This window comes from Tamandua tetradactyla, chromosome 13, assembly GCF_023851605.1.
Source record: "Tamandua tetradactyla isolate mTamTet1 chromosome 13, mTamTet1.pri, whole genome shotgun sequence".
Classification (NCBI taxonomy): Eukaryota; Metazoa; Chordata; class Mammalia; order Pilosa; family Myrmecophagidae; genus Tamandua; species Tamandua tetradactyla.
In genome coordinates, this window is record NC_135339.1 from 2,141,814 (window position 1) to 2,265,000 (window position 123,187).

General features: G+C 43.5%; 1 protein-coding gene and 1 non-coding gene across 5 annotated transcripts; both read left to right on the forward strand.

The window, feature by feature from the left end:
• Window positions 1-6,884: 6,884 nt before the first annotated feature.
• Window positions 6,885-81,090, forward strand: LOC143653489 (anthrax toxin receptor-like). 4 transcript variants are annotated; one of them, XM_077124519.1, is made up of 20 exons: window positions 6,885-7,171; window positions 26,751-26,899; window positions 38,335-38,591; window positions 43,263-51,149; window positions 59,863-59,934; window positions 60,544-60,615; window positions 61,780-61,861; window positions 61,970-62,003; window positions 63,050-63,129; window positions 63,206-63,274; window positions 63,631-63,711; window positions 63,833-63,893; window positions 68,995-69,093; window positions 72,381-72,450; window positions 73,138-73,216; window positions 74,644-75,078; window positions 75,853-75,894; window positions 76,594-76,689; window positions 78,032-78,103; window positions 80,830-81,090. In XM_077124519.1, the coding sequence occupies exons 4-20, from the start codon at window positions 50,959-50,961 to the stop codon at window positions 81,061-81,063; spliced, it is 1,869 nt and encodes a 622-aa protein (XP_076980634.1). In that variant the 5' UTR covers window positions 6,885-7,171; window positions 26,751-26,899; window positions 38,335-38,591; window positions 43,263-50,958; the 3' UTR covers window positions 81,064-81,090. The 4 variants fall into 4 exon arrangements, with proteins under 4 accessions (XP_076980634.1, XP_076980635.1, XP_076980633.1 ...); XM_077124520.1 differs by lacking the exon at window positions 26,751-26,899; XM_077124518.1 differs by lacking the exons at window positions 6,885-7,171; window positions 26,751-26,899 and adding an exon at window positions 34,361-34,473.
• Window positions 81,091-107,271: 26,181 nt separating this feature from the next.
• Window positions 107,272-107,387, forward strand: LOC143654703 (U5 spliceosomal RNA). Its single transcript, XR_013161896.1, has one exon. It is a non-coding gene; the product is annotated as a U5 spliceosomal RNA (small nuclear RNA).
• Window positions 107,388-123,187: the final 15,800 nt, after the last annotated feature.

Below are 123,187 nucleotides of genomic sequence, written 5' to 3' on the forward strand. Positions count from 1 at the left end.
AGACAAGGATGCCCACTGTCACCACTATTATTCAACATTGTGCTAGAAGTTCTAGCTAGAGCAATCAGGCAGAACAAAGAAATAAAAGGCATCCAAATTGGAAAGGAAGAAGTAAGACTTTCATAATTTGCAGATGATATGATACTATACTTTGAAGATCCTGAGAAATCTGCAGCAAAGTTACTTGAGCTAATAAGCAAATTCAGCAAGGTGGCGGGATATAAGATTAATGTGCAAAAATCAGTAACATTTCTGTACACAATGAACTAGCTGAGTAGTCAGTTAAGGAAAAAATTCCTTTCAAAATAGCAACTAAAAGAATCAGATACTTAGGAACGAACTTAACTAGGAATGTAAAGGGCTTGTACACAGAAAACTATTTAACATTGCTAAAAGAAATCAAAGGAGATCTAAATAGGTGGAAAGACATTACCTGCTCATTGGATAGGAAGGCTAAATGTATTTAAGATGTCAATTTTCCCCAGATTTATCTACAAATTCAACACAATATCAATCAAAATTCCAACAACCTACTTTGAAGATTTGGAAAAGCTAACTACCAAATTCACAAGGAAGGGGAAAGAGAACTTGAATAGCTAAAAACATCCTAAAAAAGAAGAACAAAGTGGGAGGATTAACACTCCCTCACTTTAAAACCTATTATAAAGGAACAGTGGTCAAAGCAGCATGGTACTAGCACAAAGACAGAAGCATTGACCAATGGATTTGAATTGAGAGTGCAGAAATAGACCACCAAATCTATGGTCAAATGATTTTTGACAAGGCCCTCAAATCCTCTGAACTGGGGCAAAATAGTCTTTTCAATAATTAAGCATGGAAGAACTGGATGAGCCAAGAGAATGAAAGAGGACCCCATCTTACACCCTACACAAAAATGAACTCAAAGTGGATCAGACACCTAAAGCTAAGAACTAGCACCATAAAGCTTCTAGAAGAAAATGTAGAGAAACATTTTCAAGACCTAGTAATAGGAGGAGGTAGCTTCCTAAACTTTACACCCAAAGCAAAGCAACAAATGGAAAAATAGATAAATGGGAACTCCTCAAAATCAAATGCTTCTGCACCTCAAAAGACTTTGTCCAAAAGGTGAAAAGGCAGCCAACTTAATGAGAGAAAATATTTGGAAATCACATATTAGACAAAGGTTTGAGTTCCTGTATATACAAAGAAATCATACAACTCAACAACAAAAGAACAAACATCCCAAATATGAAATGGGCTAAAAATATGACTAGGCATTTTTCTGAAGAGTAAATATAGATGGCTCAAAAGCACATGAAGAGACGTTCATTTTCACTGTCTATAAGGGAAATGCAGATCAAGACTACAATGAGATACCACCTCACACCTATAAGAATGGCTGCTGTTAAACAAACAGGAAACTATAAATGTTGGAGATGATGTGGAGAAACTGGGACACTTATATACTGCTGGTGGGAATGTATAATGGTGCAGCCACTATGGAAGACAGTTTGGCGGTTCCTTAGGAAACTAAATATTGAGTTGCCCTATGACCCAACAATAGCACTACTTGGTATATACCCAGAAGAGCTGAAAGCAACGACACAGATATTTGCATAGCGATGTTCATAGCAGCATTATTAACAATCATCAAAAGATGGAAACAAACCAAATACCCATCAACAGTCGAGTGGATCAACAAAATGTGGTATATACATACAATGGAATATTATCCAGCAGTAAGACATAATGACGTCCTGAAGCACATGACAAGATGGATGAGCCTTGAGGACATAATGCTAAGCGAAATTGGCCAGATACAAAAGGAGAGATACTGTATGATTCCACTTTTATAATCAGCATAAAGGTATAATTAGAGACTTATAATAAAGAATATAGGGGACTTAGAGATACATAGAAGCTAGAGATGGGTGAACCATTAGCTAATGAGGTTGAACTCCAATGTAAGGGAATAGATAGAAGCGAAGGTTATTCTCTAGTGGGTCTAGAAGTAATATTACCATATCGAAGATAAACAAGATTGAAAGGGGTTGTATAGACTTACATGTCCCACTGAATCACACTAGAAATATGGATGAATTCTTGTAAGAATTCCTTCAAAGATATGATTCTTGTATAAAGAATGTTTAAGTCCAGGGTACAGGGGAAAACTGCTATTGCATGCTGTAAGCTATGTTCAGAAGGAAACCATCAGCACGACCACAGCAACAGCAGGGGTAAATAATGGGGTGAGGGACAAGAGTTAAGAGGAGGTTTAGATCTCCTATTTGGTGAGGGTGTGTTCATTGGTTTTTTGTCTCTTGGGAACAGTGAAATTATCTAAAATTGAGAGTGTTGATTGACTGTGGACTTTGGGCCCTCTGCATGATGCCTGATAAATGCAGGTGAAGGATGCACTGACAGAGAAGTAGAATGGCAAAAGATGGTGTATACTTATGAACGTGAAGGCTGTGCTGCTACAAAAAGAAACAATGTCATGAGGCATGCAACGATGTGAATGAACATGTGGGACATTTGGTGAGACAAAATAAGCCAGATACAAAAAAACAACAATGGTACGGTCACCTTTAGAAAATGCTTATAAGAAAACAGGGGCCTAGATTGTAAGCTTTTAGAGCAGACACATTAAGTCCGGAGTGGTGATTATTATTTCTGGATTTTGAGAGGCTGTTTATATATATATATATATATAACCTGATAGTTAGAGATAAGAACAAATCCAAATAGGTTGGTGTTAAAGTAATTCAGAACTTAGGGGCAGGGAAGACAGTGTCTATATTTTAGAACCACACATACTCTTTGAGACCAATGGAAGAAAGGTTTATTTGATCTGGAACTAAAATTTTCTGTAGTGCATAATTTAATTCAACCCGTCTGTTTAGCTCATTTGAACAAGTGAAACACAGGGAGCACAGAATGAGAAAGAGGTCCTTTAATCCTGTATAGATTATTGAAATGCCTGGAAACATCCTAGAGTATATTAACCAGATAATCAAAAAATATTGGCAAATTCCCTGAGGGTGGGGAGAAAGACTATGGAACTATTAAACCTGATACTGTGTCAAACTTTAGGGATACCCAAATCAATAGGTCACGCCCTTGATCATGAAGCTTACTCTTGTGAAGCTTATGTAGGTAGCATAGAAGCTTAGACTACCTATAGGCATGCCTAAGAGTTACTTCTGGAGGACCTCTGTTGTTGCTCAGATGTGGCCTCAGTCTCTCTAAGCCCAATTCTGCAAATAAAATCATTTCCCTCCCCACTACGTGTGACCAGACATCCAGGGGTGAAAGTCTCCCTGGCGACGTGGGAGAGGACTCCCAGGGATGAATCCAGACTTGGCACTGTGGGATCAACAATTGCATCCTGACCAAATGAGGGGAAAGAAGTGTAATTGATAAAGTATGAGTGGCAGAGAGAGTTAAAAGAGTCAAGAGGCTACTCTGGAGGTTGCTCTTCAGGTAAACCTTGCTACCTATCATAACCTGCCAACCCCCAACCAGGACCATTCCAGCCAATCCTAAAGAACATCTAGGGCAATTTATAAGATTCCACAGGGTTCCAGGCACTAGAGTAACTTGCCAGAAACCTAAAACCTCCAGATGGGTCCCTGGTCCAGATAAGTCCTGAAACCTAGCCCAGCCTCTCCAGAACATCAGATAGTTACATCTCCCTATCCTGTATTAGTGACAGACCCTTCCAATACAAAAAAATTTAGAATTGCCATAGCCCAAACAAACCCGAAGAGAAGTATGGAAAGATCAAAGGTGATGGTGGAATTATACATAGAAGATAGGACTTCACAAATGAATATGAATGCTGAATCATTAGCATTTTAGTCTCCAGTGTTTTAGAGCAGCTATAAGTAAAAACCTAAAATTGTGACCCGTGTCAAAGTCTGAAATATGTTCTATGAGTAATTGTGGTGCTGTGCTTGGAAATTTATAGCGTTTTTGTATGTATGTTATTGTTCACAAGGAAAGAAGGGGAAAAAAAAGTCAAGTGTGATGATAAAAAATATTTAAGCCCTATAACCTCCTATATTCTGGAGCAGCTAGAAGGGAAAAATCTGAGAGGATCATATGGTAGCTCATGACAAACTCTGGATCTGTTCTTTGACCACTTGTTGAAGACTGCTTTGAAAACTATTGCTTTTTTATTTCTTTGCTTTGTATATACGTTATCCTATACAATAAAAAAAGTTTAAAAAAGTTATCTCTTCCAATTCATAAAGATGAGATATATTTTTAAATTTATTTAGGTCATCTTTAATTTATTTCAGCAGTGTTTTATAGTTTTCAGTATACAATTCTTTTATGCTCTTAGTTAAATTTATTCCTAGATACTTTATTCTTCTAGATGCTATTGTAAATGGAATTGTTTACTTAATTTCCCCTTTGGATTGTAATTGCTAATGTGCAGAAACACAATTGAGTTCTTTTTTTTGCATTGATACTGTGTTGTACTACTTTGCTGGATTTGTTTATTAGTTCTAGTAGTTTTCTTGTGGATTTCTTTGGATCATGTTGCCTGTGATTAGAGGTAGTTTTGTTTCCTCCTTTCCAATTTGGATGTATTTTATTTTGTTTCCTCACCCAGTTGCCCTGCCGAGAACTTCTAGTACAATATTGAAAATAGCAGTAGTGAAAGCAGGCATCCTTGTCTCATTCCTGATCTTCGGGGAAATCTTTTAAGTTTTTCACTGTTTCCTTCTGTAAACTGTGGGCTTTTCATAAATGGACTTTATCATGTTGAGAACATCCTCTTCTGCTACTACTTTTATGATTTTTTTTATCAGAAAAGGGTGCTAGATTTGTCTAATTCTTTTTCTGCATTCATTCAGATTAAGTGGTTTTTTTCCCTTCATTCTATATACATAATGTATTATATTAATTTTTGTATGTTATATCATCCTTGCATTCTTGGGATGAATCCCAACTGTTCGTGTCATATAATATTTTTTTAATATGCCATTGGGTTTGGTTTGCTATTACTTCGTTAGGGATTCTCTTATTCATAAGAGAACTTGGTCTGTAATTTTCTCTTCTTTTGATAACTTTACCAGGATTTCGTATCATAGTGATGTTGGCCCCATAGAACGAATTGAGAAATATTCCCTTCTCTGGAATTCTTTGGTAGAGTTTAACAATGATTGGTATTAATTCTTTAAATGTTTTGTAGAATTTACAAGTGAACTCATGTAATCCTAGGCTTTTCTTTGATGCATAATTTTTATTATTGATTCATTCTCTATAGTTTTGTTTGTGGATGTTTTCTGTCTTTCCTTGAGTCAGTTTGCATAATTAATGTATTTCTTGCAGCTCTTTGATTTCTTGTAGATGATCTAGTTTGTTGGCATGCAATTGTACATAATTTTCTCTTATTATCCTTTTTATTGTTTTAAGGTCAGGGGTGGTTTCCTCATTTTCCTTTCTGATTTTAGTTATTCACTTCTTTTCTCTTTATCGATCTAACTGAAGGTTTGTCAGTTTCATTGGATTTTTAAGAAAACCAACTTTTTTGTTCTCTCTATTGTTTTTCTGTTCTGTCATTTATCTGTGCCCTAATTTTAATTATTTTCTCTCAACTACTAATTTTGGGTTTACTTTGTTCTTTTTGTAGTTCCTCAAGAAGTAAAGTTGGGTAATTAATTTGACACCTTCCATCTTTTTGTTACCATAGACATTCATAGCTATAAATTTTCCTCTGAGCACTTCCTTCACGGTATACCATAAATTTTCATATGTTGTATTGTGTTCATTTGTCTCTAAGCATTTTCTAATTCCCCTTGTAATTTAAGCTTTAACCTTTTGGTTGTTTAAGATGTACTGTTTAATTTACACAAATTTATAAATTTTCCCATTTTCCTTCTGTTATTGATTTCTACCTTCATTCTGTATTGGTTAGAAAAGTTTCTTTTTATGCTTTCAATATTTTCAAATGTATTGGATTTCTGTTGTGCCCTAACATATGGTATAGCCTAAAGAATGATCCTGTACACTTGAAAAGAATATGTATTCTGATGTTGTTGGGTGAAGTGTTACATATGTGTTGGTTAGAGCTGGTTGGCATATAATGTTATTCAGGTCCTCTAGTTCCTTATTGATCATCTGTTGAGATGTTCTAGTCAGTATTGAATATAGTATTGAAATCTCCAGCTGTTACTGCAGAACTGTCTATAGCTCTCTTCCTTTCAATTCTGCAGGGTTTGCTTTGGTATATGTTATAGTGTTCTGCTGTTACGTACAAATAAGGTATAATTATTAAATTATCTTATTGAATTGATTCTTTTATCAATACATTATATCCTTCTTTGTCTCTTGTAACAGTTTTTGTCTATTTTGTCTGATATTAATATAGCCAGCCCAGCTCTCTTTTTGTTATTTGCATGAAATATTTTTTCCATCCTTTCATTTTCAACCTATTTGAATCTATGTATCTGAGATGGGTCTCTTGTAAATATCATATTCTTGGGTCATGTTTCTTTATCCATTCTGGCAATATGCACATTAGCCATTTACATTTAAGGAAATTACTGATAAGGCAAGATTTACTTTTTTTCTATTCTAACTGTATTTCTAAGCCTTATACATTTTTTTGTGCCTGCTTTCCTCCAGTATTTCCTTCCCTTTTGTTTAGATGACATTGTATTATTGGCCATTTTGAATCACTTATGCTTTCTTTCTGAGTAGATTTTTTTAAGCCCAGGGCAGAGGAACTGCCCGCTGGCGGGGGCCCAAGCCCCGCGCCGCCACGTGCCCGGCACAGACCCCGCCCCTCCCGCGCCCCGCCACGCCCCTCAGCCCCTTGGCACGCGGGGCCCCTGACCCCACCCCCCAGCTCCGCCCCCAGGGGACCTCCGCATAGTCTCCCTCCTCCCCGCATAGCCCCGCCCCCTGCTGCCGGCCCCGCCTCCGCAATCCGGGCCTTGGGGCCGCGTCCATCCTGCGGGCCACTCCGTAGGCGCGGGAGGCGGAGTCTGCGCGATGACGTAAGGGGCGTGCACCGAGACGGCCCGCGTCCCTGTTACTCAGCGGAGCCGTAGAAGCCGGACGACGCGTCTCGGGATGCGGAGCTGCGATTAGCGCTGGATAACGGCCGTGGCGGCGTCTGGACGGCGACGGTGCCCGCCGGCTGACTTCCTCCCCTTCGTTCTCTCCGCTGCCGGTGAGTGCCGCGCGCGCCGCAGGGCCCGGGCGGCGGGGCGGCCGCTCCGTGTTTATGTTATTGTGCCGCCGCCGTCGCCTCAGCCGCGACCCCCTCCCGGGAGTGGGGGCCGCGCGCGGGGTGGGGGTGGGCCGGCGCGGGAACAGTGGCCGCCCGGGAAGCGGGGGCCGCCGCGGGGTGGGGGTGGGCCGGCGCGGGAACAGTGGCCGCCCGGGAAGCGGGGACCGCGCGCGGAGTCGGGGTGGCCCGGCGCGGGAACAGTGGCCGCCCGCCGTCCCTCTCGCGCGTGTCCCGCTTCCCTGTCGGAGGTTGCCGAGGGGCGGGGGCAAGTTCAGGAACGCCTGGGGGGAGGTCGGAACCGAGGCGTCCCCGCTGCCTCCCGTGTTCCGAGGCCCACGGGGACCGTGTTCTGTTCCTCGGTGGTTTCTTTGTGCTCACGTTTCCTTTTAGTGAAAACAGGATGGTAAAGATACTGGGGATTCAGCAGAGTTGAGTGGTTCAAACAGACCAGGTGGCAGCCCACAAGCCTAAAGTATTTTCTATCTAACCCTTAAGGAAAAAGTTTACCAACATTTGATTTATATGTTTGGGTTTTAAATCTCTGCTTTTGTTACTTGTTTTCTGTTGGTCTTATCTTTTTTCTTTTGTGTTCTATTTTCCTGCCTTCTTTTGGATTAACTGAAATTTTCTTTAGTGTTCTATTTTATTTGCACTGTTGGTTTATTGGATATACTACTTTGTTTTATTGTTTTTTTCAATATGGTACATTTGTTATAGTGCATGAACTTTATTCAGATTCCCTTAGTTTTTGTTTTGTTTTTTTAATTGTTTATTAATTTAAAAAAATTACAGGAAACACAAACATTCCCAACACATACACCCAGCAATTCACAATATCATCACATAGTTGCATATTCATCATCATGGTCATTTCCCAGAACATTAGCATCAATTCAGAAAAAGAAATAAGACAACAGAAAAATATAACAAAGAAAAAAATTTTACATGCCATACCCCTTGCTGATCCCTTTCATTGATCACTAGCGTTTCAAACTAAATCTATTTTAACATTTGTTCGCCCTGTTATTTATTTTTATTCCATATGTTCCTCTCATCTGTTGACAAGGTAGATAAAAGGAGCATCAGACATAAGGTTTTCACAGTCACACAGTCACATTGTGAAAGCTATATCATTATACAATTATCATCAAGAAACATGGCTACTGGAACACAGCTCTACATTTTCAGGCAGTTCCCTCCAGCCCCTCCATTACATCTTGGATAACAAGGTGATATCTACTTAATGCATAAGAATAACCTCCAGGATAACCTCTTGACTCTGGAATCTCTCAGCCATTGACACTTTGTCTCATTTCACTCTTCCCCCTTTTGGTCGAGAAGGTTTTCTCAATCCCTTGATGCTGGGTCTCAGCTCATTCTAGAGTTTTTCTCAATCCTTTGATGCTGAGTCTCAGCTCATTCTGGGATTTCTGTCCCACGCTACCAGGAAGATCCACACCCCTGGTAGTTGTGTCCCACAAAGACAGGGGGAGGGTGGTGAGTCTGCTTGCTGTGTTGGCTGGAGAGAGAGGACACATCTGAGCAACAAAAGAGGTTCTCTTGGGGGTGACTCTTAGGCTCAATTTTAAGTAGGCTTGACCTATCCCCTGTGGGGTTAAGTTTCATATGAACAAACCCGAAGATTGGAGGCTCAGCCTATAGCTTTGGTTGCCCACACTGCTTGTGAGAATATCAAGAATTCAACTTGGGGAGGTTGAATTTTCCCCCGTTCTCATTATTCCCGGAAGGGGACTTTGCAAATACTTTTCCACTTTACTGATCAAATCACTCTGGGGTTCATCATGGCATCACCTGGACAAACCAACAAAATCTCATGTCCTATACAAAGTTGTCTGTACTTAAGGTGTTCAATCAACTATCTATTAAGTTATATTAGGAGATGCACTAGTCAAAGTATAGATTTGTACCAAATAAACATTTTTTGCGTTAGTCTCACACATTAGTTGAAATTTTAAACTATTAAGTACCATTTGTTTTCAGCACACGGCAGTAATGACATTCTTTTGTTCTTCCTCATGCAAAAACATTTTTTAAATTTGTATATTTAGTCACTATCATTATATACTCTAGGCATTCCTAGATTACACCATCTCAGTCTTTATCGTCTGTCTTTGTGATTTCGTTTATGCCTTAGCCCTCCTCCTCCTATCATTCTCATATGCAGCTTCATTCAGTGTTTTAACATAATTGTATTACAGTTAGGTAATATTGTGCTGTCCATTTCTGAGTTTTTATATTCAGTCCTGTTGCACAATCTGTATCCCTTTAACTCCAATTACCCAATATCTTACCCTATTTCTATCTCCTGATGGTCTCTGTTACCAAGGAAATATTCCAAGTTTATTCACTAATGTCAGTTCATATCAGTGAGACCATACAGTATTTGTCCTCTTGTTTCTGGCTAATCACACTCAGCATAATATCCTTAAGGTCCATTCATGTTGTTGCATACTTCATAACTTTTTTTTTTAACTTTTTTTATTAATTAAAAAAATTAACAAACAAAACATTAAGATATTCTATTCTACATATAAATCAGTAAGTCTTAATATCATCACATTGTTGCATATTCATCATTTCTTGGAACATTTGCCTCGATTTAGAAAAAGAAATAAAAAGACAACAGAAAAAGAAATAAAACGATAATAGAGAAAAAAAAGATTATACATACCATACCCCTTACCCCTCGCTTTCATTTACCACTAGCATTTCAAACTAAATTTATTTTAACATTTGTTCCCCCCTATTATTTATTTTTATTCCATATGTTCTACTCTTCTGTTGATACAGTAGCTAAAAGGAGCATCAGACACAAGGTTTTCACATTCACAGAGTCTCATTGTGAAAGCTATATCATTGTTCAATCATCACCAAGAAACATGGCTACTGGAACACAGCTCTACATTTTCTGGCAGTTCCCTCCAGCCTCTCCGCTACATCTTGAACAACAAGGTGATATCTACTTAATGCATAAGAATAACCTCCAGGATAACCTCTCGACTTTGTTTGGAATCTCTCAGCCATTGACACCTAGTCTCATTTTTCTCGTCCCCCTTTGGTGGAGAAGGTTCTCTCAATCCCTTGATGTTAATTCTCAGCTCATTCCAGAATTTCTAAGACAGAGAATCTTGAAGGCAGCAAGAGAGAAGCGACTCATCACATACAAAGGATCCCCAACAAGATTAACAGCCAACTTCTCATCTGAAACCATGAAGGGCAGAAGGCAGTAGGATGTGTATACTCAAAGTGCTGAAAGAGAAACCTGTCAACCAAGATTCCACATATGCCAAAACTATCCTCCAAGAATGAAGAGGAAGTCAAAACATTCCCATATAAACAAAAGCTGAAGGAATTTATCACCAGAAGACCTGCCCCTTAAGAAATGCCAAAGAGAGTCCTTCAGGATGAAATGAAAGGACACTAGACAGTGACTTGAAACCCTACAAAGAAATAAAGATCTCTGAAAAGATAACCATATAGGTAAACATAAAAGCCAGTATCATTATATTTTTGGTTTAGAACTTCACTTTTTGTTTTCTACGTGATCTAAAAAGCAAATGCATAAAATTGTGTATCTATGTTAACAGGCACACATTGTATAAATATATAATTTGTGACAATAACAATATATGGGGGAATATAATGTTAATAGCATACAAGAACTCTGATCCTATACAGTGCTGCAATTCCCCCATACTTCATAACTTTATTCTTACAGCTGCATAATATTTCATCTTATGTAAATGTCACAGTTTGTTTAGCCAACTGTCTGTTGATGGACATTTTGGTTGTTTCCTTCTCTTGGTAACTGTAAATAATGCTGCTATAAACATTGGTGTGTAAATGTCCATTTGTGTCCTTGGCCTCGTGTCCTTTGAGTAGAGTCAGCATACAGATGGGTCCTGTTATTTAATCCATTCTGCCAGACTATGTCTTTTTTTTTTTTTTTTTTTTTTTTTTAAGGAAAGACAGAGAGAAGGAAGGAAGGATAGAAGGAAGGAAGGAAGGAAGAAAGGGAAACATCTTTAAACATTTTCTTGTTTTATTGTATTCTGTTTCTCCGTTTTTGTTACATGGGCTGGGGCCGGGAATCGAACCGAGGTCCTCCGGCATAGCAGGCAAGCACTTTGCCCGCTGAGCCACCGCGGCCCGCCCCAGACTATGTCTTTTGATTGGAGAGTTTAATCCATTAACATTCAGTGTTATTACTGCATGGGTAGTACTTTCTTTTACTATTTTGCCTTCTGGATTTTATATGTCATATCTAATTTTCCTTCTTTTTACCTTTACTCATAGTCTTCCTTTCTACACACCTCTCTCTTCTGTCTTCGTATCTGTCTCTACTGTTCCCTTTAGTATTTCTTGCAGAGCTGGTCTCTTGGTCACAAATTCTCTCAGTGATTTTTTTGTCTGAAAATGTTTTAATTTCTTCCTCATTTTTGAAGGACAATTTTGCTGGATATAGAATTCTTGGTTGGCAGTTTTTCTCTTAGTAATTTAAATATATCATCCCACTGTATTCTTGCCTCCATGGTTTCTGCTGAGAGATCTGCGCATAGTCTTATTGGGGTTCGCTTGTATGTGATGGATTGCTTTTCTCTTGCTGCTTTCAAGATCCTCTCTTTCTCTTTGACCTCTGACATTCTGATTATTAAATGTCTTGGAGTATGTCTATTTGGATCTATTCTCTTTGGGGTACGCTGCACTTCTTGGATCTGTAATTTTAAGTCTTTCATAAGAGTTGGGGAATTTTCAGTGATAATTTCCTCCATTGGTTTTTCTCCTCCTTTTCCCTTCTCTTCTTCTGGGATACCCACAACACGTATATTCTTGCGCATCATATTGTCTTTCAATTCCCTGAGTCCCTGCTCATATTTTTCCATTTTTTTTCCTATAGTTTCTGTTTCTTGTCGGATTTCAGATGTTCCGTCCTCCAGTTCAGAAATCCTGTGTTCTTTTTCTCGGAATCTACCATTGTAGGTTTCCATTGTTTTTTTCATCTCTTCTACTGTGTCTTTCATTCCCGTAAGTTCTGTGATTTGTTTTTTCAGACTATCGGTTTCTTCTTTTTGTTCTTTCCTTGCCGCCTTTATATCCTCCCTCAATTCATTGATTTGGTTTTTGATGAGGTTTTCCATGTCTGTTTGTGTATTCTGAATTAATTGTTTCAGCTCCTGTATGTTATTTGAATTGTTGGTTTGTTCCTTTGACTGGGCCATATCTTCAATTTTCCTAGTGTGATTTGTTATCTTTTGCTGGCATCTAGGCATTTCATTACCTTATTCTGGAGATTGCTTTCACTTTTATATAGGGTTTTCTTGCTGGATGAATTTGTTGTCTATCTGTTCTTTGACATTCAGTTCAGCTTTATCTGGACCTTTAGCTTAAGTTTTGTTTAACAGAGGAGAATTTTTCAGTTCTTGTTTTCTTGTTTCTTGCCCTGCTTGTATGGTGCCTTCCCCACACACACACTTAGGAGGGTCTACTTAGATATTATAGACCCCAGCCAGATTTTCCCAGACTAAACTGGCTTCCTATCAGGAGGAAAGAGTCACCTGCGTTGGTTTTCCCTGAGGGTGGACCCAGCAGGTTGAAAGACTTTCCTGTGAAGTCTCTGGACTCTGTTTTTCTTATCCTGCCCTGTGTGTGGCGCTTGTCTGACTGCAGGTCCCACCAGCATAAGATGATGCGGTACCTTTAACTTTGGCAGACTCTCCCTGCTGGGGGCATGGTAGAGACAGAGGAGAGAGTTGTAGGCTGGTTTTAATGGCTTCAAATTACCAAGCCCTGGTGTCTGAATTCCTTGATGGAGGGATTCCACCTGGGGGGGGGGGGGAGCTTGGTCTGGAAATTGAACTGGATCTCCCACAGGTAAGGTGAACATTCTACCACTGAACCACCCATGCAACCAGAAATCTTCATTTTTGTAATATATATTTGCAAGTTATGGAATTCTACCTTGACTGTTTTTTTCTTCCAGCATTAAAAAAAAATCTCTTCCTTATCTTTAATCTGTATGGTTTCTGATGGGAAATCTGTCATGTTGTCTTTGTTATTCGCTATATAATGTATCTGTTTCTCTGGCTGCTCTGCAGATTTTGTCTTTATCACCAGTTTCCAGCAACTTGGAAATGATATGCATTAGAGTGATTGTCTGTACTTTTGTTTATTATGCTTGTAATTTATTGAGTTATTTGGATTTGAGGGTTTATAGTTTTCATCCTGATTGGAAATTTTTCAGCTATTATTTCTTCCTATTTGTTGCCCCATCTTCCTTTTGGCACACTCATTACATGAATTTTTTCCCAGGTGATATTCCACAGTTCAGTGAGTCTCTGCTTGTATTTGTCTGTCTCCTTATTTCTCCTCTGGACTTCATTTTGGATGATTTCTTTGTTGTATCTTGGTACTCATTGATCTTTTCTAGTGTCTTACCTGCTATTAATGCCGTCCGTTTCCAATAGTGTATATTTCATCTCTGAAAGTTTCATTTTTTATTTTTACATCTTCCATTTCTCTTCTCATCATGTCCTGTTTTCCTTTACTTCCTTGAGTAGTTATATAAAATTTATAATAGCTCCTTAAAATTTGTTTACAAATTTCATAAATTGTCATTTTCAAGTATTTTTCTTTTGATTGATCTGGTTATGGGTCATACTTCCTGCTTCTTTGTATGCCTGGAAATTGTTGTGTGGATGATGGACATTATGAATTACGTAGTTTTGGGTGCTGTGTTTTCATGTGTGTATGTATTTTCTTAAAATGTGTTGGATATTTTCTGGCTTACAGTTTTGTTACTTGAAGTTCATCTTTATCCTTTTGAGGCGTTCCTTTAAACTTTTTATCGTTGATCCATCTTTATTAAGGCATAATTTAGTTTTACTACTGAAAGTTGTCTCTTTTATGCCATTTCTATTATATGCTCTCTTTATTCTGGCTCATGGGAATATTGACTGTGCCTAGCCATTAGTAATTTCCAGACATATTTTCATATTTTTATTGTCCTGTACGTTTTCTTCTTCTGTGAGTTCCTGGTTTATAATTCTTAAAGACATTTTAATTTGCCACCTTAGCACAATAATAGCCCCTTTCTAGGTTTGAGGACCTCCCCTTCGTTAGTGGCAGTGATGTCCAGTGTGAAGAACTATTGAGATTAAGATGCAGCTTTAGCATCCGGCATCAGAGATGTTAGAGGTGAATCCTCCAGCATCCAGGGGAGCTAGGTCTTGTTGCTCATGTCCCAGTGGACATGCAATTCATTCTTTTAAATTCTCAAATTAGCCAGAGTTGGGTGCTCTTAATTGCAACTGAGAATACCAACTACTTTAGTATATTTTGCTCATTTTTTTTCTTTTGAATTTGTCTTTTCTTACTGAATTTTAGGAATTCTTTATATATTCTAGTTACGGGCTTTGTGTAAATGGTACCTATATTCTCTTTCCTGTTTTATCTCTTTTCCATGGTGAATTGTAATTTTTTTTAACTTTGTTGATATTATAGTTCAAGGAATATTGAAATTTATCAATATTTTCTTCTATAAGTTGTGCTTTTGTGTATTGTTAAAAATTCATTCCTACCCTGAGATAAAAAATAGTCTTTTATATTTTATTTTTTATGTTTTGATCTTTGATTTTCTCATGCTCTGAGGAAAAGACATAATATTTTCATTTTCTGGTAGGAAAGCCAATTGTCCTAACCCTAACACTTTCTCTACTCATCTGCAGTGCCATCACTATCATGGCAAATGGCCTTATTTGCTTGAATTTGTGTTTGAATTCCTTTTCTTTGTTGATTTATTGTCCTCACCAATCCATACTGTTTTGATTTAGTCTTTAATAAATATTAATATTTGGTAGAGCAAAGGTCTCCGATAGATTCTCCTTTTCCAAAGTTGTCTTTGCTGGTCTTAGATCTTTCTTCTCTAATATAAAATTTAGTTAATTTGTGTATACACACACACACGTGCACATAAGTGTACATCCTGCAGAAATTGCGATTGAAATTGCATTGAATCTTTGGGTTAACTTTGGAGATAAATGCCATTATCATGATACTGAGTTTCCTTTGACATAAATATGTACTTTCTGTTTATTCTGTCTTTTGTACCCTTCATAAAATTTTGCAATTGTCACTATATATTTTTGGTTAAGTTTATTTCTAGTTATCTTACATTGTTTACTTTTAATATGAATGATATATCTTCTTCTTTTGCAATGTCAGGCTGTTGTTGTTGATATATGGAATGCTCCTAATTTATTGATCTTGCATTAGTTTTCCTGTCAAGCTTTCTTATTGTTTGTAATAGTTTGACTATAGATTCTCTTTAATTTTCTGCATAGACAGTTAACAGTATTTGCAAGTAGCAGTTTACTTTCTTCTTTTCCAGTCCTGATGGGCCTGTTTCTTTCTTGTTTCACTTTATTGCCTAAACCCTTTATCTTATGAAATGTTAAAAATGGGAGTAATGGGCATCCTTGTCTTTTCTTTAATAATGAAAATATGTCTAAAGTCTTCTGTTAAGTTTCATGTTGGCTCAACGTTTTACGTTAACTTCTATTATAGGTTAAAGAAGTTCCCTTCTATTTCTAGTTTGAATGGCTATTGAATTTTTCAAATGACTTTTATTCATCTGTTCAAATGGGAATATGATCTCCATCTTTTATTTTCTTAAAATTTGCTAATAGGCTAATATGTAATAGAGTTTTTCTGATAATGAGCATGCTTTGATTGTTGTGACAAGCTTTAGTTTAGATGTATTTTCCCACTAATTGATTAAGTAATAATTTATTCAGGACTTTTGCACTTATGTTCATAAGTGAATTTCACTAATGATTTTCCTTACATGTATTTTACCTTTTTTGCTTTGGCATCAGAAGTATATTAAGCTTTTAATGTAAATTGAACTTATTTTTTAAAAAATGCAGAAAGAGTTTGCATAAGAAAGGGAGTTTTGTTCATTGAAAGTTAAAGTCTCATCTGGAAATCAGTTTGGATCCAGATGGATTTTTCTCCTCAGGGGATGAGATTTTTTTTTATTATCATTGGCTCAACTTTTTATTTTTTTATTTATTTTATTTTTTACATGGGCAGGCACCAGGAATCGAACCTGGGTCCTCTGGCACGGCAGGCAAGCATTCTTGCCTGCTCAGCCACCGTGACCTACCCTCAGCTTTTTAAATGGCTATTACAATATTTGGTCCTTTTAAATCTTCCTGAATAATTTTTTTTTATTTATAATGCTTTATTAAAGCTTCCATTTCATCAAAATTGTCATAAATTTGCTCATGATATTTGCTCATTATTTTTATAAATGATAGTGCCATCTGTAGCAGTGCCACTTTTTTATTCCTAATGTTATTAATTGTGCTTTTCTCTCCATTGATAAGTAGTGACAGAGCTTTGTATACATTTAACTTTTTTACAAAGAACTAGTCTCTGGTTTTGTTGCTGTTTTTATTCCTTTTAGCTTTTTTTCTATTTGTTATGTTTTGATCTTTATTATTGTTTCTTTTCTACTTTCTTTGGGTTTTCTCGTTTATTCTTGGTTGGCCTTTGTCATTGAATACAAAATTCATTTTTGTCTTTTTTCTAGAAGCACATTTAAAACTATTTATCCTTTAAATGCTGCTTTAGTTCTTTTGCATTTGTTTTGATATTTTGATATTTTAATTCAAATGTTGTAGTAGTTTATAATTTCCTTTTTAACACAAAATTTGGAATGTGCTTTTTAGTTTCCAGCATGTTTATTTACTATTTTTTTAATGCTGATTTTGTAATCTGGTTTATCACAAGATTTTTAATCTAATATTTAAGGCTGCTGTAATATAGGAAACACTTCTCTCAGAGCTCAATTCCGAAATCAGAGATAAGTTCCTCCTTTGGCTTCTTATGAGAAAGATTCTGTGCAGTGAAATTAACAAAATAAGTGGTAACAATTCTATAATGAACCCAACAATGAGTTTCATTGTGATGATTCTACTATGTTCTTCAATAAAGCCTTAAAAAACTTTCTATATTCATTAGAGAGATTGGTCTGTAGTTTTCTTTTTTGGTAATATCTTTGTCTGGTTTTGGTATGAGGGTGATGTTGGCTTCATAGAAAGAATTAGGTAGCTTTCCCACCTCTTCAAGTTTTTTGAAGAGTTTGGGCAGGATTGGTACTAATTCTTTCTGGAATGTTTGGTAAAATTCACATGTGAGGCCATCTGGTCCTGGACTTTTCTTTTTGGGAAGCTTTTTAATGACTGATTCAATTTCTTTACTTGTGATTGGTTTGTTGAGGTCAACTATTTCTTCTCGAGTCAAGGTTGGTTGTTCATGCTTTTCTAGGAAGTTGTCCATTTCATCTATATTGTTGTATTTATTAGCATAAAGTTGTTCATAGTATCCTGTTATTACCTCCTTTATTTCTGTGGGGTCAGTGGTTATGTCTCCTCTTCCATTTCTGATCTTATTTATTTGTATCCTCTCTCTTCTTCTTTTTGTCAATCTTGCTAAGGGTCCATCAATCTTACTGATTTTCTCATAGAACCAGCTTCTGCTTTTATTGATTTTCTCAGTTGTTTTCCTGTTCTCAATTTCATTTATTTCTGCTCTAATAGTTGTTATTTCTTTCCTTTTGCTTGCTTTGGGGTTAGTTTGCTGTTCTTTCTCCAGTTTTTCCAAGTGGACAGTTAATTCCTGAATTTTTGCCCTTTCTTCTTTTTTGATATAGGCATTTAGGGCAATAAATTTCCCTCTTAGCACTGCCTTTGCTGCATCCCATAAGTTTTGATATGTTGTGTTTTCATTTTCATTTGCCTTGAGATATTTACTGATTTCTCTTGTAATTTCTTCCTTGACCCACTGGTTGTTTAAGAATGTGTTGTTGAGCCTCCACGTGTTTGTGAATTTTCTGGCGTTCTGCCTGTTATTGCTTTCCAACTTCATTCCTTTATGATCTGAGAAGGTGTTTTGTGTGATTTCAATCTTTTTACATTTGTTGAGACTTGCTTTGTGACCCAGCATATGGTCTATCTTTGAGAATGATCCATGAGCACTTGAGAAAAAGGTGTATCCTGCGGTTGTGGGGTGTAGTGTCCTATAAATGTCTGTTAAGTCTAGCTCATTTATTGTAATATTCAAATTCTCTGTTTCTTTATTGATTCTCTGTCTAGATATTCTGTCCATTGATGAGAGTGGGGAATTGGAGTCTCCAACTATTACAGTAGATGTGTCTATTTCCCTTTTCAGTGTTTGCCTCATGTATTTTTGGGCATTCTGGTTCGGTACATAAATATTTATGATTGTTATGTCTTCATGTTGAATTGTTCCTTTTATTAGTACATAGTATCCTTCTTTGTCTCTTTTAATTGTTTTACATTTGAGGTCTAATTTGTTGGATATTAGTATAGCTACTCCTGCTCTTTTCTGGTTGTTATTTGCATGAAATATCTTTTCCCTACCTTTCACTTTCAAGCTATGTTTATCTTTGGTTCTAAGATGCGTTTCCTGTAGACAGCATATAGAAGAATCCTGTTTTTTAATCCATTCTGCCAGTTTATGTCTTTTGATTGGGGAGTTCAATCCATTAACATTTACTGTTATTACTGTACGGGTAGTACTTTCTTCCACCATTTTGCCTTTTGTATTTTATATGTCATATCTAATTTTCCTTCTTTCTATACTCTTGTCCACACCTCTCTCTTCTGTCTTTTCGTATCAGTCTCTAGTGCTCCCTTTAGTATTTCTTGCAGAGCTGGTCTCTTGGTCACAAATTCTCTTAGTGATTTTTTGTCTGAAAATGCTTTAATTTCTCCCTCATTTTAGAAGGACAATTTTGCTAGGTATAGAATTCTAGGTTGGCAGTTTTTCTCTACAGTAATTTAAATATATCATCCCACTGTCTTCTTGCCTCCATGGTTTCTGCTGAGAAATCTACACATAGTCTTATTGGGTTTCCCTTGTACGTGATGGATTGCTTTTCTCTTGCTTCTTTCAAGATCCTCTCTTTCTCTTTGATCTCTGACGTTCTGACTATTAAGTGTCTTGGAGAACGTCTATTTGGATCTGTTCTCTTATGGGGTACCCTGCACTTCTTGGATCTGTAATTTTTGAAATTTTCAGTGATAATTTCTTCCATTAGTTTTTCTCCTTCTTTTCCCTTCTCTTCTCCGTCCGGGACACCCACAACACGTACATTTGTGTGCTTCATATTATCATTCAATTCCCCGAGTCCCTGCTCATGTTTCCATTTTTTTCCCTATAGTTTCTCTTTCTTGTCAGATTTCAAATGTTCCGTCCTCCAGTTCACTAGTCCTAACCTCTGTCTTTTGAAATCTACCATTGTAGGCTTCCATTGTTTTTTTCATCTCTTCTACTGTACCTTTCATTCCCATAAGTTCTGTGATTTGTTTTTTCAGACTTTCCATTTCTTCTTTTTGTTCATTTCTTGCCTTCTTCATATCCTTTCTCAATTCATTGATTTGGTTTTTGATGAGATTTTCTATGTTTGTATATTCTGAATTAATTGTTTCAGCTCTTGTATCTCATTTGAACTATTGGTTTGTTCCTTTGACTGGGCGATATCTTCAATTTTCCTGGTGTGATTTGTTATTTTTGCTGGCATCTAGACATTTAATTACCTTAATTAGTTTATTCTGGAGATTGCTTTCACTTCTCTTAACCTAGGGTTTTCTTGCTAGATGAAATTGTTGTCTATCTGTTCTTTGACCGTCAGTTCAGCTTTTCCTGGACCTCTAGCTTAGGTTTTGTTTAACAGAGGATAATTTTTCAGTTCTTGTTTTCTTGTTTCTTGCCCTGCTTTTATGGTGCCTTTTCCCTCCCCACCCTTAGGAGGGTCTGCGTAGGTATTATAGACTCCATCCGGGTTTTCCCTGTGTCAGTTTTCCCTGAGGGTGATACCCAGCAGGTTAAAAGTCTTTCCTGTGAAGTCTCTGGACTCTGTTTTTCTTATCCTGCCCAGTATATGGCATTTGTCTACCTGCGGGTCCCACCAGCAAAAGATGTTGCGGCACCTTTAACTTTGGCTGGGGACGTGGTGGAGACAGGGGAGAGGTTGTAGGCTGGTTTTAATGGCTTCAAATTGCCAAGTCCTGGGTTCTGAATTCCTTGAGGGAGGGATTCCACCTGAGTTGGGCTTCACCCCTCCCCGGGAGAAGGCACAGGTGGGAGACAGCCCTGAAAGCAGTCCGTTTCTGCCTATGCCTGGGCCAGTGCAGCCCCAGTAGTCCCTCTGCTGAATCCAGAGGCAGCCAAGTCTCCGTAGAAATACAGCCACAAAAACCTCCGTTTCCTCCCCTTTCCTCTTTTTCCATTAGCCCATTAAGTGACCTCTGCCTTGACCAGGTTTGCCTGAGCTGGGGGCTTATTTTTAGTAGTCAGAATTTGTTAATTAATGCCACAATTGGTGTTTGGTTGGACTCAACCCCTGCTGCTGTCAGAGTCTCTTTCCTTTCCCTCTGGGAAGCCGCCTGTGGGGGAGGGGCACCGGCCACTGGCCGCCGCAACTTGGGAAACTCACAGTTCTGGGGAGGCTCGCAACCTGTCTAGCTGGTCCAGACCAGCTGTGTGGGGTATGCTGTGTGTCAGGTCACTGTCGTGGCTCCCAGAGCTGTTCTGTACTGTTGTTGGCTATTTAGTAGTTGTTCTGGAGGATGAACTAAAACGTGCACATTGCTAAGCCACCATCTTGGCCCCTCCTCCTCAGCATGCTTTCTTGATGAAACACTTCAAAAGATAAGAATAGAAGGAAACTTCCTCAACATGATAGAGGGACTATATGAAAAACCCATAGCTAACATCACCCTCAATGGGGAAAACACTGAAAACCTTCCCTCTTAAGATCAGGCACAAGACAAGGATGTCCACTGTCACCATTGTTATCCAACCTTGTGTTGGAAGCTCTAGCCAGGGCAGTTAGACAAGAAAAAGAAATAAAAGACATCCAAATTGTAAAGGAAGAAGTCAGACTCACTGTTTGCAAATGATATGATACTATATGTTGAAAACCGTGAAAAGTCCTCAGCAAAGCTACTAGAGCTAATAAATGAGTGCAGTAGAGTGGCAGATTACAAGATCAACACCCAAGAATCAGTAGTGTTTCTGTACACTAGTAATGAACAATCTGAGGAATAAAATCAAGAAAAAAATTCCATTTACAAAAGCAACCAGAAGAATAAAATATTTAGCAATAAATTTAATTAAGGATACAGAAGATCCATACACTGAAAACTATGAGAAATTGCTAAGAGAAATCATGGATGACCTAAATAAATGGAAGGGCATACTGTGTTCTGGGTTGGAAGACTAAATACAGTTAAAATGTCAATTCTACCTAAATTCATTTATATGGATTCAATGCAATACCAATTAAAATCCCCAAAACTTACTTTGTAGAAATAGGAAAACCAGTAACCAAGTTTATTTGGAAGGGCAGGGTGCCCCGAACAGCTAAAAATATCTTGAGAAAGAAAATGAAGTGAGAGGCTTCACACTACCTAACATTAAATCATGTTACAAAGCTACAGTGACCAAATCATGGTACTGGCATAAATATAGATGTACCCACCAATGGAATCGAATAGATTGTTCAGATATAGACCCACTCATCTGTGGACAGTTGACCTTTAATAAGGGAGTCAGGCCACCTCACCTGGACAGAGCAGCCTCTTCAATAACAGAGGCTTGGAGAACTGGATATCCATATGCAAAAGAATGAAAGAGAATCCATGTCTCACACTTTATACAAAAAATTAACTCAAAATGGATCAAAGACTTCAACATTAGAGCTAAGACCAGAGAACTTTTCAACGAAAATATAGGGAAATATCCTGTGAAACATATTATAGGAGGCAGGTCTCTAGATCTTAAACCCAAAGAATGAGCTTTGAAGAAAGCAATAGAAAACTGGGAACGCCTCAAAATTCAACACTTTTGTGCTTCAAAGAACTTTGTCAAGAAAATTAAAAGGCCGCCTACACAGTGGGACATAATCGGAAAACCACATATCAGGTAAGGGTTTAGTACCCAGAATATATAATGAGATTCTTCAGCTTGTCAACAAAATGACAGATAACCCAATTTAAAAATGGGCAAAAGACATGAACAGATACTTCTCAGAAGAGGAAATACGAATGGCTCAAAGGTACATGAAAAGATGCTCTACTTTCTTGGCTATTAGGAAAGTGCAGTTCAAAACCACAATAAGATACCATCTCACACCCACTAAAATGGCCATTATAAAAAAAAAATGAAAATGATAAGTGCTGGAGAGGCTGTGGAGAAAGAGGCACATTTATCCACTGTTGGTGGGAATGTAAAATGGTATAATCACTTATACATTGTTGGTGGGAATGTAAAATGGTACAATCGCTGTGGAAGGCAGTTTAGTGGTTCCTCAGGAAGCTGAGTATAGAATTGCTATATGCTCCTGCAATCCCATTGCTAGTTATCTATTCAGAGGACGAGAGGGCAAAGACACACGCGGACATTTGCACACCGATGTTTATAGCAGCATTATTTACAGTTGTCAAGAGATGGAAATAGCCCAAATGTCCATCAGGGGATGAGTGACTAAATAAGCCGTGGTATATACGTGTGATGAAATATTACAAGCTGTAAGACAATAAAATCCTGAAGTATGTAGCAACATGGATGAATCTTGAGGACATAATGCTGAGTAAAATTAACCAGAAACAAAAGGAGATATACTGTATCGTCTCACTGATATGAACTAACATTAGTGAAATTGGATAACCTGTGTTAAGAACATCATGAGATAGAAGTAGGGTAGAGGTTGGGTAATTGGTGCTGAAGGACTGCAGATTGTGCAAGAGGATTTATTGTAAAAATTCAGAGATGGATAGCACAATATTACCTGACTGTAGCACAGTAATATGTGTACACTGAATGAAGTTGAATGTGAGTATGATAGAGGGAGAAGGGCTGGGGGCACATATGAAACCAGAAGGAAAGATAGAAGATAAAGACTGAGATGACAAAATTCAGGAATGTCTAGTGTGTATAATGATAATGATTAAATGTACAAATTAAAAATTTTTTTGCATGAGGAAGAGCAAAAGAATGTCAGTATAGCAGGGTGTTGAAAAAAGATGGTACATGGGAAAAAGCACAGTCAATGCAAGCTTGGGTCCATAGTCAATGGTAGCATTGTAATATGGTTCCAATGAATGTAACAAAGGCATTATGCCAAAAAAAAAAATGTCAACAGGTGGGGATATTGGAAAAGGGGTATAGATTCTTTGTGGAATAAAAGGAAATACACATAGGTATGATGTGTGAATTTTGTATTTAAAAATGAACAAAAAGAAACAAGTGCTAGAGAAAATGTGGAAAAATGAGATTTACCTAATCATTGTTGGTAGGGAAATGAGAGATGCAGCCCTTTAGAAGGCAGTGTGGTGGTTCCACAGGAGGCTAGGAGTTGGTTTGCCATATGATCCTGAACCCCTGTTGCTCAGTATATACCTGGAGTGTGGGGACAGGAATGGGCATTTGCACACTGGTGTCTGGTGGCAGTGTTCATGATCCACAATGAATGGAGGTGGACTAAGGGTACATCGACTGTGGAATGGAAGGGGGAACTAAGGTGTATACATACAATGGACTGCTGGGTGACCGCAAGAAGGAATGAAGTTGTGAGGCTGGCAACTTATTAGGACTGTATGTTGAATGAAATGTCAAGAAGAAAAAGATAAATATTATCATACCTCAATCTTATGGGCTAACTATAATATAAATATTCAGTGAACTAAAGTTGAGGGATATTAAGTTGGGGCCTATTGTAAAGGGTCCTAGATTGTAAGCTATTACAGCAGTCATATATATATTCAGGAGGTATAACTGTTAATTCTATGTTGTCAGATACTGAGCTGTATATAACTATGGTCTTTCCCAGAAACTTTGGTTATTTATATGACACCTGAGACTCCAAGTTAGAGCTCTGAAGTTATGAAAGGCAGGAGTATCCCATATAGGAACTGCTTAAAAAGTTGAAAAAGTGATCAGATATCTAATCAGTGAAGCTGATCAGGATAGGAATTAAGGTATATAAGAAGCCTGGGTAAAGGGTGATGTCATTCATATTTTAAAACCTCAACTTCTGTGTGAGACTAAAGGGAGAATCTGGTGCAAAATTTATACTTCGGTTAGTGCATTTCCTAATTTAACTTGTATGGTCAGTTTAATTGAACTTATAAGTACCTGGAATCTTGAATAAGGCTTGAAATTTTGTTGGTTTGGCTAGGTTAGTGTGATACCCAGATAAATCCCAGAGTTATTTGGACAATGAATAAAGAACTATTTGCTACGTCCCCTTGGGCGAATGTGGAGAAAGGGGGAAATACTCAACTTCCCCATTTAGAGAATTTTTTGTGTTCTTGCAAGCAATGGGGACAACCAAATCAGTAGGCTGAACCCTCTGTCTTGGGGGTTGCCCTTATGAAAGTTATTCCTGCAAAGGATAGGCTAAGCCTGCTTAAGATGAGGCCTAAGAGTCACCCCCAGAGAACTCTTTTGTTGTGTAGACTTTCTCTCTAAGCAACTAAGCAGGTGAACTCATTGCCCTCTCCCTCTACATGGGGCATGACTCCCAGGGGTGTAAATCTGCCTGGCAGCGTGGGACAGGACTCCCAGGATGAGCCAGGACCCAGCATCAAGGGATTGAAAAAACGTTTTTGACCAAAAAGGGGAAGAGAGAAATGATAAAAATAAGTTATCAGTGGTTAAGAGATTTCAAACAGTTGAGAGGTTATCCTGGAGGTTATTCTTACACATTATGTACATATCACTTTTTAGTTTATGCTGTATTGGAGTGGCTGGAGGGGAAAGTACCTGAAACTGTAGAGCTGTGTTCCAGTAACCATGTTTCTTGAAGATGATTTGATACAACTTGTACAGTGTGACTGTGTGATTGTGAAAACCTTGTGTCTGATGCTCCTTTTATTTAGTGTGTGGATAGATGAGTAAAAAATCTGAATATAAAATAAATAATAGGAGGAACAGAGGTTAAAATAAATTGAGTAGGTTGAAATACTAGTGGTCAGTGAGAGGGAGAAGTAAGGGATATGTTATGAATGAGTTGTTTCTTTTTTCTATCTTTTGCTGGAGTGAAGGAGAGAGAGAGGGAGAGGGAAAGGGAAAGGGAAAGAAAGAAAAGGAAAGAAAGAAGAGAGAGTGAAAGGAATGGGGGGATGGAGGGAGGGGAGGGAGGAAGGAAAGGAGGAAAATGTGCCTCAGAACTGTACCATCTACTTTCTGAGTTTCCAGCCTGCTAACCTCTGTGGATCACAGACTGAAAATTTCAGCATCACCTCTTACTGGAGGTCCCAGCCTGCTAGCCTGTGCCACAGTTTTAAAATTGCCACCCCCCCCCCCAATCATATGAACCAATTTCTTTAAATGAATCACTTTATTTGTGTATATATTTTGTTCTATTTCTCTGGAAAGCTCCAGTATACATACTATATTGCAATCCTCGTTTTCTTCTGCATGATGCCTGAAGAATTCCCATTTTTTATTTCTATCCTGTTCATTAGCATATATAGCTCTGTCTGTCCCTTTCAGGTTCTAAGACAGGATGAGCTGCTTGAGCAGCACAGGATTGTGTGGATTCTTAGAAACTTCTTCCTTGTGCTGAGTATCCATTCCTTTGCTTAATTGCTTCTTTTTTTGAGTTATCATTAACTTGATTTTTTATGCGTATTCCTTACCTCTGGGTTTTGAGAATTGGTATCACGTTAACATTTTACCTCAAAGTTCTGAAATTTTAAAAAATATCATTGTTCTTTCAATTTCTAGATTTGTTGCATCTGGGCCAGAGAATGTGTTCTATAATTTAAGATATTTGGAATTAGACTGTCAGTATGTCCTGAAAAGATCATCATTCAAAAACAGATACTGATGTGCTATTCATTAGAATGCCTTCTCTTCTCTTGTTATTGGTGACGAGTTTACATATAAGTCTGTTTTCTTACTCAGGCTTATTAATTGCATCGTACAGATCTCCCCCTCCTTGGTGGCGGAGGGTATGGGGTGCCTGTGTGTGCAGGCGTATAGTTGATCTGTTTTGGTGTAGGAGATTGGTGTTGGAGTCTGCACATCCTTCCATGTCGCAGTCCAGGCACTCAGTCCCAGGGAGGGCAAAAGGTTCTTTCTTCTTCCTGTGGCAAGTCTCATTTAGTGTTGCCTTGGCAAAATTGTGACAATTCATGTAATTGTCAATTCTTCACAGTTTTCTCTAAAAAACAGTGGGTTTTGTGTAATTAAAAGGTACATAGTCATGATTTTTCCAAAACAAAGACATTCTCTTTCAAAATAACAGATTCTCCAACTCTGGAAAAGTAAAAATCCATTAACTCTTAAATGCCTGTACTCTTATTTAAGATAAAACAACAGCAAAAAATAAAATCCCCCTTAACAAACACCTTAGCATACAAGTAGTTTACAAATGTAATTTTTTCTTTTCCTTTTTCCTTAGATGGACAAATTGTTTCTGAAATGGAGCTAGCTGAGTTAGCTCAGATTCAACCATTAATGTTCAATTTTCCTGAGCAGTCATCCATCAAGACTTTCTTTGAGATGCTTGAGGAAAAAGTAGCAAACTATGAAATTCTCCAGGAGTTTATGGTAAATATTTAAATCTTGAGAAAAAAATCTGTTTATCTATGTGTTTTCTTTTTCACATCACTTTTCTTTTGCTTTTCCCTCTTTTTAAATTGGGTACATTGATCTTTTTTAAAATACTCCATTTTTTTTCAACTTTTTTGTTGTATAGTATATACATATATACAAAGAAAGAAAGAAAAAAGCAATAGTTTTCAAAGCAGTTTTCAATGAGTAGTTACAGGACAGATCCCAGAGTTTGTCATGGGCTACCATACAATCCTGTTGGATTTTTCCTTGTAGCCGCTCCAGAATATAGGCGGCTAGAAGGAATAAATTTTTTTTTTATCATCACAGTCAACTTTTTTTTCTTTTTTTATGAAAAATAGCATATATACAAAAAAGCAATAAATTTCACAGCACCACCATTAGTTGTAGAACAGATTTCAGAATTTGGTATGGATTACAATTCTGCAATTTTAGCTTTTTACTTCTAGCTGCTCTAAGATACGGAGACTAAAAGAGATATGAATTTAATGGTTGAGCAGTCATATTCGTTTGTTAAACCCTACCTTCTCTGTATAACTCCACCAACATCTTTGATCTTTCTATCCCACTCTTTAGAGGTATTTGGGCTATAGCCATTCTAACTTTTTCGTGTTGGAAGGAGCTGTCAATAATATAGAGTAGGAGATGGAACTCGCTGATGTTCTAGAGAGTATGGGCCCTCTAATTTCAGGACTTACTGGTCAAGGAACCCATCTGGAGGTTGTAGGTTTCTGGAAAGTTACCCTAGTCCATGGAACCTTTGTAGAATCTTATGTATTGCCCTAGGTGTTCTTTAGGATTGGCTGGCATGGTTTTGGTTGGGGTTTGGCAGGTTATGATAGGTAGCAATGTCTGAAGTTTACTCAAGAGTGACCTCCAGAGTAGCCTCTCAACTCTATTGGAATTCTCTCAGCCACTGATACTGTATTAGTTACACTTTTTTCCCCCTTTCTGTCAGAATGGAATTGTTTATCCCATGGTGGCAGGGTTGGACTCTTCCCTGGGAGTCATCTCCCAAGCTGCCAGGGAGACTTTCACCCCTGGAGGTCAGATCCCACGAAGTGGGGAGGGCGATGATCTCACTTACAGAGTTGGGCTTAGAGGGTGTAAGGTGTTGGCGTGTACTTTATTCACTATTCTACACTTTATTTTTTTCCCACATAAAATACAATTATGAAGTATATTATCAGCGCGTTGAGCTCTATCTTATTCATTTCAAGTATTACATGTAGGTGATTGAATGGGCACATACCTCAGTTTAACTAATCTCCTATGATAGACGTTCAGGCTGTTGAGAACAGCACCCATCCCTCTCCACATGCCTGCACGTAAGTGAAGGGATTCTTTAGGAAAAATTCTTATGGAATTTCCAGGCACAGGTGTAGATATTTTATATTTTGATATTACCAAATTGCTCTTCAAAAAGGTACATCAGTCTACAGATTCATAAAAATGATGAATCAGAGTATTTGTTTTCTCACATCTCATTGGTATTTTGTACTGTCAGATTTGTGGATTTTTGTTCATCTCTTAAATGATATATTATTTCTTATTGATGATCTAATTGGCATTTCTTTGAGAATGAAGAAATATCTTTCCACTTATTTTTAAGACTTTCATATTTATTTTCAGTGAACTACTGTATTTTGTCCAATTTTCTATTCATTCTTCTTCTTATGAATAATAACCCATAAGAAAATTATCCCTTTTTTATGCTTTAGATCTGGTATTTTTTCCTATTTTCTTGTATCTCTCATACATACATATGCATATATATTTGTAATGAAGAAATAGCTCATTTTTACTAGTCAAATCTGTGTTCTTTTATGGTTTCAGGGTGTTCTGTGCTCTTTAGGAATGCCTTGAGTCTAGATCATAATAATTCTGTGCTTTTTCCTTGTAAGTTAATGTTTTTTTATGTTTAGTGCTTTAATCCAGTTAGAGTTTAATTTGAAATAAAGTGTTCCATAGTGATCCAATATTATATTTTTGCCTAATAGCTATCCACTTTCCCAAGATCCTTTTGAAACGTCTCTTCAGTGATATAAAATACCATTTTCAAAAGTGCTCTATTATTATAATAGATTTTTAAAAAATGCTTCTTTACCGTACCTTTAGCAGAGCAAGATAAAGAAAAATTAATTTCTGAGCTCCTTCTTAATGAGCTGCCTTTATATAAAAATTCATATACACCTGAGTCAAAAAATATTCAATAAGAGCAACGCCATGCCAAACAAAAGTCAGTACTCATTAATGGTTCCTATGGAATAGTAACAGATTGGTCCCCTAAGGGGTATGCAATTCAGGATTGTAGTTCTGCTTCAAAGTGTTCTGTTAAGTTACCTTGGTTTAATCTGAATAATTAATCTACTAAAATTTATACCAATGCTACAAATAAAATCTTGTGACACGGAATGGGAATGGCAGCCCCTTCTCCTTTTGTTAAATTAGATCCTCAACAGACAGCAATTTGGAAACTGGCCATGAGTTTAGATCCTATTCATATTTAAAATATATATATATTTTCAGAACTTTAAAACTGAAAATTGTTGGTAAAAACTATGTATTGATGTTTCAAATATGCATTAACTAAAGTATTTTAAGTATTTAACACTATTCTACCAAATTTTATTTTGATGGAAATTATATGGTAAAATATTTGTTCAAAATAATGACTTAAGTATGAAAAATATAAAAGATATATATTTATTAATAGGAAAGACAATAGTTTATCCTAAGATAAAATGAATAACTGTTACAAAATGAGAAAAATGTAGGACAAAGCCTAAACTAATACAATAATTGCTAATAGTTTGTAAAAATGGAAATTATTAAAATCAAGAAAAATTTAATGAGTCTGAAATGACAACGTTTTCTTGGGCTCTTAGCCTTGTTCTAATGAAAAGATATAAAATTTTTTCTAGATAATTAGTGTAAAAGGCAAAAAGTCTGGGTTTTATCGAAATATGTTAACTTTTATCATGCTGTTATTTGTATAAAAAATACTGATTTTCTCCTGGGTATCATTATACTGGCAAAAAATTGTTTCTTGCCGCAAACCAGGTGGGTTAATCTATTAATCTAAGGAATATTGCTGTAAATGAATCTATTATTGGCCAAATAGTATTCAAATCATATAAATACCTAAATTCCTTTAAGCCAAAATATCTTAATGCTTTGTCCAGTGTTTATATAAACTACGTATGTGTATAAACTAAATTTATCTCAAAATAACCATGGCTTATGTTGGGAGCAGATCAGATTTGAGGACTGAATGCAAGGAAAAAATATTGTGGAGTCTTTTTTGCTCACCTGATGTTGCCATTACATGTAACTGATGTTGCTATCGCATGACCTTGGTAAGAAACAGTTAAAATGTGCACTCTACCTGGGAGGACTGGCTATCCTCCCAGAAGGAGGTGTACTTTAATAAAAATATCTAGGTCCCAGGAAGCTCCTCTTGGTCCCTAGCCAGTTCCCACAGGACCCAACTGGGCCCAGTCATGTAAGCAAATTGGAATTTGGCCACTATTGTGGGAAAATATCATAAAAAGTGCATTCAGTAAATTTAAAATCACCAAAAATGCACAGCCAATTATAAAGAATCCATATTCTTGCGTTCCTTTTCAATCATTTTTTAAAATTCGTTTTAAAACATCTGGCCATTTACTATGGGTACACATCACTATTGACACTCTGCTTTCATTTTTGCTACCTGCCACTTTAGGGATTCCTAATTATATGTTACAAAACTTGTTTAATATTTTACAAGGAGATTCTGATTTATTAAGCAAAAGGCAGTTAACAGCTGCAGCTGAACAAGAGTTACAGTTAATTGAACAACGCATTCAAGAAGGGCAGCTTGTTCAGATAGATCTAGAAAAGCCTGTTGATTTTATTATTTTCTTTACCTCATATTTCACATTTTGGTGAAATGCAATATGTACATGTTATCATAGCCACCTGTTCTCATTTCATCTGGGCTACCGCACAATCTGGAGAATGTTTCTGCCATGTTTGATCACATTTACTTAATGCTTTTGCTGTTATGGGATGCCCTCAATCTATTATAACGGACAATGGTCCTGCTTATACAGGAAAGCAATTTCATAAATTCTGTACTGCTTTTACTATTAATCATATCACAGAAATTCCACATAATCCCTCTGGGCTAGTAATTATTGAACGAGTAAACCGGACACTAAAGTCTATGCTAATAAAACAAAAAGGGGGAGATGATGATCAGGAGGATAATGTTATGAAAATAAGTACACATAAAGATCAATTAGCAAAAGCACTGTTTACTTTAAATTTTTTAAACATTTATGATAATTCATCACAAACTCCTGCAGAACAACATTTTAGTCATTTGGAAAAGAAAAATGATAACATCCCAAACAGAACTGCAGCGGCAGCCGATCTGTTGGAAAGATGTTAAAGATGATTTGTGGAAACCAGGCATGATAAAGGTGTGCGGTAGGGGATTCGCTCTTGTCATTGCAGATGATGGAATCTCAGTTTGGATTCCCTCGAAGAGAATAAAACCCAGACATGTCGCCCCGGACGAAAATAACTAAATGGGTAATGTATATTATAGGACATATAACTTCAATTGCTGAATTATACTTATTGGGCTTATATTCCTAACCCACCCTTGCTGCAGTCCTTAACATTGGCAGATCCAACTTTACCAAAGTATCTGAATACAAGTTTAGGATTCCCAGGTCCAGTAGATTTAAGATTTCCAAAACTACTTAAAGAAGAAGAAACATGATAACATATTTAACTCTTCTATTTTTAGAAAGACCCATATGCATAACTCGTGTAATCAAATGATTTTTGCCTGTTAGTTGGGAAAGAAAGTTGGAATGGATGGCAGTTACATCATATGGGCTAAGAGTTATCATAATTAATGATTCCTATGGAACTGTAAGAGTTGCGACCCCTGTGGGGTCGAAGATAACTGAGACTATATGGACAGGCAAGCTAAATCAGAGTTTATTACATAGAGGATGATTTGTGCCAAAATTTTGGGATGATAAATACATTATTTAGAGAAATTTATGGAAAATTTTCCTAGGACTGGGACCAATTTTTATAGTGAATTCTAATAACTAACTTCTCTTTAAATAGCAGCCATAAACACTGTATACATGTTGCTTCCCATGAAACAGAGCTCGAAGGATATTAAGGAATGATGAGAAAGGAAGGAAGAAAGGGAAGAGAAGGGGAAGGGAAGAAAGAAAGACTCATTACAGCTGTCATTGGAATCATCAGAATTATCACAATGGCTGCAGTCACTGAAACTGCATTGTTAGGTTTGGGGTTGTTTATACATTTTCTCTTCCTCCTCAGGTGTGTTAAACAACAAATAATCAAAGTCAGAGAGCTTGACTGGTAGCCAATGACGGGTAAGACCCTTCCTTCAGAGCTTAAGGGCAACCTAAGACAGGCACAGTCACCTTGGCTAATAAAATAAGAAGGGGGAAATGTAGGAGCCAAGGGTTAAAACAAGACCTGCAGAATTTGTTGGGAGCAGCTGGCCTCAGGGTGAGAGCAGTAAACTGTGGAGATTGTTATGTAGAGCAGTCTGGAAGGAAGAGAATGTTTATCCCAAATGGTTATGTTAAGTATGAAGGAAGAGAGCACTGAAAGATAGGCTCTCTGTTCCCTCAAGAAATGCATGCATGCCTTTAGTCACCCTGCTGTATATAAGCAGGATCTGGATAAGAACAAAGTTGTCTGTTGTTTGTTAAAGTTAAGCTTCAGACCCCCCTGAACCCGTCTGTCTCTTTCTCGTCATTCCTTAATATCCTTCGAGCTCTGTTTCATAGGAAGCAACAGAATGGCTTTTAAAGAGGAGAATTTATTAAGTTGCTGTTTACAGTTTTAAAGCTGTGAAAATGTCTCAGTTAGAGCAGGTTATAACAGTGCCCAAATTAAGGCACCAACAAGCATTACCTTCACTCAAGAAAGACCAGCGATGTTCAGGGTTTCCCTGTCTCATCTGGAAAGGCACCTGGCAAACATGGTGACCTCTGTTGGCTTTCTCTCCAGGCTTCCATCGCATGACACTCCCCCAGGGATGTTTTCCTTCTCCATCTGCAAAGGTGTCCAGCTGAGTGGGCTCTCATAGTTTTCATGGCTCTGTCCTGGCTCTCCCGTCACTCACGCTTTCTCCAAAATGCTTCCTCTTTTAAAGGATTCCAATAAACTCATCAGGACACACCTGGAATGGGTGGAGTTACATCTCCCTCCAATTAAATGTTAATACCCACAATTGGGTGAGTCACAGCTCCATGGAGATAATAATCAACTTTCCAGCCTATAGTACTGAATAGGGGTTAAAGGAATGACTGCCTTCACGTGATGGGATCAGGATGAAAACATGGCTTTTCCAGGGCACATAATCCTTTTAAACTAACACAGCTTCTTTATATGATTTCAGTTTGCGTGGTCATTTTAATGGTCCAGCACTAGTATGCAAACAAGGATAGCCTGTATGAGGTAGTCCATGGATTTTCAAGTATAAAAATATAAAAGGTATAAATACAATATTTTGGATTTCTATAGCATTTTAAAATTACAAAGGATTTCCCAGTGCTTTATATAATCTTACACAATCTTCGTAAAAATCCCCTAAAGTAGACTAGTCAGATATTATTATTCCCATTTCAAACATATGGGAATAAGCTCAGGGGTTAAAAGGCATTTTAAAAGTTAATATAGCAAAATGAATTTTAAAAGTATTTGTATAGGGCCTGTACTACATATCAGCTTCTCTGACTCGTGGCTAATGTATTTTATGTTATTTATCTGTGGGTCAGGGTTTATCAAAAACTAATAAGAGTAATGTTTTTGACTTCTATTAGTTTTTACTTTTCATGGCATGTGTTCTACTCTGCTAGCTGCCAGAATGCAATATATCAGAAGCAGAAAAGCTTTAAAAGGGGGAATTTAATAAGTTGCTAGTTTACAGTTCTAAGGCTGAGATAATGTCCCAATTAAAGCAAGTCTATAGGAATTTCCAAAGCCATCCATGGAAAATTACTTTTGGTTCAAAGCTGATGAAGTTCAGGGTCTCTCTCTGAAGTGAGAAGGCACATGGTGAACATAGGGCTTTTCTCTCTCTCAGCTAGAAGGGCATATGGCGAACATGGCATCATCTGCTAGCTTTCTCTCCTGGATTCCTGTTTCATGAAGCTCCCCAGGAGGCGTTTTCCTTCTTCATCTCCAGAGGTCACTGGTTAATGGACTCTGCTTCTTGTGGCTAGGTCATTCTTTTCTGCTCTCTCCAAATCTCTTTCTCCAAAAAATTTCCTCTTTTATAGGATTCCAGGAAACGAATCAAGACCCACCCAGATGGGTGGACTCGCATCTCCATTGAATCAAAAGACCCCACACACAATTGGGTGTGCCACCTCTCCATGGAAGTAATCTAACCAAAAGGTCTTATCCACAACCGGGTGTGTCATCTCTCCATGGAAGCAATCCAATCAAAGTTTCCCAGCCTGAACAACAGGATTAAAGCAAGACTTGGCTTTTCTAGGGTACGTAATAGTTTCAAACTGGCATAACATGGCTTTCTCAGGAATGTTGTCTTTCCCCCTAACTTGGTATGAGCACAGGGATCTTCTCAAGCAGCCCGGGCCTGCACAGCCATGCGCAGGGGTGGACAGGACTCCCGGCCTCCTGTAGCGCTGCCTGGGGCTCCCTTTGGATTAGAGGCATCTTTGGAGCGCATTTATCCAATCTCGTCACCGGCGCAGCAAGCTCCTTGGTTGAACACGCCAGGGACAGGGAGCTGGCTCCCTGTGAAGGTCCTCCTTTTTTTTTTTCACCCTGTGAAAGGTGAAGTCTAGATCCATCCCCACTCTTCCTAACGGCCCAACCCTGGTCCTCAGGTTCTCCACCCAGAGCAGCTCTGTCCAGTGGAGCTGCAGTGGCAGCCGCACGTGGGTGCCAAGAAAGTCATTTTAAAATTTCCCAGTAGCTACATTAAAAAAAAAAAAGTTCATGATTTTTCTGTAAATCCACAACTTGTCTAATTGAAAAAAGATGAAATTAATGTAATAGTATATTTTATTCGCTCGCTCTATCCACAATAGTATCATTTAGCCTACAGTCAATCTTAAACTTGTTAATGCGGTTTCCAGTGCGAGGTCTTTGAGTTGTACCTTCTATTTCGTACGCCCACACCCCAGTTTGCACTGGCCTCATTCCCAGTATTCCAGGGCCTCCCGTGCTGTGCCGTGTGGGACACTCCAGGCTGGGGTGGACCAGAAGTCCCTTCCCCACCCACAGCCACCCTGCATACTGTTGCCCCTCAGTCCTCCCTGCGCCTCCTTCCCAGGGAAGCCCTTCTTGCTTGCTCTCTGGGGGGATTTTTGTCACCCCCTCCACCCTGTGCAGTCCTTGGGGCAAGCAGTGCTGTCTCTGTGAGTCCCCTCATCGCTGACCCCTTTCCCTGTGTCTCTGTGTGGGGGCTGCTGAATGAGTTTCCTGAGCTGAGGTGAGAAACAGGAGGTAGGGCTGCGTCTTCCTCCTGGTGGAGACACCTCAGGTTCCCTGGAAAAGTGCCCCCTTCCAGCCACTTGTAACTGCAGACCCTCTCCACCCTGCCCTCAGCCCTCCTTCCAGACCCTCTCCAGCAAGTCCTCATGCCCCACCCATTCTCCCTGACCTTGCTCTGCAGCCTGGCTCATGACCAGCCCTCTCTGTGCCCACGCAGTCCCACAGGCCTGGACACGTGGAGTTCCTACCACTCTGCTCCAGGTTTGCCCCACCACCCCTCTGCCTTGTCCTGGGTCCCAGTTCTCTGCCCAAATCCCCCACCCAGCCTCCTCTTCCTGTGCACCTGGCCTGCACCCAGGGCCATCGCCTGCTGCACAAATTTCTCCTGTTCCCCTGCTTAGGAACCCCCAAGGCATCCCTGCCCTCCAGGCTGCCTACACCCCCTGGGTTTTTTGACTTGACGTCTGTCAAGGTTGTTGGCTTGATAGAATCAACCATAGCCAAGGGCCTGCGCTGTACTTTGTTCATCATGTTTCCTGAACTGTCTCTACCCACCACACCTGTGTGCTCCCCAGGCTGAGGCTACTTGCTTTGGATAGCCCTTCTGGACCTCTCTGACCCTTCTTTGACCTGCCATCTGGATCTCTCTGGCCCCCTCTGAATTGCTCCCTGACCCCCCCTTGCCCTCTCACCCCTCCCTGACCACTGACTTCTTCTCTGGTCCCATTTCTGAATTCCTCTCTCCACGTCATCAGCCCCCACTGTTCTCCCAGCCCTCAGGGGTGGGCATTGCTCTTGGCATGTCAACCACTCCGCAACCATGCCTGGCACATGGGGAAAAGAAAAGGAAGGAAGGACCTGGTTCCCCTGGGAAATAGGTGGCTGAGATGGGGATGCTTTGGGGAAGTGGAGCTTGTCTGGCCTTCCCAGGGCTGCAGGGAGCAAGGCCCAGCCAGGACCTCCAGGGTGACTGAGGTTCTCAGGGTCTTAGGGGCAGGGTCGGGGGAGCCACAGCAGATCCTGTTGCTGGATTCGGGTTTCCAGGTTAGTGGCCGTGCCGCTAGAAAGAATTCAGAGGCACTGCCCAGGGTAAGCAGGCAGAAAATGTATTAGGTATGCATGCAGAGAAGCAACAGCCAGGTCGCTGGCTTGTGGACTCTGCTGTGTGGTGCTGCTCTTTCTGAATCTCTTTCTTTCTCCAAAATGGGTGGAGATGTGTCGTCACCTAATCCAGTTTAACAACCACTCTTGACTAAATCACATCATCCAGAGAGATGATCTGATTACAGTTTCAAACATACAGTATTGAACAGGGATTATTCTACCTTTATGAGATGGGATTTTGATTAAAACATGGCTTTTCTAGAGGGCATACTTCCTTCCAAACCAGCACACCTAAATACCTTGTTTTACTGCCAGTGTTTTGGTAGTTTTAAATTAAATCTTCCAACTGATTACTGCTGTTGTGAAGTAACGAATTGTTCTCCTTATTGATATATCCAGCCATCCTGCTAAACTCTCCCTGTTCTAAAATTGTAGAGTTGTAACCAGTGCCAAACTCTGAAATCTGTTCAACAACTTATTTTGGTGCTGTGCTCTGAAATTTATTGTTTTGTATATATGTTATTTTTCACAAAAGAAGAAGGAAGAAAAGTTGATTGTGATGATAAAAAAAATTTAAGCCTTCTAATCTCCTATATATTCTGGAGCAGCTAGAAGAAAAAATCTGAGAAGATCATATAGTAGCCCATGACAAACTCTGGGGTCTCTCCTGTAATTACTTGTTGAAGAGTGCTTTGAAAACTATTGTTTTTTTATTTATTTGCTTTGTATGTATATTATACGCTACAATGAAAAAGTTTATATATATATATATATCAAAAATAAAGAGTACATGCTAAAGGAATTAGCAAAGGCAAGCTCAAGAGCCATGCATTGGGTTGGATAAGGTTGATTGGTTTTATAGGGGCTTTAGCATACAGTAATTTTTAATTTTTGCTAGTGGTTGTCAGATGTTCATATTGTTTCTAAAGAGTTGATTATCACCTACATTTATGGCTTTCTTGTTATGTGCTTATCACATTGTTTCAAAGAGTTTTTTCTGTTGTGTTATTCAGGTCTTCTCAAATGTTAGTAGCATTTTGTCTACCTGACCAGATATGTTGAAATTTCTCACAGTAATAGTGGATTTGTCCATTCCTCCTTACACTTCTATCACTCGTGTTTTATTAGGAGCATGCAAATTTAGAATGTTTATAACTTTCTGCAAAATGAAACTCTTATCCTTAGGAACTGATCTCCTTTCACCCTAATATTTGTGTGTGTGTGTTGAAATTATTAGGTTTTTAATGGTTGCTGATTGAGAAATCAAAGAAACTGAGTCCGAGTTTAAAATTTTATTGTCCTGGGGCAAGGTTCCCGGGTCCAGGCGCTTAGGGTGCGGGCCGGGGAAGTCGCGCTTCCCCAGGGGTGGCGGGGTTAGAGAAAGGCTGGCTGGTGATGCCTACGGGGATTCCTGTGATAGGTCAGCAGTTTTGCGTGCTTTAGGGCCAGGTGCTGTTGGGGCCAATTAAGGTAGCATGTATAAAATCCACCCTCAGCAATGCCGGAAACATGCAACATGGCCGCCAGGGCTGATGCAAGAACAGCCTAAGCTATAATCAGCCTTCTTTACAGAAGTAATAGTAGTTCGCGCCAAAAGTACTAACCGTACTTCTGCCATCCACCCTAGCAACAGCAGCCACCAATCCCAGATCAGCACCGTCCCTACTAGCCACCCCCTCTCCTTCTAGAGTATATATACCCAGCCTCCTCAATAAAATTTTGCAGTTTGATCAGAATACTTGTCTTGCTGTCATTCCTCGTGTCTCTTATCCCATACCATTCCTCCCTTACAGGTGTAGAGCCTCAGTTGATCGTCCCGCGGGTCGGGACAACTGGCGCCCAACGTGGGGCTCGAGCTTTGTGAGGGACGGAACGCCGCACTCAAGGAGAGAGGCCTCTCACACTCACCGCACCCGGGATTGCCGCGAAGGGTCTCGCTCGCGAGACAGATCCATTCAGCAGTTGATCAGTGCCGACAAAAAGGAAAAGAAAGAAGAAAAAGATAAAACTCACGCATGCAAAGCACAAAGGAAAAGAAAGAAGAAAAAAGGTAAGCCCCCACCCCTACCACGAGACAAGCAACTTCCCAACATGAATTATATGTTAGTCAAGTTAAACAATCGCTCAAGACATGAGGAACTAGAGTTAAGAAAAAAGATCTCACACACTTCTTTGATTTCCTACTAAAAACTTGCCCTTAGTTCCCTCAGGAAGGTACTGTAGACCAGCAATGCTGGCTAAGGGTCGGAGATTGTCTAAAGGACTACTTCCGAACCTTCGGTCCTGAAAAGGTCCCAGTCACTGCTTTCACTTACTGGAACCTGATTAATGAAATCCTAAAAGCCCATTCTTTGGCCCCGGATATTTAAAAGCTCTGTAGAGAAGGGGAAAAAGCCTGTAAAAGGGACCACTGCAGGGGAACCTGCCCTGCGGGAAGAGCCTATAAGAAGACCCTGCCGACAGAACCTCGGTAAGTAGTTATGGAAGAAGAAATTAGTCAGCATAAAACTTGTAGAAGATCTAATAGACGCTTTAAAGACACAGGGAGTAAAGGTTAAAGTTAAAGATTTGTTACAATTTTTTGAATTTAAAAAAAAAAGTTTGTCCCTGGTTCCTACAAGAAATAAGGCACCTCTAAAATTTGTGAGGGACTTTTGGGTTTATGTTTTATGTCGCAGCATAGGAATATACCTTTACTGAGGAACCGAAAGTGTACACACCTCCTGGAATTTGGGAGGGTTTTTAAATTCATGTCTTACACTGAGCAACTCATCGTCAATACAACGGGAATATTTATATTTACTTACGGGATTGCTACACTCCACGGGTATGGAGGCTTCTGATGCTCTACTTAAGAAACTTTTTAAACATGTCACACAAAAATATTATTGGCTTCAGCACAATGGCTGTAACGTTTCCTATTATTATGATAGGTTTAAAAGATTGCTTCTTTACCATACCTTTAGAAAAGAAAAAGTTCTTAATAAGCTGCCTGTATATAAAAATTCATATACATCTGTGTCAAAAAATGTTCAATAAGATCACTGCAAAACAAGAGTCAGTACTCATGGAATTGTAACAAATTAGTCCCCTAAGGGGTATACAATTCAAGATTATAGTTCTGACTCAAAGTGTTCTGTTAAGTTACCTTGGTTTAATCAAAATAATTACTCTACTGAAATTTATATCAATGTTGCAGATAAAATCCTATGACTCAGAATGGGAACGGCAGCCCCATCTCCTTTTGTTAACTTAAATCTTCAATAAATAGCAATTTGGAAACTGGCCATGAGTTTAGCTCCTATTCATGTTTGAAAAGAAAAATATATTATTAGAACTTTAAAACTAAAAATTCTTGTTAAAAACTATATATTAATGTTTCAAAAATGCATTAATTAAAATATTCTAAGTATTTAACATTTTAACAAATTTACTTTTGATGGTAATTATATGTGATAAAATATTTGTTTAAAATAATGATTTAAATATAAAAATATGAATAATGTATTTTATTTAATAAAAAAAATAGTTTTATCTTAAGATAAAATGAATAACTGTTACACAATGAGAATATAAGACAAAACCTGAAATAATATAATAATTACTGAAGGTTTATAAAAATGGAAATTATGGTCAAAATCAAGAAAGAGTTAATGAGTCCAAAATGACAATGTTTTCTTGGACTCTTAGGCTGTGCTAATAAAACGATTAAAAAAAAAAAAATTTTTTTTCTAAATAATTAGGTAAAAAGCAAAGAGTCTGTGTTTTATCAAAATAACTTGTATTAACTTTTATCATGTTGTTATCTGTATAAAAAATACTGATTTTCTCCTGGATATCATTATACTGGCAAAACTGCTTCTTGCCCTAAACCAGGTGGCTTAATCTATTAATCTAAGTACTGTTACTATAAATGAATCTATTACTGACTAAATAGTATTCAAATCATATAAATACCTAAATTCCTTTAGGCCGAAATACTTTAATGCTTTGTCCAGTGTTTATATAAACTATATATGTATAAACTAAATTTATCCCAAAATAACCATGGCTTATATTGGAAGCAGATCAGATTTGAGGGTTGAATGCAAGGAAAAAATATACTTGTGGAGTCTTTTTTGTTCACCTGATGTTGCCATTACATGCAACTGATATTGCTATCACATGACCTTGGTAAGAAATAAAAATGTGCACTCTAGCTGGAAGGACTGGCTATCTCCCCAGAAGGAGGTGTACTTTAATAAAGATATCTAGGTCCCAGGAAGCTCCTCTTGGTCCCTAGCCAGTTCCCAGAGGACCCAACTGGGCCCAGTCATGTAAGCAAATCTGAATTTGGCCACTATTGTGAGAAAATATCATAAAAACTGGATGAACTAAATTTGAAATTAGCAAAAATGGATAACCAATTTTAAAGAATCCACATTCTTGCATTCCTTTTCAGTCAATCCAATGAATTCAATTTTAAAAATCTGGTCATTTACTATGGGTACATGTCACTATTGACACTCTGCACTGGTCCCCGTGGGGATGCACCCCCCATAATCCCTCCCGCGCTTATCTATACGATAAATCGAACTGTGATAAGCTAAACCTTACCGTACAGCAACCTAGTGATCCCTCATGGCGGACCGGTAAAACTTGGGGCATCAGGCTTTATGTAGAAGGGACCGACCCTGGAGGCCTTTTTTTATTAATTAAATCAAAAAAGAAATTAACACAACAATTAGAAATCATTCCATTCTACATATGCAATCAGTAATTCTTAACATCATCACATAGATGCATGATCATTTCTTAGTACATTTGCATCGATTTAGGAAAAGAACTAGCAAAACAACAGAAAAAGATATAGAATGTTAATATAGAGAAAAAATAAAAATAATAATAAAGAAAAGGAAAAAGAAAAAAAAGACAAACAAAAAAAAACTATAGCTCAGATGCAGCTTCATTCAGTGTTTTAACATGATTACATTACAATTAGGTATTATTGTGCTGTCCATTTTTGAGTTTTTGTATCTAGTCCTGTTGCACAGTCTGTATCCCTTCAGCTCCAATTACCCATTATCTTACCCTGTTTCTAACTCCTGCTGGACTCTGTTACCAATGACATATTCCAAGTTTATTCTCGAATGTCGGTTCACATCAGTGGGACCATACAGTATTTGTCCTTTAGTTTTTGGCTGGACTCACTCAACATAATGTTCTCTCGGTCCACCCATGTTATTACCTGCTTCATAAGTTTATCCTGTCTTAAAGCTGCATAATATTCCATCGTTTGTGTATACCACAGTTTGTTTAGCCACTCGTCTGTTGATGGAGATTTTGGCTGTTTCCATCTCTTCGCAATTGTAAATAATGCTGCTATAAACATTGGTGTGCAAATGTCCATTTGTGTCTTTTCCCTTAAGTCCTTTGAGTAGATACCTAGCAATGGTATTGCTGGGTCGTATGGCAATTCTATATTCAGCTTTTTGAGGAACCGCCAAACTGCCTTCCACAGTGGTTGCACCATTTGACATTCCCACCAACAGTGGATAAGTGTGCCTCTTTCTCCGCATCCTCTCCAGCACTTGTCATTTTCTGTTTTGTTGATAATGGCCATTCTGGTGGGTGTGAGATGATATCTCATTGTGGTTTTGATTTGCATTTCTCTAATGGCCAGGGACATTGAACATCTCTTCATGTGCCTTTTGGCCATTTGTATTTCCTCTTCTGAGAGGTGTCTGTTCAAGTCTTTTTCCCATTTTGTAATTGGGTTGGCTGTCTTTTTGTTGTTGAGTTGAACAATCTCTTTATAAATTCTGGATACTAGACCTTTATCTGATAGGTTGTTTCCAAATATTGTCTCCCATTGTGTAGGCTGTCTTTCTACTTTCTTGATGAAGTTCTTTGATGCACAGAAGTGTTTTATTTTGAGGAGCTCCCATTTATTTATTTCTTTCTTCCTGGAGGTCTTTTTAAAATAAAAAAGGAAACACAAGTATCAGCATCTGCTACATCTGCTATTGGGCAAATCCAGTGCTTGCGCCCCAACCTGCAATTTCTCCTCCTCGCGAGTCAAATCAGAATCGTCCCGCTAGCTCGCCATTATCACCCTTAAACCAAACGGGACCATCCTTAAACCAAACAGGCTCTTTTACAGCACTCAGCCTCAACCAAAACCCTCTCTGGCCAGTGCTTAATGCTACCTTCCTTTCTTTAAACTCCTCCCGTCCTAACCTTACTCGCAGTTGTTGGTTATGTTTCTCTGCCCAGCCCCCTTATTATGATGCCCTACCCCTTAATGCCTCATTTAATACTTCTAATGAAGACAATCCCTCCCAATGTCAGTGGAATGGCAGAAAATTCGGTCTTACCTTGCAGTCCGTTATTTCCTCACTTGGGCAGTGCATTGGTAACCTTAGTAACGTCCCCGCCTCCTTAAAAAATGTCTGTGACCCGTCTTCTTCTTCCTCCCCCTCTTCATCATCAGCTAAATACTACATTCCCCCAGAGGGTGCAAAATGGTTGTGTTCTTCCGCAGGGCTTACCCCTTGTGTGTCACAAACGACCCTCGATAATACAAATGAGGCGTATGTGCTAGTAACCCTGTTGCCCCATATCCTTTCCCGAAATGAAGAAGACCTTTATAACTACTGGGATACACAGCATGCATGGCTCCCAGCCATGCCGAGAAAAAAGAGAGAACTCGCCACGGCTGTCACCATTGCTTCTCTTTTAGGTGTTGCTGGCCTAAGCACCGGAACCACCTCTATCATCCTCCAACAACAAGGCTTCTCCAGCCTAAGAGCTGCAATAGACGAGGACTTAGCCCACATTGAAACCTCCATCACCCATCTTGAAAAATCCCTTACATCTCTATCGGAGGTTGTTCTCCAGAATAGGAGAGGCTTAGACCTACTTTTCCTTAGGCAAGGAGGGCTTTGTGCTGCATTAGGGGAGGAATGTTGCTTCTACTCTGACCATTCTGGAATAATTAAAGATTCCATGACCAAACTTAGGGAAGGAATTGCAAATCGCAAACGTGAATGGGAAGCCCAAGGAGGTTCCTCCTGGGAACTCAATGGAATCCTCCCTTACTTCCTCCCTATATTAGGCTACTTAATAACCTTACTCCTTATAATATCTTTTGCACCTTGGGCCATAAGAAGGATAATACAGCTAATTAAGGACCAAATGGATTCTGCCCTAGGCAGACCCATTCAAGTGCATTATCACCGGCTTCCCCTCGCTGACCAAGGTATGAATCCAGAATATCTGACTACCACCCACCCTTACGGGTAAGAAACCCCCTCCGACGGGAGCAGCATATAACTCGAAAGTATGGTTCTAGCTTATGCTATGATTGGTACCGCTGGGTGCAAGGCAAAGCACTGCAAAGGAGGGCCAAAACAATTAAAGGCCATTTTCGAGCTCCTTGAGAAGTATGGCTCATTTGCATAGGGGTTCGCTCTGCAAAAATTCCCCTCCCCAGAAAAACAGAGCCACAAACAACTTGGGGAATGAGGCCTCTATTTCCCCCAGCAGGTTAATGCCAAAGGAATGCTCGATCAGCATTCTTCCTCCATCCTTTTGAAAAACAAAGGGAGGAGATGTTGGGGACAATTAAGGTACCATGTATAAAATCCACCCTCAGTGATGCCGGAAACATGCAACATGGCCGCCAGGGCTGATGCAAGAACAGCCTAAGCTATAATCAGCCTTCTTTACGGAAGTAATAGTAGTTCGCGCCAAAGTACTAACCGTACTTCTGCCATCCACCCTAGCAACAGCAGCCACCAATCCCAGATCAGCACCGTCCCTACTAGCCACCCCCTCTCCTTCTAGAGTATATATACCCAGCCTCCTCAATAAAATTTTGCAGCTTGATCAGAATACTTGTCTTGCTGTCATTCCTCGTGTCTCTTGTCCCATACCATTCCTCCCTTACAGATGTAGAGCCTCAGTTGATCGTCCCGCGGGTCGGGACAAGGTGCATAGCTGTGGGCCGTGTATAGTGGGGGTCTTTCAGAGGCATGTTGGGAGCAGACGCTGATTGGTTGATTTTACAGAGCTACATAACAAGATGTTCCCAGTTTCAGCTCAGGTGGGGCCTTCCAGCCGGGGGCTGCCTGGCCAGGCCTTACATTCCAGCCTTTTTGATATAATAGAGCGTCGTAGGCTTTCTGGCTACTTCCTGCTGAGCAGGGGCATCATTGGGTAGGGGGTTTTAGCTGGCCAGTGCTTCGACTGGAAGGGAGGCATAAGGGTGTAGCAGCATTCGATTGACCATCACCCGGGAGGGTTCCTTGAAGCGTTCTGGCAGGAACCTTAAAATAAATGGAGCGAGCATTAGTAGCAGACAGATAACCAGAAATGAGGTGAGTGTTGGAGTTAGCCATGCCAGGACAGGGGAGTTCCACCAGGAGGAGGATCAGAAAACGGCCTGTTTTTCTTTAAGGTCTTTTTGCAGTTTTGTCAGAATGTTGAGGTTTTCTTTTACCAGGCCATTTTGTTGATGTAGTAACAGCATTGTTCCTGCAGGAATAAGCAAGTGCCACCCTTTTCAGCGGTTAAGAGGTCAAGTGCCCTTCGGTTTTGTAGGATTACCTGCGCTAAGGTGATTTGCCTTTGGAGGGAGGCAAGGGACGCGGTCGAAGCATCGATGGCTGCACTTAGTTTGTCCTCAAGGTCCGCAGTGGCCGTCAAACTGTGGCCTAATGTGCCCCCTCCTATGCCTGTGGTGGTGGCTGCAGAGGCAAGAATCGTATAGAGGCCTATATGACTATAGGCAGAAAAACGGCTCATCTGCTATGAGGATCGGGGAGGAGGGACAACAACTCAACTTCTCCATACAGGTTTAGCTGAGGGACTAGAGTTGCTGGGATACAGGGTAAGGGGAGAGGAGGAGTTTATGGTTTTTGCAAGGGAGCCGTTGCACCAGAAGAAGTGTGTTCCAGCATGGAGTGTGGTGTTTACTGTGATGGTTGTGTTACATGTGAAGTTTGAATGTGCTGTAGCGTAGCAAATGCTGAGACTAGTAGAGTGGTCTTTGAGCAGAGGGAGTTGGCAGGAATGAAACCGTTGGTTGTGCCTAACCTTCGTGCTGGTAATAAGGGCTTCTGGTAACGGGGTGGCTGCCCAGAGGGGCTTATTAAGGGAGGTGCAAATGAAGCAGGTGGAAGCATTGAAGATGTGAGTGGTGTTGAGCGCACTGTAACTAGGCACAGGAAGCTTGGCCAGGTGAAGGGGCTTCGGGGCTTTGCAGGTTGCAAGATCTGTTGGACTTGGGTTTTGCCCTGCTGGATTACGTCCTTAATTCACAGCAGGGTGTCTGTTGGCTTGGTGGTTATAGGGCAGTAGCTTCCGTTTATGAGCCATTTTCCCTGCGGGTGGGACCACAGGTATGATTTGTAGACTGCTGTTGCTTTGCCCTTTTCCCATCTGGCATCCCATGGGTCTGCTATTTCTAATTCCAAGGATTGGTTTGGGTGGCGGGTTAGTGATTTATCCGGGTTGGGCACCGGGTAGTAATCCTTACTTCCCTTTGGTGTGGCTATATTGCAGGAATAGTAAGGACACCTACCATGCGTATCTGTCCACCAGTGGCAATAGTCATGTTTTTGTTTGTATTGGAAGCACAGCACTGGTGCGCGCTCCGTTCCCAGATCGAGGCGGCTTTTCCCCCGAGTAATGATGATGGAGATAGGCTTTTGACACCCTTCTACTGGGCAGGTGGCTCGGGCAATGATTTGAGAGTGTTCTGCGGATCCTGTGACCCAAATTTCTTTTATGGGCCCTGATCCCTGTGGGGCGCCTCCCACAGGGCGCTGGTGTGGAGGAGACTGCGGCCCCATGGCCCACTCTTCTCTCCTCCACTGGTAACACTGACCACAGGGCATCCTGATGCAAATGACACTTTCCACCACCCTGCAGCCTGATGAGGCCCGGACAGGGAGTTCTTAGCAAGCTCAGGGGAACAGAAGAGCCTGTGCCCCTCTGTCTCTGCATCCCTTGTTCGGAGTCAGCCTCAGGAGCCTGGTACTGTAGAGAGACCCTGCGGATGGCACTTAAGGCACAACTCTAGCCATCATGAACTTCTCCATAATTTCATCTTTGGACCTGTGCTTTATGGTGAAGTCTGATGGGACATGAGCAGCAGCTGGGGCTTGGAGGCTCAGTTTTCAGGTTGCTTCCTGGACTCCCTCAGACAGGTTCCTCCATCCTCTGGTCTTAGGCCCTGTTCGGCCTCCCCTCCCTTCCTGCCACAGTAATTGTTGCCACCCTGTGCATAGCACAGGTGACATCCTGTGTCAGGCCTGCTATGTGCTACCCCAGCCCTGGCAGCACCCCTGGGTGCCTGGTGAGCAGACTGGTGGGTGGGTAGCTTCTCCCTCACCTGGGTTATAGATCTGAGAATGTCCTGACTCAGAGGGTGCAATGCCTTGTTCTGGGTGGGGATGGCTGCGGTGAGCAAAGGGACCCTCATTGACTTCTCCACCTTTGGCCAGGACATGGCACATTGGTGGGCTCATGGGAGGATGGAAAATTCAGCAACTGTTGGCTGCACAGGGGGCCACAGGTCGCACAGTGGACAGAGCTCCCACTCCCCTGGGAATATCCGCAGGCCAGGGAAACATAATATTAAGTTACAAATGAAAAGCAGCTTGACTGCTTGAGAGAAAGACTGCAAGGGGCTCTCTTTGAACAAGAGGCTCAGCCTTTCCTTCTGCACTGGGCCAGGAGTTACACAGCCAGCTCTGCCCTGGCACCTGACACAGGGCCTGCTGGATGAGAGGAGCCTAATAAGTGTGTACTGAATTAGAGAACTATGAGATCACAAGTGTCCTTTGCAGACTCGCCCTGTCCTCACACAGCCCTGGCGGGCTGAACCTGTACTCCAGGGGGCTGCAAGGAGCTCCCAGGGAGGCCCCAAGACCCTGCGGCAGGCGTGGGCGGCTCCCAGTGCCGGTCCCACACTGGACCCCTCCCCCCGCCTGTGGTGACGGCCCGAAGGTGCCTCCTCAGGCCCAGCTGGTGGTGCTTTCTGAGGCTGGGTGCCGTCCAGGCTCTTCCCCAGAAGGACCCTCCCAGCTCCGACCCTCAGACCGCATCCCCGACCTGCCAGCTGAGCACGACTGTCCCCGAGAAACATTGTGGGTCTTCGTGCCCTGAATGTGTGGAGTTTCGGTTTGATGGGTGGAGTTTCAGGCAGTCATTTGCGCTGATGCACCACCTCTGCAATGAGGGGAGACTGCCCCTCTGCAGCCAGGAGGACTGAGCGCCGCGACACCCTCCAGGGGCATCCTGCGGGCAGGAGAGGAGGGTGGAGGCCGCCACTAGCTACAGGGACCCACCCTCCCATCAGTCATGCCTGCCCCAGTGTCCTGTTGACCAAACACCCAGTCAGAGAGAGAGGGGCAAAGAGGACAAGGTGCACGGCAGCCTGTCTCATCTCCATGGCTGACCTCGTGCAGGTGGGTGCTCAGGCTACGCAGGCTGGTGAGAAAAGCCAGGGGCACACCCAGGTGTTCTTTGCTCCAGTCGGTCCTGGTCCTGAAATTCCTACGTATGTGACTTTGGCCTTGGCCTTCACCTCTCTGAGCTTGAGTTTCCTCATCTTTAAAATGGACAAGAGCACCCTCAGGTCCCTAAGGATTAGAGATCATGTGCCCAGCCTGGGGGAGTCTCCATATCTCACCTGGGGTGGGCATTTGCCACCTGGAAACAGGAAGAGCTAGGTGATTCCACGGAGACCAGAGCTGGGGTGGTCTGGGGGTCTTCTCTCCACTGTAGTCCCCTGCCCCCAACTCCATGATTCCTAAATGCTTCTTAAGTTTCTCTGCAGAATTCCACTCAGTTGTCCCACGGAGGCCACAGTCACCAAGCTAGGCTCTGAAGGGGTGGGTCTCCCTGCTGGGACCCCCCAGTGGCATAGGGGGTGGAGACAGTCTGCCATCATCCCTTGGGCTCAGGGAGGAGAGAGGCAGGGACAATGCCAGTGCCTAGGGGCCCAGGAAGGGGAGCTGCCAGGGTCCTGTGTGCTGTGACCTGCCGCATTCTTCCCTTTCTCTGGCTAAGGACTTGGTCCCATCATCTGTCCCTCAAGCAGGGCCAGGAGTCTCTGGAGCCAGTGACAATAAGACCAAGTCCCAGAGCTGAGGGTGTGAATCCCTGCCTTACAAAATCTGGGGCTGCAAGTTCAGGCCATGCTCCCAGTTTAAACATTCTCCATCCATTGCTGACCAGAGGTGTGCTGTTGCTTTAGCGAGAGACGTGGATTGGGGGGTGTGCTGGTTTGAAAGGAAGAATGCCCCCTAAGAAAAGCCATGTTTTAATATAAATCCCATTTCATAAAGGTAGAGTAATCTCTATTCAATAGTGTATGTTTGAAACTGTAATGAGATCATCTCCCTGGATGATGTGATTTAGTCAAGAATGGTTGTTAAACTGGGTTAGGGGATGACATGTCTCCACCCATTTGGATGGATCTTGATTGGTTTATTGGAGTCCTATAAAAGAGGAAATATTTTGGAGAATGAGAGATTCAGAGAGCAACACTATGAAGCAGAGTCCACCAGCCAGTGACCTTTGGAGATGAAGAAGGAAAACGCCTCACGGGGAGCTTCATGAAACCGGAAGCCAAGAGAGAAAGCTAGCAGATGACGCCATATTCGCCATGTGCCCTTCCAGCCGAGAGAGAAGCCCTGACTGTGTTCGCCATGTGCCGTCTCACTTGAGAGAGAAACCCTGAACTTCATTGGCCTTCTTGAACCAAGGTATCTTTCCCTGGATGCCATCTCTATAGATTTGTTGTAATTGGGACTTTTTCTTGGGCTTAGAACTGTAAACTAGCACTCATTACATTCCTTTTTTTAAAAGCCATTCCATTTCTGGTGTATTGCATTCCGGCAGCTAGCAAACTAGAACAGGAGGTCCTTACAACTCCTGCAGGGGAGCCAAACTGCCTCCTTGATCCTCACTCAATCTCTCGGGAATTCCACAGAGATGCCAGATACATCTGGGTACATGAAAAAGTTATGGGCCCCCTAAATAAAATTCCCCTTGAAAAATGAATTGGGCCTGTCATTCAGGTAACTGAAACCTGGGCTACATGAGGCCAGAGTCAGGGAGCCCCAAAGCAGCACCAGGAAGCCCCCACAGTCCATCACAGCTTCCTGTGGCTCACGGGTAAACCCCTCTTACAGCCCCTCAAGGCCCTGGTATCGGAACATCTGATGACCCCCCTCCCCCACTGTCCTCATGGCTCCTTCCCTCCCTCTGCACACTGGGAACCCTGTAGGGCTGTCCTGGCTTCATGCCCCAAACACCTTTTTAAGAACTCTCCTCTCCCGGCTGCTTTCCTTGACAGCTCCCTGGCTTGCTCCCTGGCTGCGCTGTCATCTTTGCTTCTTTCTCTGATCCTCTGATCTGATTCTCTCCATGCCCCACCCCACTCAGGTTGGGGTCTGCCTCCTCCCTTCTCCTGTGGGCTTTATCCTGTCTCTGGTCCCTGAAACTTGGTGCTTTGTAGGAGCTCAGTAAAGGTCAGTTTAGTGGCAGCTTATGTAAGTCACAGCTGAGCCTCCAGGGACTTGCCTCTTATGGAATTTCTCATCAGGCAGGGGTGGTTGGAGGCTGCAGGAGGAACACAAGAAGGGAACCCTGTCGGGTGCTGTGACCGTGGGTCCCCTTTCTGAGGGTGTCACACTGTGTATACACACTCCCCAAGAAGAATCCTGCAAAGGGCAGGGGCAGGGGGATGTTCTGCTTGGGCACGCAGCCCCCGGAGTGCAGCCTGAGGGACTGTGTGGATGTTTGAGTTCCTGCTGAGACAGGGGAGGGTATGGGTCCAGGGAAATGGTCATGGTGCCTGCAGGGCCTGGGGAAGGGAGGGCGGTGGCGGTGGGTAGGGAGTGAGGGAAATACCGAAATGGGTTGGGGGTGGAAGGACCCTTGGGCTCATTGGGTTCCCTCCTACTGCAGGTTTCTGGAGGGTTCTCCCGTGCCCCCACACCTGCCACTCCCCCTCAGCGCACCCTCCCCCCTTCCCCTGAGGCCATCCTCCTCCTCCGGCTTCACTCCCCTGTTCTGGCCCTCTGGAACCACTGACCTTACCTGCTGGCCCTGGGGTGCTGTACGCAGAGCTGCAGGTCACAAAGCCTCCTGTCAACCTTCATGGCCGTTGTAATAAAGGTCTCCAGGCGAGGTCAGGGCGGGGCACTACCAGGAGTCAGCTGCAGGTGCCCAGAGCCAGCAGTTTCCCCCTGTGCGTGCGCTGAGCGGGTGTGCGGTCAGGGCGGAGCGTGTTTTGGTAGCGAGGAGGTGATTGTGTGCTATATATACGTGTCTGTATATAGGTACACATTCAGATCCTGGGCTGCGGCAGAGCCCAGCCCCAGGATCCCAACTGCGGGGCAGCCAGAAAGGGAGGAAAGATGGGGAGCTGTGCCCCCCAGGCGCCCTTCTGGCTGCTGGTGCTGGTGCTACTGCTGCTCCTGCCGACGCAGCTGCCTGGCGCTGAAGGCAGACCCCATCTTGTTCGGGGCGGAAGGAGCGTTTGGAGCCAGACTTCGGGCAGTTCACCAGAGTGCAAGCCATCCTATCACCTCCACTTCATCCTGGAGAAGTAATTATCCCCGGCGCCTGGGGCAGAGGTCCAGATGGGGGTGGGTGGGGGCGAGGTACCTGCAGAGGTGGGAGGCGGGGCGAGAGAGGGGCAGTCTGAGAGGACCCAGCACAGCAGTAGGCGACCTGAAACCGTTCCCGGAGCGCCTCTCTGTCTCCTGGGGGCACTGCCAGCAGTCCCAGGCTCAGGCACAACCAGAGGCATCTCTGCCAATTCCTGTTTCCTGCGACAAAGTGTTGCTCCAGGCCTTTGTTTCCAGACGTTTTTTTCTTTGGAGGTTTCTACTGGGAAATAAAAAACGAAGCCCCAAGGCAACAAAGGTGTTTATTTGGGGTCTTAGAATGGCAATCCTGGGTGCACAGGTTCAGATAGCACCCAAATAGTGTTCTGTCTTGGCACTTGCGGGCAAGGGTTTTTAAAGAAAAAGATTCCGTAAGTTGTGTGTAGGAAGATATTTGGCGTGCTCCCAATGTCCTTTGAGTTATCACATAGCTGAGTTCTTTATCTTGTTTGTTTATGGGGTCCCGTTGTCTTTAGGGTTTTGAAGTACATTGTCACTTGAAGCTTTACATACTTCGGTAGTTTGTGATCGCTGGCTGAGATTTGCAGAAGAATAACCTCCAGAATGGCCTCCCGACCCCATTTAAAATCTCTTAGCCTTCGTAACTCTATTTTGTTTGATTTCTTTATACAGAGCAGTCATGCTTCTGGAAGACCTTTGACCCTCCTTCAAGAGGCCTGCTCCTTAATCTATAAGATTTCTGTCTTTACAGGATCCCAAGGAAGCTGCCTGTTGCTGCTGTGGCACAAGGTGTCTCAGATGCTGAGGAATTCTTTTGCTTTGCTTCCTGTAGTTGCTTTCCTTTGTTCTTCTTCAAGCTGGGGGCCCATCTTACATCCATGCACTTTCAGGAGCGGTTGGTCTGTCTGGGTATGGGTATTATGTTTGTAAAAGCTGTCAGAATGCAATATACCAGAAATGGAGTGGGCTTTAAAAGGGGGAATTTATTAAGTTGTAAGTTTACATTTCTAAGGCTGTGAAAATGTCCAAACTAAAGCATCCAGGGAAGGTTACCTTGATTCAAGAAGGGACCAATGAAGTTTGGGGTTTTTCTCCCAAGCGGGAGGACACATGGTGATGTCTGCTAGCTTTCTCTCTTCATCTCATAAAGCTTCCCCAGGGGCATTATTCTGCATTTGCAGACGTGTCTTGGCTGAGTGGGCTCTATTGGCTCTAAAGCTTTTTCCAAAATGATTCCCTCATAAAGGGCTCTAGTGAGTGGCCCCACCTTGAGTGGATAGAGAGGCATCTCCATGGAAACCATCTAATGAAAAATTATCACCCACAATTGGTTGGGTCACATCCATGGGAACAGTACAAAAGATCCCACCCAGCGATATTGAATGAGGATTAAATGACATAACTTTTCTGGGGTACATAATAGCTTTAAACTGGCATGTTCCACCCTTTGGAACCCCAAAAGATATGTTCTTTCCAAATCCAAAATACAGTCATTCCATAACAATAGCAGAAAGTCTTAAACCATTTCAGTAGCAATACAAAGTCAGAAACAGTACAGAATCTCATCAAAATCAGCTACATGTTTGGTCTGTCCTAAGACAAAATTCTCTTCTGGCTCTGGACATGTAAAACTCAGAACAAGTTATCTGCCACCAACGTACAAAGGAAGAACAGTTGTCGGATACATATACCCATTTCTGTAGGGAGAAATTGGAAGGAACACAGGGGTCACTGAACCCAAACAGTTCTGAAAACCTGCAGGTTTCAAAAAGGAACCACTTTGGAAAGAGCTTTAAAACCACAAGAGCCCACACAGACAGAGACCTTTGGAGATGCAGAGGGAGAACACCCCAGAGGAAGCCTTATGAAATGAGGAGAGAAAGCTAACAGACATAACCACATTCCCTTCCCATTGAGAAAGAAACCCTAAACTTTGTCAGTCCTTTCTTGAATCAAGGTTATCTTTCCCTGGTTGCCTGAGACATTTTCATGGCCTTATAACTGTGAAGTTACAACTTAATAAATTCCCCCTTTTTAAAAGCCATTCCACTCCTGCTATATTGCATTCCAGCAGCTTTTACAAACTAAACTGGATTTAGTAACAGAGAAGTGGGTTGCTGCTGCAGTTTGTGAATACCAAACATGTTGGAATAGCTTTTTTAAATGAATAAGGGGAAGATTCTGGAAGAATTGTGAGGAACATATTAGAAAAGGCCTGGAATGCTTTGAAGAGACAGTTGGTAGAAATGTGGAATCTAAAAATACCTCTGATAAGGCCTTACACAGAAATGATGCATGTGTTACTGCAAACTGGAAGGAAGGCGATCCTTGTTTTAAAGTAGCAAAGAATCTGGCAAAATTGATGGCAGGTTTTAGATGAAAGGCGTATGTTAAAAGCCACAAGCCTGGATATTTAGCAGAAGAGATGTCCAAATTAAACGTAGAAAGTGCAGCTTGGTTTCTGCTTAAAGCTTATAGCGAAATAAGACAGGAAATAGATAAGCTGAGAACTGAACTCTTGGGTACAACAAAACCAGAAATTGATGTTCTGGAACACTATGGGCTTCCAGAAAGGGAGGCCCCAGAGAAATAGTGCCCCATGTGAGGATTTAACCAAACTTGGAAAAAAATTAGACATTTCAGAAAAAGCCAGGATTGAAGATGCAGGTATCCAGGAAGGATTTCTGGAAAGTCCTATTGCCTGATGGGCATGATCCCAACATACTGCATAGAAAACCATCAAGAGTGTTGTGGAGTTTGTATGAACAGGATCCTGCCAATCTGGACTAAAATGGACAGAAAAAGGGCCAGTTGGAGGAAAAACAATTTCAAAGGTAGAACCATGGAAACCAAGGTCTGAAGCCAAGAAACCTCGGGCCAGGGCCATGGAACGACCCATGCACTTGGAGACGGTGAATTTGCCTTGAAAGCAGAGAGTGGGCCTTCCACCTCAATGTTCTGGCTGCTGTAGTTTTGTCTGTGATTGTGTTGGATCCGTACATTGCGAAGGGTAATATTGATATTTTAACAATATTAACTCTCTCAATCTGTGAACACGAGCTCTCATGCCATTTATTTATGCCTTCTTTTTTTGTATAACTTTTTAAAACTATTTTCGTTGTAATCAACAAACAAACACAAACATTCTTGACATGGTTACAATCGGTAGCTTACAAAATCATCACATGGTTGTGTATTCATCGCCATGATCATTTTTTTTTAACATTTGCATTTCTCCAGCAAAAGAAACAAAACGAAAAAAGAAAAAACTCATACATACCATGCCCCCTACCCCTGCTTCTCACTGACCATAGTATTTCAATCTATTCAATTTATTTTAACCTTTGTTCCCCTGTTGTTTATTTCTTATCCATATTTTTTACTCCTCTGTCTATACTGTAGATAAAAGGAGCATCAAACACAAGGTTTTTACAATCACATGGTCACATTGTGAAAGCTATATCATTATGCAATCATCTTCAAGAAACATGGCTATTGGAACACAGCTGTACAGTTTTAGGTACTTCTATTTAGCCACTCTAATACACCATAAACTAAAAAGAGGATATCGATATAATGTGTAAGAATAACCTCCAGGATAACCTATCAACTCTGTTTGAAATCTCTCAGCCACTGTCACTTTCTTTTGTCTTCTTTCTCTCTTCCGCGTTTTGGTCGAGAAGGTTTTCTCAATCCCTTAATGGTGAGTCTCAGCTCATTCTAGGATTTCTGTCCCATGTTGCCAGGGAGTTTACACCCCTGGGAGTCGTGTCCCATGTAGGGTGGGGAAGGCAGTGAGTTCACTTGCCATGTCGGCTGAGAGAGAGAGAGAGAGAGAGAGAGGCCACATCTGAGCAACAAAAAAGGTTCTCTGGGGGTGACTCTTAGGCCTAATTTTAATAGGCTTAGCTTATCCTTTCGAGGGGTAAGTTTCATAGGGGCAAACCCCAAGTCTGAGGGCTCGGCCTGTTGATTTGGTTGTCCCCACTGCTTTATGCCTTCCTTAAAAAAATTTTTTTTTTATTAGAGAAGTTGTGGCTTTACAGGACAGTCATGCATAAAATACAAGATTCCCATGCACCAACCCACCACCAACACTTGCATTGGTGCAGAAAATTTGTTAGCATTGATGCTAACACTTTTTTTTAATTCTATTTTTAAATACTAGTTATATTTGTTACAATTGATGAGAGATTATTACAGAAGTATTATAACTATTGTCCATAATTTACATAGGGCTTTCCTCCATATTCCCATTTATTAATGTTTTTTTTCATGCATGCCTTTATTTTATCTATCCATACTCTGGATAAAGGGAGTATCAGTCACAAGGTTTTCACAATCACATGGTCACATGATAAAAGTTATATAGCTATGCAAGCATTATCAGAGATTAAGGCTACTGGATTACAGTTCAACAGTTTCGGGTATTTTCTCCTGGTTATTCTGAAACATTTGAAAGAAAAAAGAAATATGTATTTAATGAGTCAGTAATCATAATCAAGAATCATAATCATTTGTTAAATCTTAATTTCTCAGTTAAACCTCCTCCCTCTCATGTGATCATTCTCTCAATCTTCCGGGATACCCGGGCAATGATCATTTTAGCTTCTTCATGTTGGAAAGGGATGTAAGCCTTATGGGGTAGAGGAATGAAACTCATTGATATTCTTAAAGAGGCTGATACCTCTGGGTTTCAGGTCTTATCTGGCATAGGAACAATCTAGAGGCCTTAAGTTTATGAAAAAATAAACTTACAAAGAAAAACATTTATAGCATCTTAGATACAGCCCAGTGTATTCTTTAGAGTTTTCAGAAATAGTGTTGGTTGGGGTTTGGCATAATGTGACAATTTGTGACACCTGGCTGAAGCTTGCATAAGAGTAACCACCAGAATGACCTCTCAACCTATTTGAAATCTATGAGCCACTGAAACTTTATTTTGGTCTATTTATTTCCCCCCTTTTTGTCAGAAGGGCATTCTCAATCCCACAATGCCAGGGCCAGGCTCATCCCTGGGAAGCATGTTCCATATAAGGGGGAGGGTAGTGAGTTTATTTGCTGAGTTGACTTAAAGAGAGAGGCCACTACTGGGGGGAGGCGGGGGTGACTGTTTCCTTCTCAGCCGTGCCTTCACTGCATCCCATAACTTTTGCTATGTGGTGTTTTTAATGTTTCATCCTTCTCCAAGTAGTTTCTAATTTCCTTTGTGATTTCTTCTTTAACTCATTGGTTGTTGAAGAGTTTATTGTTTAGTTTCCACATATTGTAAATTTCCTGGTGGTTCTTCTGTTATTAGTTTCTAGGCTCATTGCACTGTGCTTCAGGAAGTTACTTTGAATGATTTCAGTCTTTTAAAATGATCATGACTTGTCTTGTGCCTTAACACGTGGTCTTCTTAAGAGTGATCCATGTGCACTTGAAACAAATATTTATTCTGCCATCATTGGGTACATTATTCTACATATGTCTGTTAGCTCTAGATGGTTTATGGTTCTGTTTAAGTCTTCTATTTCCATGTTGATTTTTTTGTCTCAGTATTCTATGCAGTATGGAAAATAGTGTGTTGAAACCTCTGACAATTATTATAGAACTGTCTATTTTTCCCTTCAGCTCTTTTTAGGTTTGTTTCATGTATTTGGGGTCCCTGTTGTTAGGTGGCCAGAGGAGGACAGGGAAGGCTTATCTGGACCACAGCTGACTCCTTAGTCCCGGGGAGCTAACAACTCCTTCTCCCTGGGTGCTGAGTTCTCCCAGGTGGAGGTTGAAGAAGATGATGGTGAAGATATACAGTGGTGGAGGAGGACATGATGATTGGCCAGATTCTAGATTCATACTGAAGATAGAGGTCACAGGGTTTGACAGTTTGGATGGGGGAGGCAAGGTGTGGCCTGAGCTGGGATAAATGTAAGAGATGATTGACAGTGCTTTGGGCAAATGGCATTCCCTTTGTTTTATGGATGAGGAGAGGAGGAGGGTGAAGGACAGGCAGTGATCTATTGAAGCTTCTAGAAAGAAGACATGGAGCCAGGATTGGAACTCTGGAATTTCTGACTCTGGGGCCCATTCCAAAACCACACAGTTGGCATGCGAAAGTCCCTGATAATTGCTGGGATGGTCTGAGAGGCAGAAACAATCTGTTATTTGCATGGAGGCTCTCTGGTTATCACTTCTCTTCTGGAGAGGAGAGTTTGGTGCCAGCTTCGACTTTAATTCACTAGATGGAGTTTGGTGAATGTGGGTGAGCCCCTAAGTACATCCATTTTATTGGCCTGGGTACCACAGAGCACCTGGGAAGGGACTCCATGCTGAAGGCAAAGCCTGTGCAAAGGTCCAAGGGAGGCAGACCTCAGGTGATCCCAGCAGGACTGGAGCTTGAGGAAGGGGGAGGACGGGGAGAAGCCAGATGGTGGGGACTTGAAGCCCGAAGAAGGTTTGCTGTTCAGCTCAAGAGCATTTGGGGGTTCTAGTTTGCTAGCTGCTGAAATGCAGTATATGAGGAATGGAATGGCTTTTTTAAAGGGGAATTTAATAAGCTGCTAGTTTACAGTTCTAAGGCTGAGAAAATGTTCCAATTAAAGCAAGTCTATAAAAATGTCCAATTTAAGGCGTCCAGGGAGAGATATCTGGGTCAAGAAGGCTGATGAGGTTCACCATGTACTGGAAGAGTACCTGGTGAACATGGCAATGTCTGCTAACTTCCTCTCCAGGCCTCTTGCTCCAGGAAACTCTGCCAGGGGTGTTCTTCCTCATCTCCAAAGGCTGCTGGCTGGTGGACTCTCTGCTTCTCGTGGCTTTGTCATTCTGAAGCTTTTTCCAAAATGCTTCTGCTTTTAAAGGATTCTAGTAAAGTAAACAAGATGCATCTAGAATGGGTGGAAAAAGCCACATCTCCATCTAATCAGGTTTAATACCCACACTTGATCGAATCACATCTCTTTGGAGATAATCCAATCAAGCAGCCAGGCTTGCAGTTGGATTTGGGTTCAAATCCATGCCAGCTCTAGAAATTGTGGCAAATGGTTTGACCTACCTGAGTCTCAGTTATCTCATCTGAACGTGAGAATAATGCCGGTATCATGAGGTTGTTCTGGAATTGGAAACCATCATGCAAACTGCCTGGGATATAAGTGCTCCATAAATGATAGTTCTTATATTGTGAGAACCCTCTGTCCTTAGTTTCCTCACCATCTCTTGATGGTATTAGATGTAGCCTAAAGGAGGCAGTAAGGATGGTGCAGAGGAGAAGTCTGCTTTTGGGTAAATGGAAACACACATAGAGACATGTCATTTAGAGTTGTTTTAGTTTTCTCCATGCAGTAGCTTGGCTTCAACAATGCAAATGTAGTGGCTCATGGTTTTGAGGTTAAGAGAAGTACAAGTCAAGCCATCACTCAGGTGATGCTTTCCTCCCAAAGAATGGCATACTGAGGATGGCAGCTTGTGTAGATTCTGGGCCCTTCTGTCACAAGCAATGCATATGGCAGCTTCTCCTGGCCTTTCTCTTCTCTGACTTTCAGCTTCTGGGTGCCCCTTCTGTGGGTTCTTTCTCTCTCTGTGACCCTTAACCTAGAAATAGTTCCATTTCCATGATGCTGAACAGAGCAGCAGATCTGTGGGCGTGCAAAGACCCTGAACCTTGGGCTGTGGGCAGATGTGAGCGGCTTCCCTCCTAGCCAGATGGGGCTTGAACCTCAGCCCCTTCACCCTCCTTAGTGTCCTTCCAGGTACTAAGTACAACTTGGAGAAGTCTCTCAGTTTATTCAGTGGGAGAAAGTGTCGGAAAGTACAGACTGGAGGTCCTGGGCTTTCCCTGCTGGCCAGTGCCTGATGAAGCCAGTAGGGCCGGATTCTAGCTTGCTCTTGCTCCTCCCCCTGGCAGGGACAGCTGGAGGAGACTTTTGTGCCAAGAGTGGCTCAGCTTTGCAGGGTTCTAGGAGACAAGGAAAAGAAGTCTGGCCTGCCCTCTTCCCTTGCTGAGACACAGGGTCCTGTAGGGAATGTCCCATCCCACCATTTGGGTGCTGGGAAATGGGAGGGAGAGGGCAGAACTTGGGGGTGCAGTGAGCAAGCCTTGGCAGGTCAGAAACAGACTTCTCTACGTAAGGGGGTAGGTTGGGCAGAGTCCAAAACCCAAGGAGGCAAGAGTCCATCAGGAGCACTTCCACATTAGATCTGGGTAACCTGTGGAGCTGGACTGTGGCTTCCAAGGGGCTTGTGTAGAAGAGCTCCCACCCTCACTCAATCACAGACACCTTTAAAGGGTCAGAGAGGAGCAAGTAGCTGGAATGTGGTCATTACCAAAAACTGAGGAACCCACGAGAAGGCGGCCCCTCAGAATCCGCTGGGGCTTTGTCCAGCAATATATCCTTCCCAGTTCCTTGTCTGCAAGCCCTCTCTCCTGGTCTGCCACCTCTCCTGGTCTGCCTGGGACTGTCTTGGGTTTAGCCTTGGAAATCCCAGGCCAGGGGCTTCCCCAACCTGGACAAATGGGTCCGTGGGCCACCCCACATCCACTGTCCACCCTGATGAAAATCCTTGACCGGGGCCATGCACCGTGGTGCCTGAGGGCTGCTGCACCCCAAGGCTGGGGAGGGGAGGAGCTTGTTGCGGAAGAGGCTGGAAGAGGAGGAGAGGGGGAAGCTCGAACCATGTGCCTTACCTCCCTGACCCATGTTTTGTTTTCTTCAGGTCTGACAGTGTGAGACATAGCTGGCCGATCATCGCGGAATTCGTGACCACTCTAGTGGAAAAACTGAAGAAGTATGACTTCTCTGCACTGTGGGGTGCCTGTTGTCTTCCGGGCAGAGTGCACATCTCTTTTAGGCTCAGGGGGCCTACAAGCACCTTGGGTGGGAGCTCCAAGCCCGGGGCCCTGATGAGGATCCCACTGGACGGTCCACTGTGGTCGCTGAGGGATGGTGCACCCTGTGGTGGGGAAGAGCTTATTAAAGACTGGGCAGGGCAAGGCAGGGGAGGAATGTCCCTGACCTGCTCCCCAGATGGAGAAGAATTACTTTGAGGTGGGAGGAGGGAGGAGGAAAGGAGGGACAAAGCTATAAAATATATCACAGTAGAAGGGAGATGTTCTGCAGCCTCAGGGACAAGAGGGCAGGTCTCAGTGTCACTGTAAGAGTGGGTGTGGGTGTGTACATGTACTTTGGGGTGTTGGGGGTTTATGGATGGAGCAGGTTGTCATCCTGGTAACCTTCTCCAGAGTGAAAGCCCTTGAAAACCTTCCCTAAAAGTATCAGTATTACCCAGTCTGGGAATGGGTCCCAAATGGAAAAGGTAAGGTGGGGAGCAGGCAATGGGCTGGTGTCATTCCCAGCTGTGTGAAAGGCTTCTCACGAGTGGGTGTCCCCTCCGCAGCCCGAACATGCCGATATCGTTTATTACCTCCAGCGCGAAGGCTGACATCATCATGCTCCCCACCACAGATGCGTAAGTTCTCGCTCAGAAGAGCCGCTTCCTCCCTGACCTCCCTAGACAGATCGTGGGCAGTGAGGGAGTGACCTTGGTGCCCCCTTCCTCCCCATCCCTGGCCCCTGGGTTCCCTAAAGAGTCCCTGTCACCTGCAGACAATTGCATTTCCCAGTGTTCTCTCCTCAACCCATGCCGACCCCTGGCCCCAATCTGTCCTGAGCCCCTCCTTGCAGCAATCCATTCTTGTCTTAGAACCTCTGAGGATTCCTGGCATCCAGGGGTGCTGGTGGGGAGAGGTGTGCCTCCTTTTCCAACACCAGCGTTATGTTCTGAGCACCTTTCTATAGGCATGGCCCTCTCTCTTCTAGGCTAGTGGGAAGAGAGAAGACTGGGCCAGAGCCATGCCGGACAATGGGGGGCAGTTGGGGTGCTGGGGTCTTTAGTGGAGGGGAAGGGATACCACCACGGTGGGCCCCAAAAGAGGCGCCTGAGAGAGCAGGCTGACACCAAGCTGGCTGGGACACTCGAAAAGGTCAGATTAGCCTGACCACAACCCCTCTGTCCCCAGTAGCAGCCCTGCCTGTCCCGACCTGCACGTTTGCTCTGATGGTGGCTGACAGGTTTGCACAGACAGCCTGTGGGGCTCACTCCTCCCAGCATCTGGCCTTTTTCTCTGCAGAGCGCAGGAACTCACAGGGCCCTGGCACTCTGATTAAGGGCATCCACTCCTTCCTCTAGCACTGACTCAAGGGGAAGCAGCCAGTGGGACTGAGCCCACCCCAGGAGTCTGCAACAGTGGGAGGGGGGCAGCAGACAAGCAGGAGGCACTTTTCCAAACCACCCCCATGGGAGAGGGGGGTACTTGCCCTGAGGACCCTGAGTTCCGACCCACAGCTCCCCATGCTGGAAATGTTCCCTGCTTGGACTGTGGATATCAGAGGCAGGGCCCTGGGGGCCAGAGGCTGGAAGCCATGGGACACAGATGAGCCCCCAGCAAGCCAGGCTGGGCCCATAGAGACATCAGAGTCACCCCCCACTATGCTGACCAGCCCAGGGACAGGGTGGGGGTGGAACGGGCAGAGCAGGGACCAGTGGGTCAGGTGCCCCCACATCCACGCAAAGCAAATATTTAGCCACCGCCCCCACCCCCAATTCAACACCCCTTTTCTCTTCTGTTTTCAGAGAAGCTCTTAGGTTTGGCATTAAGAAGCTTAAGAGCCAAGTAAATACGGGGAGTCTCCATATAAATGAAGGCCTTAAAAAGGTACAGATTGCCAGAGCTTGGAGAATGTTTGTGGATGGATAAAATTCTCAGAGTATTGCTTGGATCATCTAACCTCCCTTCTCCCAATGTTTCCTCATTTTGTTTCAGGCAAATGCGATGATTAATGGAGCCAACTCTGGAGGTAAGCTGCCTACAGACTGCAGTGTTCTCAGGTGTAGAGGGCAAGGCCAGGCTGGCTGGGGCTTCGGGAAGCTCTGGGTTCCAATCTCACCACGGCCACATTCTAGTGCTGAGTTGGAGAAAGTTCCTTCACCTCTTGGAGCCACAGATTCCTCGTCTGTACAATGAGGATAAGAAAATGCCACATCTAGTGACGTATGAGAACTAAACAAAATCTGCCTGTGATTCTTGGTCTTGATAAGTTTGAGATGCTTCCACGTGAGGCCGTGTCCCTCTGGTGACTGCAGTTCGACTGCATGAAAAGCAAAGGAAGCAGCCAAGGGCACCTTGAGCAGACTTAGGTTTCTGTTTACAGATGTTCACCCTTCCCTGAGGATGCACTTTTAGCTTTTGGCTCCTTTTCCTTTCACCCTGTGACTCCATCTCTGACCATATGCGAAGCTGTCCTCAGACCAGGACTTCCACCTAGAATTAGGGATTCTAGTTTTGTAAGGGGAGATGGCGCCAGCATTTGCTGAGGCCTTGAGCTGGGCCTATGGTCCCTTGTCAAGGGACTTGGCCAGGGGTCCTAAGCCCCAGGACTGGCAGAGACCCCCCCCAACTCCACCCCGGGTCCTGCCTGGCCCTGGGGTGCCCTTGCCGTGAGCCCTGCAGCACACCTTCCACAGGAGAGTCTGGCTGCTGCTCTGGCGTCTTACACCTGTCAAGGTTAGCCCAAGTGTATGGGCTCCGTCTCCCATCTTGGCACAGGCTGTCCCATCTGTTGCTGGGGAGGACGTGGGCACCCAGCAAGGAGGGGCCCTAAAGGGTCTCAGTCTCCTTGTCTGCAGTGTGGGCCCTGGGCTGAGGCTCTTCTCACTCCGGGGTCTGCTGCGAAGCCTGCAGGAGTTGGATGTGGTGCTTGTGTCTCCCAGGGAGCTGCCCACGCCTTGCCCACGAACACTTGGTGTCGGGGGCACTGGGCCTGTTCCTGGGTTTGGCGTCCCCATGGTCTGGGTTCGTCCCTGGTGCCTGGCCCGACACAGCCACTCCTTGCTTGTCCTACAGGTATGAGTGTTGCCAGCGTCGTTGTCATTGTGCTTGGGTCACCTATTCCTGGAGCGGATTATCCGCTGGCTGTGGAAGAGGTGAGTTCAATCCATTGTTACCTGCTGTATGCTGCACTTAGTTTGGTGATTTATACTTAATGTCTTCTTTCTAAAGGCTAAAAAGGCTCGAGATATGGGGGCGATTGTTTTCTGCGTGGGTTTAAGTAAATTTCAGCCACCGCAGGTAAGACAGAACCGGTAACCCAGGGGCCACCCTTGGGCCTGGCTGGGGGAAGGTATCAGAGGCTGCTTTCCCTGGGGATCCTGGGATGATTCTGCAGCTCACACAATTATTTGTGCCTACCCTTGTCCACTGCAGAACATGGTAATGGGGCTTGGTCAAATGAGCACCCTCAGATGAGGGTGGAGGAGTTTGCTGCTCCTTAAGGGGGTTCTGCCGGCAGACAGAAGGATCTGGTCCTCAAGTGTAACACTCCCTGGGCCCCAGATATGGTAGCTAGAGACTGTCCCCTATGTGGGGAGCCTGCTGCCCCCTCTCCCTCCAGGCTGTGGGTCTAAGCCACCTCCTCTCCCTTTTAGGCAGAAGGCCTTGCAGACAGCAAGGGCCATGTGTTTGGGGTGCCTGGCAGGTCGAGCACCTTACCAAACGTCGTTCCCCAGGTGAGCGGGTACTGACGTGAGAAGCGGGGTGGGTGTGAGAAGCCCCCAGTGAGGAGGGGCTTCTCATCAGGCTCTTCCGTGGCTCACCTCCCCTGCTCTTCTGTCCCACTCTGTGTCCTAGATCATGAAGAAATTATGCATCCTTTTTGAGTCTTTGGAGCCTACCAGTGTCTGTATGGGAGGTAGGAGCTAAGGCGGCCGTAATGTAGACAGAGGTGTGTGCAAGTGTGTATGTGTTTCTGGATATACATATGTACATGTACATGTGCGTGCTTGTATACATGTGGGAGTGCATGGACACATGCCTGTCTGTGTGAGGAGTGTGTATGTATGCACGTATGGCACGTGTATGTATGCATATTTTTGCTCATGTATATGTGTGTATGTGTGCACACATGTCTGTGTATCATGGTTGTATGTATGTGCATTTGTCAGTGTGTGTATGTGTGTGACTGCACACGTGCATCTGTGTGCATAATCATGCATGTATGTTGACGTGTATGTGTGCATTTCATGTGTATGTATGTGCATGTGTGTATATACGTGTGCATGTGTGTATATGTGTATGCTTTTGTGTGTGTGTATGTGTTCATGGGTGTATGTGAGAATAATTGTGTGTGCATCTGTATATGTGTGTATGTATTTGTGTGTGTGTGGTGTGTGCCCATGTGTATGTTTGTGTGTTTATATGCTGGTGTATCTGTGTGCGTGTGTGTGTGCATGCATTGTTTGTGGTGTGCGAGTGTGTTTGGAGTATATATGTAGGTGTTCATTTGTTTGTGGGTGGGCTCTGAGGGCATTTGTGCGGATATGTGTGTAAGTACTTTTTTCCCCTCTCAAAGTAAAATGTTTAATTAAAAATAATTAGAAAGGAAAAATGTATTTAGAACCCCCTTAACGAAATGCTCACACGTGGAATCTAGCGATATATAAAAGGGACAGAACATCAGGAACAATTAGCAGTCATCCCAGCTGTGCAAAACTGAGCGGACATTTGAAAACTGAGCAGACATTTGAAAACTGAATGTGAGTTGCAGCATCAAAAGAAAAAAAAAAACGTAATCATCTCAGTGGATGTAGAGAAGAGGTGGACACAGCTCCACGACCCACAAGATGTCTGTGCTTGGCAGAGTGGGAAAGGAGGGCCCTCCCTTGCCTGCCAAGGGCGTCCCCCCAGCCAGCCAGCACCTCCCGCCATCCCCGAGGTGAAATCCCATGAACCTTCCCTGAGACCAGGAACTGGACGGGCGGTGAGAGGGGGCCTCCTCGGGCAGTGCCTTTGGGTCCCGCATCTGGGGATGTGGGTGCACCTTTGCACCCCTGGGCTCCATAAAATGGAAGCTGATGGAGAGAAAGGGCAGTGGGCTTCTCCCCTAATAACAGAACGCACCCGTGAGGGGCAGCCCTGGGGCTCAGGTCAGGTGGCGGGGGCTCCACTGCCGCAGCGCCATCGGCTCCCACAGAGACACGCGCCTCCCGGACCTCTGCTCCCCAGGGCTGCAGCCCGGCATGTGGCCCCAGGTCTGGGAGCACTGGTTTTGACTTCAAACAGGGACCCAGACACCCACTGTCAGGGCTGCGGTGAGGGCTTGAGTTGGTGGATTTTGGGGTGTCTGGCCTTGTGTCTGGAAGGCAGTCAGCTAAGGAATGGTCGCTGTGCTCATATTTCCCTCTGAGTTCTGGTTTCTGTCCCCACTCCTGAGATTGCAGGGCTGAGCTTGGGGGTAGAAATGGGTGAAGAAATCCAGTGAGACATTTCCTCCAACTGAGCCAGCTGTTGGTGACAGCTGTCTGACTCCTCATGCGTTCTGACTCTGTAGCCTGTAGTATGAGGCATGGAGGGGGTGGGGGGAAGGGAGCAGGGGAGACACCTTGTAGGAGGAAATGTGGATGGGGGCAGGGGTCCTGCATTGGGAGACTTGGTGGGACGGAGGGTCCTGGGTTTTATGATGGCTCTTTTGCTCAACTTTCTCGATCACATGTCTGTCCACCTCCCTCTCTGTTATCAGCCCACAAAGGAGTGGCGAGGAAATGGAAGGGGACAGCATGGGCAAAGCTCCAGCAGGGGCTCAATGCCTGGAGGGGGCACAGAAAACAGGTCATCTCCAGGGGCTGACATGGGTCTCCTAGAATGTCCCTCCCTTCTGGGCTGGTGAGTTGGAGCCAGGGGCTCACCTCAGGAAGCTGTGAGAGGCGGAGGAGGCCCCCAGGGGTCCCCAAGCTGCAGTCAAAGTTTCTGGGTGTCCGGGTGTCCTTTCATTCAATTGTTCTCCTCCCCCAAAACAGGGTCAGAGCCCTTGCCAACGTGCTCTTGGTTATTTCAGACAGTACTTGCATTGTTTTCATGCAGGCATGCAGCCTCAACACCAGTCCCTAGCCACAGAACATGATGCAGCCTCTCTCATTCCTTGTTTCCCACCCTGTCTTGCTCCCTCCATTTTTTTCCCCTTTCTCTTTTTATATTACCTGATGCTTAACTGCTTGATCATTGCGATAAGTAATACAAACCATTCAAAAGTCTAAGGGACAAAACAGTAAAAGACCCCCCTAGGCCCAGTCTTCTCTTTTCCCAGCTGTAGCCACCAGAGAGAGGTGATTATTTGTAGGCAATCTTCTCTATGTCAGTACACCTAAAAAAAAAATGGTCTTTTACAACATTGGGCTCCTGCCCTTCCCCCCCAGCATGGGGTGCTGTCCATCTGTCTGTCCTGGGTGTCTGTCTAATGGCGGGCTGGCCCACATAATGTCCCCCTGCTCAGCTTCTGCCCGGCCTGCCCACTTCCTTGGGGGGTCCCCTGCCTGCCCAGCTCTGCTCCCCTCCCTGGGCAGCCTGCCTGGTGCAGGGCTTTCAGAGGGAAAGTCTCCTTTCCAGAAAGCCTGGGTCTCCTCCAAGGGCTGCTGGAGCCTGAGGACGGCTGGGAGTCTGGGACTGGATGGGTGTCCCAGGCAGAGGGCGTGAGGGGGTGATGGGGGGCGCTGTGCCTGCCATGCAGGGGTCCGCCCTGGACCTCCCTCCCTGCCCGCGCCCCACCCATGTTGGGGGCTTTCTGGTCAGTACCCACTGCCTCCCTGTGCTGAAGACCCCTTCTAGGGGGGTCAGGGGCTATTGTGAGGAGAGAGCTTCCACAGTGAAGAGGACCGACAAGATCCAGCCCCAGCGGCCATGCCTACTTGGAAAGCAGCCTTGGATCCAGAACCAGGCAGGCTGAGGGCACACCCTGGCCCTGTACCCGCTGGGGCTGGTGGAGCCCTCTGTTAACCTGTTCCTATAAAATGGCAACATTCTGCACATGGAGATGCTCAGGAAGTAGGGACTGCTATTTTGGATGAGCATGCTCAGTACAAGCCTGGCCGGGTACAGGTTTGCCCATTTTGGGTTCCTGTTACCTCTTTGCTTACCTCATCTACAGCCTGATTTGTCTGCATTCAGGCTGCTGAACTTTACTTTTTCCACTTGTATCTAGTCACATCAGACTAGGTTAGCTTAGGGTTTCATCTTGCAAAAAATGCTTCCTTGCAATAAATACTTCTGGGCTGTAAGTTGGAAATGACCCCTCCTTGAGACCGAGAGGCAATCCTTTGGGCTGGTTTGACTGGTTACAAAGGGTTGGTGTGGGAGAGGAGCCTAATATTCCCTCCAATGCAAAGATGATGCAGCATCCTGCTGTCTGAGCAGGGAGAGGCTGAGGGGGTAGCCAGGAAGCAATGATGCATAAGGGGTGTCGTGCCTCGGGCCCAGTGATGGGGAGCGCCCACTGTGACACAGCCTGTCCTGTGGCACGCACGCAGAATTTCTTCCTGCAAGACCTCTCAGTGTGCTAGGGCCGCTGTGACAAATGCCTGTGCTGGTTGGCTCAACCATGAGAATTTATCAGCTCGCAACTTGGGAGGCTACACGTCCAACCTCACCATGGTCTCGATAGCCATGCTTTCTGCGGAATCGGTAGCTCCTGGGGGAAGTTTGTTGCACTCTTGGGGATACCTCTGCTGGCATCTCTGCCTCCTGATACGGGGTGATCTGTCTCCTGGGCCGCCTCCTGTGTTTTTTTTCTCATTGCCTGCATCTGGATTTCCAATGTTTTATGAGGCCTCCAATCATATAGGTGAAGACCTAACACTGATTCAGTTGGGACTCATCTCCATAGGATTGCTGAGCTTCCTTTTAATAATGAATTCACGCCTTAACTAATCACATCTTCAAAGGTCCTAGCCATGATGGATTCATCTCCACAGGGCCATGGGTTATGGTTTGGACATGGGTTTTGGGGGGTACATGATAGGATCGCTGGCCCCTCTGCTCCCCCTGACTCCCAAGCGGCTCACTGCCAGGGCCACCAGTTGTTTCCGTGAGCAAGGGAATCTTGCAAGCTGCATGGGTCAAGCAGTTTTCAGAGGAAACGCCCCTCGGTTCACTTCCTTGGGACCCTGCAAGTGCTGGGGCTGGAATTAACTGGCCTGGTTCAGGAGGCAGCTCTGTGGAAGGAATGGGGTTCCGGTGGACAGACAGACCTGGAACACCAGAGGACTCCCTGAGGGACCAGCTGCCCTCCCCGCGTCTGCTTAATGTTTGCCTTGGGGTTGAAGAGCCCAGGAGCACCCACCCCCCGCCCCAACAGCCACCTGGCCAGGGGCTCTGCCCTGAACAAGCCCTCAGCGTCTCAGCCTTTCACACACCGGGGCAAGGAAATATCCACTGAGCCCCAGCGTGAGCCAACAGGGGCCTGGTGGGCCAGGAGGAGACGGGGGCTGACACGTCATCCCAGTTCTGGAGCCACAGCTAAGACAGAGCCGCCCCTTCCATGACGGATTCTCGTGAGCAGTGTGTGAGGTGCTGTACTGGGCACCAAAAGCACAGAGAGAAGGAATAGCCACCTAAGTGGTCAGAAGCCCCGTGGACCTCCAGGCCTGGGTGCCCAGCTCAGGCATGAGACAGGTGCTTGGGGCATGCTCGGTCAGGTCCTTTCTCACCTGTAAGGCAAGGCCTGGCTGAGCCCACTGCTGCATCCTATGGTTTTAGGGACCCCCGTGGGACTTCAGGGTCAGAACCCCCCGGCTGAGCCTGCCCCTAGTGAGGGGCCAGGCCGGGCATGTTTCGGGGATCCCCTCTCCCCAACACTACGCCAGCCCAGTCCCCTCCCAGCAAGGACACACAGGTGGTTCCCACACAGCTGCTTCCTCCCTGAGCCCCTTGAACATCCTCTGGGGATGCCCCACCCTGAACACCAAGGCCAGATGGAACACAGCACGGGGTCCTCCTCACAAGCCTGTGCCTTGTCCTTGCAGAGGAATACCAAGTGGTGGTTCGAGGGCACGGTTTTTTGAATGCTTTGGAGAAAGAGAGAGTTATGTGCAAGTTCAAGTTCAGCAGAACCAAGTTCGAAGGTAAGTACCACTCTCGAGACTTCTGAATCCCGAATCACCCCGTGCAGGGCTGCACTGAATCTGACACAGCCACTTCTTCCCAGCCCTTGCCGGCTACTTGTTGTGGGGTTGGAGGCAACTGGGGGACAGACCAGGCTGGGGGGACTGGCCATCCCTCATCTGTAAAGTGGGGAGTCTGCAAAATCCAGTGAGCGTCTGGGATCAGGCCTGAGCTCTCGGCCGAGGTGGGTGCAGGGGCTGGGCTGCCCTCACTGGGCATTGTCCCTGAGAGCCAAGGATGGATGTACAGAGCACTGGCTGGTGGGAATCGTCGGCAGCCAGACCGGGGCTCTGTGCCTTGCCTGGTTAGTAGCAAGTCCGGGAAAGTTTTGTTTGTCCTGAATTGAGGGAAGGAGCCCCTGCTAGGCCTGGGCTTCAGAAACAGAGGCTCAGACCCCACTGAGCCTTCCCTTCTGAGCCTCTGTTTTCTTGCCTGTAAAATGGGCCTAGGGGTTGTTGCACAAACTAAGCAAGATCATGTATGTGGACCACGGGGTCTTAATAATTGTGTGAAAATTTAAGGGGAAACCTGTTAGTTGGAAGTCCTCAGGCATCAGGCAGGCCCCGTGGACGGTGAGGGGCTTGAGGAGGCTGAAGGTCCAGGCAGGAGGCGCCTCTGAGCTGAGGTGGGGGTGGGCTTCCACGCAGCCCGGGGACTGGTGGGCCTCTTGCCCCCTCCTCACCTGCCCAGCTGGCTCCTTTGCTCCCGTGAGAGCTTTCTGTTCAATGCGGCCATCTGGTCAACCCAGAACAGCTTCCCTCTCCTAGCGCTTCTGGGCATCTCTGCTGCTCTCTGGGAGCACCACTGGCCCTCCACCCTGCAGCGTGAGTGACGGCCTCAGGGACTGACCTTCCCCTTCCCCTGCACTTTCTCAGAATGGCCTGGGGACTAAGCGCCCCATTAATACTGACCAGAACCATCGGAGGACTCCCCATGGCGGTGAGGCTCAGAGCTGGAGACACTGTCTCTAGAAACCTCACAGCCGCCCCCTGGGGACTGCGGTGTGTGGGTCAGGAAACAGGGCCGGGGATGGAGGGGTCTGTCCAAGGGCTCCTGGCCAGTGTCGGCCAAGCTGGACGTGGCCCTGGGCACTGCGGATAAGGAGGGCGTCTTCTATTAACTGAGAAGCCAGGTCCGGGGGCAGGTGAAGCCCCCCAACTGCCCCAGAAATACGTCCAGACCCCTGCGGCTGGGGTGTGGGGGTCCTGACTTGTCCCCTGAGGCATCCTGGCTGCTGGGCACATGGTCACATCTCTTGGGCAGGGCCTGGGCTGTTGTGTCCATGGCTATGGTGCATCACCAGGAGTTCTGGTACCCCGAGGAAGTGCTGACTTCTTATCACGTCTTCCTCCTGTTAACACATCTGGTAAAACATTTTAGAAAACTCGGACCAGAGAAGAAAAATGTAAAATTCAGTGTTTCTCTGTTCCACATTTTCTGCTTTTCGCATGTGCTGTTTTCACAGCAGGGAGAAGGTGCTGCGTACAACCTCTTTTCTAATGGTCTGGCTGGATACCCTGGCTTGGCCACGAGGTGCCCACCACAACACGTGGGCACCTGCAAACCCCTTGCTCACCCCCTGCTCACCCTGCTCCAAACCACGGGGGCTCACAAGTCAGTCTCACCCCCTTGGGCCCTGTTTTCCCTGCAAGCCCCAGACAGCCCACCCTTCTGACAAGTGCCTTCCTTGGACCTGACTTTGGAGATTAGCTTCCAGAATGCTTTAGAGGATCAGAGGCCTGGCTGAGCCGACAGTGAGTTGGGCCAACAGGCTGGTCCTGTGGAAAGACGCTTTCTGTTGAGAACAGCCCCGATCTGGGGTAGAAAAAAAGAAAATAACCGTTATTGGAGCTTCTTAATTACAAGAGTAAGATGTATGATACAGCAGGAGCAGAGGAACAGTGAAAAGAATATAGGACAAAATATAATACGAATCCCTACCCACATATAATGACTGCTAATGCTCAGATATCTTTCTCAACTTTAATGGAAAAAAAGGAAACTAACTGGAATTGAAGACACTGTCATGTCCCACAAATGTTTCTCTATGAGACACCCCTAAAGGACACCCCTAAAGTTAAAAGGAGACTATCAAACCTTAAAGAGTTAGTTTATAACTGGGGAAATCTATTTCACTTCTGGTCTGTGTGATTTAAAGGTTAACACAGGAACACCTGGACACACCCCCACCGAAATCGGTGAACAGTTTTAAACAAGACTATTTTAAAAAGCATTTTAAGATAACCTCCTTTACACCCCCTCTCCTTGGGAAGGATGTTCCCTGAGTGCGCCTCTGGAGGGCTGGCCCAAACCTGCAAACGGGCCCTTCTGCTGCAGTGGGCAGCGCGGCTCCCATCTGCTCTGCTCTCATCCTTTGTGGGTTGCACGGCAATGGGAGACCAGGCCTCCCTCTGCAGACAGACAGGCGGACAGCGTCGGCTCACCCTCATGCCCAGGGCGGAGCAGTGGGCCTGGGCTCTGGGAAGCAGAGGTTGCTCCTCCAGCCTTGGGGGCCTGGGCACCCACCGGCCTCTGGAATCCTGGAGGGCAGAACTCTGAGGCCTCTGAGACCAGTGGTCCCAGCTGCCAGGGAAGCAGGGGACGGGAGCAGAGAGCTGGGAGCCACGTCTGCACAGGAAAGCAGCTTTGTGCTTGTCCCTTTACCCCAGTTCAGGGGCTTATGAACAGGTGTGGGCTGTGGACCCAGCAGGTTCCACCCCACAAGTTGTGAGACTGTTCAGAGCCTCGTGTGTCCCAACTCCCAAACCCACAAAGAAATCAAAAGCAAAAGCCAAACCCAACCACCCCAAATCCCCTCTCAGTCCTCTGGTCACAAACCTGGACGTCCCCCGATTCCTCTTTGCTTCTGCCCCACATCCAGCCACCGAAGTCCTGCTGCCTTTATATCCAGGCCACATCCAGAATCTGTCAGCCCTGGACAGACCCGCTGTCCTGGAAGTAAGACCCAAACTTCCCATCCACGCCTGCCTCCTCCCTTCCTGCACAAACACAACCACTTAGGACCTCAGGACCTTGGCACATGCCACTCCCACAGCCTGGAACTTTCCTGCCCTTGATCTCTCCCTGCTGGTTTCTTCACCTTTTCAGGCCTAGCACAGGCACTGCCTCCTCAGAGAGCCCTGATTTTTAATAGACATTTCAACAACATATAAAAGTTGCGAGACTTGTCTACTGAACTTGAAGCATCCCTCACTCTGACTCGCTCCTCATGTGATTTCTCTTTTAGTTAAAACAGCCCTGTCTCTTGAAGATAAAGTCATAACTTGCCCTGGAGTACAACCACAGGTAGTTGGAAAGTAAGTGCCCCAGTTTGGGGACCCTCATGTGCAGGAGACCAGGTGGGCAGTGTGGGTGCCCTTTAGGGGTCTAGGATATGGACATCCTCAGCCAGGCACCCAGGGAGCCCTCCATCCCTGCCCTGCCGGATGGTCCCTGGAGGTGGTCAGGGATCCGTGAAGCCCAGCTGTGCTGAGGACACCAGGAAGCGAAAGGGTACCTGCCTTAGTTTCCCCACTCCTAAGACACATGTACAATGGGCTCCCTGTGACTTCCAGCTCTCCTCCAAGTGGCTGTGTCTTCACAAAGCTCCGGCAGTAGAGTAAGGCCCGAGCCTGTTCAGTTGAGCCACAAGTAACATCTTCAAAAGGTCTCATTTCCAATGGGTTCACACCCACAGGAACAGAGGAAGGTCAAGAACATGTGCTGTTTCCAGGGCCTGTAACTGAGCTGAACCCACATGGCCATCCCCTCACTCGGCGTGTGGCTGTGCTGGCCGTCAGATGGAGGCCGGGCTCTCAGGGACGGCAGTGTCCCCTGGGCCCTCCCTGCCAGGCCGCCTTCCCAGTGCCTTGGGGAAGGCGCTCTGGCCCCTGCTGTCTCCTCTCCATCAGCCCCAGAGGCCTTATTGGCAAAGTCAGTACATCCAGGAGGGCCAGAGCCCAGGGTAAGATCTGCTTGTCACCCTCTGCCCTCTCTGTGCTCAGGCCCATTGCAGTTGAAGTCAGCCTCAACAACGGCATTTTCTTCTTCAGGAACAACCTCAGAATCACTGGAAAGCAGTGTGTGAGTACCTGGGTGGGGCAGCTGCCATCTCGGCCTGTTGGGAGCCCAGCACTGGGGGCAGACACACCTCGGGGGGTCAGGCTGTCAGCCAGGGTGAGTGGGCGGGGTGGGAGGGGTTCCCCTCAGCCAGAACCAAGGTCCAGGACTGTGACAGCCCCTGGCCCCACAGGACCCCAGGACTGTGACAGCCCCTGGCCCCACAGGACCCCAGGGCTGTCCCCTCCAGGTCGGGGTCCAGAGCCAGTAGGCTGTGCCGAGCCGTGAACTGGTAGCCCTGCCCTGGCCCGGCCTCACCCCGCTGTAAGCCCGCACGGCCCCCACCTCCCTGGCCCGCCTGGTCCATGTCCACTGTCGTCCTCGGGCTCCTCAGCCGTCTCCTCTGCTCACTGTCCCTGACTCTGCAGGAAGGTTCTCTCCTGCGGTGGACGGGATCTCGGCAGGTGGAAGGGGAGGCACTGGGGCTTGGCTCCAAGGGAGGTACCCTGGCATGCAGGTGCTGCTGCTGTGACCCAGCTGTCCAGAGCTCACGTTGGGTGGACATCTTGTCCCAGGGCAGCAGACCTCAGGCGGGGAAATGTGAGGCCCAAGCAAGTGGTTCCTGGAGGGTGGAGGCGAGAGGAAACTGATGACCCACCCTGTGAACCCAAAGAACTGTTAATGTTCTCCCGTCTCACACACACAGCTGCATGCCTCCGTTACTCACCCCTGCACATCTGCTCACCGACCAGCCAGTCACACTCCATCCTGGCCCAGCAGTTCTTCCCCAGCCTGCCCTGGACACACACATGTTAAAGGGCAGGAGCTGACCTGGAGCCTGGAGCCCTCCCGGCAGCCAGCCTGTCTCTGGAGGGTGGCTTCCTTTCCCCTGATCCCTGGCAGGTGGCACAGTTTCCTCTATACCTTGGCCCAGCATCTGGTTTCTCTGAACCCTCTCTCCATGTCCCATGTGCCTTCCAAGAAGGGATGGCCATTTTCCTGGGAAGGGGGTGGAGCCTGAGACTCAATTGGCCGCTGACGAGCTTTCCCAGAGTTGGGACTGGGTACAGGAAATGGGAAGAGAGCCCAGCTCTAGTGTCCCCATTCTCCACACCGGGTCTCTCAGCGACCTCCAATGGCCAGTCCTTCACCCGTCTGCAGAGTTGTACCTTCCAGGGTCCTCCACCCCTCCTCCACTGTCAGCTGAGGCATCCCGTTGAGGTCTTTGCAGGGCTCTGGTCAGGGCGTGGAGGAGGGCCAGAGGCTGCGTCCGTGGTCCCTCTGTGGTCCCTGGAGGTGGGCAGCTGAGGAGCAGGGGAGGTGGAGATTGGCTGGGTCAGGTGGAAAGCCAGGGGCTGGGAGCCGGGAGGGGGCCCCAGTCCCAGCCCAGCCCACAGCCACGCGCATTGTCTGCCCAGCAAGGCTGCACAGTGACCAGGCCCTTTCCGCAGGAGGAGACCCCTGCCAGCCCACCCGGTGCAGGGGACAGTGGGAGCCCCAGCGAGATCGACAGCCAAATCCTCCCTGCAAAAACCCAGGCGGATGCTCCTGAGAAGCCCCTTGAGAGCATCCCTGAGGTGCTCCCCAAAAAGCCTCCTAAGGAGACCTCTGAAAAGGCTCCCGAGGAGGCTCCGGAGAAGCCTGTAGAAAGTCCTGGGAGTCCCCCCGAGAACCCCAATGAGGAAGACGATGAGGAGGACGAGGAGGGTTACGAGGAGGGCTCCGAGGGCGGTTACGAGGACGACGTGCACGAGTCCCACGAGACCCACAGCAGTGGCCAGGGGAGCAGCTCCGAGGGGTTCCCCATGGTCCCTGTGCTCGCCAGCGTGGCGGGGCTGCTGGCCCTGCTGCTGCTGCTGTGCTGCCTCTGGTACCTGTGCAGGCGGGTGAGTGCCCCTCCCCAGCCAGCCCTGCCCGCAGGCAGGTCCCCTCAGCTCCCAGGTGGTCCCGGGAGCCACCACTGAGGCTCAGGCTGTGTCATCCCCCTGGGAGCCCACTGGGGCCCCGAGCTGCTCTCGAGCCTCCTGTTCTGTCTGCGGTGAGGCTTTCCTGGGCATGCTGTGCCTGCTGGGCCAGGCCCGTCCCGGTGCCCACAGTCTGGGGTCCAGATGGTGGGTGATGGGGACAGACCGTCCACCCTTCTGTGGGTGGGGGGATGGAGAGGACCCTTCCTTGAGAGCTGGAGGCAGAAAGTGGAGAAAGCAGGGCTGTGCAGGGGAGAGGGGCCCGCAGAGAACAGGCAAGTGAGTCTCTGCTCAGGAGGAGCAGCAAGCAGGGAAGTCCTGGTAGGGGACTGTCCCTGAAGGAATCGCAGCTTGTGTTGGCTGCACAGGGAGGGCAGGGAATTCCAGGTGGATGGACAGGGACAGCATCCTTCTGTCTCCACAGGGTGTTTGGGCTGATGATAAACCTACTGGGTGTGGCTCAGTCAGGGATGGGACCCTCAGCCTGCCTGGTCTGCCCCCAGCCCTCCAGGGAAGGGGCAGTATTGCTATGACAAATAGGGAAACAGGCTCAGAGGCAACTGTGCCAGCTGCAGCCCCACAGGCAACCCTGTCTTTGTCCCATGGGCCCAGATCAGGGTCCCGTCCCACCCACAGGGGCTGAGGCAGAGCCCAAACTGCCCCTTCCAGCCCGAGTGTGTCTTTATAATGTTATAGGAGGAGAAGGAACCGCCGCCACCGCCGCCACCACCCAGCTGCGTAAGTTGTGACTTCTCTGTTCTCTTGGGAGCAGGTTTGATAAGCACTGAGTCCCCTAGACAGTCTCCTGTGGCCTGTGGAGATGTTTGTACTCCCTGCCCCAGGAGCTCCCACCTCCCTGAGCAAAGAGCTGGAAAAAAGAGGAGGGTGAATGGGGAGTCAGAGACTTTCAGTGTCAGCACCAAACACCTCCCTTCCCGGGCTCCCAGCGTAACCTGGTCAGGCCTTCTACAGAGTGGGCAGCTACAGGCTGACTTGGGGGTCTGCTGTGATCCCTCCTGAGATAAGGGGGCTGTGTGGGGCATGGCTGGTTGGCAGGATGGTGCTCCCTGAGAACTGAGGAGAGCTTCTGGAAAAGGAGCCTCATTTCCAAGGACCCAGTTCCAGGCTCTTGCTGTGTCCTTGTCTTAATCTCAGTCTCCTGGCACGGTCGAGGGGCCGGGTGGGAGTCAGTTTTAGGGGCAAGTAGGGGAGAGCTGCCAGCATTTTGGGGGCGAGTCACATGTGCACAGCCTGAGGGGTTGTCTTGTTTGCCCCAGAGGATGCTCCCTGTGGCCTGGAGGCGAGTGATGGGAATCCCGGGTCACTCACCCCAGCTCAATAGTTCTTTTCGCTCACCCGCACATGTTTGCTGAGTGGCAGAGCTGGGCCATCGCAGTCCCCTTGTCCAGTAGCGGACAACTGTGCTTCTCCTTCTAGGAGAAAGTGTGCCCGCTGCCGTGTCCCATCATGATGTCCCGTTGGTGTGCGTGCTACAGATCTGTCTGCCCATGGAGACAGATGGAGCCCATGGAGGTAAGCAGGGCTGCTCCCACGCCCGGCGGGGGGAGGATAGAGGGTGCCAGGTCAGGATGCAGAGACCCGGCCAGAAGGCTCTGCCTGGGGGGAGACAAGGGTCCTGGGTGCCTGGGCTTTATCCCTGGGTGTCGAGGGCCAGGGGAGGGCCCGAAGCAGGAGGGTCGTGTTCCAGGCACCCTCATTGCTCCCCGTCCTTGGCCCCCCCTGCCTCCTCGTGGCCTCTGGGTGCTGGCTGCTGGCTCACAGCTGCTGGTTTGCTCGGCTCTGCCTTGGCTCAGATTCCAAATTCAGGCCAGCGGGTGGAAGGGAAAACCAGACTGAGTCATAAAGAGGGTGGAGAGGGTCAGAGACATAGACTTCTGCGCAGCCGTTGTCACCCTTTCCGAGTGTCTGGAAGTGCTGAGGCAGCCGGGCCTGACAGCGGCCCTTTCAGGCAGAGTGAAGATGTAGCCGGGGCGGGGCCCAGGGCTGCATGGCAGAGGTGCCAAGGTGGAGAAGCCCAAAGCCCTGTCGTCAAGTGACCTGAGCTGGGACTTGTGACCTGGGAACCCAAGTCAAAGCCGTTCACCACCAGGGACCCGCGCCCCCAGGACATGCTACCCCCACCATGCCCCCCGGGGTCGGGAGAGTCCCGCCCGGCCCAGGGCCATGGGATGATATGGCTGGAGAGGGGCTGTGCTCTTACAGTCTCCCGCCCTGCTCCTGCATCGGCTCTGCGGTGCTCCCCCCCAGTGCTTCCTCCTGGGCCTGCTGGCTCCTCTGGGGCCCCGGAAGGCACTGCATCTGCCAGCCCTGCCCCTGTCCTGACATGGTGACTTGTTCCAGCCTGCAGGGCACAGGCACCCCCTGTCCTGGCCCGTCAGACCACCTGAAGCACTGCCCTCTGCTGATCCAAGGCTCCTTTTTGGGCTGTTTCTCTTCTAACTCCCCACACTGGTATCAGGAACCTGCCCCCAGAGCCGGGCACGGACCTCTTACTTTTCCCCACCTCTCCTTGCTATCCTTTCCCCCTCTCCACTTCAGATGTCCCTCCCCCTCCCTGAGCTCCTGCCCAGCCCCTGTTCCCCTCTTGCTCTCCCTCAAGAACTTCTCCTCTTTCCTCATGTAGCTCCTCCAACCTTTGAACTTGTCCTCTAAAAGGAGCCCTGACTTCTCCCTCCACTAACACAAATACTGTTCTGTTCAAATTTTAAAACTGACCTATAGTGACCCCTCTCCTACCCGCAAACATGCCCGCTGCCAGGCTCCTGCTCCCCAGGCTCGGTGCGTGGTCTTGCCATCCCATTAGGAGCTGGACGCTTTCTGGATGTGCCACCCTCATGCTGCGTCTGCTTTGCAGGGCCAGCTGGATCTCCTTTCCAATCCTCGTTGCAGCCCATTACGACTGATGGCGTCCCCGTTCAGGACCATGGTGAGCGGGCATGGGACGTTCCCCTTGTGGGCAGAACGGCCCGGGCCAACGCTTGTCACTTATGACTGTTGCCCATGGGTTGTGGGTCAGGAAGCCATGCCTTGCCCCTGCCAGTACACAGGGTCCAGCCGTGGAATATGGGCTTGTTTGTCTCAAGGCAGGGTCCGAATGTGACCACCTGCTTGCTCTTTGCATCACTCTCTTGGGATGGGGCTGGGGGTGTGCGTGTCCAGAGACTGTCAGAGCTGGAGACTGAAGGGCAAAAGTCAAGGACAGAGGTCTGCAGAGCAAGGCCGGCCATTGGCTCTGGGGGCCCTGGTCCCCATCCTTTCCCCATGCACCTTGGGCCCTGTGGTCTACTCTTAAATGCACAGAGAAGTTTAGTGCCTTGTCCCACCTCATACTGCCAGTGTAGGGCAGGGATGGACCAGAACCCCGTGGCCTGGCTCCAGAGTCCAGCACCTGTCTTCACCCTGAACTGCTACCCTTCAGGTCAGCATTCAGGATCTCATGGTACCTCAGTCTTATCATACTGGGGAAATTCACGTTGAGGGACATTGTGGCCACCAAGAGACATTTGATGTGTGAATAAGAGGTTCTGGGAAGCCTGGAGTGGCCATAACCTGGGAGGGGTGAAGATGCTTTGGGGATGGGGCAGCCCGTGTATCCCTAATCCCCCATCTCTCCATCCCCCACCCCCCCACCTCCTACACCAGCCCTCCTTACCTCCAACCTCCTTTATGGATTAAAGGTCTTTGCATACAAAGTCTGTTCTGGATGGAAAACAATGCCCTTACCATCAGATGAGCATCATCATGCTTGTCAGGCCCATCAGCCACTTTAATGGTATGGGAAGGGTTGGAACAGACGAGAAAAAAAAAATCCCACAGCAGTGCAGTCTGCTCTTAGATATGCCTCCAAGCAAAGCATCTCCCAATTAAATACAGTGAAGGAGAAATTCATCTTAATAAAGGTAAGGACCTGTGGCATCGTAGTGGTCCCAGGGCCACACGGCACCCTCTTCAGTCCCCTGGGGCTCATAGATTTTGGACCCAGTGGGTGTGCAAATCCTCACCATCCTGTGCTCCCTGGCTTGCTTTGGTTCTGTTTTAGATCCAGGAGCTGTGTGATCGGGTAGCTAATTGGTCAAACCTGATGCCTCAAGAGTCCACCAAATATTACCCTGCAGAACATGCCCTTTCCCTTCTAGGGAAATCCTTTGCAGGTCTCCAGTTGAGGAGAATTTATAAATTGCAGCAGCAGTGGTGTCTCTATGTGCTAGAGCATTTTATGAGTGCCCTGTGGTTCTTAACCCTTATGTGTCCAGTCCATGCTGAACCTCAGTGTCTTGTAGAGGTTTTGAAACTTGCCCGGGTCCTTCAGTTGACAAAAGGTTGAGCTGGGACTTGCCCTCCCTTTGCCTCCGTCTGCATCTGCCCACTGTCCCTCATGGATGAGATCCTAAAAATGACACAAACCACACAGAATCCCAATGGATGGCACTGTGGCCTCTCTGGGTCTTTCTCCACTTCTAGCCTCTTACTGCTTCTCCTCTCGTGTAGCCAAACCTTGCTCTGCCTCCTCTAATGAGGACCTTGCAATGACACTTAGGACCCATCCAGAAAGTCCAGGGTCCTCTTCCCATCTCAAGGTCTTGCATTTCCTCACATATGCAGCGTCCCTTTTGCCATATAACAGGTTTGCAGGATGGGGACCTGGTCATTTTTGGGGGCCACTGAAATGGAAACTTCCGTGAGAGCAGGGACTGCCCCGATATTCAGACCTTGTTCAGTGCAGGGACCTGACAGGCTCTAAGGCCACACATCAGGAAGGACCGAAGGTGTGCGTGGATGTGGTGGAGGTTGGCAACCACTGGCTTGGGGCTGAGGAGGGGGGCCAGGACCATGTTGGGGGGCCCTTGCTCAGCCGGTACTGCTGAGACCTGCCTGCCTTGGGGGTTGGGAGTGGGTTTGGTTTACAGGCCATCTCTGTGGTCTTGGAGGAAAGCTGGGTCTCAGGGGAGGTTGGGGTGTTTTCACTTCTCCCACGTGTGCTGCCTGAAATGAGGAGACCCTTCCTCAATTGGGAGTTAGAGGGAGGGGCCGGTGTGCTCCAGACATTCACCATGGTGCTTGTGGGGATCTTAGAATGAAGGGGTGGGGGTGGGGGTCTTTGGCAAGCCCAAGTTGGGGGGCAGAGATGACAGCAAACCTGGGGGAGTAGGTACTGCAGACAGACAGATTTTGCTGACTGTCCTAGAGGGTCTGAATCATCTTCACAAAGCAGGTGGTGTAGACCCCTCTGCCTTTAGGGTCTGCTGGGGCCCCTGCCTCATGCCCAGGGAGCCACAGAGCTCTGCCTCAGGTGCCCGCTGAGGGTCTTCAGGTGCCAAGGCCCGAGCTGGACAGCCTAGGGCCCTGGAGGGAAGCCAGGCCTTGCTCTCAAGGCTCCCAGTCCATGGGGAGGCAGCAAGGTCAGAGGTCAGAACACTTAAGCCTCCCTGGGGAGGGCAGGGGAGCCTCTGCCAAAGGGGTGTGGCCAAATCTCATCTCCCAGCAGGACTGAGGCTGGAGGCCAGGACTCCAGGGAGTTGAGAAGCATCCACAAAGGCCCACCCTGTGGGTCCAGGTGGGGTCTAAGCCCAGCACATGAACCAAGGAAACTGCAGCCTCTGTTCCCAAATCAAATGGCTTCTTCATGACTTCTGTCTCTTCTCTGCCCTACAGGAGAAGGGCCTCACTCTCACCCCAGTGAGGTCCCCATACACACCCATGGTCTGCGGCCCAAGCCAGTGCCTTCCACCCTCCCGGGAGCAAGTCCCCTTCCCCGTCTGCCCGCCATGCTGCCATTGCCATTGTCCTTGGTCCTACTCCCAGTCCTCCAGGATGCTGCCGCTGGTTCCTCCCTGCTCCCGGGCACTCCCCAGCTGCCATGTGCAAGCCCTACCCCCAGAGCCCTAAGCTAAATAAAGCTTCAAGCAGCCAAGATTCTCTTTTGTGTTTGTTTCTTTGTTTTCGGGTTTTTTTTTGTTTGTTTGTTTTACCAAATAAACATTTTTTGCTTTAGTCTCACACATAAGTTGGAATTTTAAAATATTAATTACCATCTATTTTCAGCACCCTGCAGTAATGACATTCCTTTGTTCTTCTTCATGCAAAAACATTTTTAAATTTGTACATTTAATCACTGTCATTATACACTCTAGGCAATCCTGGATCACACCATCTCAATCTTTATAGTCTATCTTTCTTTCTGATTTCATTTGTGTCCCCAGCCCTCCTTCGTCTATCATTCTCACGTTCAGCTTCATTCAGTGTTTTAACATAATTGTATTACAGTTAGGTAGTATTGTGCTGTCCATTTCTGAGTTTTTACATTCAGTCCTGTTGCACAATCTGTATCCCTTCAGCTCCAATTACCCAATATCTTACCCTATTTCTATCTCCTGATGGTCTGTGTTATCAATGAAGTTCTCCAAGTTTATTCACTAATGTCAGTTCATATCAGTGAGACCATAGAGTATCTGTCCTTTTGTTTCTGGCTAATCTCACTCAGCATAATGTCCTTAAGGTCCAACCATGTTGTTACATACGTCATAACTTTATTCTGTCTTAGAACTGCATAATATTCCATCGTATGTATATACCACAGTTTGTTTAGCCACCCATCTGTTGATGGACATTTTGGCTCTTTTCCATCTCTTGGTAATCGTAAATAATGCTGCTATAAACATTGGTGTGCAAAGGTCCATTTGTGTCCTTGCCCTCATGTCCTTTGAGTAGAGACAGCATATAGATGGGTCCCGTTCCCTAATCCATTCTGCCAGTCCATGTCCCCCAGTTGGGAAGCTTAATCCATCAACATCAGTGTTATTACTGCCCGGGCAGTACCCTCCTCTACCATTTTGCCTTCTGGCTTTTATATGTCCTTCTAATTTTCCTTCTTTTTACCCTTACTCATGGTCTTCCTTTCTACACTCTTCTCAACACCTCTCTCTTCTGTCTTTTCATATCTATCTCTAGTGCTCCCTTTAGTACTTCTTGCAGAGCTGGTCTCTTGGTCATGAATTCTCTTAGTGATTTTTTGTCTGAAAATGTTTTAATTTTTGAAGGACAGTTTTGCTGGATATAGAATTCTTGGTTGGCAGTTTCTCTCTTTTAATAATTTATATCATCCCACTGTCTTCTTGCCTCCATGGTTTCTGTTGAGAAATCTACTCATAGTCTTGTTGGGCTTCCCTTGTATGTGATGGATTGCTTTTCTCTTGCTGCTTTCAAGATTCTGTCTTTCTCTTTGACCTCTGACATTCTGATTAGTAAATGTCTTGGAGTACATCTATTTGAATCTATTCTCTTTGGGGTACACTGCACTTCTTGGATCTATATTTTTAAGTCCTTCATAAGAGTTGGGGAATTTTCAGTGATAATTTCCTCCATTAGTTTTTCTCCTCCTTTTCCCTTCTCTTCTTCTGGGACACCCACAACATGTATATTCATGTGCTTCATATTGTCTTTCAATTCCCTGAGTCCCTGCTCATATTTTTCCATTTTTCCCCTATATTTTCTTTTTCTTGTTGGATTTCAGATGTTCCGTCCTCCAGTTCACTAATCCTATGTTCTGTCTCGGAATCTACCATTGTAGGTTTCCATTGTTTTTTTTTTTTCATCTTGTCTACCTTGCCTTTCATTCCCGTAAGTTCTGTCATTTGTTTTTTCAGACTTTCGATTTCTTCTTTTTGTTCATTCCTTGCCTTCTTTATATCCTCCCTCAAGTCATTGATTTGGTTTTTGATGAGGTTTTCCATGTCTGTTCGTATATTCTGAATTAGTTGTTTCAGCTCCTGTATCTCATTTGAATTGCTGGTTTGTTCCTTTGACTGGGCCATATCTTCAGTTTTCCTAGTGTGATGTGTTATTTTTTTGCTGGCGTCTAGGCATTTAATTACCTTAATTAGTTTATTCTGGAGATTACTTTCACTTCTTTTACCTAGGGTTTTCTTGCTGGATGAATCTGTTGTCTATCTGTTCTTTGACATTCAGTTCAGCTTTTTCTGGGCCTCTAGCTTAGGTTTTGTTTAACAGAGGAGAATTTTTCAGTTCTTGTTTTGTTTCTTGCCCTGCTTGTATGGTGTCTTTTTGCCCCCACCCTGAAGAGGGTCTACGTAGGTATTATAGACCCTAGCTGGATTTTTTAGACCAAACTGGCCTCCTATCAGGAGGAAAGAGTCACCTGCATTGGTTTTCCCTGAGGGTGAGACCCAGCAGGTTGACAGACTTTCCTGTGAAGTTTCTGGGCTCTGTTTTTCTTATCCTGCCCAGTATGTGGTGCTTGTCTGCCTGCAGGTCCCACCAGTGTAAGATGATGCAGTACCTTTAACTTAGCCAAGATTCTTAAGCTTGCTGAGTTGGACACAGAGTTTGGGTTTATAGTCAAGAGGTGTTGGCATTTGTTGTTGTTGATTAAAAGAGTTTATTACCTGGTGAGAGTTGCTGTCCTACATGAGATGCATTTATACTACGCCTGCTAGAAAAAAAGCACCCAGCGGTCCTGTGGATATTGGACACAGGTTGTGCCACTCTTGACAGCCTTGTCTTCATTCACCCCCAGGGGCTGTAAGGTGCAGGGTCTCTTGCAAAATACTGCTCTGAAAAAAACCCAAAGAGCTTGTGGAAAATAAATCCAATCCTGCATATCCCTCCCTGTTTCAGGGTTCTCTAGAGAAACAGAATCAGCAGGAGATATCCATAGATATAAAATTTATAACTGGCTCACATAACCATGGGAATGTAGAGTCCAAGGTCTATAGGGCAGGCCATAAGCTGGTAACTCCAATGAAGTTCCACAACAAACTCTCAGGAGAGGCTGGGTGAACAACTGTGGGAATGGAAGAGCCTAAAATCCATAGGGCAGGCTGTGAAGCTGGAAACTCCAGTGAAGGGTCTGGACAAGCTCCACAGGAGAGGCTGGCCAACTGAAGCAAAAAGAGTGTCCTTTCTGAATCCTCCTTAAAAAACTTTCAAAGATTAGATTAAATGACACTCATTGCAGTGACAAATGCAATCAGCTGTGGATGCAGCTGATGTAATCATGATTTAAGTCCATGAAATGTCCTCATAGCAACAGACAGGCCAACGCTTGCCTGAACAGATGACCAGACACCTTAACCTGGCCAAGTTGACACATGAACCTGACCATGACAGTCCATCCCTTGTCAACTTGGCAGCTATACACATCACCTGAAGCCATACTTAATCTCTAAATAGAAAATAATAACAGAAACATTTTTTCCTCACCTAACAATACTCAACTGTCCTGTGTACAACTGGAAATGCATTAAATCTCCCCAGAATAGAGTGCAAGTCCTTGGGTAATATTCACTCTTAAACTTGATATCTTACAACTTAAATACCTTAACATGGACAAAACAGCCTTAAAGTCCTAGTTTCTGTAATTGATCACATGATCATAGTTCATATTTATCACACCTTCTTCCACTACCTATTCCATGGTCCCTTTACCCTCAGCAAGCACTTGAGCTGGCTGTGGTTCTTTGCCTGGTGGGGTGACCCAAACCTTCATTCCTGAAGTTTGAGAGCCATTGGTAGTCTTGCCTGGATCGGGTTGTTGCACTTTTCCGTTGATTTTAATTACAGGGCATGGTAGTACTAAAAGATACCCTACGGGATCTCCTATATTCCAGGAAAACTCTTATTTACTTCCATTGTGTAGTTGCAGTCCTATTTCCCCCTGATAGTCAGGGTCAATCACCCCAGCCAGTAAAATAATCCCCTTCTTGGCTTGTTGATCTAGGGGCTTGAGTGGTCCAAAGTGACCAGGAGGCAGTCTTAGATTCTAGTTCAATGGAAGCATTGTTGTTTCTCCTGGTGGAAACACTCTGCCTTCTGTAGACCAGTAGAACTCAAGGTTACAGGGACAGGAAGCAAAAGTTTTCCTAGTGAATCGCTAGGGATAATAGTGAGCGGTGCCACTCCCATTCCCATCTCTTGTTTCCTGGACTTATGGATCCTGGTTATTGGAGAAACAAAACCATTCAGCGGATGCTGATTGAGAGCATACACAGCCACCTGGAGAACATCACCCCAGCCCTACAAGGTATTGCCACCTAGTTAGCACCATAATTAAGTTTTCAAAAGGCCATTCCACTGTTCTATCATTCCAGCTGGAGGATGGAGAACATGTTAAGACCAGAGAATTCCATGGACATGTGCCCATTCCTGCGCTTCATTTGTTGTGAAGTGGGTTCCATGATCAGAAGCAATGCTGTGTGGAATACCATGATGATGGATAAGGCATTCTGTAAGTCCACAGATTGTAGTTTTGGCAGGAGCACTGAGTGCAGGGAAAGCAAGCCCATACCCAGAGTATGTGTCTATTCCAGTTAGAACAAATTGCTGCCCCTTCCATGATGGGAGTAGTCTAATGTAATCAACCTGCCATCATGTAGCTAGCTGATCACCTCAGGGAATGGTGCCATAACAGGGATTGAGTGTGTGTCTCTGCTGCAGGCAGATTGGGCACTCAGCAGTGGCTGTAGCCAGGTCACCCTCGGTGAGTGGAAGTCCATGTTGTTGAACCCATGCATAACCTCCATCTCTACCACCATGACCACTTTGTTCATGAACCCATTGAGCAATGACAGTTGTTGCTGGAGAAAGAGGATGACTGGTATCCATAGAACTGGTCATCTTATCCACTTGATTATTAAAACCTTCCTCTGCTGAAGTCACCCTCTGGTGTGCATTCACATGGGACACAAATATCTTCATGTTTTTAGCCCACTCAGAAAGGTCTATCCACATACTTCTTCCCCAGACCTCTTTGTCACCAATTTCCAATTATGGTCTTTCCAAATCTCTGACCATCCAGCCAAACCATTAGCAACAGCCCATGAGTCAGGATACAAATACACCTCTGGCCAGTTCTCCTTCCAAGCAAAATGTACAACCAGGTTCACTGCTCAAAGTTCTGCCCGCTGGGAGGATTTCACCTCACCGCTATCCTTCAGGGACATCCTGGGAAAGATTTGTAGTGCTGCAGCTGTCCACTTTCAGGTGATACCTGCATATCATGCAGAACTGTCTGTAAACCAGGTGCGAGTTTCCTCTTCCTCAGTCAATTCACTATAAGGAACTCCCAAGGAGGCCAATAGCTCTGGCCTGAGAAAGAGAAGGAAATGTGGCAGGGGTGCAGACCATGGGCACTTGGGCCACTTCCTCATGTAACTTACTTGTACTTTCAGGACCTGATCTGGCCCTATCTCATATATACCATTTCCATTCTATGATGGAGTGCTGCTGCACTCGCCCAACTTTCTGGCTTGGTGGGTCAGACTACACCCAGCTCATGATAGGCAACTCAGTTCTCATGGTAACTTGATGGCCCATGGTTAAGTGTTCAGTCTCTACTAAGGCCCATTAGCAGGCCAAAAGCTGTTTCTCAACAGAAGAGAAGTTATCTTCAGCAGATAGCAAGGCTTTGCTCCAAAATCCTAAGGGTCTGCATTGTGATTTTCCTTTAGGGGCCTGCGAAAGGCACCAAACAGCAACTCTATTTGCCACTGACACTTCCAGTGCCATTGGATCTGCTGGATCAATGGTCCAAGTGGCAGAACAGCTTGTGCAGCAGCCTGTCGCAGAGCTTCCTCTCGTTCAGGTCTGCATTCAAAATTATCTGCTTTCCTGATCACTCAATAAATGGGCCAGAATAGCATACCCAAATGTGGAATATGTTGTCTTCAAAATCCAAAGAGACCAACTAGACATTGTGCCTCTTTTCAGTTGTATCAGGGGCCAGAGGCAGCAACTTAACCTACACTTTAGAAGGGATGTCTTGACATGCCCCACACCACTGGACACCTAGAAGTGTATTTTTTATTTTTTTATTAATTAAAATTTTTTTAAATACCAAAACAACACCAAACGCAAACATTATTAACTTTTGATCATTCCGTTCTACATATATAATCAGTAATTCACAATATCATCACATAGTTGCATATTCATCATTATGATAATTTCTTGGAACATTTGCATCTATTCAAAAAAAGAAAACAGAAAAAATTCATACATACCATGCCCCTTACCCCTCCCTTTCATTGATCACTAGCATTTCAATCTAAATTTATTTTGACATTTGTTCCCCCCATTATTTATTTTTATTCCACATGTTTTATTCATCTGTTGATAAGATAGATAAAAGGAGCATCAGGAACAAGGTTTTCACAATCACACAGTCACATTGTGTGAAAGCTATATCATTATACAATCATCTTCAAGAAACATGGCTACTGGAACACAGCTCTACATTTTCAGGCAGTTCCCTCCAGCCTCTCCATTACATCTTGACTAACAAGGTGATATCTATTTAATGCGTAAGAGTAACCTCCAGGATAACCTCTTGACACTGTTTGGAATTTCTCAGCCATTTACATTTTATTTCGTCTCATTTCGCCTTCCCCCTTTTGATCGAGAAGGTTTTCTCAATCCTTTGATGCTGAGTCTCAGCTTATTCTAGGATTTCTGTCCCATGTTGCCAGGAAGGTCCACACCCCAGGGAGTCATGTCCCACGTAGACAGGGGGAGGGTGGTGAGTTTGCTTGTTGTGTTGGCTGGAGAGAGAAGGCCCCTGTATTTTTGTTGGATTTATCTCCCATCCTCTGACATGTAAATACCTTACCAATAAGTCTAGAGTAGGTGCTACTTCTTGCTCACTAGGTCCAATCAACATGATATTACCAATATAATGGTCCAGTGTGATGTCTTATGGGAGGGAGAAACGTTCAAGTTCTTTGCTGACAAGATCATGACATAAGGCTGGAGAGTTGATATACCCCTGAGGTAAGAAAGTGAAAGTATATTGCTGACCTTGCCAGCTGAATGCAAACTGTTTCTGGTGGTCCATACTAACATCTGTTGAGCAAAAAGCATTTGCCAGATCAATAGCTGCATACCAGGTACCAGGGGTTGTATTGATTTGCTCAAGCAATGATACCACATCCAGAACAGCAGCTGTAATTGGAGTTACCCCCTAGTTGAGATTACAATAATCCACTGTCATCCTTCAAGACCCATCTGTTTCTGCACAGGCTAAAGAGGGGAGTTGAATGGGAATCACCACATCTTTGTCCTTCAAGTCCTTAAGAGTGGCAGTAATCTCTGCAATCCCACCAGGAATCTGGTATTGCTTCAGATTTATTATTTTGCTAGGTAGGGGCAGTTTTAGTGGCTTCCATTGGTTTTTCCTACCATTACAGCCCTCACTCCATGAGTTAGAGAGCCAATATAGGATTTCTACCAATTGCTCAGTATGTCTATTCCAATTATGCACTCTGGAACTGGGGAAATATTTCAGGGGCCCACCGGACCCACTGTGAGTTTGACCTGAGCTAAAACTCCATCGATCACCTGACCCCCCTAAGCCCCACTCTGACTGGAGGACCAGAGTGATGTTTTGGGTCCCATAGAATTAATGTCACTTCTGAACTGGTGCCTAATAATCCCCCAAATATGTGTCATTTCTTTCTCCCCAGTGCACAGTTACCCTGGTAAAAAGCCATTGATGTCTTTGGGGAAGGCTTAGAGGAAGATTAACAGTATAAATTTGTGGCAGTGTGACAGGGTTCTCCTCCAAAGGGACCTGGCCTCCCCTACATTCAAGGGGCTCTGGGTCTGTGAAATGTCTCAAGTATGCAAAATGATTAAGTGGTCATGCCTTTCTCTTTTTGTAATTCAAGTTAGACTTCTGTTCACTTGATCTAGAACTCTTTTGCTTATACAGCTCAAATAAGAATTTAGTAGACTGCCCATCTATTGTATTTCTAGGTACCCCATGACCTACTAGCCAATGCCACAAGTCTCTGCAGGTCAGATTCTTTTGACTCCTGCTTTCAGTCTGCTGTCCATTACGATAACCATGTCCACCTTGTCTTTGGCAAATAAGTGCTGCCACCTGGTTTCTGCCAACTTGAAATCCAATCATCCCTATTGTGTTTAAGGATTCCAGCTCAGTGACAGCAGTTCCCACTGATATCTGACCTACAGAGAATGGCAATTACAGAGCTCTTCTGGGATGTTGGAGCTAGTCTCACAAATTTATTTCTCATGGTTCTGGTAAAAGGTGTATTCTTCAGACATTCCTGGGATGTATGAGCAGGCTTTCCACGATAAATCCACTCTAACATTCCAATCTCTCTAATCCATTGGATCTCTTTACCTACATTATGCCAGGGCAGTTCTGGCATTTCAACCTCAGGTAATGTCAGCCTCCTTTTGAGCCATGTTTCAGCCAACCATCCAAACAAACTGTTAATGCCTTTTCTAACCCATCTAGCTATAACATTGAATGCAGAATTTCTGCTTAGTGGGCCTATATCAGTAAATTCATCTTGATACAGCTTTATATTCCTCCCACCATTATCCCACACCCTTAAAATCCATTGTCACACATATTCCCCTGATTCCTGTCTAATAAATTGGAAAACTAATGCAGTTCTTTTGGAATATAGTGGATATCCTCATAGGTGACACTTTGTACCTCACCTTTTGAGGCCTGTTGGGAATTTTGTCTAGTTATAGGTCTGGAAGAAATGAGGGGGCAGTGGGAGTAGGTCATGAAAAGAATTAGAAGTATTTTCTGAGCCAACTGCTTCCAGGGCATTCACTGGCAGTTTCATCTGGTGAAATGTGATTAAACACTATAGGGTTAATCCATTCAGGTGGAGGATGGGTGCCCAACTTCTCAGGGAAGGCTGAAGGTGAGGTGGTTATGTCCTCAGGGCAAACTATTACAAGGTTATTTAGAAAAGACTCAGCATGGCCTAGGGTTTCAATCTCTCCATCGACATCATTATCAAGCCGCAAGTCGCCATCTCAATTTTCAGGGTCCCACTCCTTTCCAATCAATGCCCTCACTTTAACAGCAGACACCATGCAAGATTGAGATTTCAGTTTACGTTGTAAAGTTGTGACTCTAACAATAAGATTCTGAGTCTGATTTTTGGAGATCTTAAGTCTACAGGACTTATAAGATTTATAAGTTACAGGAAATAAGATTTTCCTTCTCGGCACTCATAGAACATTTACATCTGTCATAAGGCATGTAAACTTCTCATTTGGAGCCTTCAGCTCATCCCTTTCCCTTATTAATGTATATAGCATACATAACAACAACCAGCTAACATCTCTATACCTCCTATTTCCCAAAAAACTCCATAAATGTGTCAAAAACATTATTTCCCAGAGCCTGACTTCATACAAACGAAGAACTAGAAGAATCCAATGGTGCTATTTTGACTGTCTCTTTTGCCACCTCACCCCATGGATTGGCAGTGTCATTCTGATTATGGGAAACAGAGTGCTTAATGCTTTTGAGTCCAGTCAGAGTAGAAAACCAATTGTAAAAACCCATTTTTAAGATTCTTTTTCTTAAGAACCACTCCTGGTACCAAGCTATATTAGCTAGGGTTCTGTAGAGAAACAGAATCAGCAGGAGATATCCATATAAACTTTATAAACTTTATAAAAGTGTCTCATATAACCATGGGAATGTAGAGCCCAAGGTCTGTAGGGCAGGCCACAGGTTGGTAACTCCAATGAAGGTCCCCAACAAACTCTCAGGAGAGGCTGGCTGGTAAACTATGGGAATGTAGAGCCCAAGGTCTGTAGGGCAGGCCACAAGCTGGTAACTCTGATGAAGTTCCTCAGTAAACTCTCAGGAGAAGTTGGCTGAACAGCCATCAGAATAGAAGAGTCCCAAATCCACAGGGTAGGCTGTGAAGCTGGCAACTCCAGTGTTCTGGATGAGCTCCACAGGAGAAGCTCACGGGCTGAAGCAAGAAGAGTGACTGTCTCTTTTGAATCCTCCTTAAAAGACTTCTTGTGATTAGATTAAGAATGCTCATTGCAGAAGACACTCCCCTTAGCTGATTACAAATGCAATCAGCAGTGGATGCAGCTTATGTAATCATGATTTAATTCTATGAAATGTCCTCATTGCAACAGGCAGGTTAGTGCTTGCCCAAAGAGACAACCATCAGCTGGCCAAGTTGACACATGGACCTGACCATGACACTCTCTAAGTTTTTGAAAAGAGAAACATTTGAACTTCTCATCTCCTTCACTCCATGTCCTTTGTTTCCAATTGTGAAGTCCCCAATTCTGAATGTGTCATAGAAGAAGGTGAGGATGCTCCAAGGGTCTCAAGCTGGAAACCTGACTTCTCTATCCAGGTGTCCCAAACTGTCCCCAAGCCCAGGGGAATGTCATGGAATCCTCTCCACTCCACTAGACAAGAAAAACAACTCCCCATCTGCATTCTATCTGCCACCATTGGTGAATCAATAACAGTGCCTGTTTTGTGGGGATTTAAGATGTTATGCACAAAGCACGTGGACCAGGTCAGCATCTTTATATTTAGCTGCTGTTTATCTTACTGAAGCCAAGCTGTATTGCCCTGATTTACTTATGAGGAAGGCCAACATCAGGAGCTCCCGGAATGATAAGCTGCAAGGAGAACGCCATTCCACACACCTGCCAGTTGGGTTTGGGTCCAGATTTCATTGATGGAGTCACTGGGCCGGTTGTAGATTTTGTCCAGCAATATTGGAGGGCGCTCGTCGAAGAAGTAAGAGCACAGGGCTGGAATGGAGGAGGTGGGGCCACCAAGATTGAACCTGGGGGAGGAAGTAGAGCCCAGCGTGGGGCAGAGGTCACATTTAGGCTGGATCTTTGTCCATGGAGTGCTCTGATTACAGCAGCTTCTGGTCGGTCACCATCTCCTTCCACATCACTCTTCAGGTTGGCGTTTCTCAAAGTGTTTCCAGAGTTCAAGTCTCTTGAAAACGAGAGCCTCTGCAGTCAAATAAGTTTAGAAACCACTGCCTACTGTATCTTCCCTCTCTGATCACATATAAAACATCTAAAGCTCTGACAAGTCCTGCAAACTTGACCGTGCCGATCAGTTTCCCCCACTGATTGACCAGGGAATTCTTCCCCGCCCCCACGCCTCCTGTGAGGGGAGCACGCATTGGGAAACACTGAGAACCCAGAAAATCCACTGGGTGCCTTTGTTTGGATCTCTGACGTGGACCCAGTGCAGAGGACTCAGGGTACGGAACTGCCCATAAGAAAGGATCTGAATTCTGGACCGTTTGAATTTGCCTCACTGTGTGACAATGAGTGGGGTGTCCCCCATCAAGGGGCCCTTGGATCCCATGTGCAAAAGGAGGAGTTCAGGGCTGGTGACACATTTAAGCCTCTTCCAGCCACTGTGTGATAATGCCAAGCTGAGTTTGGGGTTCTGTGTTTTGATAGCACAGAAACAGTGAGGGCATGGGAAGGAGACTGACATATGGCGGGAGTTGGCGGGTGCTGATGACCGGCCCAGAAGTGGCTCAGCCTAGGACAGGGCCCAGGAAATCCACACAGATGGGGGTCCTGGGACTACCCGTGTCCTCTGGGGCATCCTTCTTCAAGGGACTGTCCACGCCTGCCAATCAGAGCTGAGCCCCCACCCCCAGCCTTACCAGTCAGTTCCTGGTGACCTTGGCCTTGTCTTCTTCCCTCTAATAGGGCCTGGCTACCTGCTGCCCAGGCCTGTGCTAAGTTTTTTGCAGCCCTTGTTGTCAGCCTCTGGGGTATCCTGGAGAGTAGATTTTTTCTCTGTCTTTTCAATGACAAACTGAAAATGAAGTGACCCTCATGTGGGCGTGTAGCTGGGGAACGGAAGTCAGAATTTGAATCTGCATCGGACTCCAATCATGACTGTGGACTCCTCCTTCACTGTCTCTCCAGGGTCCACTGAAGGGCAGCTGGGCGGTGAGCTGTGCTGTGCTGATGGGAACAGCTGACCTCCAGGCCTGGCTATACCCTCAGTCACATGCAAGCAGAGATCACCCTGTGCCGTCCCACATAAGAAAGAACCTCAGTTGAAAGTTAGCTGCCTTTCCTCTGAAGAACTAACAAAATAAATCCCCTTTTATTAAAAGCCAATCCATCTCTGGTGTGTTGCATTCCAGCAGCTAGCAAACTAGAACAGATTTGGTACCAGAGAGTGGGGTGCTGCTGCAGTTTGCAAATACCAGATATGCTGGACCAGTTTTTTGGATGACAAAGGGGAAGATTTTGGAGGAACTATGAAGAGAATGATGGAGAAGTCCTGGAGTGCTTGAAGAGACTGTTGGTGTAAATGGAACCACTGTCAATCTGGACAAAGGGGGACACAAAAGGGACAAATTGGAGTTTGCAGAGTGAGAACCATGGAAGCTCGGGTCTGAAGCCAAGAAACCTCGGCCAGGAGAGTGGACCCACCTGTATACATGGAGAGGGTGAGTTTACCCTGAACAGTAAGGATGAGTCTCCCACCTTGTTGTAGTGGAAGAGTCATGCAGCCTCAGGCCTTGGAGAAGGTAGAGCATGCTCCTTGAGGGACTGGGGAGAGCCTGGCTGCCACCACATGGAGGGGTTGAGCATGTATCCCTACATGGCAGAGAAATGGCAGAGAGCCCAGGTGTGGTCCTGATGCCTGGAGAGAATGGAGCCAAGAAAAAGGTGGTCTCCTCGATGTCTCCCAAGGTTAATTCAGAAAGAGGCGGGCCACTGCGTAGACCCTTGGGAAGGGTGGGACTGCCACTTTCTACAGCTGAAGGACAATGACTTCCAGACTTTGAAATCCAATGGTCTTCGCCCTGCAGGTTTTCAGAACTGTTTGGGTCTTATGACCCCTGTGTTCCTTCCAATTTCTTCCTATGGAAATGAAAAACTGTATCCTGTGAATGTCCTCCTTTGCATATTGGCTCCAGATAACTTGTTTTGAGATTCATAGGTCCACAGCCAGAAGAGAATTTTTTGCACCTTAATATTGTTTAAGGTGATGTGTGTAATTGACAAGGGGTGGACATGTGGTAGTTAGATTCAGTTGTCAATTTGGCCAGCTGAAGGTAACTAGTTTAGTTGTTGTGGACATGAGCCTATGGTACGTGAGCCTCATCTGTTGCTCATTACATCTGCAGTCGGCTAAGAGGCGTGCCTGCTGTAATGAATGATGTTTGATTTAATTGGTGCTTAAAAGAGAGAGCTCAATGTAGCACAGCCCAAGCAGCTCAGCATTCCTCATCTCAGCACTCGCAGCTCAGCCCAGGCCCTTAGAGATGTGGAGAGGAATCACCCCCGGGAAAGTTGTTGGAACCCAGGGGCCTGGAGAGAAGACCAGCAGAGATCGTCCTGTGCCTTCCCACATAAGAAAGAACTTCATTGAAAGTTAGCTGCCTTTCCTCTGAAGAACTAACAAAATAAATCCCCTTTTATTAAAAACCAATCCATCTCTGTTGTGTTGCATTCTGGCAACTAGCAAACTAGGACACACACCAATGTAATAGTGGCATCTCATCAACAGCAAATTTTGACTCTACATCCTCACCTTCCCCCTTAAGTCTGGAAGATTTTTTTTGTATGCTGTATGGTGGGGGTCACATTTCATTATTTTTCCATCTGACTATCCCATTATTGCAGCATCATTTATTAATTTTTTTAGGAGAGGAAGTGAACAGGTCAGGAATCAAACCTGGGTCTCCCATATGGCAGGTGAGAATACTACCACTGAATTACTCTTGCATACCCTGCTCTGAAAGATCTTGATGAACAGTGCCATAGATCTTTTTTTTTTTTAACTTTTTTTTACTGTATAGTATAACATATACAAAGCAAAGAAATAAAAAAGAAATAGTTTTTAAAGCACTCTTCAAAAAGTGGTTACAGGACAGATCCCAGAGTTTGTCATGGGCTACCATACGATCCTCTCATATTTTTCCATCTTGCTGCTCCAGAATATAGGAGGCTAGCAGGCTTAAATACTTTTTATCATCCAATTGAGGTTTTTTTTCCTTCTATTTTTTTGAAGAATAACATATATACAAAAAAGCTATAAATTTCCAAGCACAGCACCACAATTAGTTGTAGAACATATTTCAGACTTTGACATGGGTTACAATCTCACAATTTTAGGTTGTTACTTCTAGCTGCTCTAAAATACTGGAGACTAAAAGAGAGATCAATTTAATAAATTAGCATTCATATTCATTTGTGAAGTCCTATCTTCTATATATAATTCCATCATCGCCTTTGATCTTTCCATACCTCTCTTTGGGGCTGTTTGGGCTATGGCAAGTCTAAATTTTTCATATTGGAAGGGTCTGTCACTAATATGGAGTAGGGAGATGGAATTACCTGATGTTCTGGAGAGGCGGGACTAGGTTTCAGGACTTATCTGGACCAGGGGCCCATCTGGAGGCTGTAGGTTTCTGAAAAGTTACTCTAGTACCTGGAAACCTTGTGAGTCTTATACATTGCCCTAAGTGTTCTTTAGGATTGGTTGGAATGGCCCTGGTTGGGGTTTGGCAGGTTATGATAGGTAGCAAGGTCTACCTGAAGCTTGTGTAAGAGCAACCTCCAGAGTAGCCTCTTAACTCTATTTGAACTCTCTTCACCACAGATACGTTATTAATTATACTTCTTTCCCCCTTTTTGGTCAGGATGGAATTGTTGATCCCATGGTGCCAGGTCTGGATTCATCCCTGGGAGTCCTCTCCCATATCACCAGGGAGACTTTCACCCCTGAATGTCATGTCCCATGTAGGGGGAAGGGCAATGATTTCACTTGCAGAGTTAGGCTTAGAGAGAATGAGGCCATATCTGAGCAACAACAGAGGTCCTCCAGAAGTAACTCTTAGGCATGCCTGTAGCTAGTCTCCGCTACCTACATAAGCTTCACAAGAGTAAGCCTCATGATCAAGCATGGCCTATTGATTTGGGTATCCCTAAAGTTTGACATAGTATCAGGGGATTCCCTGATGGTAAGGTTTAATAGTTCCATAGTCTTTATCCCCTCCTCAGGGGACTTTGCCAATACTTTTTGATTATCTGGTTAATATACGGTAGGATGTTTCCAGGCATTACAATAACCTATACAGGATTAAAGGACCTCTTTCTTATTCTGTGCCCCCTGTGTTTCAGTTGTTCAAATGAGCTATACAGATGGGTTGAATTAGATTATGAACTGCAGAAAATTTCAGTTCCAGATCAAATAAACTTTTCTTGCATTGGTCTCAAAGAGTATGTGTTGTTATAAAATAGAGACACTGCTTTCCTTACCTACCCCTGTATTTTGAATTACTTTAACACCAGCCTGTTCAACTTCATTCTTATCTTTAAATATCAGGTTATATATATAAAACAGCCTCTCAAAATCCAGAAATAATAATCACCACTCTGGACTTAATGTGTCTGCTATAAAAGCTTCAGTCTAGACTCCTATTTTCTCATAAGCATTTTCTAAAGGTGACCATACCATTGTTGATTTTTTTTGTTTCTGGGATAAAACCTTCTTGAACAAAAGGAGAAAGAGACAATTGAGGCAAAATAAAGTTTCAGAGGCTGAGAAATTTCAAAGTGTTAAGAGGTTATTCTGGTGGTTATTCTCATGCAGTATATAAATGTTTATGGTGTATTTGATTGGCTAGAGGAAAGTACCTGAAACTGTTGAACTGTATGTCAGAAGCCTTGATTCTTGAAGATGATTGTGTAATGATATAGCTTCTACAATGTGACCTTGTGAAAACCTTGTGTCTGATGCTCACTTTATCCAGGGTATGGACAGATAAGTAAAAAAAATAAGGACAATAAAAAATAATAGGGATGGTATAAGGGGCAAAAAGTTTTGGGGTAGATTGAAATACTAATGCTCAATGAGAGGGAGGGATAAGGAGTATAGGATATACAATTTTCTAAATTTTTTTCTGGACTGATACAAATGTTCTAAAAATGATCATGGTAATGAAAAGCTACTACGTGATGATATCATGAGTCATTGTATGCTATGGATGGACTGTATGGGTGTGGTGATGTCTCAGTTAAAACATGAAAACATAAAGTCTTTTATGTTTTATTCCTGTGGTTACACTGTCTATATCAAAAGTAAAATCATCGCAGGCATCTTTGGAGCAAGAATATTCATAACGGAGGATTAAGAAGTATTTGAAGGCAAGTTGCAATCCACTTTAATGTTTTAAAGTCGAGCGTCTGGAGCATGTCATCTAGGTGCTGATTTTTTATATAGATAGGGCGGTGAACAGCATCGGTCATGTCAAGACCTAGATTCGCCTCTGTATCTCTTTTTTGGTGAAATATTTGTTCAAGTCTTTGCCCATTTTATGCTTGGATTATTTTCTTATAGTTAAGTTTGGAGAATTCTTTTTATACAATTAACATGTTTCTATATATTTCTTTATATAGATACTTTGTTGTATATGTGATTTGAGAATATTTTCTCCTAGCCTGGCTTGATTTTTCATCCCCTTAACAGGGTCTTTTGCAGCACAAATATTTTTAATTTTAATGAATTCCAATTTATTTTTTCTTTCATGAACGTGCTTTTGGTAGCATGTCTAAGAACATTTCTCCTAGCCTTATGTCCTGAAGACATTCACCCATGTTTTATCTTTTCATCTTGCCTGGAGACTTCCTTCCTGAAGTCTATTGACCCCCATTCCAGAAGCAACCAGCTATTCTCTAAAGTTATTGCACAGATGTTTTTCGGGAGCATTACCCTTTAACATCACCCTGGGAATTTTCTCTCCTTATTTGGATGGAGCACTATCTCCATCCATCTTCCTGAGAAAAGGTGAAGCAAGGCATATTTTGGGGGGCATTTTGTATGTTTATAAAGTAATTTTAGACTACCTTCAAAGCTGATTGATAATTTGGCTACATATGGAATTATCCACTTTGGAAATACATTCTTCTCAAAACTTGAGTGCATTGTTAGCTTCCAATGGTGCTTTTGAAAAGTCCAGTGACATTATTATTCTCCATCCTTGGTACATGACTAGTTTTTATTTTCTTGGAGTTGTTAGAACTTTCTCTTCACCCTTTGTTTCTGAAGTTTTGTTACCATATGGTTTGCTGGGGGACTCTATTTAGAGGGCATTTTCAATCTGGAAAACTTTACTTCTGCTGTTTAACTTCTATTATAATTATCTATTTTTCTGACTACCCAGTTTGAAACTGTTGTGTACCCCAGAAAAGCCACGTTCTTTAATCTGGTTGAATATTGCTGTGTGGGATCTTTTTTGTTTTTCTTTTTGTTTTGGGATCTTTTTTATTAAGTTGTTTCCATGGAGATGTGACCTTTTGATGAAGTGGATTCCATGGAGATGTGTCTCTACCCATTCAAGGTGGAGTTGCTTACTGGAGTCCTTTAAGAGGGAACCATTTTGGAAAGAGCTAACAGAGTCAACAGAGCCAACACGAGACCAGATGCAGAAAGAAAATAGCCTGGGGGAAGCTGTTTGAAAAGAGAAGCCAAAGGACCAGCAGATGCCAGCTATATTCCTTCCCAGCTGACAGAGTATTCTGGATCCAACAGCCTTTCTTGAGTTAAGGTATCATTCTTTGGATGCCTTGCTTGGAAATTTTTGTAACCTTAGAACAGTAAGTTTGCAACTTAATAAATTCCCTTCTTCAAAGCCATTCCATTGCATTCTGGCAGCTTTAGCAAACCAAAACAGATTTTGGTACTGAAAAGTGGAGGGCTGCTGTGGTTTGCAAATACCAAACATATTTAAATGGCTTTTTAATGGATAAGGGGAAGATTCTGGAAAAGTTGTGAGAGTTTTAATTGAGAAGGCCTAGAATGCTTTGAACAGGCTGCTGGTAGAAATGTGGACTCTAAAGATACCTCTGATGAGACTTTAGAGAAAAATAATGAATGTGTTATTGCAAACTGGAAAGAAGGTGACCCTTGTGTTAAAATTGCAGGTAATTTGGTCAAACTGAGTACTGCTATTGGATGGACATTATAATTTATAGGCAATGACCCAGGATACTTAACTGAAGAAATTTCCAAACTAAATGTGGAAAATGTGGCCTGTCTGCTCCTTACAGCTTGGAGTGAATTGCAATAGGAAAGAGTTAAGTTGGGAACTGAACTTTTGGGGTACAAAGTAAACAGAAATTTTATGGTCTGGAAAATTCTGGACTTCCAAAAAGCAAGATCCCAGTGAATATTGCCCCACATAAGGATTTAACCAAACATGGAAGCAGCCAGCTATTATAGCACAAGCAAGGATTGAAGATGGAGTTATCCAGAAAGGATCTGTGGAAAGTCCTATTGTCTGGTGGCCATGATCCCTGCATACTGCATAGAAAACCAACAAGACTGTTATGGGATCTGTATAAATGAAACAACTGCCAGTCTGAACAAAAGGAGACATGAAAGGGATAAATTAAAGGAAAAATGACTTCAGAAGCTGAACCATGGAAGCTAAGGTCTGGAGCCAGGAAATCTTGAGCCAGGAAGTGGACTAACTCCTACATGTGGGGAGGGTAAGTTTGCCCTGAAAGCAGAGTGCAGGCCTTATGCTTAATTATCCAGGAAGATTTTTGGTGCCCCAGATCTCCGAAAGGGTGAAACACATAAACCGAGGATTGGTGAGAGCCTATTGCCCTTTTGTTCTGAGAGGGTCAAGTGTGTGCCCCAGAGATGGCAGAGAATCCAGTGTTGCCCTGATATTTGGAGAGGGTGTAGCCAAGTAAAATGTAGTCTCCCCAGTGAACCCCAGTGTTGCAACCCTCAGCATTTGGAGGGAACAGGGCTGTGAAATAAGCCCTTGGAAAGGGTAGGAATGCCACTGTATCAAGCTACAAGGATAAATGACTCCCAGACTTTGAATTCTAGTGGACTTTGCCCTTCAGGCCTTCAGAATTGTTTGGGTCGAGTGACCCCCATGTTCCTTCCAATTTCACCCTATAGAAATAGGAACATGTATCCTTTTTTTTTTTTTATCCTGGAGGTTCTTCTTTTTTTTTTTTTTTTAACTTTTTTTATTAATTAAAAAAAATTAACATGCAAAACATTAAGACATCATTCCATTCTACATATACAATCAGTAATTCTTAATATCATCATATAGTTGCATATTCATCATTTCTTAGAACATTTGCATCGATTTAGAAAAAGAAATAAAAAGACAACAGAAAAAGAAATAAAATGATAATAGAGGAAAAAAAAGATTATACATACCATACCCCTTACCCCTTGCTTTCATTTACCACTAGCATTTCAAACTAAATTTATTTTAACATTTGTTCCCCCTATTATTTATTTTTATTCCATATGTTCTACTCTTCTGTTGATATAGTAGCTAAAAGGAGCATCAGACACAAGGTTTTCACATTCACAGAGTCTCATTGTGAAAGCTATATCATTGTTCAATCATCACCAAGAAACATGGCTACTGGAACACAGCTCTACATTTTCAGGCAGTTCCCTCCAGCTTCTCCACTACATCTTGAACAACAAGGTGATATCTACTTAATGCATAAGAATAACCTCCAGGATAACCTCTCAACTCTGTTTGGAATCTCTCAGCCATTGACACTTAGTCTCATTTCACTCTTCCCCCTTTGGTCGACAAGGTTCTCTCAATCCCTTGATGTTAATTCTCAGCTCATTTATGATTTTTCTCAGTCCCTTGATGCTGAGTCTCAGCTCATTCCAGGATCTCTGTCCCACGTTGCCAGGAAGGTCCATACCCCTGGGAGTCATGTCCCACGCAGAGAGGGGGTTGTGGTGAGACTGCTCATCATGTTGGCTGGAGAGAGAGGCCACATCTGAGCAACAAAAGAGGCTCTCTTGGGGGTGACTCTTAGGCTTAAATTTTAAGTAAACTTGACCTATCCTTTGTTGGGTTAAGTTTCATATGAACAAACCCCAAGACTGGGGGCCCAGCCTATAGCTTTGGTTGTCCACACTACTTGTGAGAATATCAAGAATTCAACTTGGGGAAGTTGAATTTCTCCCCACTCTCACCATTCCCCAAAGGGGGCTTGCAAATACTTTTCCAGTCACTGATCAAATCACTCTGGAATTCATCAGGGCATCACTCTGGACAAACCAACAAAATCTCATGTCCTACCTGAGATTCCAAGTACTTATGACATTCAATCAAACTATCTACATGAGTTACATTAGGAAATGCTCTAGTCAAAATATAAATTTTGTAATAAATAAACACTTTTTGCTTTAGTCTCACACATAAGGTGACATTTTAAAGTATTATCATCTATTTTCAGCACCCTGCAATAATGACATTCCTTTGTTCTTCCTCATGCAAAAACATTTTTAAAATTTGTACATTGTACATTTCACTATTATTATACACTCTAGGCATTCCTAGATTATACCATCTCGATCTTTACTATCTATCTTTCTTTCTGATTTCATTTATGTCCCCAGCCCTCCTCCCTCTATCATTTTCACATGCAGCTTCATTCAGTGTTTTAACGTAATTACATTACAGTTAGGTAGTATTGTGCTGTCCATTTCTGAGTTTTTATATTCAGTCCTGTTGCACAATTTGTATCCCTTCAGCTCCAATTACCCAATATCTCACCCTATTTCTATCTCAACATGTATCCTTTGACTGTTCCTCCTTTGTATATTGGCAGCAAATAACTTGTTCAGAGTTTTACAGATCCAGAACCAGAGAACTTTCCCATAGGACAGACCCTGTCTGAAGGTGACTTTCATGAGATTTTGTATTATTTGACTTTTTATTTTATTTGTATTGTTACTGAAATGGTTTTAAGGCTTTGTGACATTGTAATGGAATTAATGTATTTTGTATATGGAAAGAACATGTCTTTTCCTTAGGGTCCAGAGGGTGGAATGTGCTGGTTTGAAACTTTTGTTGTACCCCAGAAAAGCCATTTTCTTTAGTCATGATTCAATACTGCTGAGTGGGATCATTTTTATTAAGTTGTTTCCATGAAGATGTGACCCACCCAATTGTGGGGGGGGGCCTTTTGACTAGGTGGCTTCCACGGAGATGGGTCTCCACCCATTCAAGGTGGGGTTGCTTACTGGAGTCCTTTAAGAGGGAACCATTTTGGAAAGAGCTGACAGAAGTGATACAGCAAACACAAAACACAGACATTTGTAGATGCAAAAAGAAAATGGCCCAGGGGAAGCTGTTTGAAAGGGAAGCCAAAGGACCAGCAGATGCCAGCCAAGTAAGTGCCTTCCCAGCTGTCAGAGCTGTTCCAGACCCATAGGCCTTTTTTGAGTCAAGGTATCTTTCTTAGGATGTCTTAGCTTGGAAATTCTTATAGCCTTAGAACTGAATTTATTAAGTTCTAATAAATAAATTTCTTTTTAAAAACCCATTCCATTTCTGGTATATGGCATTCCAGCAGCTTTAGTGAACCAAAACACCATCTAAGACTTGTCTAATTTACTTATATCCTCGGCTTTATTCTAAGAATCCCAAGTATACTAAATTACTATATTGTTTTTGTTCCTGAACAATAAGATCTAGAACAGTTCAAAAAACTTTTCAGAGTGATTAAAATATTCAAAGCTATAAATAAGGAATAAAATCTATAAAACCAGAAGAGGGTAACATAGAGGGGAAAACATGTAGCTCAAGAAGATCCAAATAGAAGCTGACATACAACCACATATACATACAGAACCCATCCTTCCTCCCACCCATACTTTATGCACACACACATGCACACACACACATGCACATACACACACATGCGCACACACACATACATGCGCACACACATACATGCGTGCGCACACATACATGCACGCACACACGCGCACACACATACATACACACACACATGCACACACGCGCACACACACATGCGCGCGCACACATACATGCACACACACATGCGCACAGACATACATGCGCACACACATACATGCACACACATGCACACACGCGCGCGCACACACACATGCACACACGCATGCACGCACACACATGCACACACATGCACACATACATGCACACACATACATGCGCGCACACAGATACATGCACACACACATGCACGCGCACACATACACGCGCACACACATGCACACACACACATACATGCGCACACACATACATGCGCACACACACATGCACACACACACATGCACACACACATGCGCACACACACACATGCGCACACACACACATACATGCACACACACGCGCACACACACATACATGCACACACACACACACATGCACACACACACATACATGCGCACACACACATTCAGGTACCTGAATACACTCAACAGGTAGGAAAACAGATAAGTTATGCCTGTGAATCAAGAGATATTTATCAAATTGTGAGATCTCAAGAGATCACCTAGAAGATACTATGGAGAGATAGTTGATGAATATGAAAGTTATGAAATACGAAAGATATGTAGAAGGTCTAACATATATCTAAAGAATTTCTGGGACAGGTTGGAGAGAATCAAGAAGAGATACTATTGAAAAATATATTAGAGAATTTCCAGCACAGAAAACAAGAGTCCTAGAGCAGTCAAATAAAATCGAAACCATAGCATTCACACATTAATACAACTGCAGGATATTAAGGATAATTAAAAATATTAAAACTTACTAGTCCAGATGATCTGCCAAAGAACAACAGTGAATCTGACAGCAGAGTTCTGAATTGGAATAAGTAGATCCCAAAAGAAATGGAATATTTAAAACATTCTACAAGAAAATAATTAAGAAAACAATTATTAACTTGTATTTTATTCTGGGAAGACAAAGACAATGTTGGAAGCTGCATAGAGCCTACCTCCCAACACTTCCACCTCAACTGATGCAAAACAGCAAGAAGAGGAAAGTAAATTTGACACAAGGCCACCCCTCAGCATAACTTGAAAACCAAGAATTTGAAGTTGGTCTTCAAATATCCATATCCATAACTATGGATAAAAGAAGAAAAATCACCAAATCCAAACAGTATGTAATACCTTAAGCTCCTACCTCAACCTTAATTCTTTTCATAATAATTTTGAATAAAAGAGAAAAATTATGAAATCCCAGTGGGTACTCTCTCAAGCTCTTACCTCACCTCAACCCCTTTCAATAGCAATCAAAGTCATGTGGAGGGAGACTGGAGTCAGCAGAAAATGGAAGCTAGGAGTGGAGGCTAATTAACTAAACTACTGTGAGAAAGACCAAGTCCATCCTTAATCTGAGACTACTATAAAAGTGCACAGGCAAATCCAGGCACATACTATAGAAAGTCTTCAAAATACAAGTGATTGAGAGGGACAGGAACATTTCAAAAGTGCACTTTTTGAGACATTTATCTTCTGAGGAAGAGAAAAGGCAAAGGGAAAGGAGAAGTAGCCTTTGGAAATCGGACGGGAAAATTTTAGGGTCCTGCAAGATAAAAGAGAAGCACAAAGTTAGGACCCAAAGCCATGAAAACAACAACAAAAAAACTCATCAAATACCTAAACTTTGCTGCTTTGACAGCAGAGGGTGCCATTAAACACGGAATGTTGTAAAACACCCCAACGCCACAAAAGTGAACATGAGAATTTTATGATCATACAGAACTATTGAAGAAAATCAGGAAACAATTTTTCACATATATCAACTTAGGAAAATTCCCTGCCATCCCCTTCAAAAACAATCATGTAGCAAAAGAGAACTGTAAGTCAACACTCCAAACAGAAATATATTCAAACAAGGATTTGAGGATATGAAAAATTATGCTGAATCTGAAATTCAAAAACCAAAGCCAGAAATGGATAAAAGGAAGCAGAAATGAAAAGGAGTTGATGGACTCAGAAAAGAAGTGGAAGGAAAAGACAAAGTTATTTTAGATATAAAGAATACACTACAAGGTGCTCAAGAACAAACGGATCCAAAGGAAAATATGAGAGACATTAAAGAAAACCTGAAAAACCAAGAAAATTAAATGACATTGAAGAGTAAAAAGAGTCAGAAAGTAACGGGAAAGGAAGATGGGCAAATAAGGAATAATAGTCATATTTGCAGGGTTCTTGAGCAAGAAAAACTGAAATAAATGGAATAGAGGTAATATTTAAAACTGTAATCCAAAAAATTTTCATATTTGGAAAAAAGATATAAATTTACATATTCAAACATTGCCTTTTCACTGGTTATCTGGTAAAATAAATCCATAAAACTACCTCTGAGACACACCCTGGCAAAACTACTAGATTTGAAAGCTAAAGATAAAATCTTCAAGGTTTCAAGGCAAAAATATCAAAAGAAATTCAACTGGCATCAGACTTCAAAGCAAACATAAAGCAAGGCAGCAATGGAGCAGCATTGAAAAAAAAACTAAACGAAGGAGCATGTGAACCAAGGGTTTTATATCTAGCCAAGGGGAGAAAACTGGCCTTTAACAAGAGAAGAGGACAACTTCTGCAGGCTGAAGGGCTCAGGAGAATGTTAGGATTCAAGATTTTTAGAGCAGCAACCCAGCTGGTCCTTTTCCAAGCCTCAATATCCCACTAATCAGGGCTCTGATATTGACATAAAACTACCAATAACAATGAAGGGTCTGAGATTTTACCTTACTTAAAGCTAGCAAGTTAGCCTTCTACAGTTTCATTGGATGTCAAATGTTAGGGCTATAGAATGATAATTCCAAGAAAAATGAACTTAGGGAATTCTAAACACAGCAGTCTTTCTTTAGGGAGCTGGTAGATGTGCTACCAGCTCCCTAAAGAGATGACCGGTAAAACTTCAGGAAAAATACTGTTGGTAAGCAGTAAAAATGTATGCTTCAGACTAAACAAAGGGTGGGGGTGGGAGAAAAATGTATAAATACTGCATGTTTTCACAAAGTAGAAACAGTGTAGCTAAAATCAGAAAGAGAAAGGAGAGGGTAAAAGCAAAACAGAATAAGCTCATTGTGGTACAGACAATAAGAGGGACTGACGGATACTGGAGGTACATACAGCTTCAAAGCACAATATACAGGTGATTTATCCTCTTTAACTCACTCTGTGGGAATTAGGGTTTGGGAAACGGACGCAAAATAAAAAACTGTTGCTGGCCAGGTTTATCTCTCATAATGGAATCTCCTTGTTTTCTGCTAGCATCCAATGAAACTGTAGAAGGCTAACTTGCTAGCTTTAAGTAAGGTAAAATCTCAGACCCTTCATTGTTATTGGTAGTTTTATGTCAATATCAGAGCCCTGATTAGCGGGATATTGAGGCTTGGAAAAGGACCAGCTGGGTTGATGCTCTAAAAATCTTGAATCCTAACATTCTCCTGAGCCCTTCAGCCTGCAGAAGTTGTCCTCTTCTCTTGTTAAAGGCCGGTTTTCTCCCCTTGTTTGAAGACAATACAGAGCTGCTACCTCGAAAGGAGCATGTACCTCCATTAGGGTCTATCCCATCGCCTTTCCTAGTCACAAGGTCAATTAATTCAGTCAAGACTCAACTAAATTTGGGGGAAGTGTTGCCTGGTAAGAAATCAAAGGGACCAAGTCCCAAAGAAGTTGCAAGACTTCACCAGCATGATTGGTAGAAACTGGGTGAGTTTATATGGGACTGAATCTTGAGTGTGCTGGATCAAATTGAGGAGGGGCAGAACATAAAATTGGATAAGGCACTTTGGTAATGTGAGAACATTCCTCCATGATATAGGATTTACTGTCCTGGAAGATGGTGTTAAAATGTTGTTTAGAGGCCCTTAGAAACTTGGAGAAAGCATTGGCTCACCCCAAGGGAAGATTCAATGTAAATTTTATGAAACCTAAACACAGATTAAGTTTTGTGCTGGTTTGAATTTGTGGACTCTGGAAAAGCCATGTCCTTTAATCCTCATTCAGTATTGCTGGGTCGGAGTTTTTTAATTGTTCCCACGGAGAGGGGACTCATCTAATTGTGGGTATTAACTTTTGATTAGAGGGAGATATGACTCCATCTATTCCAGGTGGGCCTTGACTGGAATTCTTTAAAAGAGGAAACATTTTGGAAAGAGCCCCTTTTGAGCCATGGCAGAACCCACACAGCCAGAGACCTTTGGAGACGAAGAAGGAAAATGCCTCTGGGAGAGCTTCACGAAACAAGAAGCCTGGAGAGACAGCTAGCAGACGTCACTATGTTCATTATGTGCCTTTCCAGCTGAGAGAGAAACCCTGAACTTCACCCACCTTTCTTGAGTGAAGGTAACCTCTTGTTGGTGCCTTAATTTGGACATTTCTATAGACTTGATTTAATTTGGACAATTTCACAGCCTTAGAACTGTAAACTTGCAACTTAATAAATCCCCCCCTTTAAAAGCCATTCCATTCTTTGGTTTCCCTTCAGATTGCATAAATCTTTTGCCTTTTACTAAAGATTTCTGTGGAGAGAAACAACTCTGAGTCTTAAACCAATTTTTTGAGGCCTTGTCTAGGCAAGGCTAATAAAACAGTAAAAAAGCAAAAAAAAAAAAAAGCTATTCCATTTCTGGTATATTGCATTCTGGCAGCTAGCAAACTAGAACAAGTGTTTTCAGCGAAAGCTTAGCACCTGAATTGAAAGGTTCCATAAATGAAAAATACACACTGAGTTTCAGAGAGATATAGTACAAAAAAAAGGAATGTATAATGTCTCACTAATAATTTTACATCAATTACATGCTGAAATGATATTTTAGATATATTGGCTTAAAATAAAAATGTAATTATTAAATTAATTTCAACTGCCTTCCCCCCCCCCCCCATTTTGTATGCTGTATGGCAGGAGTCACATTTCATTCTTTTTCCATGTGAGTATCCCATTATTGCAGCACCATTTGTTGAATTTCTGTTGTTTGTTTTCAGGAACTGTATAGGCTGGGAGTCGAACCCGGGTCTCCTGCATGCAGGTGAGAATTCTACCACTGAACTACCCTTGCACCCTACCCTGCTCCCCCTTTAAATGGGGCTTGCACTGTTATTCTGCTGTGATTGCATTGTTTCTGTCTTGCCAGACCCCTGGGCCATGGCTTTACTGTCTCTTGTGCCCTCTCCCAGCTCCCACCAGCAGCCTCTGTGAGGTGTAGTAGGTACCAACAAGGGACCAGCCCAGTCTCCTCATCTTATCCGAACTGTTCAGTCTTCCTGTCCACACATGTCCCACCTTCCCATTTGAAATCTTGGTGGGAGCAGGAATAGGGTTCAGATAAGGTGCTCGTGTTCTAGGCAGAGAAGGGGCATGGTGGAAGGGGAGAGCAGGGGAGAGAAAGGGGGTCTGAATTCTTCCTTGATGACTGAGAGTTCAGTTGAGCCAGTCCCCACCCAGCTGCCCTCTCAGGTTTTACATTTCAGTCAAGAGTACATGGAAGGAAAGGAAATGAAGGGTGAAATAGCTCTACACAGACAGTAACTTCCCTACCAGGGTTTCATCGCCCTCATTGTTAACTTTTGTTGTAGATTGGATCATGTACCTGAACAAAAGACATACTCTTAATCTCAATTTTCATTCCTATGGCTATGAACCCATTTGTAAATAGAACCTGTTGAAGATGTTATTATTAGTTAAGGCCCAAAGTGGGCCTTAATCCATATTACTGAAGGCCTCCTAGAGAGAGGAAATTCAGGCCCACTTCTTAGCAGAAAGCAGAAACCAGAAGATGTAGAAGCCAGAAGTCAGAGGAAGTCATTGGAGGAGTCCAAGGACATGGCCATGTGATGGAGAGCCAGCACCAGGACATGACAGAGTCCAGGGGAAAAGCATGGCCTTGCCAACACCTCTATTTTAGACTTCTAAGCTCCTAAAGCCCACCCATTATGTGGTTCTTCTCATATCGTGCTGACGAAATAAAGTAACGGAATAAAGTAACTTTGCTGGAGTTTATGGTCTTTAAGGCACATGATCTTATTCAAGTCCCACAACAGCTCCAGACTGGAATCTTTAAGAGGTGAGGGCCTGTGATCAGAATCACATAGGGAAGAAGGCAGGTTGATTGGCAAGAAGCTCCACCCTCTGTCTCTGCCTGTGTTCTGCTGCCGCACTCTCTTGGTGGGTATGGCAAAATTCTCACACATTTGGCGATAGAGCTAGATAAGCCGTGGCTATCTAAATTAGCCATGGCTAAGACGCCATTCTTATGCTGATCATTCCCCTCCTCAGTGCCAGACACTGACTTACTGGGATTTGGGAACACAGTGAACATCATGGGGAGGGAGTAGCTCCAGGATAGGCATTTCCAGACTCTCAGGTCTCAAGATCTTTTACGTGCCTGAAAAATGATTGAGGGGGGGATGGTTCTGGGAAGATGGTGGAACAGGCTAAATCAAGTTCAGCCCTGCTCCAAGGAAAAGTTACAGAAGGGATGGGAGGGTGACTGAGATGGTGATTCCAGAGTGCAACTGACCTAGGAGAGCTTTCTGCTCCACATAGGGTGGCCCTGGTTGCAAACGTGGAGGAACTGAAAAGCAGAGAACTGGAGCCTAATGCAGAAGCCCAGAGCGGACCAGAGTGCATGGATGGGGGGTGGGGACTAGGAAGTAAGCCCAGCCATGTTCCTTGAATGTGCCACCCTCACCAATGCAGCCTTGTGACCCATGACTCACCCCACATGCCATGCCCCTGCCCCCACTCCCTACCCTCTACGTGCCCCCACACCACCATCCCCCAGCATGGGTACCTGCCCCACACCTCCACCCCAAGTGCAGCCCAACCCACCTCTCCTGCATCCCTCCTGAGCACTATCTCCCCCTCCCTGCTCCCTACAGGCTGTTGCCAGCACATAAAGGCTGCAGGCGCTTACATCCATACCCAGGTTACACCTGCCTCCAGCTGATATGGTCGCACAGCTCACCTCACCCACACTGAGCTCTGCACATGGGTGCATCAGTTTAGGCACTCCTAGACCACTCATGCACATGAGCCCCAGTCATGCCCTACAGCTCTGGGAAAGCACTGACCTGTGCAGCTGGGTGACATCTGGCCCCACCCCTTGCAGGCATAATGCTGATATGCTGTCATAGCTCTACGCATGTGCACAAAGGTCCCCGTGCCCTAGACCAGCTTATACCAGGGTTACAAACCCCAGACCCATGAATCCACACAGCTACATCCCCCCTGGCCGCTGGAGGCCCCCGTCCACAGGCAGTAGCATAGCATCCCCAACCTGTGTTACAATGCGCCACCACACGGCTGTACACTGTATTCTGCTGCACGTCCATCCTGCAAACACAAGGCTTTAGACTACTGAAGGAAATTAACTTCTAAAGTAAATAAATCAAGATATTTACATGCATGAAAACAACAGACGATCACTAAGCATGTCACAATGCAGACAGATATAGCCCGGGCTAACAACCAAACTGAAACACCAGAAGAAACACAGACATTGGAACAACTAAACAAAAATGTTCATATAACTCTATTAAATAAAATAAGTGGGATGGCTAATGACAAAAAAGATCAATAAGACAGTACAAGGGCATAAAGAGAAATTTGAAAGAATAAATAGAAAAATAGAAGATATCACAGAGATTAAAGATTCTGTTGACCAAATAAAAACATACTAGAGACACACAACAGCAGATTTGAAGAGGCAGAAGAAAGAACAATAAATCTAAATACACCTTCCCCAAGACACATACTAATCAACCTGTCAAATGATGAAGAGAAGCAGAAAATTGTGAAAGTGGCAAAAGAAAAACAATCTACTACATATAAGGGAAACCACATAAGACTGAGTTCAGACTACTCAACTGGCACCATGGAGACAGGAAGGCAGTGGGATGATATATTTAAGATCTTGAGAGAGAATGACTTGCAGCCAAGAATTTTGTACCCAGCCAAATTGTTCTTCCAAACTGAGGGAGAAATTAAAATTTTCGCAGACAAACAACAGTCCTGAAAGAATTTATCAACAAGATACTGGCCCTACAAGAGATACCAAAGGGAGTTCTGTGGGTTGAAAAAAAAAAAAGACCAGAGAGGGAGGTCTGGAGGAGGGCACAGGATTGAAGACTACCAGTAAGGGCAACTTAAATGATAAAAAGAGAAAGAGGGAAAAGAATATATAGATCTGACAAATAAAATTTAAAAAGATAAGATGGTAGATTAAAAAAATGCCATTTCAGTTAATAAATTGGAATGCTAACAGACTATATTTACCAATTAAAAGACACAGATTGGCAACATGGATTAAGAAATATAATCCAGCTATATGCTGCTTACAAGAGACTCATCTTAGACATAAGAATACAAATGAATTGAAAGGGAAAGGATGGAAAACGATTTTCCACGTAAGTTGTAACCAAAAGAAAGTAGGAGTAGCTATATTGGACAAAATAGATTTTAATGTAAAGACATTGTTCTAGTTTGCTAGTTGCCAGAATGCAATATACCAGAAATGAATGGCTTTTAAAAAGGGGTATTTAATAAGTTGCTAGGGTACAGTTCTAAGGCCAAGAAAATGTCCCAGTGAAACAAGTCCATAGAAATGTCCAATCAAAGACATCCAGGGAAAGATGCCTTGATTCAAGAAGGATGATGAAGTTCAGAGTTTCTCTCTCAAGTGGAAAGGCACACAGTGAACACGGTCAGGGTTTCTCTCTCATCTGAAAAGGCACATGGTGAGCACAGTGTCATCTGCTAGCTTTCTCTCCTGGCTTCCTGTTTCATGAAGCTCCCTGGGAGGCGTTTTCCTTCTTCATCTCCAAAGGTCACTGGCTGGTAGACTCTCTGCTTCTCATGGCTATGACATTCTCTGCTCTCTCAGAAATCTCTTGCATTCTCCAAAATGTTTCTTCTTTTATAGAATTCCAGAAGCTAATCAAGACCTACCCGAATGGGTGGAGACATGCCATCACCTAGTCCAGTTTAACAACCACTCTTGATTAAATCACATATTCAGGGAGATGATCTAATTACAGTTTCAAACATACAGTATTGAATAGGGATTAGAAGAAATGGCTGCTTTTACAAAATAGAATTAGGATTAAAACATGGCTTTTCTAGGGTACATATATCATTTCAAACCAGCACAGACATCATAAGAGACAAAGAAGAGCACTATATATGAATAAAAAGGACAATTCATCAAGAAGGAATAACAAGCATAAATGTTCATGCTCCCAATCAAGGAGCTCCAAAATACAAGAGACAGACATTGGCAAAACTGAAAGGAGCAATAGGCGTTTCAGTAATAACAGTAGTGGACTTCAGTACACCACTCTCCTCTATAGATAGAACAACCAGGTAGAAGATTAACAAACAAGTAGAGAAGTTAAACAACTTGATAAATGAATTAGACCTAACAGACATATGTAGGTTATTACACCCCAAAACATCAGGATATACATTCTTCTCTGGTGTTCATGGAATATTCTCCAGGATAGAGCATATGCTGGGGCACAAATAGGTCTTTATAAATTTAAAAATAAACTATTCAAAGCACTTTTTCTTATCACAGTGGAGTGAAACTGGATCTCAATAACCACCAAAGAATGACAGCATTCACAAATATATGGAGATTAAATAACACACTCTTAAACAACCACTGGGTCAAAGAAGAAATTGCTAGAGAAATCAGTAGCTATCTGGAGATGAATGACAGTGAGAATGTAACATATCAGAACTTAGGGATGTGGCGAAGGTTGTGCTGAGAAGGAAATTTGTTGCCCTAAATGCCTATATTAAAAAACAAGAAAGCAAAAATCAAGGACTCAACAGCTCACCTGGAGGAATGTAAGAAAGAATAGCAAACTAACCCCAAAGCAAATAGGAGAAAATACATAACAAAGATTAAAGCAGAGTTAAATCAATGGGAGAACAAAAGAGCAATAGACTCAATATCTTTGAGAAAATCAATAAAATCACTTGGCCACTCACAATACTGGCAAAGAAAAAAACAGAGAAGATGCAAATTAATTCATCAGAAATGAGAAGTAGTGTGTTACCACAGACCCCAAAGAAATAAAATAAATAATAAGAGAATACTATGAACAATTATGTGCCAAGAAACTAGAAAATTAGATGAAATAGATAAATTTCTGAAAACACACAAACAAGCTACACTGACTCAGGAAGAAATAGAAAATTCCAACAGGCCAATCACAAGTAAAGAGAGTCAATCAGTCATCAAAAAATCTTCCTACAAAGAAAGCCAAGCACCAGATGTCTTCACAGGGAAATTTTATCAAACATTCCAAAAATAGCTAACACCAATCCTGCCCAAACTTTCCAAAAAATTGAAGAGAAAGGAACTTTACCTAACTCATTTCATGAAGCTAATATCATTTTAATACCAAATCTGGGTAAAGATGGTATAAGAAAGGAAAACTACAGGCCAATCTCCCTAATGAATATAGATGCAAAAATTCTCAACAAAATATTAGCAAATCAAATCCAACAACACATTAAAAGAATTATATATCATGACCAAGTGGGGTTTGTACCAGGAATGCAAGGATGATTCAACACAAGAAAATCAATTAATGTAACATAGCACATAGGAAAAAATCACATGATCATCTCAATATCAATTCAGTATCAACTGAAAAAGCATTTGGCAAAATTAAAACATCCTTTTCTGATGAAAACCTTTCAAAAGGTAAGAATCAAAAGTAACTACCTCAATATGATAAAGGGAATGTATGAAAAACCAATAGCCAGCATTGTACTCAATGGAGAAAGCTTTATGGTACTAGTTCTTATATTTAGGTGTTTGATCCACTTTGAGTTAATATTTGTGTAGGGTATAAGGTGGGGGTTCCTTTTCATTCTTTTGGCAATTGATATCCAGTTCTCCCATGCCTGGCAGTTTCTTAGGAAACTAAATATTGAGTTGCCCTATGACCAAGCAATAGCACTACTTGGTATATACCCAGAAGAGCTGAAAGCAATGACACAAACAGATATTTGCACACCAATGTTCATAGCAGCATTATTCACAATCACCAAAAAATGGAAGCAAACCAAATGCCCATAAACAGATGAGTGGATTAACAAAATGGTGTATACATAGGATGGAATATATGCAGCAGCAAGATGAAATGACACCCTGAAGCACATGACAAGATGGATGAGCCTTGAGGACATAATGCTGAGTGAAATAAGCCAGACACAAAAGGATAGATACTGTATGATTCCACTTTTATGACCATGGTAAAGGTAAAACCAGAGGCTTCTAATACAGAATATAGGGGATTTAGAGAAACGTAGAGGCTAGAGATGGGTGAACAGTTAGCTAATGAGGTTGAACTCCAACATCAGGGAATAGATACAAATGAAGATGGTTCTTTAGTGGGTCTATAAGTAATATTACCATATTGAAGATGAACAAGATTGAAACGGGTTGTATAGACCGGTATGTCCTACTGATTAGCACTAGAAATACAAGTTAGTTCTTGCAACAACTATGTCAAAGGTAAGATTCATGTATAAAGAATGTTTAAGTCCAGGGTACGAGGGGAAAACTGCCATTGCATGCTATGGGCTATGTTTAAAAAGAAAACATCAGCAGTACCATAGCAATAGCAGAGATAAATAATGGGGTGAGACACAAGAGTTAAGAGGAGGTTTCAATTTCCTATTTGCTGAGGGTGTGTTTATTGGTTATCTTTCTCTTGGGAACAATGAAATTATCTAAAATTGAGAGTATTGATGAACTGTGGACTTTGGGCACTATAAATGTTGCCTTTTGAATTCAGGTGGCAGAAGTATGTACTGACTGAGACGTTGATTAGCAAACAATAGTGTATACATATGATCTAATGCTGCGCTGCTACAAAAAGGAATGAAGTTGTAAGGCATGCACCGATGTGAATGAATGTGTCGGAAATTTGGCGAGGCAAAATAAGTCATAAATGAAAGAACAATTATGGTATGGTCTCCTTTAGAAAATACTTATAAGAAAACAGGGGCCTAGATTTTAAGCTTTTATAACAGACACATTTATTCCTGAGTGGTAATTATTGTTTCTGGACTTCAAAAGGATATATATATTCTCAGATTTAGAGATAAGAATAAAGAATGACATTTAGAGATAAGGATGAAACTGATCAGGTTGGGGTTAAAGTAATTCAGAATGCAGGGATGGGAGAAAAATTTGGAACTATTAAACTTTACCATCAGGAAATCCTCTGATGCTGTGTCAAACTTCAGGGACACCCAAATTAATAGGCTCAGCCTTTGATCTTGAGGCTTACTCTTGTGTTGCTTATGTAGGTAGCTGAGAAGCTTAGCCTATCTATAGGTTTGCCTAAGAGTTACTTTGGGAGGACCTCTTTTGTTGCTCAAATGTGGCCTCTCTCTCTCTAAGCCCAACTCTGCAAGTGAAATCATTGCCCTCCCACCTACATGGGACATGACATCCAGGGGTGAAACTCTCCCTGGTAGCATGGGAGATGACTCCCAGGGATGAGTCTGGCCCTGGCATTGTGGGATCAACAATTCCATCCTGACCAAAAAGGGGAAAAGAAGTATAACAAAGTATCAGTGACAGAAAATTCAAAGAGTCGGGAAGCTACTCTGGAGGTTGCTCTTATGCAAGCTTCAGTTAGACATTGCTACCTATCATAACCTGCCAAACCCCAACCAGGACCATTCCAGCCAATCATAAAGAACATCTAGGGCAATATATAAGATTCCACAAGGGTTCAATGCACTAGAGTAACTTTCCAAAAACTTACAACCTCCAGATGGTCCTTGGTCCAGATAAGTCCTGAAACCTAGAGTGCCCAGCCTCTCAGAACATCAGATAATTCCATCTCCCTACCCCATACTAGTGACAGACCCTTCCAACACGAAAAACAAAGGATGGCCATAGGCCAAACACCCCGAAAGTGTGGGATAGAAAGAACAAAGGTGATGGTGAAATTATACAGAGAAGGTAGAGTTTAGCAAATGAATATGATTGTTGACTCAAAGTTGATATCTCCAGTATCTTAGAGCAGCTAGAATTAAAAACCTACACTGGTTTTTATATGTTCTATGACTAATTGTGGTGTTGTGCTTTGAAATTTATTAGTTTTCTATATATATTATTTTTTGCAAAAAAGAGAAGTTGATTGTGATGATAAAAAAATATTTATGCCTGCTAGCCTCCTATATTCTGGAGCAATTAGAAGGAAAAATCTGAGAGGATGGAATGGCAGCCCATGACAAACTCTAGGATCTGTCCCGTAACTACTTGTTGAAGAGTGTTTTGAAAACTATTGCTTTTTTCTTTCTTTGCTTTGTATATACATTATATCATATGATTGAGGACCTTGTGCTGGTTTGAAATGATGTATGTACTCTAGAAAAGCCATGTTTTAATCCTAATCCCATTTGTAAAGGCAGCCATTTCTTCTAATTCCTATTCAACATTGTGTGTTTGAAATTATAATTCGATCATCTCCCCTGGAGATGTGGTTTAATCAAGAGTGGTTAAACTGGAGTAGGTGTACGCGTGTCTCCACCAATTTGGGTGGATTTTGATTAGTTTACTGGAATCCTATAAAAGAGGAAACATTTTGGAGGGAGATTCAGAGAGAGCAGAGAATGCTGCAGCACCACAAAGCAGAGGATCCATGAGCCAGCAACCTTTGGAGATGAAGAAGGAAAATACCTCCCGGGGAGCTTCATGAAACAGGAAGCCAGGAGAAGAAGCTAGCAGATGATGCCGTGTTCACCAGGTGCCCTTCCAGATGAGAGAGAAACCCTGAACTTCATCGGCCTTCTTGAACCAAGGTATCTTCCTCTGGGTACCTTTGATTGGACTTATTTTAATTGGGATATTTTCTCGGCATTAGAACTGTTAACTAGCAACTTATTAAATTCCCCTTTAAAAAGTCATTCCATTCCTGGTATATTGCATTCCAGCAGCTAGTGAACTAGAATATACCTCAAAGAGTTTGTGTTCATGTGGGTTATAGTTGTGAATTTTCACCATATAAAAAATCAGAGCTGAGAAAAAATTAAAATATTTTAATTAATTTATTTTAAAGTAACAAAATAAACCTATTACATAGCAATACAAGTGGCATTTCTTATGAAAAATCATGATATTCTCATAAAGAAAAGTATTTGTGGGAAATGTGGTATCATTTTACATTTTTGCAAATCTCTTTAATGGCTGAATTCAGAAAAGAAGCTATATTCTCCTGTCTTGCTTCTTCTAGATTGGTGTTGGAGCCAAGGTCGGAAGGAAGAGCCGTGGGTACCCTTGTGGAGGAAAGGGAGGTGGAGGTAGGAGCAAAAGCATTCCAGGCAGAGGGAACAGCATGTGCTAAGGCTCTGAGACAAGTGAATTTGAGGGATAAAGGAGAAACACGGTGAGAGCTCATCAAGGCAGTGGAAGAGAGATGCCAGATGAGGGGACAGGTCCAGAGCAGGAGGTAAGCCAAGCTTTGATTTATAGGCAAGGAGAAACCACTGAAAGAGTTTGGGGGAAGTAACATCAAATTTGCAGTAGCAAAATGCCCTTCCTAAAGAAGTGTAGTTAATTGGCAGAGAGAGACAATAACCAAATAATCAAACCAACAACATAAAAAAAAGTGTACAGTGAAAAATTCCATAAAGGAAATAAAGTGAGAGGTCAGAGAAAGTTTCCTTAAGTAAGCAAGTGAACTTGACCAGGTAGGTTAAGTTGGAACCCCAAATCTGAGCTCATTAGGGTGGATGTTAGGGAAGGGGAGAAGTGTGTCAGGCAGAGAGAACATGATAGGAAAAGCCCTTCAGCAAAAAGAAACATGATGCCCCCAAGTCAGTGTGGCTGCACCAGAACGGGAAAGAGGATTTGCAGGAAGCTGGAATGTGAGGTGGGGAAGAAGTGGGAGATGGGGCTGCATCCTGTGAGGCTTGCAGTGTGCATGAAGTTGTGATCTTTATCCCAAGTCACCTGAAAGCTCTTGGAGAACTCTTAGCTGGGGCAACAGGGTTAGATTTGCATTTTTAAAAGATCTCTTTACTTCTGGTGGAGAATAATTTGGAGGGACTCTAACAGTTTGGAAGAGGCTGACACAGGAAAGCTAGAAGATAATGAAGAGAGAAACATAGTGGATTCTAGTGCTTTAGGAGGTAAGATCAGAGGAGTATTGGATCTGATTGTTGTAAAGAAAAGTTTTAGGACTCCCCAGTATCTGGCTTGCACAGCTACAGGCACTGGGGACAGAGCTGGCAGCGTTGTGAGGTTGGAGTGTGTGTGTGATTAGCTCAGCTTTGGGGTGTGGTACTTGCAGGAAAGCTATATGGCGATATCTGAGGAGGTAGTTTTATATACTGTCTGGAGCTCAGGTTGAAGTACTCTCTGGGCTTGAAACGCACTCTTGAGAATCATAAGCACCAACCTGGGAGTGGGTGACATTACCTGAGGTGGGGTACTGGTAAAGGTTGAACACAGGTGTGTCTTACTCCAACATTTTCCCCGTTAGCTCAGTATCTTCATATTTCTTAAGAGATTAGATTATCCAATCCATATGCACAAACCAGCTCTCAGGAAGGCCAAGGGATCCTGTCAAATTTCATTTAAATAAACACTGGTCAGGTCAAGCTAAGCAAGGCTCTTCACAGGAACCAAACATGCAAGTCACAGCCGCTTGGTTAATGTTTTATGAGAGTTTTTGTAGAATGCATATTATGTGGTTGTTTGGTAGAAGATTCCATAAATGTCAGTTGGATCCAGTTGATTGATGGTGTTCAGTTTTCCTATCTCTCTTTTGATTCTTTTTCTAGCAATTCTAGCTATTTCTTAGAGAAGGATGCTGAAGTACCTGACTGAAGTTATGGACTTGTCTATTTCTAGTTATTCTGTACATATACATTCAGGATCACCATATCCTCTTGATGCAGTGATCCCTTTGTTATTTTATAATCTCCCTCTTTTCCCCTAATAATTATTTTTACTATGATATCTACTTTATCTGATATTATAAACACTCCTGATTTTTAAATTAATACCTGCATCGTACATATTTTTCTGTCCTTTTACTTTCTTTTTAAAGAAATTTTTTTATTTTTAATTGCGGTAAGAAAACATAATCATTTTATCCATTCTAAAAATACATTTCTTTGATATTAAACATAGTTCAATACTCAACATTCACCACTATCTATTTCTAGACTATTTTCATCATCCTAAATCAAAACTCATACTCATTTAGCAATAATTTCCCACTTCTCCCACCTGCCACCCCGGTAACCATGATTTTACTTTCTATCACTATGAATTTTCTAATTCTAAGGGTTCCATATAAGAAATCATCCAATATTTGTCCTTATTTCACTCAACATGTCTTCAAGGTCCATTCACATTGTGCATGTACCAGCACTTCACTTCTTTTAATGTCCCATTGTGTGGCTAACCCACATTTTGTTTGTCCATTCTTCTGTTAATGGACACTTCTATCTTTTGACTATTGTGAATAATGCTGTGATGAGCATTGATGTAAGAATATCTGTCTGAATCTCTGCTTTCAATTCTTTGAGGGAAACACCTTGAAGTGGAATTAATAGGTCCTATATAATTCTATAGTTAACTTTCTGAGGAGCTGCCAAATGGTTTTCCTAGTGGCTGCACCATTTTATATTGCCACCTACAATGTATGGGTATTTATTTCTGCACATTTTTAGCAATACTTGTTATTTTCAGTTTGTTTTTTTTTTAATAATAGCCTTCTTGGTGTGTGTGAAAGTAGTATCTCATAGTTTTAACTTGCATTTCTCTAATGGCTAATGATGTGGAGCACCTTTTCTTATACTATTGACCATTTGAATATCTTCTTTGGAGAAAAGTCTATTCAAACCTCTTTGGCCCATTTTTAATTGGGTTGTTTGTCCTTTGCTGAGTTGTAGGAGTTCTTTACATATTCTGGATATTAAATCCTTATCAGATATATGGGTTTCAAATATTATCTTCCATTCTTCGTAGGTTGTGTTTTCACTTTCTTGATATCCTTTGATGCAAAAAAAGTTTTAACATTTATGAAGTCCATATTATCTATTTTCCTTTTGCTGCTTGTGCTTTTGGTATAAACCTAAAAATTCAGATATTTCCCTATGTTTTCTTGTAAGAGTTTTCATAGGGTTATCTCTGATCAATTAGTCATTGATCTATTTTGAATTAATTTTGTTTATGGTAAGAGGTAGGTGTCCACATTCAATCTTTTGCATGTGGGCTTAAGGTTATCCCAGCACCATTTGTTGGAGACCAGCACCCTTGTAGACTATCAACTGGCTAGAGGTGTGGACTTTGAATTCTCAATTCTATTCCATTGGTCTAAATGTCTATCCTTATGCTAGTACTATTTTAATTACTGTCGGTTTGCAGTGAAGTTTGGAATCAGGAATTGTGAATCCTCCAACTGTGTTCTTTTTAAAGATTGTTTTGACTATTCAGGGCCTCTTGCAAGTGCAAATGAATTTGAAGATCAGCCTTCCTATTCTATAAAAAGTCTGCTGGGATTTTGATAGAGGATTGCATTGAATCTATAGATTGTTTTAGGTGTTGTTGACATCTTAACTGTATTAAGCCCTCCAATCCATGAATAAGGGACGTCTTTCCATTCATTTAAGTATTTAATTTCTTTCAGAAAGGTTTTGCAGTTTTTAGTGTACAAGTCTTTCATCTCCAAGACTAAATCCATCCCTAGGTATTTTATTCTTTTAGATGGTATTGCAATTGTAATTTTCTTGATTTCCTTTTTAGATTGTTCATTGCTGGTGTAATTACTGACTTCTGTGTGTTTATTTTGTATCCTGAAACTTTACTGAATTCTTTTGTTAGCTGGTGTAGCCTTCTTGTGAAATCTTTGGGATTTTCTATATGTAGATTCCTGTCATCTATGAACAGGGATAATTTGAATCCTTCCTTTCCAAACCGAATGTTCTTTTTTCTTTATCTTGGCCTGATTGCTCTAGCTAGAACTTCCAGAATAATACTGAATAACAGGTGAAAGTGGTCATCCTTGTCTTGTTCCTGAACTTAGGTGCAAAACTTACAGTCTTTCAGCATTGAGTATGATACTTTGTGGGTTTTCCATAAGTGCCCTTTATGATGTCGAGAAATTCTTTTCTATTCCTAGTTCTCTGAGTGTCGTTATCATGAAAGTGAATTTTGTCAAACACCTCTTCTGCATCAGTTGAGATAATTATGTGCTTTTCTTCATCCTACTAATATGGTGTATTACATTGACTGATCTTGTTATGCTGAACCATCCTTGCATCCCTGGAATAAATCCCCCTTAGTTATGGTGTGTAATCCTTTTAATATACTATTGGATTTGGTTTATCAGGATTCTGTTGAGGAACTTTGCATAAATATTCATAAAGGAAATTGGTCTCTAATTTTCTTTTCTTGGGCTATCCTTATCTTGGTTTAGTATCAGGATAATGCTGGCTTCATATAATGAATTAGGAAGTAATCATTTCTCTTCTATTTTTTGGAAGGGCTTAAGAAAGATTGGTGTTAAATCTACTTCAAATGTTTGGTAGAATTCAGTATTGAAACCATCTAGTCCAGGACTTTTCTATGTCGAGAGGTTTTGATTACTGATTCAATCTTTATATTTGTTGTGTATCTGTTGAGATTTCTATTTTTTCTTCATCAGATTAGGTATTTTCTATGTTTGTAAAAATTTGTTTAATTCATCTAGTTTTTTCTAATTTGTTGGCATATATAATTGTTCATAGTATCCTCTTACCCTTTTTATTTATGTAAGGTCTGTAGTAATGTACTCATTTTCATTCCTGAGGTTAGTTATTTGTGTCCTCTTTCTATTTTTCTTTGTCAGTCTTGCTAAGTTTGTTGACATTATTAGCATTAAAAAACTGACTTTTGGATTTGTTGGTTCTCTCTATTGTTTTCCTATTCCCTATTTCATTGATTGTAACTTTAATCTTTATCATTTTCTTCCTTCTACTAATTTTGGGTTTAGCTTGCTCTTTTTCTTCTAGTTTTTTTTTAAGGTGTGAAGTTAGGGTAATAATTTGTGATCTTTCTTCTTTTTTTTCTCCCTTTTTCATGTAGGCATTTAGAGCTATAAATTTCCCTCTGAATACTGCCTTCACTACATTTCAGTCAATTTGGCATGTTATGTTTTCATTTTTATATTTAACAAGATATTTCCTAATTTACCTTGTGAGTTCTTTTTTGACGCACTGGTCTTTAATAATGTGTTGTTTAATTTCCATTATTTTCACATATTTTAAATTTTCCAGCTTTCTTTCTGTTATTGATTTCTAGCTTTAGTCCATTGTGGTGTGAGAAGATACTCTGCATCACTTTAATTTAAAAGTTATTAATATTTGATTCATGGCCTAATATGTGGTCTATCCTGGAAAATTTTTCATGTGCACTCAGAAACAATAGGTGTTCTGGGGTGGAATGTTCTAACTGGTAATAGTGTTGTTCAACTCATCTCTTTCCTTACTGGTCTTCTGCTTAGACGTTCTATAAATCATTGAAAATTGTTTATCGAAGTCTTCAACTTTACTTGTAGAAATAGCTATTTCTTCCTTCTGTTCTGTCAATTTTTGCTTCATATATTTTGGGGTTCTGTTGTGAGATGCATATATGTTTATAGTCATTTTATCTTTTTGCTGGATTGAATCTTTTATCAAAATATAATATCCTTCTTTGTCTCTTGTAATCTGTTTTGACTTAAAGTCTATTTGGCATGACAACAATATAGCCACTCCAGATCATTTTTGATTACTATCTGCATGGAATATATTTTTTCACACTTTTACTTTCAACATCTTTGTATTGTTCTATCTAAAGTGTGTCTCTTGTAGATAGCATATAAATGTATCATGCTTTTAAATCTAACCTTCCAATCTTTGCCTTTTAGTAAGGGAGTTTAAATTCATTGACATTTAAGGTACTACCCGAGAAGAAAGTTTATTTCTTCCATTTAGCTATTTGTTTTCTGTATGTCTTGTATTTTTTTTGCTCTTCAGTTATTCCATTACATTGTATTTCATTTCTTCATATGTACTGTACTATTGAGAGGTTTTCCTTTTCTCTACATATTTTTAGTTATTTTCTTAGTGGCTACCTTTGTATACCTTTGTTATCACAATAAACATCTCAAACTGATAACAACCAAGTTTGACTAGTTCCAAACTAGTTTCAGTAGCATGCAAACTCCTATATACCTCTGTCACTCCCCTTTCATATTGCTATTGTCTTAGATTACATCTTTATGTATTGTATACCCACTAACATAAATTTATGATGTTATTTCACACATTTGCCTATTAAGTAATATGGGAAGAAAAGTTACAAACCAAAAATA

What these genes read in the sequence shown, in the direction of transcription:
- LOC143653489 (XM_077124519.1), top strand. Translation starts at nt 50,959, where the DNA reads ATGGGGAGCTGTGCCCCCCAGGCGCCCTTCTGGCTGCTGGTGCTGGTG. An exon ending in CAACCACAGGTAGTTGGAAA is followed by an intron (nt 72,451 to 73,137) that starts GTAAGTGCCCCA and finishes CTCTGTGCTCAG; the next exon opens with GCCCATTGCAGTTGAAGTCA. An exon ending in GACAGATGGAGCCCATGGAG is followed by an intron (nt 76,690 to 78,031) that starts GTAAGCAGGGCT and finishes TCTGCTTTGCAG; the next exon opens with GGCCAGCTGGATCTCCTTTC.